General features: G+C 42.0%; 8 protein-coding genes and 2 long non-coding RNA genes across 24 annotated transcripts in view; 3 read left to right on the top strand and 7 right to left on the bottom strand.

Moving 5' to 3' along the window:
• tll1 (tolloid-like 1) overlaps positions 1 to 27,130 on the top strand; it is a 45,027-nt gene extending 17,897 nt beyond the window's left edge. The window contains exons 3-21 of one of the 2 annotated variants that reach the window (XM_056410040.1): positions 1 to 57; positions 1,168 to 1,368; positions 1,466 to 1,583; positions 3,299 to 3,477; positions 4,586 to 4,691; positions 5,814 to 5,938; positions 7,184 to 7,299; positions 7,498 to 7,600; positions 8,965 to 9,081; positions 9,273 to 9,418; positions 9,952 to 10,147; positions 10,273 to 10,398; positions 11,569 to 11,729; positions 11,823 to 12,003; positions 16,913 to 17,038; positions 19,823 to 19,950; positions 23,258 to 23,471; positions 24,186 to 24,436; positions 25,317 to 27,130. The exon at positions 1 to 57 is cut by the window's left edge and continues 24 nt beyond it. In XM_056410040.1, coding sequence (XP_056266015.1) covers positions 1 to 57; positions 1,168 to 1,368; positions 1,466 to 1,583; positions 3,299 to 3,477; positions 4,586 to 4,691; positions 5,814 to 5,938; positions 7,184 to 7,299; positions 7,498 to 7,600; positions 8,965 to 9,081; positions 9,273 to 9,418; positions 9,952 to 10,147; positions 10,273 to 10,398; positions 11,569 to 11,729; positions 11,823 to 12,003; positions 16,913 to 17,038; positions 19,823 to 19,950; positions 23,258 to 23,471; positions 24,186 to 24,436; positions 25,317 to 25,451 — 2,786 coding nt within the window. In that variant the 3' untranslated portion in view covers positions 25,452 to 27,130. The remainder of the gene's footprint in view (positions 58 to 1,167; positions 1,369 to 1,465; positions 1,584 to 3,298; positions 3,478 to 4,585; positions 4,692 to 5,813; positions 5,939 to 7,183; positions 7,300 to 7,497; positions 7,601 to 8,964; positions 9,082 to 9,272; positions 9,419 to 9,951; positions 10,148 to 10,272; positions 10,399 to 11,568; positions 11,730 to 11,822; positions 12,004 to 16,912; positions 17,039 to 19,822; positions 19,951 to 23,257; positions 23,472 to 24,185; positions 24,437 to 25,316) is intronic. The other variant, XM_056410041.1, reaches the window with a different exon arrangement.
• Positions 27,131 to 28,793: 1,663 nt separating this feature from the next.
• On the bottom strand, positions 28,794 to 47,541 carry stox2a (storkhead box 2a). 2 transcript variants are annotated; one of them, XM_056409754.1, is made up of 4 exons: positions 46,967 to 47,541; positions 37,912 to 38,064; positions 32,650 to 35,233; positions 28,794 to 30,492 (listed from the first exon to the last, which is right to left on the bottom strand). In XM_056409754.1, exons 1-4 carry the CDS (start codon positions 47,331 to 47,333, stop codon positions 30,291 to 30,293), a joined length of 3,306 nt encoding a protein of 1,101 aa, XP_056265729.1. In that variant the 5' UTR covers positions 47,334 to 47,541; the 3' UTR covers positions 28,794 to 30,290. The 2 variants fall into 2 exon arrangements, with proteins under 2 accessions (XP_056265729.1, XP_056265730.1); XM_056409755.1 differs by lacking the exon at positions 46,967 to 47,541 and adding an exon at positions 39,563 to 39,766 and having other exon boundaries at positions 28,795 to 30,492.
• Positions 39,878 to 46,734, top strand: LOC130190373 (uncharacterized). The gene is made up of 2 exons (XR_008830947.1): positions 39,878 to 42,011; positions 45,716 to 46,734. It is a non-coding gene; the product is annotated as an uncharacterized LOC130190373 (long non-coding RNA).
• A 3,523-nt stretch (positions 47,542 to 51,064) lies between the features above and the next one.
• On the bottom strand, positions 51,065 to 55,935 carry casp3a (caspase 3, apoptosis-related cysteine peptidase a). The gene is made up of 6 exons (XM_056410008.1): positions 55,732 to 55,935; positions 54,887 to 55,020; positions 53,086 to 53,214; positions 52,799 to 52,974; positions 52,601 to 52,712; positions 51,065 to 52,489 (listed from the first exon to the last, which is right to left on the bottom strand). The coding sequence occupies exons 1-6, from the start codon at positions 55,788 to 55,790 to the stop codon at positions 52,260 to 52,262; spliced, it is 840 nt and encodes a 279-aa protein (XP_056265983.1). The 5' UTR covers positions 55,791 to 55,935; the 3' UTR covers positions 51,065 to 52,259.
• Positions 55,936 to 57,582: 1,647 nt separating this feature from the next.
• LOC130190059 (oxysterol-binding protein 1-like) lies at positions 57,583 to 69,684 on the bottom strand. 13 transcript variants are annotated; one of them, XM_056409225.1, is made up of 21 exons: positions 69,578 to 69,684; positions 68,279 to 68,432; positions 67,941 to 68,149; positions 67,618 to 67,780; positions 67,377 to 67,488; positions 67,094 to 67,292; positions 66,896 to 67,001; positions 66,725 to 66,788; positions 66,455 to 66,622; positions 66,113 to 66,358; positions 65,879 to 65,999; positions 65,689 to 65,792; positions 65,457 to 65,552; positions 64,545 to 64,729; positions 64,231 to 64,460; positions 64,074 to 64,112; positions 62,282 to 62,329; positions 61,144 to 61,182; positions 60,992 to 61,024; positions 60,824 to 60,862; positions 57,583 to 60,412 (listed from the first exon to the last, which is right to left on the bottom strand). In XM_056409225.1, exons 2-21 carry the CDS (start codon positions 68,410 to 68,412, stop codon positions 60,270 to 60,272), a joined length of 2,478 nt encoding a protein of 825 aa, XP_056265200.1. In that variant the 5' UTR covers positions 68,413 to 68,432; positions 69,578 to 69,684; the 3' UTR covers positions 57,583 to 60,269. The 13 variants fall into 13 exon arrangements, with proteins under 13 accessions (XP_056265200.1, XP_056265201.1, XP_056265202.1 ...); XM_056409226.1 differs by having other exon boundaries at positions 66,725 to 66,785; XM_056409227.1 differs by lacking the exon at positions 60,824 to 60,862.
• A 1,129-nt stretch (positions 69,685 to 70,813) lies between these two features.
• sart1 (spliceosome associated factor 1, recruiter of U4/U6.U5 tri-snRNP) lies at positions 70,814 to 73,608 on the bottom strand. Its single transcript, XM_056409223.1, has 2 exons — positions 73,449 to 73,608; positions 70,814 to 73,317 (listed from the first exon to the last, which is right to left on the bottom strand). The coding sequence occupies exon 2, from the start codon at positions 73,289 to 73,291 to the stop codon at positions 70,964 to 70,966; it is 2,328 nt and encodes a 775-aa protein (XP_056265198.1). The 5' UTR covers positions 73,292 to 73,317; positions 73,449 to 73,608; the 3' UTR covers positions 70,814 to 70,963.
• Positions 73,609 to 73,732: 124 nt separating this feature from the next.
• pcm1 (pericentriolar material 1) lies at positions 73,733 to 95,836 on the top strand. Its single transcript, XM_056409149.1, is given in 41 exon segments — positions 73,733 to 73,880; positions 75,065 to 75,180; positions 75,445 to 75,693; positions 76,454 to 76,777; positions 77,908 to 78,043; positions 78,046 to 78,077; positions 78,648 to 78,767; positions 78,967 to 79,153; positions 79,437 to 79,546; positions 79,873 to 80,146; positions 80,238 to 80,388; positions 80,737 to 80,955; positions 81,148 to 81,314; positions 82,085 to 82,311; positions 83,322 to 83,464; positions 83,605 to 83,734; positions 84,083 to 84,253; positions 84,389 to 84,570; positions 85,108 to 85,314; positions 85,415 to 85,694; positions 86,179 to 86,324; positions 86,416 to 86,624; positions 87,098 to 87,278; positions 87,370 to 87,680; positions 87,777 to 87,935; positions 88,153 to 88,209; positions 88,369 to 88,541; positions 89,454 to 89,585; positions 90,717 to 90,846; positions 91,733 to 91,885; positions 92,019 to 92,116; positions 92,814 to 92,948; positions 93,042 to 93,245; positions 93,352 to 93,411; positions 93,504 to 93,648; positions 93,987 to 94,135; positions 94,213 to 94,279; positions 94,398 to 94,606; positions 94,719 to 94,811; positions 94,915 to 95,038; positions 95,176 to 95,836. Coding segments are annotated over 40 exon segments (6,366 nt in total). The 5' UTR covers positions 73,733 to 73,880; positions 75,065 to 75,084; the 3' UTR covers positions 95,202 to 95,836.
• Positions 95,837 to 96,488: 652 nt separating this feature from the next.
• Positions 96,489 to 101,820, bottom strand: asah1b (N-acylsphingosine amidohydrolase (acid ceramidase) 1b). The gene is made up of 14 exons (XM_056408999.1): positions 101,524 to 101,820; positions 101,369 to 101,415; positions 100,742 to 100,832; positions 100,579 to 100,665; positions 100,378 to 100,456; positions 100,220 to 100,294; positions 100,081 to 100,126; positions 99,829 to 99,973; positions 99,663 to 99,717; positions 99,498 to 99,579; positions 98,626 to 98,757; positions 97,905 to 98,028; positions 97,224 to 97,280; positions 96,489 to 97,132 (listed from the first exon to the last, which is right to left on the bottom strand). Exons 1-14 carry the CDS (start codon positions 101,590 to 101,592, stop codon positions 97,043 to 97,045), a joined length of 1,179 nt encoding a protein of 392 aa, XP_056264974.1. The 5' UTR covers positions 101,593 to 101,820; the 3' UTR covers positions 96,489 to 97,042.
• A 1,338-nt stretch (positions 101,821 to 103,158) lies between these two features.
• On the bottom strand, positions 103,159 to 114,015 carry frg1 (FSHD region gene 1). Its single transcript, XM_056409000.1, has 9 exons — positions 113,909 to 114,015; positions 112,629 to 112,696; positions 112,307 to 112,429; positions 109,576 to 109,633; positions 109,088 to 109,202; positions 108,105 to 108,209; positions 107,844 to 107,935; positions 103,739 to 103,849; positions 103,159 to 103,338 (listed from the first exon to the last, which is right to left on the bottom strand). Exons 1-9 carry the CDS (start codon positions 113,965 to 113,967, stop codon positions 103,302 to 103,304), a joined length of 768 nt encoding a protein of 255 aa, XP_056264975.1. The 5' UTR covers positions 113,968 to 114,015; the 3' UTR covers positions 103,159 to 103,301.
• Positions 114,016 to 132,237: 18,222 nt separating this feature from the next.
• LOC130189961 (uncharacterized) lies at positions 132,238 to 133,865 on the bottom strand. Its single transcript, XR_008830881.1, has 3 exons — positions 133,145 to 133,865; positions 132,855 to 132,992; positions 132,238 to 132,709 (listed from the first exon to the last, which is right to left on the bottom strand). It is a non-coding gene; the product is annotated as an uncharacterized LOC130189961 (long non-coding RNA).
• Positions 133,866 to 142,668: the final 8,803 nt, after the last annotated feature.

Below are 142,668 nucleotides of genomic sequence, written 5' to 3'. Positions count from 1 at the left end.
CTAAGAAGAGCGGCTCGTTATATCTACTGCTTGATAAAATACGCAGGTTCGGCTTCGGTAAGGACACTGCCTTTACTTCTCGCTCTAATGATGGAGGTTTTAACCAAGAAGGTACACATCCTATATCCTTTACCTTACTGCAGGAATTCCATAATGGCATCCTAGATCTGTAGATAAGCAACTGGTTTCCATTTATTTCTTATACAGTACGAAACAGTATGAAAGCAAACTTTTCTGCAAAGGCGTGGAGCTTTAATTAGAGCTCTAAAACCCAGCTGTCTGAGACACGTTGAATACACTGCAACTAAGATCCAAACTGAGATAAAGGGAACTGAATGAAGGTCTTTGCTTGGATCAGACCTGCAAAGAAAAGGGTTTTCTCAGCCGTCAGCTGCAATTAAAGATGGAGGACAGATTCATATTCAGACCAAAAGTTTGCTAGACAAAATAGCGGCCTTTAAATTCAGCTACCAATTGTTATTTATCTACAGTTATAATAACAATGTTCACATTGTAGCCAGCAGGTCCTTACAATAAGTACATTTGGCTTATTATAACAAGCGAGGAACACCCACAGAATATCGGCCTCGACTTTCCCCTTGAAGAATCCTACACAAAACGCCATTCTTTATAATGTGAATACAGTTTAAATCATGCCAACCGCTGGTCCTTTCAGGCTTCTTTCAATGAAAAATATCCTTTTCACTGTTTTGACTCAGATTTTTTTGTTGTGATGAGGAAGACACCGTGATGAAGTCTGCTGGACTTCAAGCAAGCATATTGAAAGCAGTTTTCAATATGTCAGACGGGTTTTCCCCTTTATGCTCTCTAGAAAGAGCAAATTGATGCACAATCAGATCCAGAAATACAGAATGTCTAATTTACTTTTTTTTTGCGCAACTCAACTCATCCAGTAAACATTTAAAACTTATTTTAATTAAATGTATAATAAAACAATATATCGCCCAGCCAGAGCTATCTGACTTTTATTACCCTCTGATCTGAGAACAAACTCTGAAAGGTCATGTATATACAGAAATAGTGTGATCTAATAATCTCACAGCACATTTATGAACTAATAATAGACGAGAAATTTATCCAATTTGAACACCCATGACATGGACTTGTGGTAAAGGTAGATTTAACTGTTGTTTCTTGCTCGGTTAGACTATCTCCCCAAGAACTCCAGCAAGGCAGCGGCCAATCCCAAGAGCCAAACTGGGAAAGGGGTGAAAGGTTGGAAAAGTGGAAAAGGTGGGAAGATTGGGAACGTTATGAAGAGCCGTATTCGCCGAGCGGCCACATCCCGAGCTGAGAGGATATGGCCCGGAGGAGTCATTCCCTACGTCATAGGAGGAAACTTTACTGGTAAGCGACTCTACTGGAGCGACGCCCGTTCGGTTCAACAGAAAATATCCCACCGACGTGCGATTGTGTAAAAGTAGGATGTGAAATGCGTTTTCAGGCAGTCAGAGGGCCATGTTCAAGCAGGCCATGCGTCACTGGGAGAAGCAGACGTGCGTAACGTTCATAGAGAAGACGGACGAGGAAAGCTACATCGTGTTCACCTACAGACCCTGCGGGTGAGTCGGGCGAACCTCTGCGTGTGGATGTGCACGAGTGTGTACCCGGACTTTAGCGGTGACCTCAGTGGTGTCACGGCGAGAGACGATACGGTCACTCAACAATGGCTCCACTTCCCTTCCTGTCCTGCTGCTGTTTCCCCATCCCACCAATCACGCCGCTCGCTCTACGTTTCTGTATGTTTGTGCAGTTTTTTGTGTGGTTCATACGCTGCAGAAGTGCATTGTTCTGTGGAGTGGCGGCCCGCTGGGGTCACAGCGTGTTTGTACAGGGTGGCGTGTAAGTTGTAAGGTTTTAGAAGGGCTGGAATCGGATTGTTTTGGTTTATCTCTCCAAGATGTTGTTGTGCAGAATGTTGAAGGAGTTTGGCATGTAGGATATTAACGTGATATACTCATAAATCGATTAGTTGACCAAAAGGGAATAAATAAAAAGCAATTAGAGGAATTTAATAATTAGTTATTATTATTTATTAAGCAAAAGGTTTTTCAGCGTATTAAATGTAGGGATTTCATGTTGTTGTGAATTAAATATTGTTTGTACAAAAGATCAAATTTGAAAACGTGTCAAGTTGTGTTTTTTATAAAATGTCTTTTTGCATTCAGAAAATTGTTTAAGATTTCGAAACCCTGATATTTTGACTTTAAGTTAACGAGGCTGGTATCAAAACTCAATATGGATATCGCTGGTATCGATATGGAAATTCCGTTATTGTATTGTATGCCTTTCGTATGATACTCAGAGCTACAATATTTTCCGGACTTCTATGGACCGATGAATAATTGTAAGTAAAGTAGACTCTGCATGCTGTTTCTTTGCTATCAACATAATATTTAATGCCCGCTGAAGATCTTGAACGAAGTGTTGCACTGTTACAACAAAGAGAGTGCATTATCTACTGTGTTAACTTTAATATTTCTTGTTAAACAAGAACTTCACTTTAAAAAAATCAGATTTTTAAATGCCATTTAGATGAGGCAAAGAGCTGCATGTTAACAGATGACGCCCGTTGTTTCCTGCTCCGTGATTGGCTGGCTGCATCAGAGATTAGACACTTTAATCTGATGTATAAATAACCTGCAGCTTGTATGTGTGACAAAAACAGACAAAGCAAGTGAATGCTTAAAAAAAGTTGTAATTTTTTTTTTTTACAGAACCACCGTAAATGTGGTGCACCTCTTTGAGGTGAAGTGCTGATACTAGAGCTGCAAATGTTGCAAGAAAAGACTATCTACTCCAGTGACTCCTGGTCCTTACCCTGCAATCAGCTCTTTGGATAACTTTAATAAGATTTGTTAGCCTGGCACGGATGTCTCGACTAACCAGAAAAAAAGATGTGTGTGTGTGTTCTGTGATCAGCGATCTGTGAACAGCTTATTCACATTTGGTTATGAAAGTGCAGCGTTATCGCAGCGCTTTATGTAAATAAATCACTTTCCCTCTGGTGGAAGTAGTATGGGGCAGGAAATCCTGAAGTGTGTGTGTGTGTGTGTGTGTGTGTGTGTGTGTGTGTGTGTGTGTGTGTGTGTGTGTGTGTGTGTGTGTGTGTGTGTGTGTGTGTGTGTGTGTGTGTGTGTGTGTGTGTGTGTGTGTGTGTGTGTGTGTGTGTGTGTGTGTGTGTGTGTATACAGCACTGCTGATGCTTTTTTCCACTGCCAAATGTGTAGTAAATATCATCTGCCGATCTCATCAACGTCTCACTGATCCTTATCAGGTGTTGTTCCTATGTGGGTCGTCGTGGCAACGGGCCCCAGGCTATCTCCATAGGCAAGAACTGTGACAAGTTCGGCATCGTTGTGCACGAACTGGGCCACGTCATCGGCTTCTGGCACGAGCACACGCGGCCCGACCGCGACGATCACGTGACCATCATCCGGGACAACATCCAACCAGGTGAGGCCAAGTACCCACGATGCACCTGGGCCTCTCGTTTCGAGTCATTCCGGGTTGTTTCTACCTGGAGACAAGCGAGGGACAACGCCGTCACTTTTAAATTCACACCAGTGTCCGACCCCGTGTCGGTGTGAATGAGGCTTTTAATGACTGAAGTCACCTCGACCCGCAGACAGCTTCTCCTCCCACACACTCCTCTGCACTACAACACAGGCTGACAGGTGTTAGATCAGATTATGCAGCGCTGGATCAGACCTGACACAAGTTTTTGTTCAACACACCAGAGCTCTGTTCTGCTCTATGGGACTATATGGCACTACAGTGTGCATCTCTACCTGTGAGGCTAGACTACTGACTACTTGGTTTCTTCTTTAAATAAGTTGTATCTGCTAAGGCACTATTTTATTTGTTGTATTGAAGCAGCTAGATTAGTTAGTCTGTACTGTCTTAGCAATCATATTCGGCAGAATGGAGCAGCTCGACTGGTCTTCAGCCTAAATTCACCTCCGCTCCTCCGCTCTCTTCACTGGGTACCGGTGGCTTGCCGCATCCGCTCGGCATCAGCTAATCGACTTGTGACTCCGTCACTTTGAGCTAATCACTCGACTACATCCAGACTGCTTGCTGTCCTGGCTCCTCAGTGGTGGAACGACCTGCCCACTGACATCAGGACAGCAGAAAGTCTCTACGTCTTCCGCCGGAAACTAAAAACACATGTTTTCCGACTATATCTGGAATAAAAACAGATTAGCACTTCAGTGGCACTTGAATGGCACTTACTTATGGTTTTACTTTTGGTTTGTCTTTCTTGAAGAAATGTTACTTTCTTGATTCTTGGTGTTCTGATTTTGTACTCATGGTTGATGCACTTATTATAAGTTGTTTTGGATAAAAGCATCTGTTAAATGACAAGTCATGTTATGTAATGACTATGAGAATTTTGATAAATGCCCTAATCTATGCAGACATAATCGTTTGCATTATGCTTTGTGTGTTCAGGGTTGTGTTATGTATATATTCGTGTATGCTTTTATTATACTAAAACCTTCTGCCGCTGCCGTCCCTGTGTGCGTGCACATGTGTGTGTCTTTGTGTGTGCGGTTCCCAGGCCAGGAGTATAACTTCCTCAAGATGGAGCCAGGGGAGGTCAACTCCCTCGGGGAGTCATATGATTTTGATAGCATCATGCACTACGCCAGGAACACCTTCTCACGGTAACCAGCGGCACAGCCTCGTCTCTTGAGCTGTGTTACATTTACAAAAGAGAGTCATTCTTTTTGTAAACTGAGGTTTTGAATGTTTCTATATGTTGATATTGTTTCGTGGTGTGTGGTGTAAGTGATGGCTCATGCAGTGCAACATGGAAAAATGAATATAAGAAGACCTTTTCCTGGTCACAAAGGGAATTAAAACCCACAAACAATGAGATATTACCTGTATTTCTCATCATCATTGCTGAGCTTGTGATCAACATGCGACAACGAGATAGTCGTGATGCGGACATAGTTTGCTATGTTTGTAGACTCCAGCCTTTTAAGACTTTGGGCTTGATAGAATACTTATTATTACGTATGAACCACATAATATATTAGTGTTTGTACTGTAACTGGAATGCAGGAAATGCTACAGACACTGAATTTATGTCAGAGTCAGGCTATTGTTAAAAAGTTATAGCAGTCTTTACCCACTCTTTTTGACTTGTAACTTGTTAAACAAACTAATATCATCTTGTGAGTCCATTGCATGAGTTGTCTTCTGCCTCCGACCAGTTTAAATAAAAAGCAGCGATAACCAATTTTCTTAGTATGACAATGTGAACGGCTTCACTGGTAGCGATGAACCGACAGAGTCTGAATCTGTCCTATCCGCTTTACGGAGCTCGATGTTACAAAATTAAGGTTTCTGCCACAAAAAGCCCCTGATTCACTGAATCTGAGCTCTGATCAGCTGGAAATAATCTCTTCCCAGCACAGTAAAACTAACAGAAACTTTTCAGCATTATGAAATCCTTTCCTATTTGATCCTCACTATCTGAAATCAGCCGACTATTTGGCACTGAGCATAGTCATGGGTTCACTCGCTACGCTTTCCGTGAGAGGATGCTTTTTAATCTCTGCAATACCTTCTCTCATGACCCCGCCTATTCCCCACTCAGCTCCACTCACACATTAAAAACATTAAACACAGCATTGGGGAGGGGTTTACGATTTGCTCTTTGTCATGCATCTTCAAAACTACAGAACTTATGTCCAGTGTGTTTACATCTTTCATTTGGTTTCCTTGAAATCAGAGCACGGCGTGTGCTAATGCTCTCTTCTCCTTCCTCCTTCCTGAAGAGGGATGTTCCTCGACACCATCCTTCCATCCAGAGATGAAAACGGGGTCCGGCCGGCTATTGGTCAGAGAACCAGGCTCAGTAAAGGAGACATAGGACAAGCAAGGAAGCTGTATAGATGTCCAGGTACTGATAGATTTAATACGAGAACACAGTGTGTGTGTGTGTGTGTGTGTGTGTGTGTGTATGACCTCTGTTTATCTGCGAGCATCTTTGGCATACAAACGTGCCCGCCCATCCAATCTCCAAGGCACCGAGTAATTTGTTTTTCCATGTTACGCTTCCCTCTCTGTTTTTGGGTCTCACACACTTCACACACACACACACACTCTTCCCTCAAGTTGTTGCGCACAACTGCGCAGTTTGCGACGTCCCTCGGGTCCCTGTTAGACGGATGTTACGTGACACACACACACACATGTCACACTGAGACACTGATGAAATTATATTTGTCGCCATTCTTATTATTTAATTTGACAAAGTATCTGTTTTTATAGTCTTTTTGTTTCTGTATTTACACATTTGGACAAATCCAATTTATCTGACAACGTGTAAGTGTGTCATTTATTGTATTCGTTAATGTTAATATCTCCACATATATCACAGGATAAACGTCGTTCTACTAAATTTATTTTGATACTGGGGCGAGAACAAGGCTGTGTTTGCGTGTCCCAGCTGAAAATAGATATAACTTCAACCGTATAAGGTCATAAGTGATACCATATTCACTGACAGATGAACAGAGCCCCAGGGCATTGTGGGGGAAAACAGCATGCATGATGAGATAGGAGGGGCACATTTGGCTAACCTCCTTTTGAGAGGAAGCGACGGCATTAAACTCAGAATGAAGGATGAAGAGAGCAATATTGTCTTGGTCAATCCCCCTGAATTCCCATCCAGCTGTAATATTTCTCTTTTGCTGTCTTCATGGAGACACATTTAAAGTCTGTCAGTCTTGTTCACTTCCAGTAAATGATTTTGTTAATTCTGCTAAATGGTGACCAGGCATGTACACAAATACAGACTGCATAAAACACGAGTGTGTTGAGGTGGGTCATTTTATTTCCTTTTCTGTTTTCCCATTTAGAAATACACATCTAACTGTTTCCATATGGAATCAGATCAGATATTAGGGAACGAGGCTCTTGTTTTGTCCCAAAAAGTCTGCAGTACGTTTATTTTGGTAATTGGTAGTAAAGGTTTGGGAATAATAGATATGAGAGCCATGTGTTCTTTAGTGATGTACCAACCATAAGTATTGGTGCACAGCTGAAAGGATTAAGCCTAACAGCAGGACTCATCACAAAAATGTAACTCCATCTGTGTGTGTGTGTGTGTGTGTGTGTGTGTGTGTGTGTGTGTGTGTTGCAGCATGCGGAGAGACGCTCCAGGAGTCAACGGGCAACTTTTCGTCTCCCGGTTACCCCAATGGATACCCTTCGTACACACACTGTGTCTGGAGAATATCAGTTACACCTGGAGAAAAGGTGCACACACACACACATACACACAACCAATAGTGCCCTGCAGTGCAGTGAATGTGCATGCACTAATGAGTGACTGTATCTTGTTGACATCCTCACAATAAAGGAACACTCTTCCCCTCCTCCGCCTAGTCATCAGGTCTCCGGGGTGCAAACATCTGTATCAAATCTTGCTCTGAATATTTACCTTTGTCCCTTCAGATTGTTCTTAACTTCACCACCATGGATCTGTATAAAAGCAGTCTGTGTTGGTACGACTACATCGAGGTTCGGGACGGATACTGGAGGAAAGCTTCACTGCTCGGTAAGATCAGGGGAGAGTCAACCTAAAGGAGCACCGGGTACCTTTTAATAAGCTTTTCTGGGGAAATCATAAACGGAAATCTCCTCACATGATTGATGCTGTGACTGTAAAGCCATGTTCAGACTGACAATAGCACCTTATCAAAATGTATGTATGTGTTGTCATTATGTTTTTCTTGAGAAAAGTTATTATTGAAGTGTAGAACAGCTTTTCCATATTTTGGCATAAACCCTCTTTTCCAGTTTTTTTATATACTATTATGTTTGCATATACACAGAAAAGGGTATTTAAAAGGATAGTTTCAGTCCTCAATCTTCTCTTCCAGGAGAATATATCCATTCCCTATATACAGGTTTACACTCATCTACACACACATACATATCTATATTTGCCTGCATATTCTCACATACATACCTTTGTGTACTTCTACTTTAATTTGTCAGCAATTCTTTGTGGTTAACGTTCAGACTTATGCCGATCCCACAGTCTACTAGTCCCATCAAGTAGAGGAAAGAAACAGGAATCGTTAGTAGAGTCACACAAAGTCTGCTTCACATTTTAACCCTCCTGTTACCTTAGGGTCAATTTGGACCCATTCAATGTTTAATGTCGGTGTTCTTTCAGGTCAATTTGACCCCAGGCTGTTTTTCGATGTGTCAAACATATAAGAAATATCAACTTTTTTATATAATTAAAGGGCTATTTAGGTAGTCAACAAACAAACATAAAGTACCTCACACTTAAACTTGGAAAACAATATTAATTCTAATAATTTTCTGGAGGTTTTAATTGCTGGGGTCAAATTGACCCCAAGGGTAAAATATGTCAGTAAATATAAAGGTAACAGGAGGGTTAAACATTGAATGGGGTCAAATTGACCCTAAGGCAACAGGAGGGTTAATGAATTTGTTCTGTTTGAGCCTCACAGAAAAAGCCAACTTTTCCGTCATAAATATTCCCCGAATTATTGCATCCTCCACTGTAGGCGGTAATGGATTTAGACACTTTCTAATGATTTATGATTTATGACCACTTTGAATCCCTTCTCTGTTTCAAAAACAAAACATGGCCCAGATAACAATCTCCAAGTTAAGTGGTCTTTGAGTTTCGAATACAGTGCTTAATGTTTTGTGAATGCCGTTCCAATATAAACTAATTTTGAGACTTTGATTTGCCTCCATTGATCCACATCCAGAGTTGTTGTGTTTTTACTGGTTCTCTTCAATTCATTGAGTTTTACGTCACATTTCAACGGCTATATTTCATCCACAATCATTGGCCAGCACAAGTTATCATACTTAGTTTGTTTTTGTGTGCGTGTGTGTTTGTCTGTCTGTTCGTGTGTGTGTGTGTGTGTTTAACAGGCAGGTTTTGTGGCGATAAAGTTCCCGAGGTCTTGATCTCCACTGACAGCAGGATGTGGATCGAGTTTCGCAGCAGCAGCAACTGGGTGGGAAAAGGTTTCGCCGCCATTTATGAAGGTAACTCTTCACATCAAAACAATTATGTGTAACGAAAAAAGATTGTAAACCCGCTGGACGCAATGACGTTTCAAACTCAAAACAGTACTTTGGTGAGAATGATTTTAGCCCTATTTGTACTTACACGTGTTCAGGTTCTGTACACGTAATGCTAGTCTCTCTCTCTCTCTCTCTCTCTCTCTCCTGTGCAGCGGTCTGTGGAGGGGAGATCACCAAAGACTCAGGACAGATTCAGTCCCCCAACTACCCCGATGACTACAGAGCATCCAAAGAGTGTGTGTGGAGGATCATTGTGTCTGAGGGGTATAACGTCGGGCTCAGCTTCCAGGCCTTCGAGGTGATTCACTCCGTGCGTGTGTGTGCATGCGTGTGTGTGTGTGTGTGTGTATGTTTCTCTCTCTCTCTTCCTCCCCCTCTGTGTGTGTGTGTGTGTTTGTACTCAGGAATGTCTGGGTCAGATTTCACGCTCGTATAGCTGCTAGGAAGTTAATAATGTTAGTGGTGCGTGTGTGTGTGTGTGTGTTGTGTGAGTGTACAGAGCCTCGGAGCAGTTGAGGATTAGTGAAGTGCTGTAAATGTCAGTGTGCTAAAAGACTCAGTGTCCCCGACCTCCGTTCACTCTTGTAAGGTCAAAGTTTACCGTTACACAGGAGCAAAGATCAACCTCCTTTAAAACCGCTCCAGACATTTCTCTTGAATGAAATTACACACATACAACCGAGCTCCTAAGAAGATCACATTTTCCTTCATAGGTTTTATGAGATATGTGATGGCCACAAGGTGGATGTTGATAAAACACAGCAATAATGCATCTCACTCTGTGTGTGTGTGTGTGTGTGTGTGTGTGGACATGCATGGATGTTTTTGTAGATTGAGAGGCACGACAGCTGTGCCTACGATTACCTGGAGATTCGAGACGGCCCCCTGGAGACGAGCCCTCTGATTGGTCGCTTCTGCGGCTACGACAAACCCGAGGACGTGCGTTCCACCTCACACACGCTGTGGATGAAGTTCGTCTCAGACGGGACGGTTAACAAGGCTGGCTTTGCTGCTAACTTCTTCAAAGGTGTGTGTGTATGTGTGTGTGTGTGTGTGCAAAGGATGATTGTGTTTCTCTCACGTGGCATTTCAGCCAAAACATTCCTGACGTGTGTGAGAATAATTGTGCGTTGACACACGTGTGTTTTTCAGAGGAGGATGAGTGTGCCAAGCCAGACAATGGAGGATGTGAACAGAGGTGTGTAAACACTCTCGGCAGTTTCAAGTGCGCCTGTGAGCCGGGCTACGAACTAGCTCCCGACAAGAAGAGCTGTGAAGGTAATTGTGTGTGTGTGATGCTAAATTCATGTTTGTATGTGCATTCCTTTGTGTACGGCTGCACGTTTCTGTAGGATATGAGTGTTGTCCATTACAAAAGAAAAACATCCGATATGCCTTCATCAACAGGAAAAAAACATCCTCCTGACACAAAGCAACATTCCTCGCTGCTAGAATGCAACAAATACTGTGGTCCTTTAATCCCACAAAAAAAATAGATTAAATACCCGTAGTGACCCACATACTGCAAGAACTGAACAAACCACAGAGAGACAAAGCTATGCCGGGGGAAATATCCAAATTGTGGTTTTGCTGTAATTCTCTAGAGAGCAGTCGTTACTTTGGAAGTGAATTAATGGGTGGAAAGAAAAATCACGTAGAAAGTGGATTTAATCCATAATATATAATAAACATTTGTCGTCTTTATTTATAATCACATGTTTAGGCTAATTTCTCAAGGTCCACTTCAAAATGTAAGAACAACAGCAATAAATATGGCCAGAAGAAATAACGGGCGAAGCAAGAATTGAGTGTGTGAGCGAAATGCTGTTATGAACCGTACAGGCATGACTGATAGTTTCTGGTGAGGGATTTGAAATGAGCAAACACCTGGAGTAATGACTTTCCCTCTTTCTTTGAGCTGAATCTAGTGACATCATCAGTTGAAGCAGAGTCCTTAACTGGATCATATCAGACAGGGATGTCGTATGTGTACAGATTGTAAAGCCCACTGAGGCAAATTTGGAATTTGTGATATTGGGCTATATAAAAGAAACTGAATTGAATTGAATATCAGAAATAAAAATACTTCTGGGATTAAAATAAATGCACCATACAAGTCTGCAAAGTCTCCTCATCGCACAAAACCGACCGCTCAAACTCAAAATGATGTCTCTGTTTCTCTACATGTCAGATTCCAGCTGTTTGCAGTCTGGAACGCAATAATTCACGACTTTTGAAAATCAGTGCATTTTCAATAAAAAATTGTCAGAAAAACCCCCACTGAAAACTAAAAGTTGTCAGAAAAAAACCCACACACTTGAAAATGATCACCACAGCTTGCTAATGTGCGTCACACTCAAAACTCCTTCTTTTTCTATGCGTTTCTGTCATTGAGAAACATGTGAACACGTATATAATGTCCTCGTCACGTGGGCTGTGTGTCCACAGCGGCGTGCGGCGGTCTCCTCTCGAAGTTGAACGGGACCATCAGCACGCCCGGCTGGCCGAAAGAGTACCCGCCCAACAAGAACTGCGTGTGGCAGGTGGTCGCCCCCACTCAGTACCGCATCTCCATGCAGTTTGAGGCCTTCCAGCTGGAGGGAAATGAGGTAAGTGTGTGTTGGTGGGTTGTCCGTTACTGATAACGAGATGCTCCGCATAGTGGCACGCCCGTGTTCAAGGAGCCTTGTTTGTGTGTTTAGGTGTGTAAATACGACTTTGTGGAGGTGCGCAGCGGCCTTTCATCCGACTCTAAGCTGCATGGTAAATACTGCGGCACGGAGGTCCCTGAGGTCATCACCTCTCAGTATAACAACATGAGGATTGAGTTTAAATCCGACAACACCGTCTCCAAGAAGGGCTTCAAGGCTCACTTCTTCTCAGGTAAGACACATGTGTTGCACCTTTGTGTGTGTGTTGGTCAGGAGTGGGCAGAGCAGTGTATTGTGTTTGGATCATACAGAGGAAGAAGTTGAATAAGGTGTAGGAGCCGGTTGAGAAGCTTTTCATGTCCCTTTGTATGACGCTTGAACAATTATCCACCAGCATGGTTTTTTGTGTGCATTTCCCCACTCATCTGATATCAGTGACTTAAGGGCAGACATTTATAGAAGGGGGTCAATATTCATTGATAAGTTAATCAGCTGCTGATGACACATCGAGTGGTGTCTCATTTCCTTGGTCAACCTCCTCCCCGTTCTGGAGGCCAAGAGAAGAGAATTGGGATTGGGCCAAACATTTTATTTTCACACTTAAATATAACAAAATATATATACATAATAAAATATATAAACAATGCAACCCCCCCCCCCCCCCCCCCTGCTACCCCCATACCTGTACCTTTCACTGTGCTTCATCAACGCCACACACATTGTCTCCATTTCTGATTCCTGATCCCCCTATTGCGTGTTCATTTGCGTGTGTGTGTCGTTATCCATAAGTGGTGTGCATGACCCCCGTCTGTTCCTCTGTCTGCCCACATGTGTCTGTCTGTCCCGCCGTGTCTCCCGAGCCTCTCGGGTCACCCTGCGCTCTGCCCTCTCTCCCTCAGACAGGCTGGCTCTGTGCCACGGTCGTATGATTGTGTTTGAGTCATGCCAGGACATTAAGCGCGGCCGCTCTCCCGCCCGCGGCCATTTCAACAACAAGCCGGCAACCGCATCAAAAGGTCAGAGGTAACATGACCTCACAATCGGAATCTCTGATTGGCTCCGGTCTCTCGCGTGGCGAGGGAATGGATGATCCTGCCTTAAATGGCGAGGATCGCCGTTCGATCCATTCTCCTCCAGAGGGAAACATGTGCTCTGTCCCAATTTAATATTAGTACGACACAATATTAACATCCAGATGCTTAAGCATTCCATTTAATTAAATGAAGGGTAAAAAGTAACTTAGAAATAACATGAAAACGTTAGTCTTATTTGATTTAACAAGTGTATTTATACGGGTTGGACACACATCGGATTTTGTCAATCTAACTGCAATTGCCAGTTTTAAATCCTTACATTGTTATTGTCTGCAGTCCAGACATGTCACAACTGCTCACTACTTATGCTACTTATAGTTATACTTTTATTTCAAATTCAATTTAGTTTTAATTTGTGAGAAGTTTCTTCTTTTCTGTTGTGCATTGCGTCATCGGACATTATCATTATCAGTAACACGCTTAAAAAATATACTTTTAAGTAGATATAACAAGTATGCATATTTTAATGTAGTTGCTTTCCAAGCATGAACAGCCTACATACTGTAAAGAGTTTGGATGTAGTATGGAATTGGGACACAGCTATGATTCCCCAGTAAAAAACACAACAAATATCCTCCAGTCAATGTTGATGGGATACTTTTGTTGTATTTTACAATTTTACAACAATTTTCCTGAAGAAAAATCTCTTTTCTTATCCTCACATTTCCGACAAATTAAAAGGGAAATGGCAAAACTCCAAAAGGCAACGTCAGTGTAACATTTCCACCTCCTCCTCCTCCTCCTCCTCCTCCTCCTCCTTCGGAGGAAGTAAAGCTATCAACTGGATGAGCTCATCAAATGGAACTACCTCCAGAACACCTGGCAGTGAAGGCGCCCAGTGGAGGGTTGCTTCACGGAGAAATTACTTACTCAGATATAGATAACGCATGTGTGTGTGTGTGTGTGTGTGTGTGTGTGTGAGAGAGTGTTCAAAGTTGCTGTGTGAGTGTCTTTGCTATTGTCAGAAGCTTTTGGTTGGCAAAGATCTAGTGGCTTTCGGGAGGTCCCATTGGCCTCCCACAAACTACAAACCCATGTGAGTGTGCATGTGTGGTGTGCATGCATGTGTGTGTATGTGTGTGTGTGTGCATCTGTGCATGTGGACATTGTGTGCTTAACCTGAAAAAAGCTACAATGCACGCTGTGTAACATCAACCGCAAAGCTTCTTAGCCTGCGTTAGGGTGAGACTGAGCCCACAATAGCACCGTAATACCACATCAGACACACACACACACACACACACACACACAGACAAACACACACACTGGTGGGAGAGGAGGATTTAGTGGTTTCATTAAAAGCAGATCTGCTTTGATTCACCATGTCTTGAGTTGAGGTGAGACTCGGCGTCTGTGTCTCATCTCACATCTCTTGAGAGGAATCTTTCTCTCACTCTGCTCCGTCTCCCACACTCGCATGCTCCGTCTTCCTCTGCGGTCATCTGAAGATCCCCACCTCTCTGTCTCCGTCTCTGACACCATCAGCGTTGTCAACACACACAGCGAGCTTTCTCTGGCCCTTCCGCCGCCACCCTGTGAGCCTCCAGTGTTCTGCCCCATAAAAAAAGGGCTTTTGTCATCACCCAGTCACACCGAGGAGAAGCCGCGTGTTAAGAAGAATCCACGAATCAGAGGACGGGGGAGAGAAAACACCTCACTTGTGTTCTGTGTTTTTGCCTTACACCTCCGAAGCAGCGGCAGTCCAGTCAGTAGAAACTCATGCTGGACAGCCAGACATTGTTCAAGTTTGCTGACAACTTTATTCCAAATACTAAATCTCCAGTGATGCCAAATATGAATTTTGGGGCAATGATGCAGCCAATTGAAAATTAAGTCTTTAGGTTTGAATATTTAATTCACTGTGACACATATCGCTTCAATGAAGATTATTTAAACAAGCTTAAGGCTACTGAAGGTGGAACAAAGGAGGGGAAACTGTTTGTTAAAGGATTAGTTTGACATTTTTGTGAATTACGCATGTTCACTAGCCAGGAATGAGATGAGAAGATCACCACCGTTAAGTGTGCAGCTCCAGTCAGCAGCTAGTTAGCTTAGCTTAGCACGACTGAAATGGGGAAAACCAACTCTGTCTCTGTCCAACAGGTAACAGCCATGAGAGAGAGCGCTTCTAAAGCTCACAAAATAAACCTTTGTCATGGCAGCACAAAGACCAAAGTGTAAACACATTTTTCTTCGCCACAGTTTGGAGGCTAAGCTAAGCTAAGCTAAGCAGCTGCTGGTTGTAACTTCATATTTAGCGAACAGACATTATATATATATATATATATATATATTTATTTATTCTCTTCTCATATAAATCTGCAAAAAGGAAATTAAGTGTCAAGTTATTCTTATACCGTCTCTTTAATGAATCTATTTTAACTATTTTAATTGTAATCCTAAAACAACTCCTTGCATCCCTGTATCGCCATTATAAGATCACCAGCCATGGCAATTAAGATATTAATTGGCACAAAGAAATAGTGCAAATAATGGTTATCGTTGATTTCACATCACACAATTATTTGATATAGGCCCTACAGAGGAATTTCAAGTCTCGCCCTACCATATACGGTGTTGGTGAACGTATGAATCACGGAGAGGCAGGTCTCCAGTAATTCTTCCAAATTTATGACGTGAGGCTCACGGCACCCCAACGTGACGACAGGAACTCTCGTCACATTTGTACAGCTCCTCCTCGAGTTGTCTGAGGGAACGCGTCAGACGGACTCGGCCGTGGTCGTCTGGCCCGAAGAGAGCACAGCTGATCTGGAACCAGCTGTCAGAGGCGTGTCAGCGTCAAGACCACGAAGCAGCCATAAACACGGAGCCCGAGAGCAGCACAGAGACAGTTTTACAGGCCAACAAAAACCGACTCGCACTAACCAACTGAACCGTTTGTAGTCGTCTGCTTTTGCTCTGACTTTAGCCTCCATTTAGGTTTTCTCCTCACCTTCCTTTTGAAAATCTTTAGGTGTCGTAATTATTTCAAAAATATTGTGTTCCAGACAATATTTAAACCTGTTGTGTACTTAATTCACGCATTGCGAAGCTCCTGTCCCTCTTAGTGTCTGCTGCTCGGCTGTTAACTTTCCATTCTAGCACGGCACATATACGCATACGCGTAAAATAATAACAGTATCACTCTTAACGCACAAACTTTAGCATCTTAACGAAAACTCTGGCTGATCTTTAAATAGTATTTGATGACGACACACGCTCGATGAGGCTCAGGCTCCATGTCCCTGACGAAGAGTCGGCATCCTCTCAAACTGCAGAAGATGGAGGTGCAGCATTGAAATGTATTATGCTTTATTGTTTCTTGTAAAACGTTTATTTCCACATTTACAAGAGGAAAGGCTTTGAGGATTTGGAATTAAGCCAAAGAGTTTGGCAAACGTGTCGCTATGAACAGTCGTAGTATCCGGCGCTCACACAACGTTCATTAAGCAGCGGTTGTGTCGGCCCTGAACACTATTTTTATTTTTTTAACATAAGCCCATAAAATGATGTAGAAAGCTAATAAAGTGCAAACAACGCTTGGTTACTACTGTGTGTAGTCAAGCGGCCATGCTAATGCTTCCAGCTTGTTTTAGAGATAGAGATGAACACAAAGTTTAACCCTTTCATTTCACTTTTTCTCCGGTGCGTTTGGTTCAAGTGAAGAAATGCAAAGCTTGAGAGTGGAGCTGTTTCTCTTGGCTTTAACTCTTTACAGGTGAATTATGAACTGCATCTCGCAGTCCTACAGTTCATTTGGGTGATCATGTTTGCCTATTGCAGGATATTAATGTTAACATTTCTCTTTATTTGTCCCTTTCTCTGACGAGTGCTGCACCTTTTCCGTCTCGTCTTCTCTCGACATCACTGTTCTCCACCTCTGCTGTCACACTCCTCCCCTTCTTTAAGCTCCCACCTTTTCACTCCTCTCCCCTGCTTGACCTCTCGCTTCCCTCCCTCCACCCCGTTTCTTGTTCTTGTTCTTCTTGTTCTTGTTCTTCTTCTTCTTGCTGTTCCCAAATGAATGATGTGTTGTATCTCTCGCAGACAAAGATGAATGCAGCAAGGACAACGGCGGCTGCCAGCACGAGTGCATCAACACAGTGGGCTCGTACGTTTGTCAGTGTCGCCACGGCTTTGTGCTGCATGAGAACAAACACGACTGTAAGGAAGGTGGGTCCCACGTTCATTCACATCCGCGCACACACCGGCACCGACGCGTCGGCGTGCGCGCGCTGCCGCGCGGACACGAGCATGCGCTCATTCACAAGAGCAGCCACCGTCCTTTGTTTACCCGCGTGACGACGGGCCGGTCCTTTCCCTTTGAGGATCGGGTTCTCGTGACGAACGCTCCCGAGCTGGAGACGTCGGCGTGTGTCGCATTCGGGCACTTTGAAAGGCTCGAGACTTGACTTGGACGTGGAAATGTTTGAAACACAAAGTATGTGGTTGCCAGACTGCAACATGACCCATAATTGCACATCATTGTTGTAAACAAAAAAAAACACACACAAGAGATTTGGACATTTGACGTCACAGGTTTCTGGGTAGTGTCAAGTGAAAGGATTGACCGGCTGGTTGCCAGTCAGTCCAGCTCTGTCCGCTGAGACACGAAAATACTTGGGACTGAACGACTTGTCTCAAATGACTTGAGAATGGACATGAACTTGTCTCAGAAGACCTAAAACCGCTCTGCTTGCAGGTCACTAAAGCAAACTCACCGAGAGAGAAGGGTTCAGTTTACACGCACACACACACCGGTTTTGAATGTCATAACATACTTGACTCTTTGAAGTTGAACTTTTGAACATGTGCACACACACACACCACATCAACACACACATACTCACCTCACTGAAGGCACCCTGCGCTGCTCATAAAAACACTCATGTTTCAAACATCTGGGAGCTTGAAAGCTTTGTGTGTAGCGCTGTCTTCCTGTGCGTAAATGTGTGTGTGTGTGTGTGTGTGTGTGTGTGTGTTTACTTGTGCATTAGACCAGCTTCACCCAGAGTCACGTAAATCCATATTCCCATCACAAAGCTTCTGTTCTTGTGTGTGTGGATACACGCAGACATACTGTATGTGCATGTGGAGGTGGACATTTGGATATCGTGACATGCGCTGTCAAATTTTGTATTCATACATCACCTTTTAGTTATAGTGGCCCCCTGTGGCTCTAGGAGACACCAGCAAAAGAAAAGAAAGTAAAAAAAAAAGAAAAGAAGGAAGACAGCTGTTGGGTTATTTACTTGAATACTGGTAATATTATGCCGCTGTGGCATTATAAACTATAATTATGAGAGTTTGCTATGTCGGACACAGTTATTACTGTCTGAGCTTTAAATCTGTATATTGTAGCTACATAGTTTAAAGGTGTGAGGGTCTCCTGTAACAATGCATGTGGAGTATGACGTATGTTTTGCCTGTAGAATACTCTCCTTTACGTTCATACATTGGCTTGGTGACATCCATCTGATTCTGTATATCTGGGTTCAGTTTGAACCGACTAAATAAAAACATGTCACTCTGGAACACATCCTGTCTTCTCGTGCATGCCTCCTGCCTTCCATCACCTTCATTAAAGCTGTTTAACGCTCTCTCACACTCACACACACACACACACACACACACACACACACACATCATTTCCATGTGGGACTGTGAGGGCTGCCTTCGTAGCTTTTTGTTGTTGTTTAACTGACACACACTTTCCAGGAGGAAAGCCGTCACAGTTGTTAGGTGGCTACAAAATTTGTCTGCAGCTGACGTGTTTCATGTTAAGTATTAACAGTTATAGTCGGTCAAAGTAATAACAGAGCCGGCGAATACAGAGGAGAAATAGACTTTGAGCAAACTGCAGCACATTTACAGCAATATTTATTCATGTGCACTTCACCCTTTTAAATAGACGAATACTCACGTGAATAAAATGGATTCCTGAGTAACAGATTCTGTCGCATTAAGGAGAAGCAGCGTGGGCAACGCTGCAGATCCCAGAGATACGTTTTCTTCCTCGACCTGGACTCCTTGCACACAACTTTGCACGCCATTTAAATTGCTGATAAATAATACAGTAGATCTGTTCACCGAGTCTCCGTAAAACTTGAGACACGCTCTGGAAGACTGGAAACTTGACTTGGACTTACTTTTGCGAAGGATGCTCCACAAACAGACCGCAGCACTGAGTCATATTATAGAGTAGTAATATAGAGTAACATTATAAAACAGTCTGGTGACTGTAAAGGCCAAATCGTTTGACACCTACACATCGATGAATGTATCGAAGCATCTCGATTCATCGTGTGTCTCCACGTCTTCCTGCTGGAAACCGCTGGCTGCATCAACACATCTCGTACACATGTTGTAAGAGTGAGGAAGAGAAAGTAAAGCTCAGTAATCAGATGTTGAGGATCCAATCGTTCTCATCCTGTGTTGTAAGGACACAGGATGAGAATGATTGGATCCTCAACAGACAAATCACCAAGGGCTTAGATCTTAGACAGCAGTGTTTGCAGTAAATACTGTATTTAAAAAAGTGTAACTTTCAGCTTTAAAAAAACCCTCTTCCTCGACATTGGATCTATAATATGGATTTTTGCTTCTAGCAATACAAATTCAAGGGTTTAAATGACGTCCAGAATATGTCCTTGATTTCACCTGTAAATAGGTAATGTGTGACTGTCCATCCAGAAGACGTGCGGAAGGCTGACGGTCGCAGTGTGTTTGTTCAAAGCGTGCGTGTGTGTGCGTCCATGTGAAATTCACACTGAACTTGTCATCAGAATGTGTTCCTTTGAAATCTTTCTCTTTTGGTTCTCTTGTTTCTCTCCTTCCTGTTCCCTTTCCATTTCCTCTGACCTTTTCCTGTGCAGCTATGATTTTAACTTCCTCTCTGTGTGTGTGCTTGTGTGTTTCTCTGTGTGTGTGTGTGTGTGTGTGGATATGTGTGTTCAGCTGAGTGTAAGCATAAGATCCACAGCCCCAGTGGGACCCTGAGCAGCCCTAACTGGCCGGACAAGTATCCCAGCCGTAAGGAGTGCACCTGGGACATCACAGCCACGCCAGGACACCGAGTCAAGATCGTAAGTGTGTTGAAAACGACGAGACTTTGAGGGCTTGAGAAGCCTCCTTAAACCCTTTACTTTAGCAGTAGTGGCCTTCTTCCCTCCCTCTGAACAATGCATTATTCTGTCTGTGGGGTCGTTTCTAATGGTAAACCCTCAGGCTGCCCCCCCCCCCTGTGTCTTTCTCTATGATCTCTCCTCCAATATTCAACTTATGAAACCCAAATGTGAACATTAGGAGAACGTGCACGTTTGTATATGCGGGCTAACTGCAAGCGTGTGCTCATGCGTTAGAAAGAGGCCTTGGGCAGTGGCCATCTGTGTCCTTGTGGCTTTCTGCGTGTGTGTTTGTCTCTGTGTGTGTGTGTGTGTGTGTGTGCATGCCTGCACACACACACACGCATGTATTTGTGCATGTAAGGGTCGATGTGTCACCACAAATAGTCATCTCCGCATTGCTCGCGGTACTGCAGCTACATATTTAGGAATAAACAGACGTTGTTATTTTGCTCCGCCGTGTTGCGTCCAGGATGGAAGAGAATGTGTGATGAGTGCGTGGTTATTAGTCCAGTAAGAGACTCCGAGAGAGGAGAGGAGGTGATGAGACGGAAGACGAATGGCGTTAACAGTGTTCGCTTTGATGCAAATGGAGTTTCTCCTGACTCAGCGGGATTCACAGAAAATGCTCAACGGCGTCCGCAAGAGGCGATTGAGTGGTCTGGACTCCCATTTAGACTCTAACACCATGAGGTAAACACATCGAAACACTGGGACTCTTGAGGTGGTTACATTGTTAGCATTTAGATGAGGACAGAAAAGGCCTCATTGCTAACCTTACTTTACATCCTGGTGTATATCGCTGCCACTGGGCTCTACAGGAAAACATGATATGTGTAGTTAAAAGTATTAACTATTTATCAAATAACCATTTGGTCTATAAAATATAAGAAAGTAGGAAATAATCAAACTCACAATCCACTTAAAACTGCGCGTTTTGTTGAAAACCTAAAGATATTCAGTTTATTGTCACATAACACAAAGCAGATGTGCAAATCCGCACATTGTATACGCTGGAAAAATCCCCACTTAATTCTTACATATTTTCGTACTTTCATTTTTCAATCAACTCATGAATTAATCAGCTAATCTAAAATGCATCATGACAACTAGATGCAAATTGGTCCTCACAAAGATACACGTACAGGAGCACACACACCCACATTCACACACACAATCCTTCCAGAATCGTGTTCCTCATGCAAATAAATCTCTACAATATGAACACACATTCCTGATCTAGACACGCAGTCAAATGTTTGGGATTTGGCTCCTCACCTCCTCCCTGCAGCCGCATCCTGAGCTCAACTGTCATTTAGTCTTGATAATCTGTTTTGGCCATTTACGTAACTGGAAACCACATTATTACATCATCTGCTGCGATAACACATTTACTCTCGTAGATTTTGCACCTATTTTTTATATGCGAATACATAGGAGTTTCACTCAAATATCCACGCCAATTTCCCAATTGGCGTGTATATTTGGGAAAGAAATATGCGCATAGACCTGAAGGTAAATCTGTTATTGACTCAGTCTCTTTCACTCACACACGCACACACACACAAAATACTTGTGGGAGTAGAGAACAGATCCACAAACCAGTGTCTCACTCGAGCTCCAGTGGGAAACATCTGGAGGCCATCACGACCCCGTAATCAAGCACTTCTCCTCTCTCGGTAACGACTTCCTCCCATCAGCCCACCTTCGCCCTTCTCTCTCTCCTCTCGCCTGGCTGGTTACAAACCGTCCGGTGTGGTGGCGTGATGGAGACAATCGGAGAAGTGTGTGTCCGTGTGGGAGAGAGGCCCGCAAGGTGTTATGGCTCAGCTCACGGTGGCTTGATTCGATTAGGAAACGTGACTCTGTGTACATGCATGCCAGTGTGTAAGTGTGGGCAAAGAGGCAAAGAGGCAAAGAGGCAAAGAAGAGAGGCCGTCTGTTCTGCAGATACGTCAAAGAATATGAAACGCAAATATATTCATATCGTCTTGAAAGAGTTGTAAAGGGGTGTAACACAGTCGGGAGAGCCTTAGAAATGCTCGCTCAGCATCTCGACCAGAGGTGTCTGATATTGTAGCAAACCACGCCTTATTTGGGACAGAAGTGTGGGTTATTTTGGTGGAAATAGGTTGTTTTATAGAATACCAATGGATGTGTTCCTTTATAGCAACTTTCAGCTCATTGTTTTGTTTTCTGACCCAAACTTTACTGTTCCAGGCCACTGTCCGTTGACATGTGGCCAAAACTGACCAATGTTTAAGAATATTTACTGGATGTGCAACAGGTTCACCGATCTACTTAACAGGCAATATATGTCGGCGTCGTGTTACGTTGTTTCCACTGCTTCCAAGATGCCAAAGAATCAGTTATTAGAGGTTTAATTAAAGACTCAGGAAAGCTTAGTCATGTTTTTTATAGCTTCTTTATCCAGCTGCATAAAATCACTTGTGCTTTTTACCTTCGCATTGAAAATGCGGAAGGTTATGTTTTGATCGCCGTGTATTTATTTATTTATTTATTTGTATGCGTGTTATTCGCATAACACAAAAAGTATTCAACCGAATCGCATGAAATTCGGTGGGATGATTGGTTATTATCCGGGGACCATTTGATTCGATTTTGGGATCAATTGGGTCAAAGGTCAAGGTCATGAAAAGGTCAACGTCTTCATTTTACCATAGCACGGTCAATTTTTATCCAATTGGCATGCAACTAATGCCAACATGTTCATAATTCAATGCCCAATCTTGTGATATGCGAAGGTATGCGCTCTACCGAGTGCCCATTCTAGTTTTTAATGAAATGATTGGATTCCAATTCAGCACGGTTTAATGACGGCTCCTCATCAATACACGTTTGTCATTAGTGTCTAACTCTCTAAAGTTCTGAAGTTATGCTTTCGTGTGTATACAGGAGGACAGGCGTTTGGGATTTTGTTATCATTCCTCTTCACAAATAAGAACATCACCAGTCAGTGGAACAAGAACAATATTATTTATATGGAAAAAAATCCCTTCGGCTGCTTACTATTGGCTTCCTTTATTCCTGCAGTTTTAAAAAGACATGTGAATGCTCCATGTGTGCACTTGAAACTTCAAAGACCCACATTTACAGAACAAACATGTAGACGTGCCATTAAATCGGAGGTGTCAAGACAATGGAAAACAAACAGTCTCTATAAAACTGTGAACAGGGAGGTCCGACGTACCTCTTTCCCCACATCGCACCCGGCTATCGCTCATCCTCTGTGCTTCCCCCCCTCCAGGCCTTCAATGAGTTTGAGATCGAGCAGCATCAGGAATGTGTGTATGACCATCTGGAGGCCTTCGACGGGGACAGTGACATGGCCACCATCTTGGGTCGATTGTGCGGCAGCAAGATCCCGGAGCAGCTGGTCTCCACCGGCAACAAGATGTACCTTCGCTTCATTTCCGACGCCTCAGTACAAAGAAAGGGCTTCCAAGCTACACACTCCACAGGTGTGTGTGTGTGTGTGTGTGTATGGAAGCATATTTAACCCTCCTATTACCTTTGGGGTCAATTTGACCCCATTCAATGTTTGACGTCTCTAACAAAATTATTAACATAGTTTTTTGGGCTAAATATTTTATGACTTTTTCTAATTTATTGGGGACAACTGTGAAGACATAAAATTCACATGATATGTTTTCAATGTCCTGTACACAACTCAATGTCCTGTACGTTCAATTTGACCCCAGGCTGTTTTTCTCTGTGTAAGAAATATTAACTTTTTTATTTATTTAAAGGGCTATTTAGGTAGTCAACAAACAAACAAAAAATACCTGACACTTAAACTTGGGAAACGATATTAATTCTAATAATTTTCTGGAGGTTTTAATTGCTGGGGTCAAAAAGGGTAAAAGATGTTAGTACATTTGAAGGTAACAGGAGGGTTAAGTGTTTACGTGTGTCTGTGATAATATCTCACTTCACGTGCACCACTGTGTGTGAGCTGTTGTGTCTGCAAAGAGCATCTCAGTCACCAGCATGGACTTCTCAACTTTTAAGAGCCTTTTAAAGTGATATCTCCCTCTAGTGGTTTACACACACACATGCCAGATGAATGAAATCCAACAGCAGTTTATCGACTATATCGGACAAAAAGAAAATCCAACACATGCCTAATTGACGAGCTGAATAGGTCACTCTCTCCTGACCCCGTGTCTCTGCAGAGTGTGGCGGTCGTCTGAAAGCCGAAGCTCGCCAGAAGAACCTTTACTCCCACTCCCAGTTTGGAGACAACAACTATCCCGGTCACACCGACTGCGAGTGGCTGCTGACGGCCGAGCAGGGCTACGGCATCGAGCTGAGCTTCATCACCTTCGAGGTGGAGGAGGAAGCCGACTGTGGCTACGACTACATCGAGCTGTACAACGGCTACGACGCCGACTCACATCGACTCGGACGCTTCTGCGGTTCAGGGGTAAGATTTCATCTTCTTGTTTTAAGGCTCATTTTTCCGTCTTCCATGTGAAAACTCCGCCAGGTTCAGGCGCCCGACGGCTAATTGATTTCACAAAGAGGTAATGCTCGTACAACCAAAGCCTGAATTATCTTAGTTCTCTTTCCTATAGAGCTTCTTTGTTGTCCTAAAAACACTCCATACTGGGTGACGTGTTCCTTCATTCACGGGCACTGTCCTTTACATGCACCATCCTGCTCCTGTAAATACTCAAAGTAAATATATATGAATATATATGAATTTAGTCCCCAACAAATGGTCCGTTTAGTGCAGTTTGACTAAGGTTTCCTAAAAACTACTGCATTCATATAAAAATAAACAATGCAACCAATGTTCTTGTGGCTGAGAGCCACAGACAGGGTTGTTTTAGTCAGAATTTATTAAGAGAATAACACATTGTTGATTTTGGTCTTTTCATACATAATCAGAGACGTATATATTAACATCAGCCTTGTCTTTAACTAGAAATAATTTATACTTTGTTTATTTTTATAAGCATGCTGCACTATTTGAGATGTTTTCTATCATTACGGGAAGCCATTAGTTTAGTTCACCACTTGAGTTGTGTGACCCACAACAAATCATCAATACGTTTTTTTTTTTAAACGGACGTGATCAGCAAAACATTCTTAAAGTATTACGAATAAAAGTACTCACTGTGGAAAAATTACCCTTGTAAGTATGTCAAATGTGGACTAATTGTAAGTACAGCAGCTCAAACAAGTTTCAAGCTTTTTCTAATTAATGTAAACTTGCCTTGAAAGTGGGAAACAACACACCTTAACTGTAATGTAAAGTATAATATTATTATTATTATTAATAATAATCCTTCCTTCCTCAGCCTAGGGAGGGGATCTACTCGCCCGGAGGTGCTATGCTGATCCGTTTCCATAGTGACGACACAATCAGCAAGAAGGGCTTCCACATCCGCTACACGAGCACCAAGTTCCAGGAGAACCTTCACACCAGGAAATGACCTCACACTCAGCCCGTGACCTCTGACCTTTGTGCAGCCCCACGCCACCCTGACCTTCACCATGGCAATGAGAAAAGCACAGCCTGTCCCCTCTTCTCGGACCCAACGGATAGAAGTGGACGTTTGTGGACGCTCGCCAGCCGCGGGAGGAAGACGACACTGTCGAGTGAACATTGGTGTCCCTCCGCGGCTCCACACAGGTCCGCGCGCTCTGATACGAGGCCGGGAAAAAACAACCAGACGTCAACAAAAGTGAGCCATTTCTGTGGAGGAGACGGGTTTTTTTCATTTCTGCACATCAACCTACACTCACGGTCGCCAAACGGAAGAGTGAAAACAAACGCATAAACACGCGAGATTCACTCTCAGAAGTATAAACTACGGCTGCGCGAGGAGCGTCGGCCGAAAAAACTAAATGCAGCCAACCGGCGGGTTCAGAGACTTTTCTGACTCGTCGAGCTGCGATCAGACGGCTTCTCAAACCCACAGCGACTGCGAGGAAACTCGAGACGTTTTTATTGCCTTTATGCCCGGGAACTGGTCTCCTCAGCCCAGCTCAGAACGGCTGCAGAAGATTTTATTTCATGTCTTATTGTAAAAGCCCTCGTGTTTACTTGTATGTGTGTACAGAGAACAAGAAACAAACAAAAGACTGGAATACGTCATTTGCCCTTTTTTGCTTAAAGCTTATGCAGACGACCATCGTGGAATGGGAAAAGATATTAAAGAAATGCAAATGGGGAATTTCCAAATAATCTGTGATGTTAATGTTAAGCCTTGCATTATGGTGTGTGTGTGTGTCTGTGTGTGTCTGTTTTTGAGTTTGCACCGTCTTGTAACGACTTTTCATGGATGTTTCTTGTTTCCACCTCACCCCAAAATAAAAAGTGGATATCGGAAAGGGAATATATTTTAATAGCCGTCACTCGGAGTGACGCGATTCTGATTGAAGGAGAGATTCCCATGGTGCTAACAAAAAATACAAAATCCCCTGAATGACAGACCGGTGCGGTTGGAGGATCCGCAGCCAGCGTGCAAACAGCACCCTGCATCAACAGCACGAGTCCTGTGGAACTACAATATTGCCTTAGAACCAACATGTATGCTCTAGATGTCGCTCCTGTGCTCTTGTGGCAGAGCATTTCATTTGTTTGGAACGCTTGAATGGTTTTATTGTCAAACAAACAACAACGAAAAAACATGGGAAATGTAGTCTGTGTGTGAGAGAGTGTCAATGGTGCATGTGTGTTTGTGTGTCATTTGTGTAGCTGCTCTCAGAGATGCATACACACGTGCTTATGCATTAAAACTCATTTGTGTGCGTTTTCCCCAAACATGTCGACACACACACACACGTCCCCCTCTGTATATTTTGGAGAGCAAAGCGATGTAAAGTTGAAGGAGGATCGAGGTGCACACGGGATGCGTCATCTGTTTTGTAAAATGAAAACGTGTGTGTGTTAGAGGTGATTATAGAGAAACAATGTGTGTGTGTGTGTGTGTGTGTAAACGGAATGTTTTTAAGTTGAATCATTCATCGCTGTACGTGCCAAGCTCCAGGTGACCCTGATCCACTGTCGTGTTTGTTTTATCATTCCATATCTGTGTCTGTAGTTCAGGGACACATGACACATGACGTCCTCTGCACCAGTCATTAAAATACACACAGGTAAAAACTACAGGCGGCTGTGTTTCGTGGATTATTGCTGTGTTTGGTGAATTAATTCATCTTCTTTTGGCCTGATGATTACATTATAGCCTACTTATGAAACACATTTAGGTATGTTGTAATATAAATTACTGTTTCCCACTCGTAGTCCATGGCAAAGGTTCAGTAAAAGAAGTCATCTGAGAATCTGCAAGACCATTTTGAGTGTTTTTTTGAGACTTTATTTCCTGATTTCAGCTATTTCTGTCACTTATATTCTACCTCAACAGCCATATAACGTGTTTACTACGGAGTCTGGAGTGCAGAACTAGAGTAAATGTAGTCAATGTTAGTATACGTTGAAACAATTTGGGTAATATGCTTGTTTGCTTTCTTCCTGGGAGTTAGATGAAACCATTAATACCATTATCCTGTGTGCTAAACATGAAGCTACAGCCAGCAGCTGGTTAGCTTAGCTTAGCATTGAGACTGCAACCAGTTAACATAACGAAGGTATTTTTTTATCAACCAGCATCTCTAAAGGTAGTAGATTATTTAGTGATTTGGTGTGTGTCGTTCTAGTAAAATGTAACACTAAACAGTTTATCATCACTGTGTTGGCGACATCACACTCTATATTAAATCCCAGTGTTTGAGCTGAAGCCCCACCTGCTGGCTGCACGGCAATGTGTTAATTAATATAATTCTTAATTGACTTAATGCATGACATAAAAATACTCAGTTGCTGGTGTTAGTGATCGTTGTTCCACAATGTAAGGCTGATATGTGTTGATCACACACGCAAATGTCATATGTGGCGAAATCAACAGTGCGCATGTTCAGCTTGTGAAATTGACCACGTGGGGGGGCAATAACCTGTTACCCCGCTGCCGTTTGATTGGCTGTTTGTTAAGTAATGTTGGTGTGGATCATCTTTTACAGCACATATCTTAATATACTGGTATGTTCTTTTAAAAAGGGACATTTGAGATGAAACATCTCGGTGCCCACCAGTGGTGGGATTTTGTATTAAAGCTAAACCGCTGTTAAAAATAGTGAAATTAAAAAATGGCTAATTGCTTTTTGGAGCTTATATCGACATTGAGAGGATTACCAAACATGGGGGCAGACTGAATAACAGCAAATTGAAAAGAACAGGGAACGTCTCTTCACACCTTTTTTTTAACTGGGAAATAGTGCATTGTGTCAAAAAGTGTTTCACCATTCATTATTCTCAAAAAAACACCAGGTGCTGCCGTCCTTTCATAATGGTGACTTCCACCCACTGAAGTACTAATGTGAGTTAATATGTATAATTATGTGTTGTGAGTATATAGTCATAAAAATGCGTCACAGCTTCAATCATTTTAGTCATGAAACATTAATATATATGTACGTTTGAAAAATTTAAAAAGATGTTTTTAAATAGATGGCGATATCTTGTGGAAAGCCACTTACCTTTTCAATAATCAGTTTGATTAACTTCAGGTGTGACATTTGGTGTGACATTTTGGTGCACCGCACACAGCTGTTTGGTGCCACTGCCTGTCATACAGCCAGTCAACCACTAGAGGGCGCTCGGTTTGAGCGTTTCAAATGTCAGTGATCCGAAATGGATCAGCTCGAGTAACTCAATGCATAGGAGCAGGATGTGGAATTTATAATTTATAATAATATAATCTTTATTGTGTCTCATGAAAGGTATTTCATTATAAATTCCACATTGGTTATTTCTGCTCCTGTAAAAGTGAGAAAAAAAACAGAATTATTTTCATTCGTGATAAACAGATTCATCTTTTTGTCCACAAATTATTTATGAATAGTCAAAATACCAATTGCAATTCCCTTCGGCCCCTGGATTCAGATTCTTTCTTTGTCTGTTAAAAGAGGGCAAGATGTTCATTTTACTCACATATAAGAAAAAGAAAAGCAGCAAATTATCACATTTCAGGAGCTGAAATTATACAATTTGTGTCATTTTTTGTTAACCTATTATCAAAAATAGTTGCTGATCAATCAACTAATCGTTTCAGATCTAAAATGATTACTTTCTAGAAACAACAGTCTGGTTATTAAAGATAATGCACAGATAGAACCGGTGCCAGTTCACAACCACAACGGCTGAGTCTACCGCAGTCGTGGCATCTGTATCATTCTGCCTGCAATTCTGAATAAATCTGATTATATTCTTAATTTTTCATATGGTCCATATCCTCATCAAGTTTACAAAGTGCATGGTTACGCGCAGTCTTGTTTTATCTTCGAAGTTTACTATCATAGACTAAGAAAAGAAGAACATGTTCACATTTGAGAAGCTGAAACGAGTCAGTTGATAATTTGTTTTTTACGCCAATTTTCAATCTCAACTATTATGCTTAAATATGGGCTACATAAGTCCCTAATGTGCTCGGGGAATAATAGATGTTAAAATTTCTATTTTTCTGACAACCTGGCAAACTCAATCTACTGAGGAAGATCATGTGATCTGGGATGTATACGTGTGAGTGTCGGGGTGCAGCTCATTTTGTCCAGACATGATTTTTGGTCACATAGCATCTTTAATACCACCATTATAATAATTAGGATATCAAAAGTATCGAGTATACATACATCATTTGCATTGCGGTACACAAATCTGAGCTGATTTATGTTTTTATATCTTTCATTCGTTGTTCTCAGAATCAACTTTTATTGTCTCGACATTGTGCTGACATTGAATTGTCCTGAAGAACTTGACGCTATTTCAGGAAGGAGAACATTTAATTGGACATGTATTGTTAAGTAATATAAAAAGTTTTTTTGATATTTCCAAATGTAACTTGAATCCTATAGTCTACTACTTTCCAATACCAATAGTCAATAATCTTGATATAAGCCAAACTAGAGTCCATGTCACCAAAAATCAAAGTACTTCAGGTAGGTTTCTTCCCCTACGTTGGTCTTGATATTCTGAAGTTTTTCTTCTCTTTTTTTTGCAGTAAAGTTCTTGAAGCTGTGGGAACAGTCTCTTGAAGCCATGCCTGTTTATGTAACAGTCCCAGTAAATGGATTCTCAGGAGTCTGAAGGTGTGTGTGTGTGTGTGTGTGTGTGTGTGAGGAAAGTGAGGGTAAAAATGGTGAAACACCTCACTTCCTCCTCCTCCTCCTCCTCCTCCTCCACCACCTTTCATGGTCTCAGTCTGTGCTGCCCGTCAGACGCTGGTGATGGAGGCCAGGCAGTTGGATGACTTCTGGAGCTTCTCAGGCTGTGTGGTGGGGGGTTCTGGGATGGCGCGAAAGCTGAAGGGCAGTCCGATACTACTCGTGCCGATGTGGCCGGGGCTCAGCGCTGGATTCTGCCGCCTATTGCTTTCCACGATGCTGGATGTGTTGGACGCAAGGCTTTCACGCGTTCTGCACAAGAGACGACAGAAAGTCAAGTGGTTGCTTTCAAAAAGGCACGGAAAACATCTCACAGTGTGTGTCTGCTCAATAAATAAATGCAGGACTATTTTGCAGGCTGAAAAAAACCCAGTTTCTGAGAATAAAGAAAAAAGGTTTCCTTCATTAAACAAAAGAAGAGTAATAATCCCACATTTTTCTTTGTCGTTCATCCAGAAAAAGATACAAAATCAAATGGATTAACTCCACTTTGAAACCATAACCATATGTGAAGTTGATAATTAATTAAATCATATTCATATAATGCATTATAAATATGTAGCACATGCTCCATGTCGTGTAAATTATTTATTCCTCATATTTAATACATTTATTCACCAATATTTATGTGTAAAGAGTCATCTTTCTGAGGAGCGTACCACATGTTGCATTTTGATTAACAAGCTTTCCAAAACCCAGATGATGTCATCGGGGTTATTTTCTCTTAACTAAGACCATAAAGAAATCTCCGGAGCTTTGATTTGACTTTTCTCTTTTCATTTATTCTGTCCCACTACTTTCTGCAAGTGCAGTATTCACTCGGTGGAGTTCTCTCTCTGGCAACTGTCTGGTTCGTCGTAAACTGATTCACCAATGTGAAACGAGTACCGATGTTAGTCTGATAAACAGATGTTTGCAGTTGTTTTGTAGAAAGTCGAAACGATTCATTTCATGTTGATGAATTTCATCCGTCATTTGCTTAAGCTCTTTTTTTCTGTACATAACGTACATTTATAAATGAGTTGCTGGTCTGTTCCATTAAGATGAAGGAAATAAAACAATAAGACACGACAGTGTCATCCAAGTTGCTTTAAATACCGGTCCAGTTATCCAATCACCGACCAGCAGAATTAATATAATTCATAAATGATTGGAATAGAACCATAGAGGTATTAACCAGGCACGTCTCTAGGATTTGGATACATCCGGGGCTTAGCCAGTGCGAGCGTTGTCGACGCGTTATGGGAGCGGCGGCGCTGGGCTTAGCCCAGAAGAGTGAAGCAGCGAAATTTGTAGACATAGAAACACTCTCAACAGCAGCTTGCTGTTACGTGCGCCTGCTGCCAGCCTGACTCCGCTGTTTTGGGTGAATGACGTCACGTGCGACCTGGAGGTGTTAACCACTTGTGTACCAAATTTTTTTTTTTTTTGGGTTGAAAACATTCGGGGCTAATGAAAAAACATCCGGGGCTTTAGCCCCGGGTTTTTTAGCCTAGGGACGCCACTGGTATTAACCCGTGTGTTGCCTTCGGGTCAATTTGACCCGATTCAATGTTTAACCCTCCTGTTACCTTTATATTTACTAACATATTTTACCCTTGAGGTCAATATGACCCCAGCTATTAAAATCTCCAGAAAATTATTAGAATTAATATTGTTTTCCAAGTTTAAGTGTGAGGTACTTTATGTTTGTTTGTTGACTCCCGAAAGAACACCGACATTAAACATTGAATCGGGTCAAATTGACCCGAAGGCAACACAAGGGTTAAGCATGAAACTGTCGGTTATTCTCCTTATTTAGCAGGCTTTGATGTTGTGTCATAAAATAATCTGTCAGAACGTGCTTTACACGACAACATTGAACACTTTGATTTGTTTAGCTAGATTCCACTTCAATGTTACCCGACTGCTGTTAAAGCAGGATAACTGGTCCGTCTCATTGTTTTATATTCAATATATACATTTAGAATACGGATATACACTCAGGATCTACTTTTTTAGGTCCGCCTGTATAATCTGAGGAAGCCCAACCTCAATAAATACACATCTTATTTATTCTTTCATCAAAAAACATGATGAACATTGGGAACTTTTGCAATGAATATATTGGATTGAATTATATTATATAAATGCATCAACCTCGATAGTTCAATCTAGAGGTGACAAGTCAGCAATGTTTTTGCTTAAAAGTGTTCGGAGTTACATCATCTTTGGGTTTAGCTTTTATATTTTCCTTCCCAATTTATTTACCTCCATATATCAACATCCAGTTTGACAGCAATCCCGATTTTGGGGGATATTTTAGATCCCACTGTGTTCTACTTGAGTTTACCCCCCCCGTCACAACGTAAGAGCGCACGAGTCGTGTCAGACGATGACGCCGCCGCTGCTGTTCGTGTCGGCACGTACCTGGGGGAGTTGAACCCGCTGTCCACCGTGACGCTGCTGCTGTCCATGCTGTCCAGGCGGGCGGAGTGGGCCGACTTCTGGCTGCTGCTGTTCTCCGTCTCCTTGGGGCTGAGTAACGTCAGGTTGGTCTCCAGTTTCCGCTGCAGATCGTGGTCCTTCTTCCGCTCCAGTAACCACTGCATGGTTCCCTCCCCACCAATACCGCCAACACCACCGCCGCCGCCGCCGCCGCCACCGCCGCCGCCGCCGCCGCCGCCGCCTCCACCACCACCGCCCACTTCCCCGTGGTCCTTGTTGTCCTCTGCTGTCGCCAACTCTTTGTGCTCGTCCTCCTCTGCCTCGTCCTCCTCCTCATCATCTGATACATTATAATAGTCGAAGGAGGCGGAGGGGACTGTCGGCTCGAGGCAGCCCTGTAGAGCCGCCGGTGACGCTGAGGAAGTGGCTGAATTGGAAGGCTGCTGGGGCTCAGGATTGTCTAGGGCCTCTGTTGATTTGGCATGTGAGGCTTTCCGCAATGTGCCGGACTTGGTGTAGCTGCTGTCCACGTGGCCTGCGGACAAGGCGTTGTGTGGAGGTTTGAACAAAGTGTCCTTGCTGAAGATCTCCTTCCTCTTGATCGCCACGCCGCCTCCTCCCCCTCCCGGGTCGACGTTGTGTTGGTGTGGCGTCAAACGGGCGTTTTGCGCCGGCTCCGGCGTCTGGCTCGGCGTCAGCCGCGCCGCGCCGCTCTGTCCCTTTGCGGCCGACGGGTCCTCTTTGTACTCCGGCGCGTGAGGAGAGGCGAGGCGAGGCGTTTGCCGGTCAGCCGGAGAGCCCTTTCGGAGTCCCCCTGATGAGGTTAATGTGTCATATTCTGATTTTGCCTGAGGCGAAGGGGCAGTTAGGATTGTTTCATTTGACGTATTGCACTGGAAGTACTCATCTGCTGAGGGCTTCGGAGAAAGTCCCATCAGCTCGTTGTACGATGGCAAGCTGTCTCTGCTTTTGTTCCTCTCCGTCGAACTCCGGACCCTCGACTCGTCCAAACTCCCTTTCCCCAAGTCAGGCACATTAAAATCAGAGTGGAACTTAGCAGCGGAGAGCATGATCCGTGAGAAGTGGGAGGACTTCTGCGTGGCGCGCAGGGTGCCGTCGTCCGTGTAGTAATGACTACGCTCCTCCAGGGCGGGTTCAAAGTCTTCCGGCACCCCCAGTGACGGGCCCTTGAGCGAGTTGTCCATGGACCGGGAGCGCTCCTTCGCTTGATCCGACCGGTCGTGGCGCGACTTCCTGTCCTGATTGTGACTGTGGCTCCTTTGCACTCGGGACTGGCACGTCCCGCGCGACGGCTCGGGGAAGGGCATCTCCGTGCGTCTCTTGGCGAGCTCCCCGGACACGTCCCACTCGGGAGTCACCGGGCAGTTGGAGTCGGTGACGTTGGGGTTGCTGTGGACCAGGTACGTGGCGCCTCCGCTCCGCCGGCGCTCCAAGGTGCACATGGCCTCCCGAGGCGAGCGCACTAACGAGTGGCTGAAGAAGCGGTAATCCCTTTCCATGAACAACAGGTCCCAGTTCGAACCCTCGGACGGCTCTCCCCTGGAAGTTCGGGGCTTGCTGTGCGAGCGGGACTTCCCGTGCAGGGCCCTCCGGTGGCCCCTCCCCCTCCGGCTCCGCGCACTGTGCTGGGCCGAGGACCCCGCCTTGTTCTTCTGCGTACGCTCCTCCTCCAGCCGCTTCATCACCGCCGTGTGCCTCGCCACGTTCTCCACCGTGAGGTCGGGGTTGATTCGGCGGATGATCTCCATCTCCACCTGGGCGGGGATGGGCGTGGCCGGCGCCTCCTCGTCGCGAAGGGGCCACTCCTCTGGGGGGAACTGGCCGGAGAAGGTGGCCAGCTGCCTCATCTTGTCCTTCTTGAAACTCAGCCTGAAGAGCCTGAGGCCGAACCTTTTGGATTGCTTCTCGCCGCTTTCGCCGCCGCCGCCACTCCCTTCTTTCTTTTTGGTCAGAGTGTCACTTTTATACGGGAACGACGTGATGCTTTTGCTCTTCTCGGCGGGCTCTTTAGGCGGCGGTTGCTTCGCAGGAGGGGACGTGGGAAGAGGGGAATACGGGTACGACGGAGGTTCTCCTCGGTGCTCCTTGGCTGACGTGCTGGGCGGAGGTTCCCCGCCATTGTGATCCTTGGCGGGCTTACTCTGATGAGAATCCCCCCTGTGCTCCTTTGGTGACTTACTGCTGTGAAGTCGGGCCGAGTCTTCGCGGTAGGAGTTGTACGAGTCATTGTGATTCTTGCGAGGAGGCCTCTCTTTCAGGCAGCCAGGTGCGGATGGGGTTACGTTGCCAGACTGAGGCGAAGTGCATTGCTGAGTTTGCTGTTGCTGCTGTTGTTGTTGTTGTTGTTGTGGCTGTGGCGTTTGGCGCTCTTGCAGCCGGTCATCCAGGTGATACCACTTGTTGTTGGTTCTGATGAGGGAAGGGGTGATAAAGTAGGTCTGTGGGGTGACGATGAAGTAGCCCTCTGGAGTTGGGTAGATCTTCCTCTCTCGCACCAGCATGTTCAGGGTGTGCCGCAGGACCTCGGAGCTGGGTGTGGGCACGCCTGCAGGAAACCGCACAAAGACATTTCAGATCAAATCTTGTGGTTACATTGAAATTGTTCAAACGCAGGACATTTCTATTATTTAGTTTGAGCACTGAGACAATTTGGAGACCGTTAAATAATCACGATTACAGATTTTAAATGATTTTAGTTTGAATATAACGTTGAGCTCCCATGATGTTTTAGTCACCCAATGCATGTGTTAAGATCGATTTAAAATCTAAAATAAACATATATAATCTCACTAGAGACATATTAAAAGTAAGAACAATTGGGAGTGAAAGATTAAAAATTATTTTAAATGATTTTAGTTTGAATATAACGTTGAGCTCCTATGATGTTTAAGGCACCCAATGCATGTGTTAAGATCGATTTAAAATCTAAAATAAACATATATAATCTCACTAGAGACATTTTAAATGTAAGAACAATTAGGAGTGAAAGATGGGACTGATCGGATGATATTTCTTTCTAATTATTACGATTCTTTTAAATAAAAAAATGGTATGTAATAAAAAGAAAGCATATTCTGCATCTTATTCGGCAAAAATGTTGTATCATGTTTATTTTACGTGACATTTTCAAACCAAAGTTGCCACATTTTTCATGGGTGCACCATTTCTTCAGAGATCTTGTCGATGCATTGTGCCTGGTTGTAATCATGTTTGGAAACATTATGATTACTCTAGAATTTAAGATAAACTTGCTATTGGTTAGAATTTTGCTTGACAGCACATGGATACATAAATGAATGTAATAACATTTGTACAGACCGACCCATCGGGGTTTTCACAGCTATTTATTGTTTTAAACATCGAATGTTTCCTTAAAATTTACAAGAACATTAATAATCTCTTTAAAAACCTGTTGAAAAGTTTTACATATTAGACTAATCTAAAACAGACAATTACCACAGCGCACACAAATACTTATATAAATATATATTACCGATACCTTGATCTAAGATTTAATATGTAAAAACAAATTCATAAATTAAACACTCATTTCCAGATGGCTCATGTGTATATTTATTCAGTCCCCTCAAGAGCTTAGCTTGTATAAATTACCACATCCACATTAAAAGTATTCCATTTGAAACATCCTTCATTACGCTGGTCTAGCATGGTCTTGTGTTGCCTGACATTACATCACCTCTGTGTGTTGTTACACAGCAGTGATGCAACCGATAAGATCAACTGCTTTTCATTGAGGCACCGTATCAAAATAAAGATACATTTGAGGGGCATGCTTCACATTCCCAAACTTGACTGACAACTAGTTTACACAGCGGTAAAACCTGTGCTTTTAATATCAGTTTTTGGATACATTTTAGGATTTAATTGCTTTGCATATTCTAGTAAATAAGAATATAACTATAATGTTAAAACATTACGTATATTTAACCCATTAAAAAAACATTGTGAACAAGGCAACAATTTGGAGTCGGGAAAAAAACAGATTCGTAGTCATTTTAAAAACCTGGGAAACATTTGCTTTCAGAATTTGCCAAAAGATAGTTTGGGTATTTTTTTGTAGTGGGGTTGATTGAGGTACTCATCCATCAGTCTACTACCTCCAGTAGATGGTGGGCAGAATGGGAGCAGAGCAATGTACTGCTAAAACATATTTTAGCTTCTTAAAAGAAAGTCTTGCCTAAAATAAACAATATCAGTTTAAGTGTATTATATATTTAGAATATTTTCAGGCAGGGAACTAAACTGAAATAAATCAATACTGGTTTCGTTTGTGGCTTTAAAGTTCAGCTCCCCATCATAAAGCTGAGATAATGTTCTAAATATAGCCTATACCTAAATGGATATTGATTATATTACATTTTTTAGTGGGCCATTCTTTTAGATTGTTAAATTTGTTTTGCTGCTGATGTCCAAGACGTCACTGAATTAATATAAAAACATTAATACTGGTCTGGTTGAGGTTCTTCAAATCAATTGAACGACATGTGTTCATAGACAATGTTTTATAGATTAATTTGTACATCTCACTTGTGAATAAAACTGAACACAGTACATGAGTAGAGGAAAAGGAGGAGAGGAGAATTAAGTGTTTTTCTACATTTTATTATTTAAGTTTCGGGCTGCATGTCTTTTTTTTCTATACCATGTAAGAAAAGTCTAAAATGTTGTTTCTTTAAATTTCTAATTTCGAAGGCACAGCAGTCCAAATTCCTACCGTCTTCTGCTTACTATCATATATGATGGAGAAAAGCAGAAAACCCTCTCATGACTTAATCGATGATGAAAAATATGGGCCGATATACTGATCGCTTAATTGACTAATTGTTTCATATTTATCCCGCTTGAAACATTATGACGTCTGCAAGATTTTACAGGATGAAATATCTCTCTCACTGAAATGTGTCGGAGCCCTGAGGTGAGATCAATAGATGTTTGAAGCCTCCATATATCATTACTTTGCTCTTTGAACCTGGCGAGTGTCAAATTAAACTGAGGTTGATAAATAACAAATCAAGAGATAATAAACCAGTGATGACGCATGGCGTAACTACATAATCAAATTTTTACTGTTTCCAGTAACTGCTAATTTTCTCACAAGACAAGCCACAGAATGTATTTTAAAAAAAATCAGTTTCTGCATGCTTTGTTCAGTCCTGTGTTTTGTGTAATTTTTTTTTTTTTAAGGAGGTCAGAGGGGCGTACCTGGGAAGCTGGCAGAGAGGTGCTCCACCAGAGCCTCCTGGTTGACCGGCTTGTGGGCAGAGTTCATCGCAGAGATGGCCAGGCACAAGATCTCCCCCAGCGGGATGAACTGCGACTGGCTGATCGGTGACATGCTGATCGGAGACACGTCACCTGCAGGATGGGAGAGGGAGGAGGAGGAGGAGGAGGCACAACTGTTGGATCATGAATGAACAGCAGGCGCAGCGTGTGAAGCTATGATGTAATGGTCAAACAGCAGCAGTTTGCATGCTGCCTGGAACAGCTCCACCCCTCCTCTCTGTGCTTCCTCTCGCCTCTCGTTCCTCCCGTCTTCTCGTAGGTTAGCATAACGAGGCAGCAGCTGCTGCAGCAGCAGCCGTCGTGCGAGAGCACCTGAGTCTTTGCGTACGGCGTTATTCATTTCACGCGACCGCGCAAACGTTAAAAAAAATTTTTTTTAAAAGGAAAGCTTACACAGCCGAACGCAACACGACAAAACACAGCTGACTTTAGAGCCACGTCGGCAGCTCACGCGCAGACAATCTCTGTAGCCTTTGTTGAATTAAGCCAGCTTTGCTGTCGGCGAGTAGCGAGTAGTGAGATCATCCTCCAACCAGACGGCCCCGGCTTCCAGCCCGTGAGAGCAAACATCTGGGCCGGCCGCTGCAGCATCTTTGCTGGAGCTGACCCCGTCCTCTGACCTAAATCTGGTAATCGATGGAGAGTCATGCGATAAAAAAGGGAGAGAAAATACACCAGCGATGCCTCCATCTTTGATTTGTAAGCTTACATTACGTCTTCTGACGTGACGGGCGAGTTGATGTCGCCCCATCGATCGCCGTTTGAAGTCGCGTGATCCTTTTACGACATACGCTTCTTTTGCCTGGGCTGAAATACGTGCGGGGCCCTGCCTCCTCGCCACACTCAACCGACCGGTCAGCGAAGCAACACGATGACGTTATCTCTGCTTGGTATCTCGGCCCCTTCAGCTTTCTGTGGCTTTACGAGGCTTTACTCATTTCTCTCTTTTTTTTTTGTAAACATGAGAAAAGCTGGATTCCGCAGCCTTTAGTTGTGTCGTATATTACGGGAATGAGTTGTCGTACTTATGTTTCCCATCTCGCAATGAAGCAACAAAGACACCAGAAAGGGTCTATGCAATATCTACAACAAAAAGGGGGGACAGTAAGGATGATATTTTCTTGGTAAAGACATTAGTTTATGAGGAGAGATGTCCCAGAAGCCCTTTTGTAACTATCAACTAACACAAAATATGAACCGGACATGGAACTGATGTCGTACAACGTTTTTTTGAAGGCACGTAAAAAAATATGAGGGAGAGGGACATTTTTTATATAAAGGTCAGTAAATATGAAGGAGATGGGAATACTGTAAGGAAGTCAAATGACATGTTTGTGTCCAATAATGCTGATAATAAAGAGCTTCAGATGAAATAAGACACATGTCTTCTCTCTTCCTATTTGACCTCACTTCGACATAGTGATACGAAAAGGGGAAGTTGCCATCATTTCCTTCTTCATAGTACAAACATGTTGTCCATTTTGAACTCTGCCTTTTGCCCCCCACATCAAACCGCCGTTGCTCTGCGTAGCGAGAGAGGGTGGAGCCTCCGAGAGTGTCAAAGACTCACCTGGTGCACGATAACTTGGCGGGGACGGAGAGAAATGAGGAGCTGGAGGGGGAGGAAGATGCTGCTTCTGCACACGGATGTCTTTCTCGCCGCGGGAGGGATTGTGCTCGGGCGGCCGCTCGCTGTGCTCCGAGCTGGGCCAGGCCCGCCGCACATTGCCGCTGCGGTTCTTCTTCATCGCGACCCCCTTTTTTACCAGGTGGCCGTCACCTCCCGGAGGGGCTGGGACGGGGTTGGAGGGGCTGGTGGAATGGGGAGAAGGGGGAAGGAGGGAGGAGGGAAGGAGGGAAGGGAAGGGGGGAGGGGGTGTGTGCAGGGGGAGGTCGACCAACCTCGGGCTCAGTGCCTCCCCCGCATCAGTAAGAACGTCCCGCTAGAGCGATCACACACCAGACATGGCAGGAACCAGTGTGCGCCTTCACACGCATACACACGTCTCATTTACATCCACGGGCAAGCTCCGAGCGGCGGCGTTGGCACTGTGGGCGGTTGTCACGGGCTGCTGGGCTCTCCCCGGCTGATCTGGAGCGACGGCGGCGGCGGAGGTGGTGCAGGTGATTGCGCGAGGCATCACCCGTTCATCGGCATCAGTCCCGGCCACCATTTGTAGCATCCCCATTTGCATGCGTAGGGAGGCACATTACGTCGCCGCTCTGATGTGGGAGGAGGGAGCAGGAGAGAGGTGGGGGGGGGCAGGGGTAGAGATGAGGGAAATGGGGCATTGGAAGTGAGGAGGACGGCGGGGGGAGAGATTTCAGTGGAGCTTTCGGGATCCGCTTGTTCCTTTTTGAGCTGAAGGTAACTGGGGGAGAAAGGAGGGGATAGATGGATGGTCAAAGATTCAAAGCTGAAGAGGCCCGGTCTTCGACAACAGCTCAATTCACCACAGGAGTGCTCGGCCGATCCCCGGAAAACAAAAGAGCCCACTTAAAAAAAAAATAATACAATCTCCATTCATCCTAATGGGCTGTGAAACCTCAACAGTACGCAAAGCACCGGAGACGCCGCGTTCACCTCCATCTTTATCCGATCGAGCACAAGACCCCATCGTCCTTTCGACAACAGCACACCCGGAGAGGGTGGGGAGAAAAAAATGGAGAGCATAGAAATAAATAAATAAATTCTCAAGAATAGAAATCCACCGTTTCCCGCAATCCGACGGAAGAAGCTCCCGATTCTATCGCCGTAGCATCCATTCATTAACAGGGGGGGGAGGGGGGGGGATGCAAACTCCAGTCAACGGCAAATCTCTTTCAACGCTAATGCTGCAGCTGCTCCCAGCACCTCCAGGAAGGGTGTGTGTGTGTGTGTGTGTGTGTGTGTGAGAGAACGTGTGTATGCGCGCAACCGCCTGCTGCGCGCGATTCTGCGTGAGCATGCATGCGTCTGTGTCTGGGTGATTGAGGCTGAGGGGAGGGGAGGAGTGGATGAGAGAGAGAGAGAGAGAGAGAGAATATCAACAGCTCCAAACACACACAATAATATATATATATATATATATATATTTTGACCGGGGAACAGCTCAGGTTCCAAATCTTTGGCTGAATTTCCCCCCTTCCTCTGGTGTTCCCTCACCCTCTGCTCTTGAAGGATGAGGGGTCCCTTAAGCCACCATCCGTTCTCTCTTTTGGTGTCCCACCTGAAGCTAAAGACTTGACAGGGCCACAACCAAAGTGGAAAGTGGAAGTGTTTCCCAACGTCCCGACTTTTGTCTGATTAGTGCTTTCCCACCGGTTGATTCCCAATAATAATGCTGTGTGTGGCGCCGTCGGTGGGAAGAAGAAAAAAAAACCCCAAAGCATCACCTTAATCACATCCGGAGTGGCAGCTCCTGCTAGCTGCACACTCCTGCTGACTCACATGTGTGGAGTGTGAATGGACGGTTGGAGGGACAGAATAAGGAGCAATGTGAGAGGGCAGGACGGGTGGAGGAGGAGGAGGAGGGGGGGGATGCGGTGTCACAACCAATCTGCTCCCGTTCACTGATACCAAAGAGAACGAGGAGAGGAGGGGTGAGGAGGAGGAGGAGGAGGAGGAGGAGGAGGAGGAGGGAGAGCGACACCACGCCAGCCATTTTATTTCTCAGTAGTGCTGCAACAGCCTTTGTTGCCATGACGACGCAAGCCGATGATCTCATAGCTGTTACCTTTGAGCGCTGATCCCTTAAAGAGACAGTCACTCAAGACAGGAGCGGGCAGACACCACGGAGACGGGGACGGAGCGCTCCGTCGGACGGACGGAAAGTACTCCGACATCGCCGCTGAAACATGGAGATCCCTCAACACTCGTCTCACAACCAGGATTACTGTGATTCTCTCACCGGGAGAAACGAATAGCAAGATGTCCTGATAACAGAAAGGCCTTTTCTGAAGGAAAAAAAAAGACATGTATCCACAGTGACGACATCGATTTGCATGACATCCGACGGAAAATCCTACTCACTCCAAATGTGAGGCAATTAGATTCGACACAATGAATTGATCATTATATTAGTCGGTCGACTAATAATTCACTTTCATTAATTGTTTTGTCATTATTCAAGCAAGAGTGCTTCACATACACTGGCCATGTATGGGATAATCTAATACTCTTTTCGGGGGTGTGTGTATGACAGTAAACTTTATATATTCTGATTTGTAACTATTGGTCAGATAACACATTTAAAGAGATCCCCGTTGACCTATAGGAATCTATCATGGACCTTTTTCATTACGGGTTAAAACAATGTAATTGAGAAAATGTCAAAAAGATGCATTAATAATGGACTTAATGCGTGTGAGCACGTTAACATGTTCCCAATGACGATGCTGGCGTTTTGATGTTTAACGGGTGTAATGTTCGTCTTCGCACGTTAACATTCGCCAATAAGTACTTTGCACAAAGTGCAGCTGAGTTTTGCAGATATGTGGTGAAAAGTATTCGACAAATTAAAATTCTGACCTGGTCGTGGTGTTAAATGAAGTCAGCGACCGGCCGGCAACAATGGAGCCGTCGCTAAAAATATTAAATTGTATTGGAATGTCACTAAAGGTTGTTATAGCTGTGTGTGAAATATCTTTTAAGTGAAGTGCATAAACTCATAGAAAGGCTTCCGTTCCCCAAAAAAATGTAAACTGAAACTCTGCATGCAGGATCGATCCTACAGGGATGTTTCATCGTGTTATGAACATGTCGGTCGTGGGATAGGACACCAGCTCTGAGCTTTAAACAGGGTTCTTACACATGTTGACCAATGCATTTCCATGACTTTTCCATGACTTTAAACCAAATTTCCATGACCAAACTGAAATCTCGGTATACACATGAACAAATTTAGAACATTTTGCGTTTTGAGAGCGTACGCCGACTTATATTTTGAGCGTCTTTCTTTAAAAAACATATTAGTTATTTTAAAATCTGCGTAAATGTACATGTGATTATAACACATTTCCATGACTTTTCCAAAACTTTTATGATGTACGTTTTTTCCATGACTTTTCCAGGCCTGGAAATGACCATTTTAAAATTCCATGACTTTTCCAGGTTTTCCATGACCGTACAAACCCTGTTTAAAGGATTTGTGGGCCTCCTGCAAATTCATCCGGCTTCCTTGCAAACGGGACCATTTATGCCGGTGGTTTGCCCTCCAGTGGAACATTCAGGACAACACGTCTCTTTCCCCACGAAGCTCTGAAAGCCAGACGCCGAATAAAGAGACAACAGACGTTTTACCACAGCCCACATAACACGTCTGACATTAAGATATACGGCAACAAATCGCTCTGCTGCGTTAAACATCCCCCCCCCCCCGGATTCTCCACTGGGACCCTCCCTTTCCTTCCAGTGGAGACCTCTGCTAGAGCAGGGAATGCAGTGGCAGTGTTTTCCTGAACAAACGCACCACTTCTCCTTCCTCAGGAGCGCACAGGCCTCCCAGTCCATTGTTTGTATCCTGCCAACGGATACAAAGTCCCTCGGTTAATCAGAGCGAATTGTCAGTGTTTAAAACACTTTGTTTCCACCCAGCTGAAGATCCACAATTTTAGTTTACATTTTGTAATCCAGCTCGTGTTTTGATCTCGTCCTAAATCAAACACTAACCAGGGAGTTTGGTGGGTAATCTGCATGATATAAACTTGTGGCACTCGTACGTGAGTAATGCAAACATGCATTTCACAACAGCAATATGACTTCAGCCATCTAAAAATACCAGAAAATTGGAATAATCTAGATCAGAGGTGTCAAACTCATTTTCACCGTGGGCCACATCAGCATCATGGCTGCCCTCAAAAGGTTGTCACTGAAACATATAAAGGTATAAACTACTACCCAACATATTGTTAAATAACTCTATATTTGTTCATTTGAGTGTAGAAATATTGTACGTAAGAAATGTTCTCTAATATTATTTATAACATAAATCCATTTAATTTGCAACCTTCAAAATAAAAGCACGGGATATTGTTCTTATATTTCTTTAAAAAAAAGGTGATTATAAGTCTTTCAAGTTGTCATGAAATGGTGTGGCGGGATTTTTTTGGCATGGGCCTTGTGTTTGACGCCTGTGATCTAGATTATTGGTTTTTTAAATAATGGTTGAATCCATTTATATTAGTCTGTTCGTCTTTTGTACGAGACATGTTTATAAAAAACACTTTTCAGATACATTTAATTGTCCAAAATCTTGTTAATACAAGAAAACATCGTTGCATAATTTTTGAATGCATGCATTATTCCAAATGCTGACCGTCTACACTCGCAGTTATTGAACAAAGTCCCGTGTCTAAACGTTGTTTCAATTTATCTCGCAAAGTCAAATATTGAGTAGAATAAATGAGTCACACAGCCACTTGCACTCCATACTAGAAAAACAACACTGGAAAAATGTCTTTTTTTAAAATGATCTGTATACTATTATCATTACTCGCGGAAGTAAACGGAATAAACAACATCCCCAAACATATTTTCCATGCTAGAGCTGTTTCAGGTGATCTCAACGAGGCCAAATGGCTCAAATTTAACTCTTGGCTGAATTAATCTTACTATTACACTACAGATTGATGATGCTGCCCAGTAGTGTGGCACATGCATGCACTGCAACGTCACGTCTGAATTACTTTCCCCCTGTTGGTCCCATTCCAACATAATTTCTCCCGTAGATTCTGGGTTTAGTGGTGAAACATATATCAGAACCTCATCTGCATGTGGACCAACGGCATATAAGCTCTGTTGGTTTTGGCATTATAGAGTCTGGTGAGTTATTAGCCATAAGACAAACATTCCACAGCTTATCTTTGTTTGCTCCAGCAGTGTCAGCGAAGCTACGTCACAGACAAGTGAGCGGCGGCACAAAATCACAATCGTCTTAATATTTACCGTCGGACTATAACGTACCTTTTTTAAGTCAATTCTACCAATGTCTGGAAGTTTAACGTAGATATCTGAGAAAGTGAACGTTTAAATATCTGTACAATTACAGACCGAGAGTGTCGCACACAAGGTTTCCCCAGGGAAACCACCAACCAGCTACGTATCTACACAGAGCTGCTGGAAACGATGCTAATGAGAATGGTTAGTGTGGGAAAGAAAGAAAAAAAAGGTCAAAGTTGCAGTCCGTCACACCCAAACAATGAGCAGAGTGGTGAGGGGCGCTGCATAGTCTGGCAATAAGTGACTACACGTGATACCTTTCACATTTAACTAATTAAACCCATTGTTTTTATAAAAAATATTAATGACAGCAGCTGTTTCAGCAATATACAGATCCAGATGTTTCTCCTTATCAAGATTGAATTTATTCGCATCCATGTTCATAGTTGCTTACAAATATAAGCGGGATTCACATTAATGATAAATAGAATCTACACATCATAAGAAATAAGAAAAAACTAAATTTGGTCATTAAATTACGACTTTAACAAAAGCTAGAATTTTTCAATATTAGGAATTTGATGTTTAATATAACACCTCTGCTCATTGTCATTGCGAATTGTCATGACAAGCAACAACTTCCAGAGAACACAAACTAATTTGACCCATTGTTAAAATACAAATACTGAAGAGTGCAGCTTCAAATCTGCTGTATTTGCCGTGTGAGACAGCGACACGATGATCATTATACCGAACAAACGAGTATTTATTTAAACGTTTTCTTTTCTGTCATCTCTGCTGCAGGTTGTTCACTGATGGAACTGACGATCTCAACTGAGGCTCTACTGGCACAAAACAGCTGATATGTGACATCGCTCTCATCTGCGGACACACTCGGTCGGATAAAGAAGCTTGCGAGGGTGTGATGGATGCAGCGGTTAGACTCGCTGACAATAAAGTCATCCAAACCTGTCCCAGCACACACACACACACACACCGTTATAGCCTTGCCAGGAAAAGATGAGTGTGAGTGTGGGAATGTTGAACTGGAGGAGAACTGGGCCCAGAGTCCCTTCTCCTCTCCCTGAAGGAGTAAACTACCTGTTGGGAGGCGAGGTCTTGAGTCAGAGGGAGTAAAAGATATCATATAAAAACCTCAGGGAAAAGTATTTCACTCGCATTCATAAGTAAGGAGAGTAATTTGCGGTTTCTTCCAGTAGCAAGGGGCACAACACCTGAAACCAGTCTTCCCCAGTTCGATATTATTCAAGGTGCGCAGCTATTTCTTTCATTGTTCTGGGATTTTACGGTGTGAAAACCTGAACCCTGAATTTAGTCCGAGTCTTTAGGGTGTTACGTCTCAACAGTCAAGTCCATGTCCTCATTTGTGTGACTTAAATCTCACGTCTCCAGCTCTGAACTGACGTATTTAGTCTAAACGAAAAGTACTACTAAATGGTGACGCAAGTTAATATGACCGGTTGAAATCACTTTATGTGCGTCATGTAGCTAGTCGTCTTCTGACAGTCATGTTATTGCCACTGAACACTTATTCATACCCTCTGTCATATTCATTGAATGTGTTGTTACATTGTAATGATGCCTTCTGTACACATCCGGGGAGAGAGATCCTCCTCTGTTGCTCTCCTGAATGTTTCTTCCCTGTGAAAGATTTTTTGGGAGTTTTCCCTGATCCGATGTGAGGTTCTGGGACAGGAATGTCTATGTGTACAGATTGTAAAGCCCTCTGAGGCAAATTTTTAATTTGTGAAAATGGGCTACACAAAATAAACTGAATTTAATAAACTTATTGTTGACAGACACTTTAAACGTTCGCTTTTATTGCCAATTGGTGCAACTTATTATAAATATTGATCTTGTTTTACTTGCGGATGCGCCTGCAGCGTGGCTTTGTGTGCACGCTGCAGGCAAAGAGAGGAGACAAACCTCGCGTCCAAATCACACATAACGTGGGAAACAACGACTCTCGCGACAGGACATGTTGTGCAACTTGAACGTCAGTGGAGTGCACATAGCATCTTAACTTTAACGCACCTATGCACTGGATGTCAAAGCCCCGTGGGGGTATGAGGGTCCGCCGTGTCCACCCGTTCCTGAGGACCTGGAGATGGACCTCCTCGCCCTGAATCAGCAGCACGCGCTCATCGATCCAGCCGAGGAAGAAGATCTCAGAGAGCGCACGCGTCAGCGCCTTGTTCCAGAAGAGCTGCATGTTCACGGACTTGAAGTTCGCGAATACCTCGTAGCCGGAGTGATGCTGAGCCTTCACCGGGAGCACGGCCGCTGCTGGTGCTGGTGGTGATGGTGATGATACTAGTGGGGAGTCTCCTTCATCTTCTCCGCGAACCTGCGACAGCACCAGAGCCAGAGAGTGCGGAGCTACAGGACGAGACTTCTCCATTACCGCTTCAGGAAAAGTTACCGGTGGCCCGCATGGAAATCAAAGAAAACGAGTGTTTCCTCCGCCGACCAGAAAAAACAACAACAACTTTCTAATGATATTAAAGAAATGTACTAATGAGTCAAATAACAACACGTTGTGCGGGTCCAGAGTTAGCAGCACGTTAGAAAAGTTAAACGCAGGTGCTGCATGTAAAACCAGGGAAGTCAGCAACCTGACCAGCCGTCCGCGGCAGCCCACTAACCCAATGTCAAAGAGTCGTAGGGCCTATTTGCAGCGACAAAAAAAGAGGCGAGGACATGTGCTGCGTTCAAGGGCCACACGTAAACTCCCATTTCACACGTTGCAAGACTATCAATGTGATCCTTTTTTTTGTTCGACATTGTTTACTAATCTTGTGTTGATCTAATCGCGAGCAAACAATAACGATGAATTTGATATGTGACTTAAAACACCAAAAAGAAGTTCAGCAAAGATTTGGCTCAGCAACGCACTAAAGTGACACAGAGAAGTGGAGGAACACCTGCAGATTCAGTGTGAAGTCTACTTCAACTTGTTCTAATGCAAGCTCACACAGATAGATTTACATATAAAGCATAAGTTTAAAAAAAAATACATATGTGAAACATATTTGATTCAGCACCATTAAAATAACATTATCTAAGGTATATTATTAAATATTAGTATTTGTTACATTAAATCAACCCCACATTAATTAATGCATGATTGTAGAGCTGCAAGAATGCATGGCTTAAATCTTCAATCAACAGAAAACTAACGGTTTGAATTATCAATTAATCGTTTGTTAAATCATCGAACACGAGCCCACTTGCTGTGAGTGCCACTACACTACCGTGCAGCCCAAAAGTTTTTATTTTTATAAATGTGGTAATTAGGGCTGGGCAACGATTACAATTTTTAATCGCGATTAATCGCATGATTTCCCTGATTAATCACGATTAATCGCATTTGTATACGCAAAATCCAATAATTAATTCAAAAGTAGTGTATAGCGCACTTCTATTTTAAATGTTCTGCCATATGAATGAAAGTGCCATAACATGTGTTGTCCCTGTTAGAGTGAGACACCAGAAAACACTTTCAGTGCAGTTTGTCAATTCCTAGAACTTATTTTAAATGTACTGCCATATGAACTAAAGTGCCATAACATCTGTCAGGACATTGTCCAACGCAGTTATGCAGAGACACTGTGACAGAGCGCTGGAGACTGTGAAGCAGGGACATGATCAAAAGGCAGTTGTCTCGCAGCAGCGATCATATTTGGTGCTCTATCTGTGCTCAGTGTGGTGACTTTATTTGACACATTCCACAGCTGTGCAACTTCAGTAAAGTGTCCCGCGCACGTTTCAGCATCATGTCTCTCCTCTGTTTTCATCACAGTCAGGACATGTGAATGCAGCGCCCACTTCTCATCAATATAATCAGGCACGTGCACAGATAGAGCCCTAGTGGTGCTCAAGCACCAGCCCCTTTGCCCTGGATGAGAAAAGTGCCCTTTTTGCTGGAGCCCACTTTTTTCATTCATCAGTATTTAAGAATAAAAGTTACTCTCTCTGTCATAAACTCACCCCAAATGTGTTTTAATATCCGACAGGGCATTTATTTGAGTTCTTGTGAGAATTTCGCCCCGACATGCTCCGCGACGCTCACTAATCTAGGATTTGCGTGGTCAGACTGAAAAAAAAATCATATGGCCTCTCTTGTTCAGAGGGCCAGGCCAAATGTGGAGGCGGGCCATATCCGGCCTTAGTTTGAGGACCACTGCTCTTGGCTGTTGATATCTATCAATATCTCTCATTTTGAAAATGACATAAGAGGGCAATACGGATCCGTATCAGACCAGCGAGGAGGGCAATACGTGGCTGGCATGAAGACCCATTAGCCAATCAGAACGCTTGTACTGTTGTTGCTCTATAATAATTCATCTTTATTCATAAAGAAAATGTAAGCTAGCGGTCTGAGGAAATGCATCATCAGTGTATTGTTGCTTATGCTTCAACTCTGTCAGAATTTTTTTTTTTGGCATTGGGTGCCCTTTTTTTTGGGTTTGAGCACCTGCCCCTCAAAATGTCTGTGCACATGCCTGAATATAATGCACAGTAACTCCGAGGTCATTGTGGTTACCGAGTGATGTCCGGTAGGGTGACCAGATTTGAGTTTGTGAAAAAGAGGATACTTCGTCTCGGGGGCGGGGGGGAGGAGATTAAACATCTCTCTTGTTCTGCCTGTTTTGTGATATACATGCCTAAAAGGTGCCTAATATTAATAGACCGAAATAATATCGGCATTATAATTATTATAACTATGAGGATTTTTTTGTTGCCTATTTTGTGGAGCCCCCTCAGGACTTGGTGCCCTACGCACAGCGCGTAGTGCGCTATGGGAGCGGCGGCGCTGGTTGGAGTTTATAGCACAAACAACAATGAACTAGTGGAGGCAGGCAGGCAGCAAGGTGCTCCGTGTTGCCAGATTGGAGATGGTGAAGTATCGTACCAAAGGCTCAAAATGGTTGTATTTGGGGGATAATTATCGTGTATCTGGCAACCCTGAGATCGGTCAACCAATGACTGTTCTCTATTCTGGGAGATACCATTTCCGAAACTTGTAAGGGGTAAATACTAGTTTATGAAAACCCAGAGAAACACAAATATCCGACGAAGCAAAATCCCGGACGTTTTTGGAATCCCTGCCGGACGCATTTTTTAGGTCTCAAAAGCAGGACATGTCCGGGGAAAACTGGACGTCTGGTCACCCGATGTCCAGTCGTCCCCAGTGAGAGCAACAGCACGTTGTGAAGCTGTCGCGTTTGCAGTCCTCTCCTTTTCATACAACTCGTGTATTCTCCGTGTGATGTGTGTCTTGAGGGCGTCTCATACCTGCCGTCATTTGTTGAGATTCTCCATGTTTGTTAAACCGCGAATGACTTTCTTTTCCGGCTCCGCAGCAATCAGTAGCAGACTTGTACAAAATAAAAGCCTGTGAGCAACACACTTTTACAATAATAAAATAAATAATAAAACCTGCGTTAACGCGCGATAAAATAATTGTCGGCGTTAATTAATTGATGCGTTAACGCAAGATTAACGCGTTAACGTGCCCAGCCTAGTGGTAATACATATACATATTAACAATAGTCTTGAGTTTTATCGCGTCATATTATATTTTATGACTTAGAGAACATTAAGTGTGCAGTTACTTATTAAATTTGAGATTGTATGGCCTAGTCAATGCAAACACCAACCATACCATAAAGCTAATGATAGCCATTAGAATGACTTAACATTAACAAATGGACAAACTGCAATTTGTTCAAATCTACTTATTAGTTCTTGGCATGTGCATTCAAGTGTCGACCTGTTTGCAGTATATCCAACAGGTGTGTTGTGTGAGTGTAAGAGAAGTGCGTCTCTGCTGGCAGTGAAAAAATCTGCGGCCCAGTTTTATTTGGCCCAGGGCCTCAGGATCTGGTGGCCCAGTTCTCCCCACCTTGCAGCAGTCGAATCTGGAGTAATCCTGGTTGTTTACACTCAGCAGTGTAGACTATTTACTGTGTCTCTAGAGGTTAACTATCTTTGGGCTAAATGAACGACGCTGGATGGACTTGATGAGAACTGAAGCACTTTAACTCCAGTCATAAATCTGGATGTTAATGATTGTCTCACTGCAAGCGCCAATAACAACAAAATCAGTAGCACTGCTGTACAACAGAACAATGAAAAGTGGCTTTTAATCTTTTCCAGAAAACATTACACCAAACTCAAAGTATCACGGCATACAAAACAGTGATATAAAAAAGCCAAAAGTGATGCCCATGCAAAGTTCTGTGGATACGACATAAAACCTGGTTTCAAACAGTGAAATATTTTAACAGCAAAAATCGATTTGAGCTGGTTTGCTGTAAATATTGAAATATGTGCTGGTCATTTGAGTAAATATTGAAATATTTACTCACAAATGACCAGCACCTGGATCAGTACACAATCAAAATTGTGCTGTGTAATTATAGTTTTGTAAGTGGAAAAGCATCTGGTTTTAACTTTTTTTAAAACCACAAGAAAATCAACAGCTATTGCCTTTGATGAAATGTAAACATGTGTTCAAGTATGGCGATAAGCAAACAAAAGTATCATGCAAGTGGGCTGGCTCTTCTCATGCAAGCTTTAAAAGTCTGACGTTTAGAAAATGAAAAACATTCACAAAATGAATTCTGAGCTTTAAGACCAACATGACAGCTACATGGATGTTCCTAAATTTGCTACACAGCATCCTTTAATTTACCTACCGAGTGAATGATTATAGTTTGAGAACCTTAAATGTTACTACACTGACTCCGTGAAAGAAGATGGGGAAAAACGGCACAGAAATGACACATTATCCCACAAAATAGACCGAAGTCTTATTTAGAAAATAGTTAAAAACTGCTGATGGAGGAAGGCAGGAAGCTCATTTATGTTTTCATGATCAAACAAATATAAAAAGGTCCCATCAAACTGGCTCTGAAAACAATTCCCTGAAATGTGTTTAGTATAAAACAGAAAAGAGGCATTCGCTGGTGGAAAACTGAGATTGGATTAACATTTCATCTTTTAGATGATTTGTTACGTTGTGCAACCCTTTTGTTTAACATCGTTTTCAACAAAGATTTTTGATTAAAGGTTTAAAACGAGGATTCAAAATTATCGTCCTGCACAATAAATAAAACCCGCGATACCTCATCTCAGATATGTACTCCACACAGAAAGAAGCTCATAATGCAAGCTCACATCTTCTCCCAGATAATATGTGAGCTGAACTTTCACAAGATATTCAGCCACAGTGTCAACTAGAAATGACTCACCACCTCATATATACTCAAGCCTTCCTTCTGCAAACAAAGGGCTGGAGTCTTCCAATGGAAAGACGACATCAATGGAAGAAATACATCTCTTTGGTCAGCATCGACACAATGCATGGGATTTGTTTCCTGGCATTAAAGCCTGGCGAGTTGGAGGCGGACTCGAACTCTAGCGCCACCTTGTGGTTCACTCGAACCATGATGTGCTGGAGCTCCAATTCTTTGCCATATCTGCCAATCATGTCACAGAGCGACTGCATGAACCAGGACCCAGTCATAGTGTTCCTCCAGGAGTAGTAGCCTGCAGGCACATGAGTGACAGATTGAAGGGTCCATCGATATATAACAGAAAGTACAAAAAGGTGACAATTAGTCTGCAAAAAGAGCTCAGATTGTGTGTATGAGTATTAACCTGGGGCTGTGGAGTAGGCATAGAGGAAGTCTGCTTCCACAGGGATCCTGGTACTGTCATCATCTACACTGTCTGTTTCAATGCCTGGGTCCAGATCGGTGCCTCTGCAGGCCTACACGAACAAAACAAGATCAGGTTGGACGTTTTTAGCAAAGCCCAAGTGCAGAAAAAGTAAATAAAGACAAACTCTTACAATACCTGGATGAAGAAGAGTTTGGGCTTTCCCGCCAAGGATTTGCAGCAATCACCGCGAAAAAGTGACGTCAGATACTTGAGCTCTACCGAGCCATCGGTACCAAAGAACACGCCGTCGTCGCCGTGACTCAACAGAACACAGACAAACGAGGCGTAGCAGGTGTGATCGGCCTGTGAAACTAAATACAAAATAAACAGGATTTAATACGCGATAGTATGAAAGCCAGCAGCTATAGTATTAATATCTGTGTGTGTGTACATTTGTTGTTGTCGCATTGCAACAAACGTACCAGAAACTAAAACCCGTTTCATCTCCTCCACTGACTGGTCGTTGTAAACCTTCACCTTATAACCCAACTTTCCAAATACTTTCACGGCATTGGCTGCATCCACATCTGTACCGTTTCGCTGATTCATGCCTTTAAAAAACAAAGAGAATCTGGTTACTTAAACAATACAAAATGACAATTATTGTAATATATACAAGATGTAAAAAGGGAAGCAGCATCTTTCTTCCTCTTAGATGGAACCGTTAGGTCAGACTGTTAACTAATGCAAAACACATAATTGAGTTCCTAATATAATAATATAAAAGGGCCCAGCACTGCCACACATAGGTGATCATTTTTAGACCTCATTTCAGAATAATGTTGGCACTCGAGGGATTTCGTACTCGTGCTGTCGAACCACTGAGTCAGGCCATTTTGTGAACAGACTTTTTGTGTTGGGTTCACGCTCAACCTGCACAAACCCGTACTGTGACCCTGGGATTCTGGAGCGCACCCTCTCTCATTGACGTGTGGTTCCCTCACATGAGCGCCACATGTCTTCAAACTAATCGGCCAGAAAGAAATGTGAACACCTGCACAGGTGTAAATAATTAAATGATTGCTGGCTGAATAGCATTCGCTGTCAGTCATGGACGACTGGGACACTTTAATGAGGAACAGAGACCTCGTCAACATCATTAGTTACACCTGTGTTCTCCCAATATGAAAAGTCAAACTGTCTGTGGTGTAAAAAGGCAGTTTTATAAGAAATATATCCAAAATCTTAATTATTGTTTCCATGAGTGGGGCTGTGGAACACACCTGCTCGCTCTTGCATAAGATGCTGCAATATTCTTGGAAACGTGCGTGGGGAATCACAGAAAGCACATATTTACCACAACTGTAAATCTTTTCGTGGTCGAGCAGGCTTAACCACTGCCGATTCTTGTAGATGTACTTGCTCTCGGAACATTGTTGACCAAGCAGTCATGTATACTCAGTTAGTCCCGCTTAACGAGTTTGTCACATGCAAGTTTGACTGCAAAAATCTGACAATTGTACAGTAACTGTGACGCGCAGCAGACTCACTGAGAGCCACGGTCTTCTCAGACAGATATTAGACACCCTTTCAATAATGGCAGTTATGTTCTTCAACTTTTGATGCTTAATGTGCACAATAAAAATCGTAGGCAAAGACTACAGTCACCTCAGGTTCTTCACACAGTATCTCCAACTATTGTAGACACAAGGCCTTCATATCCAAAAAGTATTAACATTCCCCTGTAGGTTCTAAAGGAGACACTTGTGTAGACCTAAGCTCAACTGGACAGGGACACCATAGACACATCTACCGCCGGCTTATCCATCACTCGTCATGAACTATTTAACAGTGAACATTTGAGGCATCTGACTCATTAGCCTTGGATCTCACCTGTTGCTGTAGTCTAGATTAACACAGCACATGCAAAATGGTAACATCCTAAAATTCCAGTATGCCTTTTTCAGGAAAAAAGCCTTCAGCCCAACAAGGGAGAATGAACATGTCACAAAAGGAAACATGAGAAAATAACTTATTTTCTCTGTCTTGCGTAAAAAACCCTACGAGTATTTACCATTTAAAATATGAAAAGACGCAGGTAAATATTTACCAATGAGTAGATTTTACCACCAAATGCTTCTGTTAAACTTATTAACTAATAATTTCATGTTCAAGAGTTTCAGCACCGAGTAAAAACAGATTACATTTAAACCTGGTTTCATGTCAAGTGTAATCTTTTACAGTGGCGATTTGATTCACAGCGGCTTCATCATATACACACACCTGTGTTGCTGTCAAAGTTCTTGTTGTTGATGATGATGCACTGGCCGATGACGGGGAAATTCAGGCTGTATCTGAAGCTGTGGGCATTGGGCTTTGCATCCACGTCCATGGAAGCAGATAAAGAGGACTCTGACCTGCGGGACAACAAGACCACAACACCAGTGTATGTATGCAAGTAATATATATATATATATATAATGTTACTACATTACAGCATTATTATAAAACAAAGTATATATTTAGTGAAAAGACATATATTTCTTTCTTTGAAATATATATATGTTACTACAGTACAGCATTATTATAAAACAAAGTATATATTTAGTTAAAAGACATATTTCTTTGAAGTACACATATATATAATATATAGTATACACACACATACTGTAAGTGTAACTGTAAGAACCACACCTTTACGTAATACTCGCCAAACAGGCGTTTAATAAGGGTCAAGGACCCGCTTTAGTGCTCCATATCACGAGTGTCTCAAAGCTCAAACACAGGGCTCTCAAGTTTTGAAGACAGGCAAGAGTGACATTTCCATCAGCAGCAGCCAGCTCATGTTCTGCGGCACATTAAAACATTAAATAGCCGAGAGTTTTTTTCAGCGTGAGAAATACGATGTGTGGCGGGAGTGCGTGACTTAAGACCGAAATGCGTGAGTCTCACGCTCAATGCGTGACACTTGAGAGCCCTGCAAACATTAACGTGGAATAATAATAAAAAGATGGATTAATACGGTACAGACGGTCGTCTAGAATGCTAACGAAAATCAGCGTGCACGACCACAATGGGCTGCCGTAAACATCGCTAACTAGCCATTACATAAATAAACCGTGACTCACTGTTTTCCATAGTTACTCTTTGCGTCTGTGGAGTCTCCTCCGGGTCCGTTTACAGACATATTATTAACGACTTGTTAATTATCCTCACGGTGAAGTTACACACCCTGTGTGACGAACAGCGAACCCGACAGCCGACCAGTGCTAGTTGCTAACGGAGAGGTTGGCTAGCTGCACCCGGCTGGTAAACAAAGATGCTGATGTCATGCGCAGCTCCTCCTTCCTCCTTCTTCTTTTTTAACGGCGGTTGGCATCCATATAATTGGTGCATTACCGCCACCCTCTGGAGTACTATTCCGTCAGTTGACGCCTTACCCCCAAAACCAACAAACCCCCCCAAAATAAATATAATAAATAAAATATATAACAAACCAAAATGTAACCCTCATCCCTATATTTCAATTATACCCTATAATAAACCCCTGTGTTCTTTAAGAACGTGAACAGTACTCTAATCTGTGCTCTCCCCCCCATGCTCAGTATTCCCAATTCCCCCAGTTTCGTCATGCGCAGCTGCAGAGATGCGCTCGATTTAAACCCCAACGCCGGCCTTTGTGAAGGGGCGGGTCCTCCACGTGACGAGGGGGCGGAGCCAGGTTCTTTAGATTAATGTGGTCAGAGTAAAGTAAACTGAACACTTGGTTTTTATTGATTTATATATGGTGTATTTGCGTATTGTGGACAGTTTGGGTCCTGACGTTTTGCTTTTATTGGCCTAATAAAAGATAGTCAAATGCCAAAATACTGGAATGAACCTGTAAAATACCCACCGTTTTAAAGTTTAAATGTCACACTGTAATTCCATCTTTCTGAAGCTGATAGTTTTTTGTGTGTATTTCAAACTTAATAGATATTTCCTCTCCTAGAATATTTTATTCTGGAGTCACATAATATAAACACAAACCTCGAGCTGACAGTCACACAAAGTATAGATGCAATAATAAGACTATTTTTAAGAATTAAGAATTTGGCAATATTTCATAGTTTTCCTCCCTCACAAAATCCCCCAGGAATTGGACGTTTTCAATATTTTTTAAATAAAGTATTCACAGTATATTAATCCTAAACTTAATATTAACTATAATTAAAAAAACAAGAACATATTTCTTACATTATAGGACCTTTAACTTTCTCCAATTCATTCTAATTTATGATTAGTTTATAAACCATAATACGTTACCAAGCCATTAATTAGAATAAAATGTTAAAAACTATCTTTGTCAACAAGCTAAAGTATCGGCGATGACACATAAATACAGTATAATACTCTAAAAGTGGCCATTTTCCATGTATAATTTTACTTTTGATTCTTAAGTTCACAAAACAAATCCAAAACACTTCCCAACTAGAATGGGCACTCGGTAGAGCGCATACCTTCGCATATCACAAGATTGGGCATTGAATTCTGAACATTTTGGCATTAGTTGCATGCCAATTGGACAAAAATGTATCGTGCTATGGTAAAATAAAGATGTTGACCTTTCCATGACCTTGACCTTTGACCCGATTGATCCCAAAATCTAATCAAATGGTCCCCGGATAATACCCAATCATCCCACCAAATTTCATGCGATTCAAGAAGATTTTGACCTGTTCATGACCTTTGACCTTGACCTTTGACCCGATCGATCCCAAAATCTAATCAACTGGTCCCCGGATAATAACCAATCATCCCACCAAATTTCATGCGATTCGGTTCAATACTTTTTGAGTTCTGCGAATAACACGCATACAAATAAATAAATTAATAAATAAATACACGACGATCAAAACATTACCTTCCGCATTTTCAATGCGAAGGTAACGAGTTCAAGACTTTGTGGTGCATTGGTTTGGAAAATCAAAAACACCAAATATTTTCTTTCAGACTTTAATATTGCCAGTCCCTAAAGACAATTCTGCTAAAAAAAATGCATTAAAGGACACAAAAGGTTAAAAGTACTCTCAGTAGAACAGTGAGTCAATGTGTACATTATAACTAATGTATGTCTATTTGCAATTATTTAACATGGCTCAGGAAAAGTTTCCAGAACAAACTCATCACTTTAGTAGCCAACATCAAAAGTTGACCAATTGTCAAATCAAGTAGGGCAAGATTTTGGGGAATTGTGGGAAGTTGTGCCATTGTGACCATCCTCCTACCTTGCAGGGTAAAACAAACCTAGCTGGAAAAGGGTCGACACTTAAAATCAAGATTATCTTAATGTTGAAAGAGCCATAAAAGATGGAAACCTGTAAAATCTTAAACTTAAGAGACAGTGTAGCATCAAGCTGTACATTCCTCACACTCTTCATGTACTTACATGTTTGCCGAAACGGTCAATCAAATGAAGGGATGGTTCAGACCCAAACAAATTAATATAATTTAAATAAAGCTATCCTAGCTGCTAGACAGTTTACATCCAGCAGTGCGCAAACTACAATGAACAAAGCAACAAAAATAAAGCAAAAGTGCATCACCGCCATTTGATTCTCTATCAATATAACGAGTTAATATCACAATTACTTTACTATTTACAGAAATATAACATGTTTTATGATCTTCATTTTTAGTGTTTAAAGTACACTTAAATATATATTGAAATTTCGATTTTCCATCAACCATACAGTCCTTTCATTCATATGACAAACGACAACGTGGAAAAATACGACAGATTTCTATTTTAGCAATCTCGTTTCACACATTTCATTTTTTTGCCATACGCACACACCGAGGCACTCTTATTGCTGTGTTAAAAAAACTACACTCCAATAATAACACGACTAAAATATTCTAGATCGAGATTAAAGCTATTATCGATACTTTGAGGGAAACCAAAAATACATTTTCCTTGAATTCACTGAGCATCAAGCCCGTAGAGATCAGCACATGGCTCAGCTTGACCCTCAATAGCAGAATTTAAATGATGGATCGAAGTATTAGTGAGGGCACAAACATTGGGTGTGAAAATACAAGTCTGAAAATAGTGTGCTTGAGTGGAGAATCAAAACAGAATTTTATTTTTAAACACCGATTAGTTAATCTCACGAGAATCTTACTCTATAATCTGTGATTTAATGTCCCGTTTTAGCTTGAGCCCCATTCACAAATTAAAAAGATTGCAGCCGGCTATCCAATAGATCAGGGGGACCGCGACCTCGCTCGTACTGGCTCGCTAGTACTGGTGTACCATAAAAAAAGGGATGATATTTACTGGCTCTTGAAGGACAGAAATAAGGGTTTTTTGACCGTTAAAAAAATAAATATACTTTTTTTTTTGCAATGAAGAATTTAGAATGTCATTTAGTGACTATACATGTGATTTACTTACTCAAAAAGTGGATTTAGTATTAATAAAGTTAATTCTTGAAGGACAAAATACAAGGAAAAAAAAATGGTGCCATTGGTAATTTCTTTACTTCATATTTTCATTGGTACACGTCTTTTTACCACTATTTTTATTCATATAGTATTCAAAATGGGATCATATAAAGAACATATTGTATTCAACTTAATGTGCTAAATTGAACATTTTTAAATCATTCAATAAAAAAAAAAAAATACATGTGGCAATTTACTCTTTTAGCGTGAAAAGAACTGCTTATATATATGTAATGACTTTGTAGACCCACAAATACTTTTGCAAACAGCCAAACCAAACTTGACCGGGGACATATATGGAGTGGTATATTCATAAGGAACTACTTTCACATCTCTTTACAGCTACTATGTATATTTTACAGGGGAATTGGGAGGAAGTTCCAAAAACAATACTACAAACAAATTGTTGAATGTTCACTAGTTAATTACAAAAATTAAAAAAGGCTAACATGTAGATTTAGTACACCTCCGGAGTCGTTTCACTTCAGGTAAGTAAGTAGCGCCGCAATTTACCATAAATTCAAAAAGGCAAACATATCACGTCTTTGCGTTTGTGACACTTAGCATTGTAAACCAGTCCAGAGATAATTGTTTAAATACACCATTAATTACTTCTTAAAGAAACAGTATTCATCCGTCTTTTGTCAGAAGCACTGAAACGCACGCACCAATGCATTTGATGCGATCTGAAACTGGTATAGTGAATTTCTTTTATGTTAAACTGACTCACTGCAGTGCAAGAGGAGTCATAATCGGGAGTGCCCAACAAAAAACAAACTCATAAATTACATGTTCTGGAGCCGCTCACTCTCCAAGCAAACCTTGTATACTGCAAGACGTCATCTGGATGAATTACGCTTTTGTTATTAGTGCTTTTGAAGAAAATGCATGAGGACATTATTAGAATAACCTTCTGCCGGCTGCGACTCAACAGAGAACAAGCAGAGGACAAAGATAAACATCTGTGTGAGAGGCAGTGAGAGGGAATTCTGAACACTAATCGGCTGCAATGTTACAACAATGCTACCATGTGCATCGTGCCTGCGTTGAGGGTGAAGTCCAGATGCCCTTAACCCTGAGCAAATCACTGGGGAACAGAGTGGGGTGATCAGTTGAAGCTGCAGACATTGAAGACCAGCTGATGTCAGGTTTGCACACCAACTGAGGACGAGAGGCCGACTCAGAAGATTTTAGGGCACACGTCCCAGCCGCCTTGTTCCTTCGCCTCCCAGTAACCGCCCTTGTAGACGTGCAAGGTCTCTCCGGACACGGGGTCGTCCAACTTCTCAAACCACATCGCTTGGTAGTTGTCTGGATGGGTGCCTACAAAAGAGAGGAAAAGAGAGACAATCTTTCACAACGAAGAAGCTTCTGCTGGACCCGGGGGGGGGGGGGGGGGGGGGGGGTTGAGAAGCCACTGAGCCATGACGACACGCCATGCTTAAAAATTCAGCCGATATGCCCACAGATGGTTGACCCAAACCAAAAGATGACAAATTATAGGAGAGTCCTCGATGATGGCACTAATTTGCACCTGTGCTACATATGGAGAGAATTGTGCTCACGAGGACCCGGACCACAGAAAACTGAGCAATGACGAGACAAACTGCTACTCTAATATATTAAAGTACTAGGTGTGTGTGCCAATTCTAGTGAGCTACAAGGTTCCCTCCAGACTACCAACACAAATCTAATTTAAACGGGATATTTGAGACTAACGCCGATGTTACTTGCTTTTTATTTGAGCTCCATAAGGACCTTCATTGCCTTCCACTAAGATAGACCAAGTTGGATATAAAAGGGGAAATGGTTAACAGAAGGCTTGCTAATCTCGATCAAATTAAATTGCTAGGAGACGTGAGATAATGGCACAGTATGCGTTATGTTAGTCAGAATACTTGCTTAGATATGGGGAGAGTGATGGTCCATAAGGGGCTGAAAATAGAAGAATTCAGCATGAATCTTTGAGAGTTCGGACATATAAAGGTTGGGTATCATCGGAAGATGACCGACACAAAGAAAGACAGCGAATCAAGTGAAAAGAGGCTACTTGCATGCAACAGGTGTATGGGGATGAGAGTCCTCTGTGTCAGCTTAACAACAGCACACAAAAAAAGGATGTGAATCTACAACTCAATCTGCATCCAAAATCCACACAAAACAGTGTTTGTTCATTTTAGAGGTGCCGTGTGTAGCATTGTAAGCAAAATGCCATGAGAGCGAAAAATACGTATCGTCAAAGAAACAAAACATAGTTCAGACAATTTTTGAACCATTAACTCACTTTTTATGATAATAAAACACTTGATTTCCAATTGAGTGTAAAGGCTGATACAAGCTACACATCTTCTCAGACTGGTTTTAGTTGTTTAAGTGACTTTTACAGAACGAATGATAAAAAATAAAAAAAAGGAGTGAAGTCAAATTGGTATCGAGTGTGTCGAGTTCTCACATGGCGGCTCTGTCCGCCGTGAACAAGACGAGGGAACCCAGAGCGTCTTTTTTCCGAACGGAATGTGACAGGAAGTTATTTCTCCACAAATATGAGCAGTGGGTTGAGTAACTGGAAAGTCATCAGTATTTAGAAACAAGCCAATCAACCACCCAAGGTTATTTACATGTGGTCCTTTCTTACTCACTGCTCTCTTAAAGGGAGAGCAGAGTGTTCTGCAGTGGGGTTGAATGAGGTTATCCATAGTCAGTGATGTAGATGGCGGTCAGCATGCTATGGAGCACCAGCACGGGAGCAAAGTAATGTACGGCTTTCAGCAAACTAAAAGAAAGCCCACCAAAAAAATGTTTCACTGTACAGTATATTTAGAATATGTTATGAAGAGGAACTGAGACGTATTCACTGGTATACTGCTTATGTTTGTCTGGTCAAGATCTTTGAAGAGAGCATCAATAGGTTTTACTTTACTGTATTGAAGCAAGATAAAGCAGTGAGCATGTGCCAAATATAGTCTAAACTTCCACTGATATTGTGGCCCTTTCTTTAAGGTGGCTATATACACGTGTTCAGCTGGCCCCGCCCTCAGCAGTACATCACCGTGCCCCCGGGCTGGTACTCCCATCCGCCTCGACTGAGTACCTCATGCGACCCCGCTTCATGAACACCCGAACCATCCCTCAAGATGCTACACAAAGCACCTTAAAAGTACATATTATGTCGAGCTATGAAGTGATACTTGCTTTCATCCAAAGCCTCATTTGCTTCTGTGCCAGTCTCCACTGCATCAGCTAAATGGAACAGAAATGGATGAAGGGATGATAAAAGTCTTTGAAAGACGATGTAGCAGAGATTAAGCACCTTCCCGTTACACAGGCAAACATCTCGTACATGTGTTGCTTTGCTAATATATATATATATTAGGGCTGTGAAACGATTAAAATTTTTAATCGGGTTAATCACAGGTTTTTGTGGATTAATCATGATTAATCACATATTACCGATATTCTCGGTATATTTTGTGAGAACATAGAGATTTATGACAAAAGACGGATATATACATTTATACATTCTTCTATACAATGGTACTGCAACTCAGCAGTTATTTAGCAGTTTTCTTCCATATGGACCATGAATACATCTTCATCCTAAACAGAATGTTTAACCCTCCTGTTACCTTTCGGGTCAATTTGACCCCATTCAATGTTTAATGTCGGTGTTCTTTGGGGTCAATTTGACCCCAGGCTGTTTTTCACTGTCAAACATATAAGAAATATAAACTTTTTTATTTATTTAAAGGGCTATTTAGGTAGTCAACAAACATAAAGTACCTCACACTTAAACTTGGGAAGCAATATTAATTCTAATAATTTTCTGGAGGTTTTAATTGCTGGGGTCAAATTGACCCCGAGGGTAAAATATGTTAGTAAATGTAAAGGTAACAGGAGGGTTAAACAGAACATTTTTCTCTTGTTTGTCAACCATTAACTCCACCATGATACAATCTAAAGGCCTCTAGTCTTCCTCTAGCAGCTGCTGAGGCAAACTGACTGTGTGGGTTTTCTTCATGAACTGGGCCGTGATGAAAGGGACGGCGGGGACACCGCTGCAAAGCTGAAACCTCACCGGCCCGGACAGGTGGACAGATTGACAAGTGACTTTTTTTTGCTCGGTCCCGATGCGCACGCACAGAGCTCTGTGGCATGCGAGACGGAGATCGATAAGTGTTAACGCAACGCGAAGAGACAGAAATGACATGCTGCTGTGGAGATACGATCAACAACAGACGTTTAGTTTAATAAAAGAACAAAGACGTGCTATAGAGAACATGTCAGGGGGCGGGCCAATCTTTTAATGTCATGCGATCTACCAACACTACGCCGCGATCGACTGGCAGGTCGCGATCGACGTGTTGAGACCCTGATCTACAGGAAGTAAAAGTCGTAACAAGGTTTCCGGAGGTGAACCTGCGGAAGGATCATTACCGATGAACAGACCATCTGCATGAGAGCGGACATAGTTCAGATTGAAGTGGTGTATTGGAAGCTCATTTTGCAAGTGACTTTTTTTTCGTCCCGACGACCAACAACAGACGGATTGGAAGCTCATTCTGCGCATGCGTTAAATGTGTTAAAAAAAAAAAAACTAGTTAAACCTGTAATTGAATTAACGCGTTATTTTTCACAGCACTTATATATATAGTTGCTTAACTCTCCTGTTGCCTTTACATTTACGAACATATTTTACTCTCGGGGTCAATTTGACCCCAGCAATTAAAACCTCCAGAAAATTATTAGAATTAATATTGTTTCCCAAGTTTAAGTGTGAGGTACTTTATGTTTGTTTGTTGACTACCTAAATAGCCCTTTAAATATATAAAAAAGTTGATATTTCTTATATGTTTGACAGTGAAAAACAGCCTGGGGTCAAATTGACCCCAAGGAACACCGACATTAAACATTGAATGGGGTCAAATTGACCCTAAAGGTAACAGGAGGGTTAATCGTGGGAAAAGACTAAGAGAAGAGTACTTGCTTTTCGAGGGTGAATCATTGACTGAATCCTCAGTGACAGCTTAGGGTTGAGACAAAGACAAGGTATTCCAGGACAGACAGAGTGGACAAAAGATGAATGGACAGAACAAACATTGGAAAGTAACGCAAGACGAATAGAAATACTTGTTTTTGTTTACCTTCCTCCGGCGTGCTGGCTGCTTTGAAAGCCTCCCTCTCCCTTTCTCGGCGGACGATGCGCTGTTTCTCTTCGAGCCGCTGTTTCGCTGCGTTCGCCTCGTCCCAACGGCCGTCCTCCATCAACCTCTGGTCAGGGCGCCGTCGGCAGTCCGTCGGCGCCACCCCCTCTTCAGCCTCATTGAGCGTCAAGGCCAGCGAGGAGAAGAAGTACATGTTCTCCGCTCCCTCGCTGTCAAGTCGTCAACATGAAGGGTGAGAGGCACAGCAACGTATACGCTCCGTCGGTTCACACGCGCTGCAGCTCGATACTCACGGTAAGGGGTTCTTTCTCCAGATTTCTTTGGCTTTGAGGGTCTGATAGACGGTCCTCTGTTTGCCTTCGGTGCCGTTCTCGCCTTTACTGCTCTGCATTATCCTGGAAAACTCCATCTTCTCATCCCAGGTTCCTGAAAGCACGTAATGGGCCTTCCCATCCTTATCGGTTACGACTCCCGTTACCTGAGACACAAACACGGATTAGGTTTAAGAACGGGATCAGAGCCAACGACAGGCCGTACAGGGATTCACATGCAACACAATTAAATTGCCATTAATTCTACTTTCAAAGTTTACAATGTTCGGTTTTTGTTGAAATGATCAGAAATACGTTAATTAGATCAAATATATATATCAATTCTAAAGCTAAAGGAAGTCTAGTGTGCTAGACAAAATTATATTGAGAGCTTTTCAAACAGTTTCCTCCCCCTTTTCATACAAGAGGGGGCAGGAGGATATTAGAAACACCTCTCAATATAATGCAGTCCAATGCTAATATTAATTAAAAGTATAGGCTTTATGGCAGAACATTAGTGTTTGGTTGCATTACACCTCATAAGGTGAACAGTGAGTGTATTTACCCAAACAAACAAATCGTATTACTATAAACTATATTACTTTAAAAAAAAGGGATTGCAACGTATTTTAGACCATTGCAAATCCCAGATCACTGCTCAAAATCAGCTGTTACTTATTAATTTCCCAGAGAAACATCAGCTTTTTAAAATTAAATATCTGGCTCATTGAAAGACAATTCAACTTATAAAATCAACATTTCTGGAAAGAAAGGTCAATTTAAATTATACTTTAAACTATTTTTTTCGTTTTCTCTTTTTTTTTTTTATTGACAGCATTGTGTGATTGTGTATTAGACAATTTCCTGTGAAAAATAATGTACAGAAGAGCTCACCTTTCTTGGTACATCTCTGGAGAAGTAACTATAGGGAGCAAACTTAAGGTGGCAGCGATCTCCTGTCTTGTGGTTCACCACATCGATCTCCCCTGACTAGAGGGGGAGAGAGGAAAGAGACATGTTTTGCTTTTGGGGAATTAAAAAGGAAACAGCCAGTAGAATTGTATGCAAAACATTCACAGAAGACATAACGTAGTTATTAGTCAGTTGTATTACGGTTTAAACTTACCTGGTCAATCCATAACTTTCCAACAATGATGTTGTGTACAGTTGTCGTCACTTTCTTCCAAGAGTAGTGATTGTTGCTCTTTTCAAATAAACACTGGATAGAACCTGAGACCAGAGAGGGAATAATTAACCCCGCTCACCCAAAATATGAATGTCATATTTGTTCTTGACACACACACACACACACACACCCAAAGGCATGATGGAGAGATATTTTCCTCTAAACTTGCTGGCCAGGGTAATCTCTTGTCTGAGGGTCCAGCCCTTTTCAGAGCTGGCATGGTGAGCAGCAGCAGGTGGGTGGTGACTCACCTGCGAGGAGGGGAGTGAAAAGAGGAGGGATCGCAAAGTCATGTTTGGACCATAACAATTATTAGATGTTTTAGGACTATGAAACATGCTTGCATGAACATCCTTCGACGTACCTGTTCACAGAGGGAGCGGTAGCCACATTCTTTTAGCCTATCGAGCTCAAACGTTTCTCCCAGCAGAGGATTGAAGGGTTTCCCCGTGCGGTGGACAGTGGTGGAGTAGGAGGAGACGGTGAAAGCAGCTACATAACACATCTGCTCCAGAGAGCTCTGACTTTTAGAAGCCTTATCCAGCAGCTCGTAGTACTCCAGGTCTTCAGAAAGACGTTGCAGCATTGAGAGGGGCTCATTGAAATTCACCTAGTGGGCACATCGTCACAGAGAGAAGATGTCTGATTACTTCTGAGTGCTCTCACGAGCAAAGGCCACTTACTGACATGGGAACATGCTTCTTACAGGCATTGGTATCTTTGAGAGCTCCTTTCCAATACAATTCTTCATGATGCTCCACAGATTGAGGTAATAGTTGGGCTTGTCGGGGATACGAGTCCGCCTCTGTCGAACGGGCTCTAGCTCAAGGGGCTGCGGCGACTCTGGGTTGGATGCCAAAGACAGTTCATCAAACTGGAAGACGAGAAGGCAAATAGCTTTCAGCGTGAAGTGACTGTGGTGCATTGACAAGCAGAGGAGAAAAATAAGTCAATATGAAAACAAAACTCAACACACATTTACGGACTGATCTTCCATGCCAATCTCACTGCTGAACCCACTGGCGTTGCTGCCAGATCTCCTGGTGGACAGAGAAGCAAAATAACAACAAGGACGACGACCACAAAAACAAGGTTGATGTGCCGAAACGAAATCCGGCGCATTTGAAAAAGACAAACTGTTAATAACCTGTGATACTTGGGGTCGGCAGGGACGGTGATAAACTCTGCTGGCTCTTCCATCGCATCGAAGAACTCATTGTCATCTTCCTCGTCACTGGCATCGCCTTTTTTGTCTGTTGGAGACAGACGACGGAGGAATAAACGAGCGAACGGCGCAGCGAGTACACTTTGAGTGCCATTCAGAAGACGGGGATGAGAACCGTACCTTTGTGAGCTAAGGCGGGATTGCTGAATGAGGGGGGGAGAACTGTGGCTCCTCTGAACGCTCTTTCCAAGTGATTGTGCTGTTTGGCCAGCTGCTCCAGAGTCTCCTCCAGCCGGATCCTTTGGTCTCGCTCAACCTGTAGGGCCTTCTGCCAGCGCTTACTGTGGTTCTGGGCCAGGGAGAGGAAGTCTCTACATGCCTTGGGGAACAAGTCAAAACAAATCACTCGACAAAAGAGTCAAAAACAATGTTTGTCAGGAAATTGTCCTTGTGGTTGACTTACATTAATCATGGCATTGGAGGTGATTCTGAACAGTGTGGCTCTCTCTGTAACTTGTCTCATCTTTTCCCCCATGTCTCCTGCGACACGAATCCCCTCCAGTTCCGACAAAGACCTGCGTGTGGAATCAAGGAATGAAGACAAGAATGAAGGGAAAAAAAGAATTAGGAAAAACAAATAAACAAAAAGATAATATAGTTTTTTTCTCTAAAGTAATCAAACCGCCCAGTCTGATGATCAATACCTTTGGAGTGCAGACCCATGCTTGACAATGAGATCATTGCAGGTGTTGAGGTCCTCCACCTTGCTGCCGAGTGTGCGAAGTGTGGACTGGATTTCTAAGTTGCGGCAGCCTCCCCCCTGTCCTGAGGTGGCGGGCACTGCAGGACAGTCATCACCCGAGTCATCTGAGGGAGAGAATTGGTAAGAGAATATGACCAAAGCCGAACAAATACAAGGAGAAAATGTTCCATACACACAATACTGCCTGACATAGGTGCTATCAGACTTTTCTCAGGCTGTTTTTCTGGCACTTTCATTCTCCAACATATTTGTTTTCCCTCTCACCAGATTGAGCCTGCATGTGGACGGCCTTTGCCTTGGCGAGCTCCAGAGCGGTGATCCATCGCTGCCGCTCTACTTCTGAGCTGGCCTTCAAGTGGTAGGTCTGCGCACCTCCGTTGGAAATAACAAAATTGCACGAGTCCTCCACAGCAATATTGGCCGTGGCCAAGTTGATGGTGCCTCGGCATGTGTGACCCATCTCTGCCTGGGTCCTGCAGACAACACAATCAAGGACAGTCAAATATGGATGATTTTCGAAGTCATTTTTTATTGGCTACTGTTGAGCCATGGCAGGCCCTTATCAATTTCATTACAACGTCAGTCATATAAATGGAACGTACCTGTAGTAAGACAAAAGTCCATTGCTCAGAACAAACCAGCGTCTCTGGTAGCCTTTAATGTAGTTAGTCCATTTGAAAAGCCAACCCTTGTACGTGTCTCCAGGGGATGGAGTAGGAGACTTCGGCTCTGACATCACGACTGACTGTAGGTTCACTGGGTGAAGTCATGGCATGTTGAGGAAGAAATAATCAAGATTTACATTGCTATTAATTGTCGGACATTGCTACTATTCAGCCTGCTTAATGCACACCTGTAACATGAAAACAGGGCTATATGGAGACCACAATATTTATGTTTTCATATTTATTGATATCAATATTGCATTCTTCAATATTGATGATTTCACAATATAGGTGGTTGCACAATGAGATGTTATACTCGTGTATATTTACTAACAGAGTAAAGACAAATATTGTCTGGTTAAATCACTTTGTACGCAGCATTTGAAACCAAGAAGAGTCAACATATGCCATATTGTGAGGGTTACACAAAAAGGCAAAAGCAAGTCTCATATTGCTAATCGACATATCAATGTTGCCCAGCTCATGTGGTTGTGCATACATACTAGGCACAAACTAGTCTTGCAAGTTCTAAAGACAACATCGCCATAGTGTAATTTGGCTGGTTAATGTCAACAACTTAAATTAGGTAATTATGTCATGCATTGACTTATCATAAGCCATATATGGAATAACGACGTGTTGATTTTACTTGTGAGAAATTAACAAACAGGCCACTCATCTCCACTTAGCTAACCAGAGTAAATGCCAGCCAACGTGTCTGTATATGCAAAGTTACAAGAGCTACAGGGTTAAAACCATCGAATCCCTCCGAAATATGACGGTTTCCACCATTACGGTTGGCTTCAACGTAAGACGTGGAATCTGAAAATAACCGTTACGCCATGACCACAAAACGGTTTAATGCCGACAAGACTTCTGAATCGTTTGTTGAGCAAACGTCACTGCATCGTAAACGGCTGAGAAGACATTAAAACGGCTTCGCACCGATAACAGTCACGTAAAACAAACTGGTTCCGAGCCCAGATGACGTGGGAGAGTCACGTTAACACCACCGGGACACGGTGAGGTTCTTCGAGGAGCAAAAAGCCACTTCCAAACATCGAAGCTACTTAAAAACAGTGTCCGTCACTAAGCTCGCTGCTAGCTGCCCAACAGGAAGCTGTCAAAGCAGCAGGACACGTCCCACATTCACGGTGCTAACACTCGTTTTAACTGTCGTGCATTTCCCTTTTTTTTCGCGACAGTAAAACGCGATTAAATCCTCAAGGCCCTTACCGTGCGAGACTTCAGCTGTTAACGTCGCGCATGTCGTGTCGGGTGAAGCAATGTCGGCTCAGCAGTGCTAGCTTTGCTCACTACTTTCCTGGATGTATTAGTAAGGGCATAGGACAACAGCTACAGGTTCTTCTTCTTCTTCTTCTTTTTCTATTTACGGCAGTTGGCAACCATAACTTTGCATTACTGCCTCCCTCTGGTCATAGCCTTTATTGATGGCCATATATATTTTCAATAAATGGCTACGTTCTTCAGTTAATTAACACAAACATGTGCATATATATACGTACATACATGTATCCTTTACTTATATCCGTAATTTCTACTTTATTTTGTATTATTGTTGCATTATCCCAGTACTATTGCTTTATTTTTCTCCTCTGCATTCTAAATGATAGTCTTTTTATAATGTTTCTTTTCCATCACCTGAATGGGTGGGACCCACATTAATATGTGTTCATGCTTTCTAACCTGGTAACTGGGAATCACACATGTAGACCTCGTCACATACATTTGTAGATCCTTTGATTCATATGTAAAAATCTGTTATGGTTCATTTAACTTGCATTCCCTAGTATTGTCAAATCAAATATGTGGTTTACTATGCTTTAGCTTCAGCAGGTCCAGCAATACAAATCTGTTGGAATACCCAGTCACGTCCAATAGGTCAGTTAAATAATTTTGAAGGAACTGAATCTGACACCCTGCAAGATATGCAACTGTCATGACTCATGTGTCTTAACAAAGAGCTGCAAGGCCGTCATCTTATAAAGTGACAATCAACCCGAGTATTTAAGTCTAATAATAAATATTTGTGGAATACATATTTATTTGTGGAGTTATATTCTCTCCAATTTGATGCTCAGTAGCAAAATTCCATGATTGAATGTCAGCCCACTTCCCATAAAAAGTTATTACACGTTGTGCAATTCCACAAAGCATTTTCAGTGTGTGATTTTTTTCATCATGATATAATGTAATATAAGAAAGCTGAATTACATTGGCTATACTTTTAGTATTTACAACCATTAGCATTATTATAAAATAAAAAAAGGCCCTACTTGTTCAATACTAATGGACCGGTTCCTAACCTCATGCAATCACTGTAAAAACTAACCAAAGGACATTAAAATATTGACATTAACACATTTAATTTCTTATATATATATTTTTTAAAGGTACATTCTGAGTTACTCTTCACCTTGCACATTAGCAACACAGAAAACAACAAATGGATTAATGAGTGAATTTTATTGGACAATTCTTTACTACAACAACAAAGCTTGTATGAAGTAGGCATTTACTTTAAAACATCCTGTGTGTGTGTGTGTATCAATGAATGTGTCAGTGTATTTTTGTGTTAAAGATAATTCACTCCTCCCCCACTTATTTGGTGATGGTATTTGCATTCATACTTTTCCCACCCCCACTCAGCACAATATATGGAGTCTTCTGAGATTTCTGCTTCTCCTGGAGCAAAGCCACCGTCCCGAGAGGAGTGTCACTGCTGCTCATCTTCTTCAGCAGCGCCTCTTCCTCCAGCTTTTTCATCCTCCTCTCGGTCTTCATTTTCCCAGACCCTTTCCCGTGGAATCGATGTGAAAGCTGCCGGAACGCTTCTTTCGGAGTGAGCCGTCGGCCGGATTCATCCACGTACTCGATCTTGACCTCGGGCTTGTAGCTATCCTTGTCCTTGAAATCTTGAGCGAAGCCCCTGTATTCTTCTCTGCGACTGTACTTGTCGTCGAAGCCCATCTTGTCCTCGATGCAGTAGTTATCGTTGGGCAAGGCGCCTTTTGTTGCTCTGACACGGGAGATCTTCTGCATTTCAGTGTCCAACAAGCCTTTGTTTTTGCACAACAGCAAAGCAGCAGCGAGACCAGACTTGACAATGGGCTCTTCGTCCAAAATGGTGGCAGAGGCCGTCGCAAAATCGGGCTGCTTCAGCTCTTCGTCCAGGTTCACGGTGCTCCAGCCAACATTGTCATCCAATTCGGATTCCGAATCTCCGGCGTCATCCTTCTCTTCCTTCTCCTCAAAGTCCATAATGTCTTCTTGGTCCTCTCTGTTGCCAGACAGCCCGTACGTCGGGATATCACCCAGGGTTCTGCAGAACTCTGAGGTGGCGTTGAAGACGATGTTCAACCCATTCCTATGCTCGGGATCATTTTCAAGGCCGCCTTCGTCGAGCTCTTTGATCTTCTCCGCCACCTTCTCCCCAGAGTCTTTGAGGAGCTGCCTTTGCTTCAGCTTCCTCTGCTTCTCCAGCTGTTTCTGCAGCTCCTGCTCCGCCTCATCCTCCTCAAACACCGTCGACTCTGGAACAGTGAAGTCTTCCTCGTCGCTCATCTCCATTTCTGCCATCCGAACATCATCTGACATTTGGGGGACATTGGAGGCCACGGCGGTCTCCTCCTCGACTTTCTCGACGACGTCCTCCAACTGTTTGCGACCCCGGCCACGCGTCCTCGAGCCAAAATCGGTGCTGCGAGTGTCATCGATGCGAAGCTCGTCTGCAGCCGTCTGCTTCTCCTTCTTCCGGATTTTCCTCACGCGGGGTTTGGTCTTTTTAAAGCCCACCATTTCCGTAGATGTGTAATACTCAGAGGCGATAGCAAGAGCAGGCATTTCCAAGGACTGGGCCTGATTTCGTAGAGCCTCTCTCATGGCTTGAATCTCTCGTTCTCGCTCGCCGTCGGCAAAGCCTCCCGTGCTCAACCGGAAACTCTTTTTCTTTTCACCCTCAATTTCCTCGTCGTACTTTGACAGGACAGTGTGGGGCTTCGCTGTAATCATGTCATCCACACTCTCGTCTTCTTCATAGGGCTTGTATTCAGGCCTTTTCTTTAACAACTCCACGTTCTTTTCGGTATGTTCCTTGTCCACCATTCCCACGTTCACAAGCACATCTTCCTCCTCCTCCAGTACACCCTTGTCTTGTAGGGTCAGGATGACAGTCTGGCCCTCATTGAAGGAATCTACCTTGTGCTGCACTTTGAGTCCCTTTAGATCACGAGCGGTGTACAAATGCTTTTTGCTTTGTGCAAACTCCTCGTCCACCAGACTGCTGACGCCGAATTCCTCGTCCATCTCCTGCAGAACTTTGGCTCTTTTCTCGGCCAGCTCCTTTTCTTTTGCCATATTTCTGCTCTTCTCAACCCAGGCAGAGGCATCATCCAACCAGTCTTCCTCCGCTATGGCCTTGATTTTTCCCAGTTTCAGGTTCTGGATGCGTTTTTCTTTCATAGCTGCAAGCTTCTCCCTCATATCTTTCTGCTTTTTAATGAGAACAGGGTTGATCGTCTCTGCCACCAACGGATCCTCTTTGGTGCCGAGCTCCTTCTTGTTCTCATTTAATTCCAGAGGCTTCAGACCCAGCTTGGCTCTGAGCTTGTTCGTCTCCTCGATGCTGAGAGATGCGTCTCCACTTGCTGACTGGGGCCCCACTTCTGCACTGCTCGCTTCATAGGCAAGATCGACTTTCTCCTTCTTCACGCGTGGCTCGGCGGTGCTCCTTTCACCTTTGCTGCGGTCCCGTCCGGTTCTTTCCCGGGACCTGGAGCGTTTTCGTTTGTCTTTGTCTTTATCCCGAGTAGCGTCCCGGTCCGAAGCATCTCGTTCTCGTTCCTTGTGGCGATGTTTCTTATGTTCGCGACGGCGGTCTTCCGCTTCCTTGTCGCGACTCTTTTCCTTGTGTTTCTTGGATGACCCCATTATTTAGCCGTTTACGACAGTTGTGACTGAAAAAAGAAAAACAACTGCTATCAAAATGTTGTTGTTAGCACGTGTTGGATGACGGGGAAGAGAAAGCTCTGCGGACTAGCTTACATTAGCTTTGAAAGCTAAGTGGCTAACCGATGACACAACTCACGTAGATTGAAAACAAAATGGTTCCTCGCGTTCACAGTCCGATGCAAACCAACGGCGAGTGAGGATGTGGAAAAAATACTGCCCACAAATAATCCCACAGGTTTAACCACCTATCTCCACGGTGAGGTACACAACTTTCGACGTCGTCAGACAGACGAACGCCGAACGAGAATATTATGGTTTCCGGCCGTGACGCGTGCTCCGGTCGATTCGTAGCCAGCATGAACAGCTCGTGGATACTGCCCCCTGCTGCATGGGATGGTTTATGACAGGCCAGGATCACATCCATGAGGAGCTGCGTTTTGGGACCTACGAGACGTTATTATTGATCAAATGGCTTTTACCAGAATCAGAGAGATTTTGTAAACAATCTCACCAGCAGTATATGAAGTATACAAAGGGGACGTCATCTCCTTCACTTCCCCTCTGCATGGTAATGCCAACGTTCCCTGTCTTAAATTGTAAGCTAGGTTAATTTAGCAAGTGCAGTTTTAAATGACATGGAAGCCAGCATTTAAACCTGCAGCGTTCGTCGTCAGCTAACGTCAATGTGGGTTAGTCACGACAGTTTTCAAACCCCAGCACGGGGAATTTACCGACGTCATTTTGAGCTTGGAGCTCAGATTTAATGCCGAGACGCTTGTTTGCTTCAACTTCCATGGTGACATTCAAAGTTAGCAGCTGTTCGCGAGCTAGGTATTATTAGCATTAGCGAGATATCGTTAACCTCAGCTTTGTGTGTGTAACTTTCTCCGCTCGTTAGCATATCGTCTTGTTGGTGGACACAAACCAACGCTAGTCGTGGTGTTTCTATCGATAGAGAATTGAAGCAACGTCCACCAGCGGGTTAGCTAGCTGGTGCAGATTTGAGGGGGGGGGGGGTATTGCGTGTTGCCATGGCGATTATAGTTCCGAATTAGGTCAGAAATGTTAAACTAGTAAAGTTTTTGCGCAACTTTAACACTCATGTGCTCAGCGTTTTGCTTCCTCTGCCCGCTAAACTAACCTAAGCTCGTGTCACTTCGGCGAGCAGGAACGGAAAGCTCGCGCTAACTTGCGCATTGTGTTTTTTCCCGGGAATCCGAGCGGGCCACGCGCATAAATCGCAACACTCGAAACCCACCAACGGCCGCTAACGGCAACGGAAGAGGTCACAAAACAGCCAGTAGCCACATCGTCGATTTACTGGTGTGTTTACAAGAGGGTCGCGATCGGAGAGTGCACGGTTAGTTAAAGTGAACGAAAAACAATGACGCATGTTGACGCTATAATGTAATTGTCAGTCATAATAGTTCATACAAACCTTTCTGCGATATTAACATTAGCATTACTAGTCGTATCAGTATCTATCTAATGAACGTCAACCGTACGTTATTATTATCGTCCCTTTTTTTCTTCTGAAATGACCTTTTCTTTCTTGTTGTTTTACTTTGTCAACATTGGGGAAGGTGATTGTTGTTCTGCGGTCCTGTTTGGTGATCAGTCTCTCTCCTTTGTTGTGAATTCCAGCAAGCTGTTTCCTTGACTGCCACATGTCCTTTTCGTCTCGTGTTTTTATTGCTTGTATAACCGTTTGTTCTTTTTTATGATCAGTATGCATGTTTTTCTTTTCGTGAGTTAAGCTGTAAGTGGGCGACATGGCAACCGGAGGCACTCCTTTTGATGAAAGTGCAGAAGAGCTGCACAACTGGACTGTAACCAATGGCAGTCTGGAGGATAGACTTAACAATCTGGTGAGGGCTCATCACAACCTTTGTAGAAGATGATTGACTGTCTCTCTTATTTCACGTTACACTAAAGTAGTTTTCTCAAAACTGTCTGTTTGTTATCCAGCCAACTACCAACTGTAATTTCGGAAATCAAACTCTAAAATTCAATTTTCTCTTTTGTTTTTCGTTCTGTCTTATTAATACCACGGCGTGTTTTTAATATGCATCAGTCCCGATTTAAAATAAACATGTATAATCATTATTTTATATGTATTTGCGGTTGATCAGGACTGGGGTGTTCAGCAGAAGAAAGCCAACCGAGCTTCAGAGAAGAACAAGAAGAAGCTGTCGGCTTCATTGGTGGAGAGCCGCCTGACTAATGATATTTCGCCAGAGTCCACCCCTGGGGCCTGTCGCAGGAGAGCACGCACCCCTCATTCCTTTCCCCACTTCAAATACACCACCCAGATGTCTGTCCCGGACCAGACCGAGCTGGACAAGCTGCGTCAGAGAATCAATTTCACAGACTTGGATGAGGTAAGAAGCTGCTGTACCATCATGAATTGTTTATGTTGAGTGGGGTCAATATGTTGTTGTTACTTCACATCCCAGGCACACAAGGGTGTGTTTTTATTTTTTACACAAGGTGGCATGTATGTCATAGTGGTAGATAAATACATATGTGGCCTGTAGCTTAGTCTGTGGACATGGATATCACAATGAGCTGATGGTTTGACAAACTCATAACAGCATCAGTTATGTCAGCATTGACAATAACTGACCGCTGTTGGATCTACACGTCAAGTTGCATTTGTTGTGGCCATTTTAAGAGGACTGTCCAGCTGTTGGTTAGATGGGGAGCAACACAAAACACAGTTTAACATTTTAAAATGTTGTGTTGTTGTTATTCTTTAGTATTGCAAGTATGATATTCCTTGGATCACATTGTATGCAATATTTGACTTTAAAGATACAATGCATATTTTGTGTCCCACTACTTGGGCTGTCGAACAACATCTTTATGGACAGGTCACTGCTCTGATTTATGTTTTGGGCCAGCATGGCACAAGCACATGTGTGTTTAATGCTCATTTCTGCTGATTGTATATTGCTTTTCGCGGCTGGTCTCATGTTTAACTCGTGCCTTTTGTGCAATCTCAAGAACATGGAGTAGAAATCCTGCAGTTTATCCCACAGTCAAACAAACCAAATTCCTACAGTATATGAGATATTAAAAGTCAATACCCAGAGACTTGGCTGGTGAGTTGTCTGACTCGTATCTGCTTTTCTTACTCAGAGGAGCATCGGCAGTGACTCCCAGGGGCGTGCCACGGCTGCCAACAACCAGCGGCAGTTAGCTGGAGAGAACAAGAAACCCTACAATGTCCTACCTCTGCATGTCAACACTAACAAAAGCAAGCAGCTGCTCCCTCCCTCCTCATCTGCCCCAGCCACACCAGCTATCGCCAAGGAAACTAAGAAGCAAAGCCCCGGATTCAGGGATATGTTAACCCCTGCGGTTCCTACCAAGGATACGCCGAGGCCCAGCCGTGGTGGCACTGAGAGAGGACCCCTAGCGCACAGAGAATACAGCAGAGAGCCGAGAATAGACAGCAGCCAGGTAACATTTTGTTTTATTGTTGCCATGTTTTTGGTCGGCTCTGACTCCTGTCTAACTGCCACTTGATACCTTGTAGTCTGGGGAGCGAGGCGTTGGTTTCATAAGCGCACTTATACAATTTGACGTCAATCCATCAAGTAAATGCTGAGATATTTTACTGAATGTGTGAACACTTTAACTTGCTGGTGGTGCTCGAGGAAAAGTCAAATGACCACCAACGTTCATATAATTCATCCTCTGGGGACCATGACTGTCCACGCTCTCATCGCCTTTCAGTGCCATACCAATGTTAACTTCAGTTTCTGAGAAACTCAACCAAATAAATGCATGGTCAAATTATGTTTATCTTTTGATAAGAGGCCTGGAGATGTGCAGCATTTAAGTTAAAGTGACTATACTTTATGTTTTTGTTGTAACCGTGTATCAAATGACACTTAAACACAGTGAGAATGAGAACGCGGTTGCTAGTAGTGATGGACCTACAAAGACTTATCACCTGGTTCTGCTGCTCTCCCTTGGCTACATGGAGCTCTATAGTGAGTTTCAGCTCATGGGTTTGTTGTCTTGTCCATAACTTTCAAGTTTTGGTTCAATCTTCAGTGAAAAAAGCTCTTAAAAACCTTTACACGGCCTACTTGGCACCAAACAGCAGACATACACAGTTAGTGAGTAGCTGGTGAATTATATGTGGTTATGTAGACAACCTCCGCTGCCCCCAATAATCCACAAAGATCAGATATTGAAGGTTTAAGTGTACACATTCTGGTTAGAAAGACATTATTTCACATTTAATTATATAATGAGTCCCTTTTCACGTGTGCACATGGCAGTGTCTTTGTATCGCTGCACTCCTCCAGGCTACTCTGTGAAACCAGAACTAGGATGAAAGTGAGGGAGAGCTAGTGCAGCTGAAACTAGGCTGTATTTAGGGCAATTTATAAATAAGCCACCCGTGGTGCCCAGTGAGTTTTGTGCCCAACCTCCTCCTGCCTTCATTTAGCCCAATCTGAGGCGTAGCTGCAAATGCTCGCTTACCGTACGTTTACGTCTTTCTCCTGACTTCTTTTATTTTACTCTCCTGAAACCCACGCCCATACACCACCCTCCTCTCTCTCTCTGCACGGTGTCAGGTGGTGAGCAAACTGGTACAGATCCGGGAGTACATCAGTAAGGCCAGCTCCATGCGGGACGACCTGGTGGAGAAGAACGATGTGCCGGCCAACGTGGAGCGTCTCTCCCATCTCATTGACCACCTCAAGGAGCAGGAGAGTCTTATTTACGGTTCCTGCAGAACATGCTGGTTAGTTTGTTCGCTTGTTCTCTTCTTCTAAATTGATCTTGTTCTCGTGGTGTCAGACGAGGGTGGATATTTTCAGTCCAAAAAACAAGTTGTCTTTTGTGGGAAAGCTTGTTTGTTAACTGGTTGAAATGTAACCAGCGTGTGTCATTATCGCGGCAGCTTGTTTCTTATATATTTTTAATGGCCGTCTCTCTCTGTGGCCAACGGTCAAGTCATGTCTCGTTCAGTAACATGCTTCTTTCTATTGCAGGTTGGCTTTGTTTTGGGTTTGATATTACTTTAAATTGACTCTAGAATTTCTTTGAACTATATTGTAGTATGTTCTAGAAACAATATTTTGTTGTTGTGCAGACTTAAATTCCCTGCAGGTGTTTTTACTACCCGTATTCCCACACACTTAATAAGCTTGAGCATGCAGGCATTCTCATCTACGGAGCATTTTGGGAAACATATGGCATGTTGAATTGTTATCAATTACAAAGTAGCTTACTACCTGCTTTAAAATCAATTATTTTACTTTTCAGTGATTTTGAAAATGAACCGTCTCTTGCTCTTTCTCCCACTATATAGACGCGCAAGGATGACAAGGATGATGCAGGGACCCTGGACTCTGCAGTGGGCTCGGGTTCACTAGCTGAGAGCACTTCTCTTAACATTGAAGTCCGTTCCTCGGATGCCTCAAATGCAACGGTGTGTACATTTGTTGACCGTTTCCCCAAAATGAAGAGTAGGTCTCTCTTGCATTACACATAGCCATTATAATTAGTTAATAGTATTTTTCGTTTAAAATTCAGACATGAAAACAAGAAATGCAACACTGTTATTGTTGTTGTGTGTCATTTTGTTCAAGTGAGTGTTTGTAAAGCTTTTGTCGATGTGAATTTTACAGGGCGGTAGGCAAGAAACGGTGCGAGCTGACCAGAAGGAAGAGCTCGAGAATCTGCGTAAGCAGCACGAGTTGCTGAAGAAGATGCTGGAACAGCAGGAGCAGCTCCGGGCCCTGCAGGGCAGACAGGAAGCAATAATGGCCATGCAGGACAGTGCGGAGCAAGCACTTGCTGTGATTGAAGACACTGGTAAGTTGCACACTAACACACTCACAATCAAGTGCAGACCAATATTTTTTAGAATGAAAAAGTAGTGTATGTATTAATTTTATTCCAGACCGAGAGGCATTAATGTCACCTCAGTTGGAAACATTTTAAGCAAAATATAATTGCAGGAACTAAATTATGTGAAAAATATGAGAACAGTATATGTCACTTGAAATCAAATGTGGTGATTCAAAGAAATAAACAAACGACACAAAAAAATAATATTGCTGTATGTTGAATTAATTTGACATGTTGTTGTCATTAGTTGTCACAGAAACCACGGGCAGCGTTTCAGGCCTGAGCATCACATCAGAGCTGAATGATGAGTTGAACGATTTGATCCAGCGGTTCCACAACCAGCTACATGATTCTCGGGTACAGTAGACTGCATTTGGGCTGCTATAGCCTACTTAAATAATGGCATTATGTCATCTAAAAATGTTTTCTATATTTAACTGTTTTCTGACTTCTGATCTGCATTTAAAAAAAAAAAAAATATTATGACAAATGTTGGCAACATTCTATTAATGTATGCGGAGATAATTATTTTCGTAAATGTGTTGGACATAATCTGTAATGTTGCCATGTCCACCCCTAGTCTACATCTCGTTTGACAAGCCATGTCAACTTTGTGATGTTAGTTTTAAAACAGTTTGATAACACGTTCATTGTTCAAATGTTCCGCTGTTTATGCCTCGTAGACTAAAGCAGTGCCAGACAACCGTCGCCAGGCTGAGAGCCTTTCCCTCTCCAGAGAAGTGGGCTGGTCGAGGTCTCCCCATGCCGTCGGGCCACCTCAACACAGGCCTCTCCTGCACTCTGCATCTGGTCCCCACACTGGACTAGACACGGGGGAAACAGCTGCCAGTGCCAAACTCTCTAAGCTCCAAGAGCTCCAAGACAAAAAGCAAACCATGGACAAGATCCTGCGGGAGCTGCATTCTCTTCGAGACCAGACACTTAACAACAACTCATGTAAGAGTATTTCTGAATTCTTTTTATTGCAGACATTCTGTGGTTTTCCCCTCCGCTAAAGTGTAGGTGGACTGTATGTGGTTCCCCTCAGGTCGTGGCTTGTCAACACGGTGCAGTCTGAGTATGGGAGGTCCTTCACAATGTCCATCTGCTCTCTGCTCTAATGGGGCCTCAGCTCCCACTCCTTTACATCCTCCACGCACACAACACCAGGACGGCTCCAATTCCACAGACAAGCTCAGGTACGCACAAAAACCCACGCCGCTGTATCGGCAGATCAGATATCAGTACCAGGATCTTGTATAGAGTGGAGATGGTGTATCGTAACCGTGCAGCAGCCACAAAACCTCCTGCCGGTCCTGTGCTCACAAGTTTCAGTCTTTGCTAAAGTGGTATTAAACAATAACCTCAGCCCCCACCCTTTTTATATGGGTGCTTTTCTGGAGGTGTCTCTGTATTTGGAAATCGAGTCGAGGGAGGAGTTGTAAAGACATTGTTTTTTGCCGTCTCACATAACCGTTTAAATTATTTAGCCTAGTATACATTTACATTTACTTCACACATTGGTTGTTGTTTTCTACTCTCCACAGGAAGCTAAAGGAGGTCCACAAGCGTTTGAATGAGCTGCGGGAGTTGGTTCAGTACTACGAGCAGACCTCCGATATGATGGTGGATGCGGTCAATGAGAATGTGAAAGAGGAGGATGACGAGGAGGAGGAAGAGGAAGAAGATGAGACCGAGGACGGTTCTATGTTTGAGGTCGTGTTTGACTCTGAGATGGAGAACCGCCAGCCCATAACAAACATCAGGTGTGTTTGTATAAATAGCCACCATCCTGTGTATGTTCATTGTGTTGAAATGGTTACGTTCTAATTTAAACAGAGCCAATGTGAGCATTGGTGGTTGTTGGGCTCAAGTTGAAGTGGGATGAGCAGGAGGTCACAGCGTGTGCAATTCTATGTGAATTATCTATAACAGCCGCTGCACTTTGTGTCTTTCAGAAACCCGCAGCACAGCGGGAACTGGACCGACCTGAACAGCCTGACCAATAGGCGCAGTGTCAGGATCAGCGTCACCAACAACCGCGAAGGAAGACTCAACACTTCGTGTGAGATCAACAACCGGTCTGCAGCCAACCTCCGCAGCCTCAACATCCCCTCAGCCATCGGTACACTCATGCACATGTGTACAGGGATCCATGTTACACCTCATGGGAATCTTTCTGTTGGTAATGTGGCTTCAGGAGCTTGTTATTACCTTCGCATTGAAAATGCGGAAGGTTATGTTTTGATCGCCATTTATTTATTTGTATGCGTGTTCCTCGCATAACTAAAAAAGTATTAAACCGAATCGCATGAAATTTTGTGGGATGATCGGTTATTATCCGGGGACCATTTGATTAGATTTTGGGATCGATCGGGTCAAAGGTCAAGGTCATGAAAAGGTCAAAATCTTCTTTTTACCATAGCGCGGTCAATTGTTATCCAATTGGCATGCAACTAATGCCAAAATGTTCATAATTCAATGCCCAATCTTGTGATATGCGAAGGTATGCGCTCTACCGAGTGCCCATTCTGGTTTGTATGTGTTTATGTGTTATTCGCATAACTCTAAAAAGTATTAAACTGAATCGCATGATATGTGGTGGAATGATTGGTTATTATCCGGGGACCATTTGATTAGATTTTGGGATCGATCGGGTCAAAGGTCAAGGTCATGAAAAGGTTAACGACTTCTTTTTACCATAGCGCGGTCAATTTTTATCCAATTGGCAAGCAACTAATGCCAAAATGTGGCTGCGGCGAAGGTATGCGCTCTACCGAGTGCCCGTTCTAGTTGAAGTTCTGTTTTAATGCAAAGCTTAAGGAGGGTAAGACACACTTTTCAATGACATCGTTTTTCCCAAACTAATTAGATTTCATCTTTGCTCTCATTTAGTGTGCCAGTACAATAGGGACACCCCCTATAATCAGGTGAAGGATGAGGATGAGGATGAAGACCTAGATAATGATGAAGGGCCACAGGCTGTGGCGGCCGACAGCGAGGCATCGGGATCCAGTCGAAGGAGCAGTCTGGGGAACAATGGCGGTTTTTCCCAGAAGGTTCATCGGCACACAGCGAAGCAGAAACTCCGGCAGCTTCAGGAGCTGGTGGCCATGGTTCAGGTGAGGCATACCAGAGAACCATATTCAAGATTACAAAGCAAGAATAGAGGTATCGCTTTTTTATTGCCAGAAGGAAAGGAGAAGTAATGAACAGCACTCTGCTTTGATGGCTGGCAAAACGGTATTATTTACCTCTGTCACACTGCTATGGGATTTGTCAGTGACCATTTTGTCGGCGTATCGAGGTCCCGCTTTTCTATTTTTCTCGAGCCTTCCTCATTTGTGTCCGTAACGGTAGCGTTAAGCCCTGACTTCTACTCATTTACAATGTGATCTGAAACATGAACACAAATCCTCTCAAGAATAAAGGCCGTGTGTCCATGGGAGAAATACCCTAAAAATCTGACTCGTTCACGCACTGGTCTCAGTTTTGCATTCGGGCAGCCAAATAATGCTTTTGCATTTGATATGATTAATACATTTATTTACATCATACTTGTAATAGGACCATAAATAGTAGACCTGTTCACTCTTAAACTACTGCCACAAAGTATGTTGTTATGGCAACGCATCACCTGTCGATTTAAAACTATGTTGGATCCAGGCGGCTATGTTGGTCTCTCGTGATTAATCAGAAAAAATGAAATCTCCAACCCCCCCATGGAAATAGATTACAGTCAAGGCAATGTCAGACTCAAGATAGTAACGCAGTGACACAAGTTGATGATTCTGTCTGATATTTCAGGCAAAGGATTTAAAGTAATGCCTCACTGTGTCAACTTCTATTGGTAGTTACAGATGCTGAAATATTTTGTCATTAAACACGACATTTTGGATCTTGTTTCTTTGTCATGTGAATAGAAAACAAATAATGCGCCGTTAACTTCAAGGAAAATATAGGAAAATATACAACCGTTGTTCTGAAACAGCTGTGAGGGGTTTTAGGTTTGATGTGTCTTATTAAATACTGAGGTGGCGTCTATCACTCTATTTTTATACTTTCATAACGTGACGTCTCATTCATCTGAAGCTAGACGATGTGCAAATTGTGTGTTTCTGTCTGGATTCAGAGTGACGACACTGATGGCACAACAGCCAATGAGGATGAAGCTTTACACCAACAACAAAATAATACCAGAGCTACTGTTGTTGGGGCGTCTGGGAACAGATCGAAACCGAATCCCAGAGAACTCACACTCTCCAGCAAAGCCAGGTACAGTTCAATGTCTGAACTCACTCTTGATGTGTACAGTTGTTTTGACTCGATTTTGAATCGTTACTATATTTAATATCATTATTATTGATTTAATAATTATATTAACTTCCATTGCATCCAAACTCTTCTGGACACAGGGAGAAGCTGTATGAGGAGAAGCTGCGTCAGCAGAGGCTGGAGCTTAAGCAGCTCCATGAAGAGCGCCAGAGGCTCGTTGAAATCCAAGGCAAGATTCAGGATCTGCAGTGGGCCTGCCCTGACCTCCAGGTATTACACACACACAGATACACACACACACACACACACACACACACAGTAGGTGGATTTAAGATCAGATTTGGTAAAAAGTGTTGAAAAATATTTGTTCAATATTTTGTCCACCCTATTTAGATCAAATATGGAGGGATTAAATAATATTTAAAGTTTAATAAACACAATATCAACAACAGAACCTTCATGAATGTTGGGTTTGTTATAAAGCTGTTGTATGAGACTGCTTACCATTTAGCTCGGTATACCTTATAATTTGGCACCTTTTTAAAGGGTTGCAATTATTCACTTTTTTTAAATTATATAGATATATACAGTTTTAACTTTTTGCTGTCTCTTTCCTAGTCATCTGTGTCCAGCACGGTGAGTCAGCAGGGCTTGCTGCGGACGGTTCCTGTTGCAGTTTCCACTCCGGCCACTGTCCTGGCTTCCTCCTCCTCTGGACCCCAAATGAACTCGGCCGCGTTAAATCCCACTGCTGCAGAAGCAGCTTCTGCTTCAGTCACTGACAATGAGGTAACACACTCCCCCTCGCACACACTGCGAAGACCCGTGGCTACAACTCGTCAAACGTCTCAATGAGATCGGTACATTCCGAACCATACAGATTACAGTTAACCGTCCCCCCCCCCTCTGTTCTTGTGTCGTCAGCAGCTGTGGTCTGAGATGCGTCGGCACCAGATCTTGCGGGAGGAACTGCGACAGCGCAGAAAGCACCTCGAGTCCCTGATGGCTGAACACCAGAGGCGTAGAGGTCTCGGTGAATCTCCTCGGCGGATGGATGACTCGGAGGTCCTTGCTACTCCCTCACAGTCCGTCAGTCGGGATGAAAGGTAGGAGACATGCTGCTCTCTGGGCCTGTCTCACCAAGTCCATGATAGAAGTCAGCTAACTTGGTTATCTTCAGATGTGTCATGAAACTCTGCAATTTTTTTATTTTACTTTTGATTGTCTGGTCACGATTTGATTCTAAGCACTGACGGCTGTGTTATTTGCAAAGAAACAAACGGATCATTAGTTTTATGCCACTGCCATTTTCTAGGCAGGGGAAAGAGAAACGAAGCACGGGGAGAATCACAGATCCTGCTTTTGACTTGAAACGTTGAACTTGAAAGCTTACTTTGATAAATCTTTTAATGTAGAATAGAAATTGTGACACCTAGGAACATATTCAGTGAAATAAGAGATCTTTGCAGTCGAACATCCGCCACATTGTACAACCTGAGCTCTCAGCGGAGCTAAAACATCCGAAGAGCTGCTGTGATTACTCTCTGTGTTTATACTTCTTTATTGTTGCTGGAGTTGAGATTAAAACCGCTAACTATTTCATAGACGACAACATTTGTACCATTTTGCCAATGTGTGTTTAGGACAATGGCTACTTGGGGTTCCACTTCCTGTCACCTTGATGATGAGGATGAAGAAGGTAACGATGATGATGAATATCACTCTGAGATGGGTGCAGAGGACGAAGAGGAGCAGGATGAAGGTGTAGAAAGCAGCTCTGATGACGACATCCACATCTACTCATCCAGCAGGAACCAGTGCGCCTACAGTGACCGGAAGAATCAAGGAAGGTCAGACGGAGCGAAGGCAGAAAGAAGTCCACTGCACAATAACAATATATAAATATAATAAATCCACAATCTCTTCGCACTGAATTTGTTGTGTTTCTAGCAACCTGAAGCCTCCACCAGCCTTCTCGGGTGAAGGTAGTGGGAGTCCGTCTCTTCACGACAAGACTAAGGTCAAGCAGAAACGGCAACCGCCGTCCAGAAGTCTGAACCAGTCTGCAACGAGCCAGCACGGAGCTGCCCGGCGACAGGAGAACCTCCGCTGGGCCTCTGAGCTCTCCGTCGCAGAGGGATCGGGTCAGTGGCAGGAACAGGTCAGCCAGCTGCAGAGGCAGCTGGACTTCAGCACCAGCATGTGTCAGACACTCATGCAGGACCAGCAGGTTTGTGGACCGAACGAATCCGTACACATGAACGGCCACTGACCTCAATAATTGACACACGTTTGCGCTGCATTTCGTTTTAGTGGAATTGTCAATTATGTCGTTCTCTTACAAAATATCAACAAAGACTCATAGCTTTCTATCCAGTCTTTGTTTAGGTGTTTTTGTTTTGTTTTACTCTGTCTAAAAATAATGAAAGTTATTTAACCCTCCTGTCGCCTTCGGGTCAATTTGACCCGATTCAATATTTAATGTCGGTGTTCTTTCGGGAGTCAACAAACAAACATAAAGTATCTCACACTTAAACTTGGAAAACAATATTAATTCTAATAATTTTCTGGAGATTTTAATAGCTGGGGTCATATTGACCTCAAGGGTAAAATATGTTAGTAAATATAAAGGTAACAGGAGGGTTAAACATTGAATCGGGTCATATTGACCCGAAGGCGACAGGAGGGTTAAAACAAAAAATTCTCTTCCACAGACACTCTCTTATATGTTGCAAACCCTGCTGACGGGTCAGTACAGTGCGTTACCCAACAACCTGTCATCGCCACAGGTCCACCTGGTCATGCACCAGCTCAACCAGTGTTACACCCAGCTGGCCTGGCAGCAGACCAACGTACAAAGGTGCAAAAACACTATACAGCGGTACACTTCTTGATTTCTATCAAATAGTTCATTTTTATATTTTCTATATTCTGTCCTACTTTTCCTTCAGACTGAAGCAGGTCCTCAATGACCTCCTCCAGCAGCAGCAGCAGCAGGCTTCCTCTTCAACAGCAGGATGGCAGAAAAAGAAGCATGGCTCATCCCAGGAATCCAACTCGGGCATCCCGGCCTCCCCCGGTGTCTTCCTCCCCTTCTCCTCTACCCTGCATCCTTCAGCCAACAGCATGTCAGCTGCTGCCTTATCCCCTTTCCCTCCGAGTATGTATACGCTTCACATTCTCAACATGTCTCGAACGGTTTGCATGAGAAGCAACAGAAAGCGAAATAATCTACACAAGGCTCAAAAGATAGAGTTTACAGTGATTATTTTTGGATCAACTCAAGATTGCTTGTGATTATGTGCTAAAAAAAGCAGCTTCACGGTTTTAAAATGAATTAAAGTTTGACCTTCAACCGGTCATTGTGTTTATGAACATCTTAGCAATGCCTCTTTGCAATACAAGAAAAAGCAATATTCAAGAGATTAAATCTAGAAGTGTATTATTGTTGTTGTACACTGTCTATGTTCTCGTTACTGGAAGGAGTAATATTTTTCAGTTAGTACTTTTGAATTAGTTGGTTATATATTTGAGAAATGAAAATCCCAAAGTCCCGCTGTCATGATTTATTTGATTCTCTGGATCAGTCATGAGCACATTTAAGTATTTGTTTTCCTTTCTTTCCCTCTGCAGGCTTTAATTTATATCCACTCTTCCCTGCTACTATGGGCGAGTTCCCTCAGGGTGCCGCAAGTCAGGCAATCCCTGACCCCCCAAAGCAGCAGCTAGACCCCAACACCTCAAATAAAACAGAGTACATGAGTTTCCCTCCTCCACTGCAACGCTCTCCTCTTAACAGCACCACAGATAGAGAGTACGTCCATCACTTTTGTCTGAAAAGACGTTTCTATTTATTCGTGTAGACATTATTGTTCATATATTCCTTTTCCATGTGAACCCTTCAGACCGTCTAGCTGGCTTAAAACCGCCAACGCGAACAACAGCGTCCAGCATCATCGATCCAAAGCGGAGCCCCAGGAGTCTCCCTCCTCCTCCCCCGCTTATGCCAACCGCCACACCAGACCGCAAGAATTTGACCGGGCATCACAGGAGAGCTTCAGCAGCATGCCTGATCCCGTTGATCCCACCACCATCACGAAGACTTTTAAGGCCGGGCGCAAGGCCTCTGCACAAGCCAACCTGGCCTCACGAAGCAAGACGCCCAATCCCAAGAGTCGCCGCAAGAGGAGCAAAGGGCACAACAAGAACAGCGAAGGTATCAAAATGGAGCAGATTCCTCTGTTCATTAATTGCTGTACCCAAAGTCTTAATGAGGAACATCTCATCAGTGTTCTTCTTGTCTATTTTACAGGCCACAAGAGTGACAGTGTTAGCAGCACTGCAGACTTTGTCCAGAAGAGGGCAGCCCTGTCTCACCAGAAGGATCAGAACAAGAGTCTGTTGGACAAGCTGACTCGAGAGAAACTTGAGAGCAAAACGAAGCTCGGGAACAAAAACGACATCTCATCCGGTGCGGATTTAAGCTGCTTGTCGTGAAAGATGTGCACCCACTTCACCCCTCCCTTTGTTTGTGTTTTTTCTTTGTGTACATTCATTATCCACATCACTGTTTGTTTTCCTGTCCTTTTTAACTATTAATTTTTTTCCACATTTGTCATGACCTCCTTTTTTTCATTTTCATTTTGGGTTAATTTACTTTGTGTCACTTTAATTTATCTTACTCACAGCCTATGCTTGGAGAACACCCTTCCTCTCTAACAGAATTGCATGCACAGAAGCACCAGGTAAACTCACAGCGCCACCCATAGCATCATGTGGTTATGACATCTTATGGCTTAACGTAAAGCAAAGCTTCCACGTTCAAAGACGGACTATTGTTTTTATTTTACTCATACGTGAGGTTATGCAAGTATTCACTCAAATCTCACGCTTGAACCCCGTAGATGCAAGCAGCGACTTCTCCCTGTTCGAGGCACTGAGGGAGACCATCTATTCTGAGGTGGCGACTTTGATATCCCAGAATGAGTCCCGTCCCCACTTTCTCATCGAGCTCTTCCACGAGCTGCAGTTGCTCAACACGGACTACTTGCGGCAAAGGGCGCTGTATTCCCTCCAGGTACGTATGGACACGTGGAGCTGCTTTACGAAGCACGTCTGGAGATATTCAGGCTGAGGGAATATGGGGCGAGCTCTTGTCTGGGCTGTAGACCAGAATAGTTGTCTGGCAGATTATCTGATCATGCGAGTCGTTATTTCTAAGATTTATCTCTCAAACTATTTTCAGACATAATTAGGGCTGTCGCGAACATTTTAAAGACGATGGGAGGCGGAGGAAAAGGGAAGCGTTTAACATTCCAGTCATGAGGCTGGTGTAGACTCTGGGCCCAATCTTAAATCCAGTCATTTGCACAGTTGGCAGCCGCATTGTGTCTGTAGCATCGTTGTGCCCACGGGCTTAAAAGGAGGTGCAGTCAGGTCCATTGCTAATTTGAGGAAGCAGGAAGCGATTGAGCCATTGACCAACGGAAACAACAATGGACCAGTATTTTCGTTGCACTTAAAGCACCCTTGGACAGGCATTGCCCCCCAATGCAGTAAATAGATGATCAGTGCATGTTCTCATGTAAAGCCCAATGGAGTTGTTGATGGGACAGAGGGTGGGGATACGGCGGAGGCAGAGGGCCCAACGGCACGGCGAGCCTCAATGTTGCCTTGTGCGTCTGAGGGGAATATGTCTTCAACCATAAAGATAAAGAAGAGATCAGAAGAGTTGGAGAAATCATGAAGACGAGAGGGAAATACACAAGTCTCCGCCTTTGTTCTAGTATTCATTTTGTGTTGGTGTATGGAGTGTGTTTGTGAGGTAATTTAAAATGTGTCTTTATTAATTTAATCAGGTTTTTAAATAAACCTGAATCCCAAATTCTTATATGAGCCGTATATATATATATATATATATATGTGTGTGTGTGTGTGTATATATATAATCTATATACCTTACACTGGTATCTCCCTGTGTTTCTTCCAGGACATAGTGACCAGGCACCTGGCAGAGAAGAGTGCAGCTGAGGACCAGTTGCCCCCTCTTGGTTCTGTGGTGTGGCCTGCAGGCTCCCAGTCTGAGCTCACGCCCAGTGAGAGTTTGGGAACCAGCGACGCAGTAAGAGTCCCATTATTGCTTCTCAGTGTGGCATTCTTACACTTCTCTAATGCGTGTTCTCTTATATCTTCAATGTGTGTGTCACTCCGTATTAAGGTATCTACCAGTACTGGAGTATTTCTCTCTATCATTATTTCCAAACCTCCCCCTACTCTTTTAAATAAAATCCCTTTTTACTTGCTTCATCTACAACATTTCAATACATCTTTCATTAGTTCCTCTCTCCGCCTCGTCTCCTTTCATCCTCCCCCCACCTTGTCTCTTTTCATCCTTCCATGTCTCTTTTCATTCTCTGATTTTTAATTTGCCCTCCCAGCATCTTCATTGTCTTTGCATTCAACTTGACATCAAGACTTCAGAAACCAGTAAGTAAAAGAAATGACCATCATCTCCCCTCGCCTGTTTTTGCCAGTTCAGACATGTGTTCTTTGTTCTGAGCCGACGTCCCCGGAGTTACACAAATTGGATGCCAGGCCCTTTTTCTGTCTAAATCATGCCTTTGTTCAAGAATGATGGATGGAATTTATAATTCTATATATATATATATATAATCTGAATCTGACATCCGGCAAAAAAGGTTTTTACGCCCAATTGTTTGAATTATAGAACAATCGATAATTCCTCATAGATCCACTTTAGAATCAGCCTAACATCCCCCTTAAATTCCCAGCATATAGCATTAACAGCAATGGTGGCTTCTCTTTCCATTCTCGTAGCTTGGGGAATTATAAATTCCATCCATCATTCTTGAACAAAGGCATGTTTTAGACAGAAAAAGGGCCTGGCATCCAATTTGTGTAACTCTGGGGACGTCGGCTCAGAACAAAGAACACATGTCTGAACTGGCAAAAAAACAGGCGAGGGGAGATGTTGGTCATTATTTTCTTTACAGACCTGGTTTCTGAAGTCTTGATGTCAAGTTGAATTCAAAGACAATGAAGATGCTGGGAGGGCAAATTAAAAATCAGAGAATGAAGAGAGACATAGGAGGATGAAAAGAGACGAGGCTGAGAGAGGACCAACTTCTCCACATTAAGATTAACATCTGTATCGATTTTATTTAGATTATTCTATGTATAAAATGTATTCAGATGGTGCCTCCATAACAGGAACTTTTTTTCTTTCTTTCAGGAAGTCGTGGAGAAGAACTTGAGGCTCACACAGGCCACGATGAAGAAGAGGGAGGATGCAGAATCTGTGGGCAATGCCAGCACCATGTCAACCTCCTCCAACCTGGAACCGTTTGCTAACGACAACCTGGGTAGAGTTTCTGTGTGCACGCTGAAACTATCTGTAAAGCTTGTAGAAGTGTATCTCTGAAACTGTTTTCACATCCTGGTGTTCAGCTGAAGTGCTTTTGCTTTTTGCCTTTAAATGAAATGGAGCAAGACAGGTGTGGGCTGGTCTCATGGGGAAGACTATTTCCTTTTTAGAAGAGGACCTTTTGGCAGCTAAAAAGGGTTTCAGATGTTGGGACATGAACTACCGTTCAAAAGTTTGGGGTCATCCAGACAATTTCGTGTCTTCCATGAAAACTCACTTTTATTTATCAAATGAATTGAAAATTGAATAGAAAATATAGTCAAGACATTGACAAGGTTAGAAATAATGATTAATATTTGAAGTATTAATTTTGTTCTTCAAACTTCAAGCTCAAAGGAAGGCCAGTTGTATAGCTTATATCACCAGCATAACAGTTTTCAGCTGTGCTAACATAATTGCACAAGGGTTTTCGAATCAGATATTAGTCTTCTAAGGCGATTAGCAAACACAATGTACCATTAGAACACTGGAGTGATCGTTGATGGAAATGGGCCTCTATACACCTATGGAGATATTTCATTAGAAACAAGACGTTTCCACTTAGAATAGTCATTTACCACATTAACAATGTATAGTGTGTATTTTTGATTAATGTTATCTTTATTGAAAAAACAGTGCTTTTCTTTGAAAAATAAAGACATTTCTAAGTGACCCCAAACTTTTGAACGGTAGTGTAGATTAGGAGTGACTGTGATGAAGAGCTGGCATGGTTCTTGGTTCTGTACGCATTAATATCCATTACACTCCTCACTTTTCATTGAGTTTGAACTTTTTGTATCCCTCTTCTGTCTCCTTTTTCACTCCTTTCTTTGCTGCTCTGATAGGCAACACAGTGATTCATTTAGACAAAGCTCTGGCCAGGATTAGGGAGTATGAGCGCATGAAGCTTAAAGCTGAGTTTAACCCCTGCAACGCCAGCTCTGCTGAAGTTTCTTGTGCTGAGCAGCCTTCTGCTAACCCCGCTGAGCCAGTGGAAGGTACACATTCACCTGAGCCTGCCCGAGTACACCACGCGCCGACACCCGCGACACAATCATTGTCTTCCACGTTGCTCGTCAAGTCTGCAGGATTCTGTAATACCATTATTTCCGTCTGTCCGTCCGTGTGCAGGAGGTGCAGCTAGTGATGTGCACTGTCCTCAGATTGACACCCAGCAGTTGGACCGTCAGATCAAAGCCATCATGACAGAAGTCATTCCCTTCCTGAAGGTAGGACAACACGGGGAGCTGCAGAAAAATGAAGTGGAAATGAACATTTATGGATATTGTCTCCTAGGCCTGCAACTAGCGATTATTTTCATAGTCGACTAATCTATCGACTATTTTTTTTATTTTTTAGATTAGTCGACTAATCTAATGACTATTTCCCATAGCAAATAAAAATATTTTTTTTAAAGCCCGAAGACGGTCGGCACTTGACGCCACTCGCTGTGCGAGAGCGCTGCCTGTTGAGTGCTTGGTAGCCCCGCCCCCTTGCAGTCAATGCGTGTAGGCGCGGAACAGTGCGCGCTATTTTAATGAAGTATCGATCCTCAAAGGTTATCCGTACGTTAAAAACGATACGGATACACCGTGCAACATGACAGCAGTAGATGTAGCGGGCTGACATTCAATCTGACACTAAAACCCCAATGAAGACTTAATCTGATTGGCCAAGACTCGACACAAAGATGTTTTATTGCGAAGGTCACCACATCACATTTTTTTCCACGTCGGCCGGCCATCGATTATGCCGACTAATCGTTGCAGCCCTATTGTCTACGTGTGCCGAACTCCTGCTTGTTAATCAGTCGTCACTAAAGGCGTCCCGGCTCACGTTGAACGTCATCAGCACGGGGTGCACCGCTGTGAGTATAAACGGTTGTTCAAGAGTCAAATCACTAATGTTCATGTTTTCTTTTATCAGGAGAACCTGGACGAGGTGTGCTCCCTCCAGCTGTTAACATCTGTGCGCAGCATGGTCCTGACGCTCACCCAGCAGAACGACGAAAGCAAGGAGTTCGTACGCTTTTTCCACGGACAGCTGGAAGGCATCCTGCAGGTGTGACACGAGCAGTGTGTTCCGGCGCAGGTGACACAAGTCTGAGCGTATGAAAGTATTCCTAATATTGCCCCCGTCTCCTCTTTGCTCCAGGACTCTCTCAGTAAGTTTGCGGGCCGAACCCTGAAGGACTGCGGGGAGGATCTCCTGGTGGAGATCTCAGAGATCCTCTTCAATGAACTCGCCTTCTTCAGGCTCATGCAGGATCTGGACAACAGCAGCAGCATCGCCTTGGCAGCTAAACACAAACACAAGAAGAGGACTGAGCCAACCAGTCGGGCAAAGCACGGCCTCAAGGTAAGCTGTTTTTAAATTGTTGGTCATCTGAACGAACACTGTAGCACAGAAGTGTGTTTGAGTGAGACTAATTCAATCCTTTGTGTTACTGAATTCCCCCAATTAGGAAAATACAGTAGCTGGTGACGATAAATCAACTTCTCCAGGCTACACGGATGAAGACAAGGTCAGTCGCTTTAACACCGATAATGAAATGGTCAATAGCACTTGGATCCCCGGTAGTCCGTAACGATAATGTCCCTCCTCTCGCTCCTCCAGGACCAAGATGAGGCCGAGCAGGAAGTCACCCTGCAGGAGCTCTACCTGCAAACGGAGAGGAAGAACAGCAGGAGCAGTGCAGCTTCAGAGGAGGAGGAGAAAGAGGAGGATGAAGAGGATGGACAGGGAATCCCTCTCTCGATCAGTGAGTGAACGGATTTAAAAGGACCCCCAAAAGAAAGTCACAATCTCTCTCTCTCACATTCAAAATGTCATTTGTAATGTGTATAATAATATAAAATACCGGAGGCTAATTTACTCCGACTGAATTCTGATGATTTTTGGTGATGTGGTAATCCATCAGTGTCAATGACGTTTGACAATTTCTTTTTTCAAAGATGCATCAGGATGTAATATGTGTAGTATTCTGCAGAATATTAGCAAACATTAATGCTAAACGCTTCAATGTTTTTCTGCCTGAATGCAGTTTCCTGTGTATATTCCATGCATGCAGTGATGCAACGCGTGTCCTGTGACTCTCAGGTCTGTCCAAAGCAGAAACTCAGGCCCTGACCAACTACGGCAGCGGAGAGGACGAGAACGAGGAGGAGGAAATGGAGGAGTTTGAAGTCGGACCCGTCGACGTGCAAACGTCCCTGCAGGCTTCAGCCGACGGACAGGTGGAGCAGGAGGTCAGCGTCGCTATCCACTCAAACTTCGTAACCACGCTGTGATTTAGTCTGACCTGTGGAATTGTTTCGAGCTTCAGGGAACGACACTCGGCGAAACCCAGGAGGCCAAAGCTGAACAGAGGACTTCCGATTATTATGACGGCGGTGAGTCCCTCCTCGGCGGAACAGTCAAACATATTAAAATGGCTTTTGTCTGATTTTTTTTTTCTTATCAAATTTCTCATTTATTATATATATTCTTCTTCTTCTTTTATTTTTAAAGAAATGAACAAGTCAGTTGGGACTGTGGCCGCCGCAGTAGAGGACCCTGACATGGCAGAGTGCCAGCATCCTGAAGAGGAGAGTGGCCTCGGGGCAGCCGCGGCCTCAGAAGGAAGCGGCCACGAGGTCACCGCTGACCAGGACGTCGTCAAGGAGTCCAACGCCACGAGCAGCCCCGACACGGACTCCCCCGTCATGGTCAACGTAGACGTGAGTCCGCTCTCCTGAATGAAAGCAGCATCGCCCGGTCGAGCCGCGGGAGATACTCTGCCCCTTTTATTGTGGCGGGGGTGTTTTGATTCCATCGATGCTCTTGATGTAGGAGATGGGCTCGGGTAACACCAGTCAGAAATCTGACGAGGACGACTTTGTGAAGGTGGAGGATTTACCATTACAGCTCCGAGTCATGTGCGAGGTGCGTAGCGCCTCACCAATCCCACTTCGGATCAACTGTTAATGAAGAAGTCGCGTCGTAAAGACATTTGTGTCTCATGATATCTTCCGTGCTGTAACTTCAGGAGGAGCTCCAGATGAGAATAGTGGAGGAGCAGCAGAACAACAACCTGTCGGTGGAGATCCTCAATGGGAACGCCGAATCGCTGACTGGGCTGGTGGGAAGTGCTCAAGCACTGAAGGAACCAGGTGTGGATCACACTTTAGTTTGTGTAGTTGCCAAATACACAAACTGTCTCTATACAGGAGCGATCCGCTACATCCACCAACAGTCCGTCCCTTTGAGAGTAATTCGTTTTTTCTTTCCTTTTTTGTGTCCGTTTCAGGCACTGCTGGAGACCAGAGTGTGTAAAGATTAATGCCGATGTCTCAAGATCTCCCGCCGTTAGCGACACGATGCTTGCACCCTCAATCGGCTCTGGCTGCGCGGTTGTTGATTCTTTATCTGCTAGTTTAAAGGAGCAAAGGCTCATGTTATTGGTCACGAGTTAGCTGTGGCTCGAAAACATCGACGTGCATAATCAACATTCATTTTATTCCTGAACGGTTCATGGGTAATCTGGGGGGGGGGGGGGGGCTCATCTTTATGCTGCTGATAACGACAGTTGAACCTGTCCGAGTCATTATAGTCCGGAAACTCTGGGTCAGATTCGCCTTAGTCTCCTTGGTTCTGGGATCAGTTAAACATGAGTCGTGATTTTATTTTATTTTTGTCCCGGCCTTATCGTCACACAGCTCGTTTATTCTGCGCTCGGTTCCGAATGATAAGGAGACGAGTGTAGACGGGCCGACTTTAGCTAACGGTTACTCGAGCTTGAACACCGTTTTCCATTACATCAGAGCTCAAAGCTCAGATTGAACTTTTATCCCTTCAGATGCATCTTTATATACGGTTCTGTTCGTATTTAGTTGCCATTGATTTCCATGTAATTAAAATGTTGACTACAGTAATAAGTTTTAAATAATAAAATGCTTGAAAGTTTCAAATGTTGGCACGTTTTGTACTTGTTAGTCATGTTCATCACGGGTTTACACACTGCACAATACTTGAAGACAAACTTCAGCAGTGTGGATTTGCAGCTTTTTTGTCCTATAATTGTGTAAGACATTCAACTTTTGGAAAGATGACTTGTGGGTAATTGCAGTGGGCTTTTCAAATTGCCAAAACAAGAAAAATAATGTACATGCATGATAACGTCAGTATGATCATCATAAAACATGAATTTCTGACCACGCCCTAGTATGTCTAAGTAGCCAAAAAATACAAAAATATGTAATGTAACAAGCAGTGTATGTTGAATGTCACAAGATAATGCCATGAAATAGTACATACAAAGTTTTGATTTGACAGTTTACAACTCGATGGCAGTCAAATCGGACAGTGGTATATTGAAAGTAATATTTAGATGAAATGTCAAGTTAAAGTCTTCCATGTTCATAAGAAATTCTAACAGCCAAAGAAGTTTTAAAAACCCACCGCAGCAGTTTGTCAAAAGCCGTAACGAGCATCAAAAGCTCCAAGTCTAGAATGTGGAAGGTCAGTGGGAAGTAAAATAAAGTAACTTATATTCATGGTACCTTCATATTGCGTCATTAAACTATCAAGAGGAAAGACGTCAAAATCAGAAAATACTAGTAGAACCGTTTCATGTGAAATATTTTATTAGACATCTTGATCAAGAGTGGTCCGCCACAGGGCAGATTTATCAATACCAGTGCATTAAGTGGTCAGCAGACAATTCCTGCAAGTTATTCAACCGTTCTCGTCATGCAACCCGGATAAAACAAACAAAATTAAAGCAGAAGGCACAACATGGTGAGTGAAGATTTCAGAACTGTGCCGTACATGGAACAATATTTAGCAGTAATTTCATCAATTACACACGCAAGCATTCATAGCTCCCTTCGCCCACGCAGAGATCCACTGCTGGACACAAGTGCAATATAAATAACAAGGGATTTACAAGTTTGTCACTTTTGTGCCGTTTCCCTCATGACAAACAAGTGTGATTTATTCTCAAAGTACTTTTGATTCATCTGAAAAACTAAATGTCAGGATAAACTTTTGGTTCAGGCGATTTGGTGGCTGTGGAAACGGTGAACAACAACCTCACATCCGTTTCCCGATCAGCGTCAGTAGTCTCAGTCGCGGGTAGGCCTCTACAAACTGATCTGGGATCAGAGGCTGGGCGGTTACCAGGGCATGCAGGGGCTTGGGCAGTTGCGGATATACGACTCCAGTTTCCCCTCCGACACCTGCATCAGCGTGGTGTACGTCGTCAACTGTGGAGAACACGGCGAGAAGTCAGTTACACTGAACAACTCTTGCACATCTTTTGATTCATAAACACACGCAGATATTTCCAAGGCTCACCTTGTTGAGAACGGGTTTGGTCGACAGCACATCGTACATCGTCTCCAGTGAGATGTTCTAAAAGGAAAAGATCAGAAGGTGTGTCGTCACTTTGAAACGAGGTCCCAAGTCCAAATTGTGACAAGTTACATTCCCGTTCAGCACATGACTGACGAGGATGTGAGTGTCTTCAGATGTACTTTAAAAAGGTCAGACAGAAATGTGTCCAGTTAGTGAGTCAGCAGTCAATTGCGGAATGAACCGGAGCTAATGTACTTCACATTTGTAGGTACTCTAGTACGTTATGCCACTTTGTAGCTCTACTCTAATACACAGAGGCAAATATCAAACTTTACTACATTTATTAGCCAATAGTTAATTTTTACATATTCAGATCAATAAACTAACTATCAAATGACATCGGCTGATTATAGTTTCACGGTGGCCGGCAGTAAAGGAGATCAAATTAGCGACTATTCAGCTACAAAATTAGTGGTGCTTACATAGTAATGTGCCAATAATCATAATCCAAAAACATATTTATTGTTTTGGAATGGCCGTTCTGCATAATAAGTAAATTACTTTCGGTTCTTGAAGTATGAGTTGATGTTTTTGTAATTTTTATTTTAGTGAGTAAAATTGTGACTTTCTACATTGTGGCATTGTGAGAACACTTCCTCCACATGCGTCCTCGGTACTCACCGCCTGCGTGGTCCGGTTCATGCACATCATGGCAGGAGTTCTGCGATCGTCCAGGAACAACGGCTCCTTCCAGTGGTCGTAGTTCGTCTCCAGGACGTACCACCGGCCCATCTTCAGGTCAATCCTGAAATACAGGAATCACTTTTATCTATTTATTGTAAACACGTGACATGCTGCAACACCAAGCAAACAGTTTAATCAGGGGACCTGAAACCAAAGCCGTCACCACTTCCTCATTCAGCAAGTGATGTTGCACAAGAAAATGCAGAGTCATGTGATGCAAGCACAAAACACACAAAGAAGGCCAGTCGGGTAGAACAAAACAAAAAAATCAATGAAATGTAAGTTAAAGTGTTTTGGATTAGCTCAGGACTGATAAACACGTTATTTTCAATCCAAACATTCATGATGATGAGAAAGCATTTTTAAAAACTAAACCACGGACAATTAAATCATCCAGGAATGCAAACACTGTATTGTTTAATTCAATTATTTAATGTTTCGGCTTCTATTGGCATTATGTGCAATATCTTAATTTAGGGCATCTGTGAAATACTTTTGGGTGCATGTTCTGGGTATATATGGATGTGTGAGCGTTATAATTGTATATAGATCGTGTGCATGTGGAGAACTGTGTGCTGGTGCTGCTCCGAGAAGGAGACAATGAAGCCTAATCTCATCTAAAAGGCTATAGAAGGGCAGATTAAGCGCCGCTACTCACTCCAAGATGTCGATACTGAGCACTCGGGACCTGGTGACGATGCAGCCCTGGCCGGTCTGGTTTCCTCCGAGGATGAAGTAAGCTGGAGCCAGCAGCTTGGTCTGAGCCAGGAGAGCTTTGGCGTCCTCGTAGCTGGGGAGAGCGAGATGAGAGATGACTCATCGGTGCTGCCGAGACGAGGTCGCTTTATGAACCATGAATGTGAATCCATGAAAACGTCAAGTCTGGTTTCTTTGAAAATCAGCGTTTTTAAAACTTCTGTTTCCCCACTAAATTGTGGACAATGCTTTCATATATATTTAAATGTAGTTTTTAATTCACCCGATTAATCAGTTTCTTTGAAATATAGCTTCTTTTATTTGTAATCTTCCATTTTATTTTAGTCTTAAAACAGTTTTCAGAAATACAGCCCATCCTTTATTTTGTCTTGCATTTATTGTCCCCATTTTTTATTACGTTATGCATATAAATGGCCTTGCCGTTAAACTGTACAACACAAATAAACGTGCCTTGAAACCGATTACTGCATTATATATTTTTTTATGATAAAAATAAAAAAAGGTACCCTGTGGAGCTCGGATTATTTGCCCTTCACATATGTCTGCAAATTTCATCGTCTAAATCCTGACATGTTGAATGCATTTCCTAGCCAGTCAAAATAAAAATTGGCTTGTGAAAGCGGCTTAAGGACTTTTTTCCTTCCCTTGTACTGGTGCAACGCGACATATTAACATCACATTACTGGCATCACGTCAACCCTCTGCACGCGTTGACCTCGACCACAAGGTACAGACTAAACGGAGGACCTGCTCTTAGACTCGTGACACCGACTCCGAGATGTCCCTCTCGATATCAAAAAGAGGAATCGATACCTTTCTGCATTTTCTAGAACGGAGCGAGTGAGGAAGCTCATCCACATCCCATCTCTCTTCCCCAGGATCCACTCCAGGATTCCTGCATGTGAACACATGTAAACGGCGAGTCGTCACAAAACGAGACCTCGTGTCCAACGGCAGCACGAACACGTATTTACTCACCGATGTATCCGCCGTCGAGGCTGAAGCGCTCGTTCATGGTCAGAGAGAACATGTGCTGCAGAGAAAGGAGGGGGAAGACGTTTACATCCAGAACCGTGCAAGAAGCGTAAAACAACTCAACAGCTGGGATGGATTGGCAACGATGTTTAATGCAGAGTCGACTTACAGGCTTGATGCCAGTCAGCATGCCGACATATCCAGCAAAGTTCGTGGACTTAAAGACGGTCTGGTTATTTCTCTTGAAGTCAAGGTTCACCACCAGAGGCTTCAGCTTCTCACTCATGATCCAAGACTTGTTTTTTATATCCCAGCTGTGAAGAAGGACATAAGTAGGATTCATGAGGTTTTATTTAGCCACATCTAAATCTTAGATATTGTGATTTATTTTTTGGGATGGGCGGAGGAGGGGATTTCTTACCCCATAAATAGTCCAAAATCCAGATTTCTACCATGGAGTAGGTTACCTGTAAGAGTGCGAAGCCCAAAATCCTGTCAGTATTGCTGTAGCATTGTTTTGAAGTCAGTAAATCAATGAGATTCCGGACAATGACCCCCACCCTTATCGTCTTCTGCAACAACCGACGTGCACACGGTGAACACCTCGTAGAAGATGTTGAACAGGACGACTTCACCTAGATTACAACAATGAAGAAAGACAGTTTAAATGAATATAGGACAAGAGGTCAACAGAAACTTTTTTTTTTTTTTTTCTTACCAAGAGGAATCCCTGAAACGTCCGAAATTCCTCTGATTTCTTCGCCAAAAGGGTGTGGGAGTGAATTCACCATAAACGGCTGCAGGATTTAAACACACTACAATCAAGAAGCCTTCAGTGACAATAAAATGTGTTATGCTAAAGAGAAACAGAGAGAGAGAGAGAGAGAGATAGACAGAGAGACAGAGAGCAATAACTCACCAGTGTAATGTCAACGAGCTCAATCAGCTTTCCACTGGGAACAAAAGCGTTGGCCAAGTCTCTGATGGCCTGCATCATGTCGACCAGCTTCAAAGAAAAAGGATAATCAGCAACACATGTAATTGTCTGCGAGACTAGTTTAAAAGTACTTCTTCATTCTTACAGCAGTTTTCTTGTCCGTAATGAGAGCTGTCCATCTCTTGCTGGGCGGCGAGTCCAGGTCCACCGTGTACCAACTGACATCTCCTCTGAACCTGATTAGGAGGGACATTATTTAAAAGCCACTGAAGCGCAACATGTGAAAATGATTACATGCCCCAACGGCATTTTTAATTAACTTCAGATTTAATGCCACTGAAGTTGCACAATAATGCGCCCGCTGAGGGCTAATTCTCTCTCATGTAAATCCCAGTTTAATCCAATTACTCCAGTGATTTAGTCGTGCACTTTCATCAATTTGGGGGACTTTGAAGAGACATAGAGTAGTCGTAAAACTCAGGTGTAGCAGAGGCCAAGATATTCTGTCTTTATTCCCCGTTAGGGATCAAACTCCATAAACACCAGGTCCTATACTTCCCCATATAGCTTTTGCACTCACTCACTCATTTAAATGTCCAAACAGACGCAGGATTTACTAACGGCAATTTTATTTGGAAGTACAGATTTACGAGGAGCAAGTGAAGGCAGCAGAGTTCAGTTCTGAGGTGTTACAAAACACGTCCATGACTTTATATCCAACTAACAAGCTAAACGGGGATCCAATTAACTTGTACAGAGTAATGTCACTTACGTGGGGCCCGATGGTGGATACATGTCCGCCCGACAGTCTTCTGTAAACTGCAAATAAATATGAAATGTGTCTGTGACTTCAGAGTAAACAATACGAAGACAGCTCAACGTGGTGAGGTCTTTTTCATGTTACAACAGCAAAACAGAGTCTCTTACCGGTGGGATAAACTGTGTCGACGTAATAGAAAATAAAGCCACTGCAATGATAACATAAGAGAGACCCATTTTGGGAGGATTTCAGTCAAACTGTTGCTCGTCCGAGATGCTGCTGCTGTTTACCGCGTGACAGTGACCTGTCTGATATAAGAAGGGGAAAACCGGAAGAAAAACCGGAAGTCGTTTAGCGACATATAATTATTTTTGTACGAATAAAAAGAGAAAAATAAGTGATTTTGAACACGCGTTTTCAAAGAAATACAAAACAAAAAAATTCCGTTTCCTTATTTTGTCATAAAAGCAAGAACCTCCGACAAAATAATAAGGAAGTGATTAAAAACCCCTCTAAAGAGATCACTAATGGTTGTTCCCATGCGGAAGTGAAAATAAATAACATGACCAACAGCTCAAAAAGTGTGATACATTTGTGTAATTACAAAATCAGATTTGTGCCTTAGTGTCCCCTTTTTATTTTTATTTCATGATTTTTTTCAGTCTGCTATTTACTCTCTGCAGTTGCCCCCTGGTATGTTAGTTGAGATGTATTTAAATGTATTTGGACGTTTCTTATTTAAAAAAATAATCATTAGAAAATAGACCAATTGCAATGGTATGAGGGAAACATAATAATATAATCTAGAAAGAAAGAAAGGAGATGAGAAATTGAACTAATAGATAATTGTGTGGTTATATAAAGAAGCAGACATGGAAATAAGTAAAGTCCCACAACACTGTACTTCAGACAGCTCTATAATAAATGTACTTAGTTACTTTCCAACACTGGTTTGTACGTTGTTCATCGGAGTATATATAGTTTTTATTGTCTAAGTCGATGGGAGTAATGGACACAATATGCTTTATTTCCGCAAATGGTTCCCGTCTGGAAGTAAGTTTGCACTTTTTAATGCCTACTCATTAGTCATAATGTATGTCATATTCATTGAAAGCCCTCTGAGGCTAATTTGTAATGCTGGACTATACAAAATAAAATGAATTAAATGATACAGCACAATTCTAGGATTCATAGCTAATTATTTCTGCGAACCCCCTGACCGAGTGCCTCAGAAACTACTTTGAGAATTACTGGTTTAGATCCTTTAATAATATCCCCATTAAGCGTCTCAGATGGTTTGATTAACAAATATTGAAACCTAAAAAAAATGAACGGTTTCATGTCTAGATAACACCATATTCTGCAAAGTCTGAGAAAGAATAAAGCATTTTACAATCCCCCCCCCCCCTCCCATCTTTCATACACAATTAATCATCCCTCAACCCCTTTGGAGGGAGCGTGACCACCAGGTCAGACAAACCCAGCAAAGAGTATATTAAGTATACGCCGTTAACTATCTAATAAAGTAATATGTGATGAATCAATCACAGGAGCATCCGTCTACAGACCGAGTACTTTAACTTAGGATGATAATAATTATGTCCGTTTACTTTTTATATGTATATTTGATCATATATCAATGCTTTTACTCAGATAAGCTTAGTGTAACTCTTGCATAAGACACAGCAAAGTAAATGTATGGTTCATTATTTACACAACATAGGACAATGTGTCAGTTAACTTCTATAAATGTCACCATTTAGATCCATTCAGCTGCCTAAAAATACATAGAGACCAAAACACTGATTTGACCGTGTCATTTTATTCAAAGATATTAAAAACAAAACAACAAAAAAGCAGGGTACATTAAATGTCCGATCAAATGGCCAAATCTTGATCAAAGATATTTACAAAAGACATCGCAGTGACCGACAAAGTTGAGTCTTCACTTGCAGTACCGGTCTGCTTTCATTTTGCTTCTCCTGCAATGAAAAAAACAACAATATTTCACTCAGTGCAAAATCATGTCAGCGGAATCAATCTATATTATGTAATTAATAACATAATATAGATTGATTCTTTATTTTTATTTTTAGAGAAATACATTTTATTGTTCAAATAACAATTTGTTTTTAAAGATACTTGCCTGCAGGCTGGTCCTATTGTTACACTTTTATGCAACATTTGTCTGGGTCTACACAAACCCACTGCGTGTGTACTTTGATTACAATTTTTAACAAATTTAATGCAGCGAGTACAATTTTACAAGAATACAACATTTATAAACGAAGTAACAATTAAGGAAGAGTGATGAGATAAAAGAAGTAAATTAGGTGTTTGAGAATAAATATGGAGCGAGCTCATTTTGCGCTGTTATATTACCTGTCAAGCAAAGTTTCATGAAACTTCCCGTCTGTTCTGGCCCTCTTCAGCGTGGAGGAGTCTCCCTCATTAACAAGAAGCCGCCGATCTTGAAAACTCTGAAACTTCTTCCTGTAATTCACGGAGCAAACATCATCAGACGATATTACAAAAAAGATGTGCGGAGGCGAATGCCACAGCACCCTGACGCACACGTAAAGAACAACTTTCATCCATTTCACATTTCATCCTGTGAGGAGAACTGGCACCGAGGATCCAAGAAGCCAACTCTCTGAGAAGAATTCTAAACAATGAGACCAAGAACTAAAGCAGAATATCTCGTAGCATCTAAAGAGCAACAAGCTGAATGTCTGCGCTAACAAGCTGCCACAGACCAACAATGTGCTATTATTTAAATATGCAGCTGAGGCAGTGACAGTGAAACAACCTTCTGATCATCAAACCTGTGGCTTGAATCTTTAGAGCTCTACGTGAATGAGACGGAAAACATGAAACGCTTTTTGCAAATTATTATTTTTTCCCCCCGAATTTTTTCTTTTGGTGAGATGCCTCTAATAAAATATCCCACTCGTTACATTTTAAGCATTTAGTTCTCGAGTGGTTGCTAACGTGGCTAAATGAGCCGACTAAGTGGCAAATAGTAGTGGTAAACATAAGTCTGCCTTTTGAAGCGGCCAACTTTAGCTTTTCACTTCGGATATCGCATTCACGCTTCAAAAAAATGCATTTATTTAGATTATTTTCGCTGAACAAACATGCAGGTATCATGAACTAAATTGGCCAAGGGCACCAGTGGGATGCCAACTTAAAATACGGTCTCCCTGCAGAACTCTGCGCATCTAAATACGCTCCGCCAGCAATGAGGCAAGGTGCATTGTGGGTTTTTTATCCAAATGTGCATGGCATCTTAAAATAATGAAATATAAAATAAATAGCTATTCTAAAGTAGGCAATCTTAACAATATGCGCAATCAGCTACCAAACAACTGCGATAAACAGCCCGGCATCCAGTCAGAAGCGTGTTTGATATTTAGTCTCTCTGCTCGGCGTGTGTTTTATGATTCCCCAGCTGCACTCCATCCTGAAAGGCGTTTTAGACGCTCAACACTACATCAAGACACAGACTCAAGGGCAGCCATTATCAACATGTCAACATGATGATTCCATTTCCCCGGCATTCATCTTAAAACAAATAATAGAGCTGGAACAGCAGCCAATGCATGGCAAGCAACAAAAAAGAAAAGAAGCGGTTTCAGACATATTGCCTTGAACTTAATAAGCTGCCGACGGGCCCCGTGTATCAAACACTTGCAGCGGCGGAAGCTGATACGCGGTGTCGCTCGCTTTCTCTTCCCACTCTCGCCGCAGACCATCAATTGCATCTTTAAAAAGGCGGCGGCGGCCTGATGAGGCAGTAGGTCAAAGGCCACGCCGCACATCCAAGAGATTTAGTCGTCAAACTCTTGTCGGCGCCGACCGACACACTGTGGAGATAATGGGAAGGAAATCACCCGAAATTCCCCTCCATCAAAACATCGTGCTTGAGCACTCGTTTCGAGGGGAGGCTGAGAGGTAAACTACTTAAACGACGTGACAACAGTTTAAAGACAAAATACCACTTAAAAACCCCCCAAAAAAAGTCACTTTCTGGGGCCACTTCCAAGAAGAGCGAGAGATACGGTTCAAACTGAAGATACATTCGCTCTTTATCTTTTTCAAGCTATTAATTAAAAGTAATGTTGCATATGCACCGACAGCATTCCAAACGAACATGGAAATGGCGGGTAGGATTTTTGAAAAGCATTTTAATCAACCAATTATTAGCAACAGACCAAAACTAGTCATTTATAACTTTATTTAATTCTTTGTATTGTGTGTGATTGTTAGGGATGGGCATCGAGAACCGGTTCTGTTTTAGAACCGGTTCCCAGTGAACCGATTGTTTGGGATCGTTAGCCAAATTCTTTAACGGTTCTGCTAACGGTCCTCTGTGGCGTATGCGCCGAACTTTTTAGTTTCTTCAGACTGCAGCAAACATGGCAACGAGGCAGAAGCGCTCTAAAGTTTGGCTCTATTTCACACGACAAAATGACAACTACGCCACTTGTAACGTGTGTCAAAATCTATTTCGTCGAAGGAGGAACTACAACTAATATGAATAAGCATTTGAACACAGCGTGGAATTAAATGACAGGAATGTCATGTGTTCGATGCAGCAGCTCAGCTAACGCCGGCGCTTCATCTCTTTCTGTCCAAGGTAAACTCCTCCAAAGTGATCACAACCACTCACTGTGTGAAGCCATTTGCCTTTATTGTGTGGATCAAGTTATCTTCTGTCCCTTCGTTTGAAGCACACATTTGAGCTCCGCATTGGTCCCATGATCACTTCACGCTTGGATTGAAAGTTTTGAGAAATGTTTGATCGTAACGGTATTAATTATTGAGGGCGTGTGTTATCAGACAACGTTCGCGTTATCGTGTGAACCCATTATTAAACTGAGCATATTGATTTTTAATCCATTATTAAATTCAGCATATAGCTACTCTAGCTTAGCTACAGAATCTTCCATCGTCACCCTACATTGAGGCAGAGGTCGTGTTCGCCTCCCCTCTTAATGTGGCTTTATGTCAGCTCAGCATATTCAGCGATTTTGTTAGTGCCATTTGTTTCATTGTGTAAACCAGCTTTCACTCTATAAATAATCTCCATTGCCATCCAATTTAGCTGATGACGTTCAGAGTCAGACCGGTTCAGAGGCTGGTCGTCTGTCTGGGTCACAGGCTACAGCACGTCTTGTACACCTCCTCATATCTTTGTGTTCAGGCATCCTCCACCCCATCTGAGAGAGTGTTCTCCACGGCTGGAGACACAATAAGTCCTGAGAGATCGCGGATCCTCCCGGAGAAAGCAGACATGCTTATTTTTCTGCACAAGAATTGTTGATGATCCATACAATTGATGGTGCACACTTGGTATTTGCCACTGCTAGTTTCATTTTTGGCAGCTCAGTTCATATACCCTTTAAAAAAAAGGAAGGAGCACTGTAATTTCTAGGAACATGTTTAAATTAAACAGAATACATTTTATTTAAGTTATGTAAGTTTTATTTTAAGTTCAAGAGTAATATCGTATAAATGTTTTTGCTTATTTAAAAAAAGTAAATGTGTATGTATACATACTGTGTGTGCAGCATTATATAAAAGAAAATTAATGTGAATAAACCCGTTTGTGCTCTTTTTTTCACCCCTTGCCCAAAAGAATCGATAAGAGAATCGATAAGGAATCGAATCGATAAGCAGGAATCGATAAGGTATCGGAATCGTTAAAATCTTATCAATTCTCATCTCTAGTGATTGTTAATATTGTTTTGTTTATCTGTATTTATTCAACACTGTCCGTGATAGCACGACTCTATGCGGTGTAGTTTCTCATTGTAGGAAAATGCTCTGGTGGCGTTTTAATGCAGATGACAATAAAACTGGTGTTGGCACTCTGCCAGAGAGGTTATTACACTCGGGTCATGTGTGAGGCCGGATGGTCATATTTTCGAGCCGTTATTTTGCTTGTGACCACCGTAAAAATTCAGCCACAACAGACTGCATCGATTCTTTTTCAGAGGTTTTTTTTAGAGGTCTAAAAGCAAAAGTTGAGAGAAAAGTTTGAGGAAATAAACGCATTTGTGAAGCAGAAATAAGTAAAAAATAAACCATGTTTATGGTGCCATCCAGTTAATCAATCCACAACCCCCAGATCTGTCTTTTCCCCAGCTCGATGTGTTGTGTTCATAGAATTTTTTTAAATAAATATAGTATTTATTGTAGGTTTGTGAAGAGGGCTTTCTATCTTTCTGGCCTCTCTGTGTTTAACCTGCATGTAAACAAATGTAAAACGGCAGCCGCCTCCTTCCACGCTGCCCTAATTTGAAAGCAAATGGGTGAAGGAACTTCTGACTGGCTCGTAAATTTCACTTTAAATGCAGCACGAAAGGCGCAACTGAGCCGGGCAGAGAACGGTCGACAGTAAATGAGAACGTTATATGCAGAGAGACGCTCGTTTGTTATTGATCGGGACGCTTGTGGACACACACAAGTGGAAGTTACGTACACATAGTTGACCTCGCAAGACTTCACGTTGCCCCTGTCTTCTTCTACGATGTCATCTTTACGCTTGACCTCTTGTTCCGCACTCGATCTGATCTGCGGAAATAAAAATGAAAATATCAATACCGTGCCCCCCCCCCTCGAAGTGAGGTCACAAACATTTCCCCCTTCCATCTCAACAGTCAGGACCCCACAGAGATGGCATGCTGAAAGCGAAAGGATTAGCGAAAGGACCTTGTGGGAGAGCCACAGTCATACACCTCACCTTCAGCATCTCGTCATCCCCTGCCGTCTTGCTCTTGGCCACGATGTCCCCGTTGTCACTGTAGCAGATGAAACAACTATTTGCCGCCATGAGAGCCATTTTGCCCTGAGGCAGAACAGGGAGAAAACAGAGAGGAGGAGGAGGAGGCCGTTGATTAGACCGATTTGCAGCAGGATTGGTTTGTGGAGACCGACATGAAAGGTTGCCTGATATTCGCCGTGAAAGAGTCTCAAGGTCGTGCCGGGCGGGTTTGTTTATCGGTTTAACAAAGCATCGAGGCGAGCAGTGCGCTGCAGTGATAAGGTAGGTGCATTGTGCATAACGAATGACTTGTTTTTACAGCTACGACAGCTAAGTGCTCTCTCTCTCATGGAGCTTCACTCTAATCAGCCAGGCGGAGAGACATGAAAGACAGAGGACAGCACATTGCCACGACTGCCAAGAATGGGTGTTTATTTTAAATACTAATTGGTGTTCATATGGGCATCATATATAAAAAATATAATAAAAACACTTGCAATATTTATTCGAGGATAACATTTATTTCTTGCACAATTCGTGCCTACAGGTGAAACCAACTCATATTTTCATCATCGATCAATTTGCAAGTTATTTTCTCAATGCTCGTCTGTAATTTTAAAAACCAAAGTTAACATCATAAAATGTATTTTTGTTTTATTCGACCAAGAGTCCAAACCCCCAATTATCTAGTTTATTATCGTATATTACCGACAAATACATTAAGTAATCACAATAGAAGCTGGACCCAGTGAAATGTTGACATTTGTTTGAAAAAATGTCATTACTTTTCTGTTAATCAACTCATCTCATGATAAATTCATCGTTTCAGCCCGACTTGTATTGAAGACAAGGCGGCCACACACTGTGCCCCAATGACTCTTTCCAAGTTGAGAGAATACATCAACGTCTCTATCGATGTACTTTTGGACCCCTAGAGACATGCCATAGAACCAAAGACTCACGTTCTCGAAGACCGTTTCCCATTGTTCTCTGGCGCCGATGGCATCAGAGCGGCCGACTACCAGGCCATCGGAGTTGATACCCAGGTACTTGCCGTATCCAGACTTCAAGGCTATCCTGAAACGGCAAAAATTACCACATTTCATTCTACGGCGACAGACTGATTTGGGCCTTTTTGATCCCCCTAAAAGACCGAACAGGCGAATCTGATGTTTATTTAGGAAAACAATTATTATTTTCCCCACCGCGCGGCAAAGTATTTTGTCTTCATGACAGGCACGGCTTAATGATATTAGTTAAGAATTAATCTCAGAGGAACTAAAGAAATGGCTCCATAAAAGAGGCCCCACCTCCACACGGACAGGATGAATTACTCTTTTACATTTAGCCACCATAAAAACAGCATCTCTGCAGAAGCCGGGTACTAAATCTGTCGGCGAAGGATTATCTGTGGATTCAAATTCCATCAGCAGTTTGTCTGTTTAATCACCTCGTGTCTGAGAGCTTGACGGCAATAAACTGCTCCGGGGGGTCGGGTCCTTCGTCATCTGAAAGAAATAAAAAATACATTGACCCTTTAAAGATTTTACGGTTCTTAATATTGCTAATTAAATGTCCCAAAAGTTTGATTTTTTTGATTTCTTAATCATGGGGCTTCTTTCGACCTGTAGAAAAACAGCAGGTCGCCACCCGAGGTCACGAATTCTGATGTCTGACCTGTAACTACATTTCGGGCACCGATCTTTAGATTAGATAGACAAAGCAATAATTTAGTGTTCAATGAATCACTGCGTCACAATTATGTTCCATTATTAAAATGTGCATAATTATTTTTTCATGGCAGGTAAACTTGAGACCTGCGTCATGTTTAAGTAATGCGTTCCTGGTAATTATTAATGCAAACCCTCTGGCTACACAGCGCTGTGTTCATCTGGATCCATTTCAACAGCACCGAGACGTTGGCAATAAAACACGAAAGGGAACTGTTGTGTTGCATTTAAACTCTTTATTCTACACTGAGGTGTTTAAGGTTCCCCGTGATTCAATTAAGAGACCTGCTTGTGATTAGGTCACTTCCTGACCGTTGCAATAAAGCAAAGTTACGCACAGTCTCTAGTGCTTCATATACGAGGGAGAGCAGAGGCCTGCGAGACAATACCGAGGAACACATTTATAAAGTAGAGGTTAGATGTGACACAAGCTGCTTCTTCAAAAGGCTTATTACCTTCGCATTGAAAATGCGGAAGGTTATGTTTTGATCGCAGTGTATTTATTTATTTGTATGCGTGTTCCTCGCATAACAAACAGTTTTAAACCGAATCGCATGAAATTTGGTGGGATGATTGGTTATTATCCGGGGACCATTTGATTAGATTTTGGGATCGATCGGGTCAAAGGTCAAGGTCATGAAAAGGGTCAACCTCTTCTTGAATCGCATGCAATTTGGTGGGATGATTGGTTATTATCCGGGGACCGTTTGATTAGATTTTGGGATCAATGGGGTCAAAGTCATAGAAAGGTCAAAATCTTCTTTTTACCATAGCACGGTCAATTTTTATCCAATTGGCATGCAACTAATGCCAACATGTTCATAATTCAATGCCCAATCTTGTGATATGCGAAGGTATGCGCTCTACCGAGTGCCCGTTCTAGTTATCTTTGGAATATGTCAGACGGTGACCCTCAGAGTTGGCTTAGGGAACATCAGTATGTTTCCTCTGGCCCCCGAGGGTGAACGTGAACACTTTTTCGTCAGTCTTCTAAAACGCTGCATCATCCAGACACTCTGCAGAGAATCCAGGAGAGGCGGGAAATCTCTGATGTCTAGTTCTATACCGCAAGCTCACATCCACTTTCATCTCCTAGAAATGAGCTTATGTGCATGCAGAGGATGAGGAACCACTCAGGGATTTGGGATGTTTCAATCTACCAGCCATCTTCACTGGTTCTCACAAAACGTGGGCTGACTTCATCGTGAGTCGTGTCTCTCTTTCTGAGCAGACTGTTTGGATGAGCTAAGCTCCCTCGGAAGAGCGAACACTGTCCTTACCCTTAACTCAACCCGGTTCAGCCTTATTGAGTCAGGTGTGTGGATTTACTACTTAAATACTTAGGCTACAACGCCTGGAGCCGACAGTAAATGTAACCTCCGCATTGAGTTTTATCTGAGCAAGCAGATGTAGAATTTGCATCTTCATCTCAATTGCAGACAAAATTAAATGCATCCCAGCTTACAATCCACATGAGCTTACATTCCACATGGTGCTATTTTTACATTGTAATCCTGCTTTGCCATACCTCCCAGGTAAAGTCCCACTGCTTTCCTCTACATAGAAAGATGTATCATCCTGGGTAAGGCTGGGAGATGCTGATCTAGTGTAAATGTGTACGTTCTTTGACAGAGCTAATAGCTAACACTTAATGGTGGTTGCAATGGGTTTGATTATTATAAGTATCATGCATTCAAGCTCTATTCTATAAAAATGAGTATTGGGCAAAGGTAAATTATAATGTGATCATTAAATGATCAAAACTATTAATGGATTATCAAAATAGTTGCCGTTAAATTTGATCTTGATCGACAAGTTGAATTGTATGATCAAAACTTGATCATACAATTCAACTTGAAACACAGAAATATTGAATTATTGAGCAACCATAAACTTGAGCAGTTTAGAGCATTATTCCACGTTCCACATTATAATGTTATTAAAAAAAGCATTTAACACGTGTCCTACTCAGGCTCTGAAAATCATCTGTGTTAAGACCAAAAATGCACATTAATATTCAAGAAAGGTTCATGGAATTAAATATATATATATATATATGTATAAAAAATCTTTGGAAAATCTGAATGGGGCAGTGGGACAATTGTTCCCTGTGGACCGCTGTTCAATGAGTCTCTCTTTTGCTTGACTTTTATAAATTGTTGCCATCTAACAGCCAGCAACAGCGGAAAATAACACCCAAACATACCTCAACTAAATGTTTTATCTTGTATAGAAATATTAATACAAAGTCTTCTTTCATGCACATAAATACATGTTTTATAGTTTAAAATAAATTCTAGAGTACGGGTATCTCAAGTATCCCCCATCAATATGTAAATATTCAACTGTGGTTCGAAAAGTGATCAAATTGAGTAAAATCCCTAAGAGCCGTGCAAATGGCCCGACTCTTGAAATGATAACCTCTGAAGTCTTTCCACTGGGTCTTCTTACCTTTGTGCGGCGCACCGAGTGTGAATAGGCCATTATCCACGGCATGGATGTAAGCGTTGTTCTGCATCTCTATGGCAACACTTCCGGAGATGTCCCCAAAGTTGTTGACAGACCACCAACCACCTGGAGAGCAGAAACACCCAGGTAAGTGATGTCACAAGGTGTAACAATCAGTTGCACTGCTGTGTGCTTGTAAGATTGAGCAACCTTAAGGTTGCAGTATCCAATCAGAGTACACTTTGAGTACTTACTTGAGTAAAAACAAGATATCAAAGGTCTTTGCATTGTTTCTACACCTCAAAAATATAGTACATAAACATACCAATAACATCAGCTTTTTCTTCATCCTCTCCTGCCTTTTTCTTCTTATCTTTATGCTTCCTCTTTTTCCTGCGAACAAATATAATAAAATATGTCTCAATTAGTATAGAATGTGTAATTACACAGATAGGCCTGGCAAGCCTACCATAATATTAAACTTGTCGGGCGGGCATATCAATATGTCAAAAGTGAATACATTTTGAAAATGCACAAAGACTCTTAAAAGTCGATAACAAATCTCTGAATCACCGTTACTTTAAAAAAATAATGACGGTTCTAGGACATAAGCTGCAGGACCTTCACAGTGTTCACCCTGGCTGAATTTCGAGAGTAACTTAACACCAGACAGAAGAGCAGTTTTCCACTCTGACCACAGCTTACGGTGATGTCACAGGGTCACAGAGTATACCTGTACATCACCTGGCAAGGTGAGAGGTTCGACCACTGGAGGCCAGCTAAGAGATGTTCAAAGGGAGTGACGTAACTCTTTAAATGCATTGGTGGTTGTATTCTCTCACCCTGACTATGTGTGCTTAAGAAATGGTCAAAGTACTCCCTTATTATCATTTATTTTTTGTGTAATCTAGAGACTGTTTTCTTTCTTTTACTCTCAACAGTTTGTCGGATTTATGCTCCAATACGTCTGCCACGGTCTACTTAAAATCAAAAGTTTGCATGAGCTGAAGTCCAACAGTTAACTAGCTAGTGATACCATATTGATTAGATTTGCAGGACATCTTCTTCGTGTTGATGGTCATTGAAGGTTTAGATTGATACAACGCGAGATCATTTATTTGCCAAGTTTATGTTTGTTTTCTCCAGTCACCGTGATTACAAACTGACTAGTTTGTAGGATGTTGTTTCTGTTGCTCGGGCATTTGTATCCTTTCAGACAGATGATAGGAAGTATGCAAGTATGTTCACCTCAGTTAACGTCACTTAACATGAGGATACCTCACGATTCAGCTGACGCTTAAACTACTTTCGGACAAATGTTTTAACTTAGTGATGTTTGGCGAACCGGAACGTTAACTAGTTAAAGAAAGTGGTAACGTGTTTGCTAACAACAGCCGTTGTCAATACGCTGATAGTTAAACGTGCAAGAACGTCTTATATAAAAAATAACCGGTTTAACTGAAGTTGCACGAAGCTAACACCAACGTTGTGGTTTTAGCTAGCTTTAGCATCGACTACAAAACACCGTAAGCTAGTCGAAAATAACACTAAAGATGATCACCTTAGAAACAAGTGGAACCAGCGTTAAGTGGAATAAACACTTACCCTTTGTTAAGACCTTTCAAAACCAGTTTGGTTGATTTCACGTGGGAATACTCAGCCATTGTTTGACCGAGCTAAGCTAGTGGTTAGCACTGCTACTGTACGTTCAGTACGGCAGCCGTAGAGGGACATTCACAGTCTGAGCCAAGTATCACTCAAAGTCTATGCAACCAAACAATGTTTCCAACACTATATGTGTTATGGATATAAATATTTATATATATATATATATATATGAGATCATTTTTATATGTGTGTATATTTATGAATGTAACGTTATGTGTGTATGTACAGTATATATATAATACATATATATATACACATATGCATACAACCAAACATACATAAACACACACACATATATATATATGAGATCATTTATATATGTGTGTATATTTATGAATGTAACGTTATGTGTGTATGTATATATATAATACATACATATATATACACACATATATGCATACAACCAAACATACATATAAACACATATATATATACATATACATATGTAATACACATGTGTATATGTATATATATATATATGTATATATATATATATATATATATATGTGTGTGTGTGTGTGAGATCAGGATTGAGGATCTGAAGAAGAACCTCTGACCACAAATTCAAAAATAGTCCCAACATTAAACCGGTCAGGAGGGGCTGACTCTATATACTCCCCCATTTAACAGGAACAGCCCAATCAGAAGCCTGTGACAAGAGGTATTAGCCCTTGTGTTGCCTTTGGGTCAATTTGACCCAATTCAATGTTTCACCCTCCTGTCGCCTTCTGGTCAATATGACCCGATTCAATGTTTAACCCTCCTGTTACCTTTATATTTACTAACATATTTTACCCTTGAGGTCAATATGACTCCAGCTATTAAAATCTCCAGAAAATTATTAGAATTAATATTGTTTTCCAAGTTTAAGTGTGAGGTACTTTATGTTTGTTTGTTGACTCCCGAAAGAACACCGACATTAAACATTGAATCGGGTCAAATTGACCCGAAGGCGACAGGAGGGTTAAATATTGAATCGGGTCAAAATGACCCGAAGGCAACACAAGGGTTAAATCATCTGTGGACCCTGTCATGAAGTAAAATAAATTAGACAGTAGCTTGTGATATAAGTTCAGTGAGTGGATTAAACCTCAAGTGGTTAGAACTTAATCAGCCAACAGATAAAAAGTGGCCAGACTGGGGGAAAAAACAGATGACAGCAGCCCAAAACTCAGCCAGACTACCTATAATAACTCCAGCACTAAACACATCTCAACTGATACAGGGGATAAACTGTAATGCCTCAGTGAGTCTCCTGGTGTTGCTGTGCCTGAAGAAAAGTTGGTTCAGAGTACGGACAATTAATCTGGGCAGAAAAGTCTTGTAAGCTTTGAGAAATTTAGCCGGTGGGGTTTTCAGAAGTCATGAATCAACATTTTACCCGGCCCAACTGAATCCCATTTGTGCTCCCTCTGACATTTGTCAAATTCAATGATACTTTGACAGCAACCCCTGTTGTTGATGGGATTAAACAGTCATAACTTGTACTGAGAGAGCCGAGTGGTTAAACCCATAAGTACTTAAAAAGGGCTGACAGAAGACAGTGTCAAGCAAAACGTTAACACAAACGCTATATCACCTAATTCTGCAGGCTGGTATAAAGGTTCACTCTCTAGTACACCACTCCAGTGCCGTTTTAATGAACACTTCACCAATGATCAGCTAGCTCTTAGTACGGGAAACATATCAGTTGTTAGGTTGTGAAAAGTTCATTTTGATGATGTTTATCATTTCTATTTGGTACAGCAGTCATACATGTTTATACTTTACTCTCCAATAAGCTGTGAAGTCTGTAGTTCTACAATATAAAGTTCTAATCCTTAAAATTCCAATGAAATCAAACCCTATTGTTAAATCTATTTAGCAATAGTCATTATGTATTTATAATCTGTAATTACCTCTCCATATTGTACCAGTTTTCATTGTTAATGACTGGGTTAATTTGCCAGTCGCCACAGGAAACTATTCATGCATGTAATCCAGAACTCCTATTTTTAGAATATCAGCCTCACTGTTTGCTGTTCACTCTCCTCATGCCTAACTTCTAATGTCGTATCTGACTTTTGGTTAATCACATTAGAGAATTTAACTTTCAAAACAAAACGGTTGTTCTGAAACGCTCACAGGAAACCTATTTGTTACCGTGTAGCAACTCAAGGACTGTATGCTGTATGAAAACTAAACTTTCCTGTCACCAAAACAAAAGGTCTGAAATCATAATGTTCTCTCTATGGCATTCAGAGCATTGATATTGTAGCAAACATCTATTTACTATTTAATGATACATAGTGGAGTGATGGCTTCCTGAGCGGAGAAATAAGCCATTCTCCCTCTGTGTGCGTTGCAATCCAAGCGTCTCTGTGCTTTGTTTACATTGCGGCACATATGTGATGTCACGGAGCCCCAAAATATTTCTTCCTATTGACTTACATTCTAAATGAGATTTCTGCAATGAAGCAGATGTTCCTATAGACACTTGAATATCCCTTGTTTCAATCATTAGGTCCTAAAAGATAAAAAATGCAATAATAATAGCCACATCCAGAGTATTAAACTTCCTTCCATCATGTGAATGACCTTGAGAAGGAGGCGGGGCTTGGAGGTGGGTTATACCTGCATGTATCGAGCGCTATATTTACACATGTCGCCATGTTGAGAGCTGTTTGGAGACACGAGTCTATAGGCTCTGAATTTAGAATGTAGACTTTTAACTTTGTAATGAAACTTGGCTTACAATTAACAAAAAAAGTGAAGTGTGGTTTACATTTAATGTAATGCATTTTTGGTGCAGACACTGCAGCTATTCTCCAGGCAGTAATGGACCATGTGGCCCAATTTAGGGGTCTAAATGATAAATTATTGATGTCGCCAAAAAGACAATGCACGTGAGAAGCATTAACACCACTTAAATATAACAAATTAGGCCCTTAATATTTCGCTATTCAACATTAAAACACCAACAACTCTGAAACCCGATAAACTAAATTTAACACAAATTGCAAGCAAGAAAGCAGAAATATTCCCCAGCTGTTACCTAAACCTCCTGTCATCTGTATATTCATTGCTTCACTGTCACATCACAATATCAGTGATCATACTGTGCCATGACAAAGAAAGACGAGCTGTAGTGTGACAGAACATCCTCCTCACAACATGTAGGACGATACAATTTATGCAAATAATGCATCAGTGCCACACCTCTCACAGTTTGAACTGTCATTTTGTGAAGGATGAATTAATTCAAGATCACTCCCATGTCCTTTGTGTCTTTCATGTCCCTTTTAAAAGGGCCTTTTGTCTAACAAGTCTGCCCGCTCCATTAGCCGCCTTCCAACTGTGAAAATGCAACATTTTTCATCCTGTATATATAACAGCGCTGACACGGAATGAACTCCTTAACGCTCGGGTGAAATATTCTTCCTGTTTGTCCTCGACTCTGCACCACAGATGATAATTAAATGCAGTTTTATTTTCGGTTTGAGCCAAAGGGTTTGATGTGAGTCGACCATCTGCACCACTTTGATCCAGACTGAAAGATCTTCACAATAAAGGACGGATTGACATGAAAAATATGTCCAGACATTCATGTTCTCCAGACGATAAATGAAAATTAATTTGGTTATCCACTTCTATATGTGTAGTTTTGAGAGATATATCTCCAACACTGTTGCATGGATTTCGATATCATTTATTCAATAATATTCATGTTATTTATTTAAATACAAATATTAAAAGGTCTCCTGAGAATGAATCACAATTAATTTCCAACGGATATCTTCGGGGCCAATACCCATACATGAGAAACAATACTATTTCTGTTTTTTGTTTGCATGAACTTAAACCATAAACAAGTATTTTTGTGAAACATCCTTTGCATTTGTTTCTGAATTGCCATAAAAAGATGTTATCTTTCACCCTCTAATTCAAATGATTTGGTGATTCTTTGACTTATTATTAATCGTGTACATTCGTAATGATCAACATCTGCCTGAAAAGATTTTCTCAGAATGTACTATAGACATTCATGTATAGCAACAGCAACAACTTAGCTGGTCCCCATAGAAACATTTGGAAAAGGTTGCTGTGGAAAGGGACGTCTGGCTTCAGAAAATGAATGGATGACAAATAAATGGACAATATTGCACAACAAGGTCACTTATTTCAACACCCTCCTCACAGCTTCTCTAATGACTTCTCCCTTGTACTTGATTGTTGTGCCTCTCACTTTCTTCCTTCTGTGCCACGTTCAGCTGTTTTTTTCATCCCTCAAAAAAACTTTTACTTCTGTCAACCCTCCACCTCACCCTGCCACCCCCACCCCCTCCTGTCCTACATCTGTCACATATAATCCTCCGGTGGGGATTTAGGTGAAGGAAGGTTAAGTTGCTGACAGTGTGGAGCAGGTGTTTTCATAAGTGGCAGCGTGCTGTTACATTGCACTTTGGCCACACTCTCACTTTGTCAATGTCACCGCTCTTCTTCACGATGCGTTTCCTCGGCTTTCACGGTGTGTGTTTGTACAGACTGACAAGGTGTATGATGTGGAAGACGTCTGAGTGAGAGAGAGAGGAGACAGATGAAGATGGATCATGTGACTCAGTGCCTGGGGTGGGGGGGGGGCGGCTTCGTTAAAAAATGGTGTAATAATGTCATTTCCTGAGAGTGACACCAGGTACAGGTGGAGGATTTAAATCGATGGCTTATTTAGGCCGTTCTTCATTGGTCACATGCTTATTTTAACTAAAATTGATCACAATATTGAGATAACATGTGGAATAAATCACAGCACAAAAAAAATCCATGTAAAAGCTTGATTAATGACGGTTATTACATCTTGTTTATCATATCTTAATGAGTTAAAAAATAGTAATAATACCATTACGTTATCTGCAATGCATGTATTCAAGCTTCACTTTTTCTTTGAAATGACCTGTCACATGGTAATCATGAAACAGAATATTGCATCTCAGGTTGTGATTGAACGCAGTGGAAGGGAAGGCTCTTTGGAGAAGAGAGTGCCTCACATGCATTTATATTCTTGTATTATTAAAGGGATGGCACCAAAAACATTTATCAACAAAAGACACAAGAGTAAGAAGATTAACTCGAGAAGTGCAAGGAGACCTATTTATCCTCGGATGAATAGAGTGCCCGCCTTAACACCTTTCATGATGGACTGGGCTGCGGTATTACTTAACTTCATGGATTTCTGAGTCTGGAAATTGACTAGAGTCTACAATCATTTAGAGGTCTTATGGCAATTTCGCTGCAGGTTATGGAAGAGAGGAGTTTAGTGAAGGGATAAACACCTGTGACATTTCCTTTTAGGACTGTGTTCAAGGTAACAATTCACACACCACCTTTATTATTTTCTCTCTTGCTAGATATTGAATGCCTCCTCGCAGGGAAAATCTCTCCACACTGGATTCTATTTAGTTATTTTAATCCAGAAATACGGCATTTTGGCTTTATTTAAATTGTATACTTCCCGATGTAATTCCTACACACATGGGGTGTACAAACATGCACTGCAGTAGTGTGCTCTCTGTGGGTGAAGCTGTATTTTAAATAGTTTGACTGTAATTCCATCGATGACCTCAAATAAACACATGTTACTCATCAAGGTTGCAGAGGAAATACGAGTTGATGTAGATGGTAGATGGTGAGCAAGAGAGAGAGAGAGAGAGAGAATGTGTAAGTGTGACAGTATTGTCACTTTAAATAACCCTTAAAAGGTGTATTGTTTCGTGTTGATTGCCTTCTTTTGTATCTGCTTCATTGGTTTTGATGTATGCCTTTTTATATTGTATTGTTTTAATGATTTTGTATATGTTTTAATCTACTTCCTCTTTGATCTAAATCGGACCTCTATTTTCAAATGTTAAAAGGAAGCGCACCTTTATTTTATGTTAAAATACAAACTTGACGGTACGGCTAAATGTTATGGACGGATGCGCATTTCATATAAAGTTTTAATAGTTTGAATGGTCCCGTATGAGGCTAATGCTCTTACGGTGGTGACAAGGAGGTATTTAAGAAAGATTTTTGGTTCAATTGTATTCGCCGAAAGAAAGAAAATAAAGAAGTTCACCAGCAGTAAGTCTCACGCTGATTCAAATACGGGGATCCGTACAGTCACTATGGAAACATTGTCACATGACATGAGTGCACTCTCGTTCTGTGCTGTGACGTCGCTCGTGAGTAGTGACGTCACGGAGCAGCGAACCAGAGTCTGTAACTAAGTGACTTCCAGCAGAAGTTACGTCTGTGAATCTCACAGAAACCCCCCTCCACCCAGGGAAGTGGCTGAATTGGAGAAGGGGGTGGGTGGGCTCTGCTGCGAGATCACAAAACGGGTGGGTGGGAAGGTGATTCTCAGAAATGAGAATTGCCAAGGACTATATATAAAAGAGGAACAAAAAGGGAATTCATTTCTTACAAAAAGAAATTTAAAAAGTGTTCAAGTGCGTTATGCATAACGCACTTGAACACTTTTTAAATTTCTTTAAAGAAATTAAAAGAAATTAAAGAAATTAAAAAGATGTTCAAGTGTCTTTCAAAAAGACAGAAGGAGCATTACATCACGTTTAGCTGAAGATTTGATCCAAAGCGACTTTCAATCATACACCGTAGACAGCTGCCTTGCTCAGGGACACATGGACTCGGGCGGGGATCGAGCCAAAGAAAGACCGTCCTGAATAGTTGGTAGTAGGCATGGACCACGATCCAGACCTCCACAATCCATCAGGCAGATGGAGGTAGAGAGGAGGAGTGGGCGGGGCACATCAGCAGGGCCATGGCATCAGACCCAGCCAGGTCCAATGAACCCTATGACATTGTTTGCAATTACATGTATGTGTAATATAACCATATATACATACAAATATATATATATATGTATATATACACACATATATATACACAAATATATATGTATCCATATAACATACATATATATATATATATCTAATCTAAATAATTATAAACTAGGGGTGCTCACACTTTTTCAGCATGCAAGCTACTTATTATGCATGCAGACACGCCGGCATCGGAGCTCTGCGACACGCGAGACGGCGAGCTGAGAAGTGTAAACGCGACACGTAGAGACAGAAATGACATGCTGTTGTTTGGATACGATCAATAACAGACGGCTGTTTAATAAATGAACAAAGACGTGCTCTTTAAGAAAAGGGACATTACATTACTTCTGCTGTAATCTGGCGCGATAGAGAAAATTACAGGGTGGCGGGCGGAGATTTCAGGGGGGGCGGGCCAATTTTTTTTAATGTCATGCGATCAACCAATACTACGCCGCGATCGACTGGTAGATCGCGATCGACGTATTAAGCACCCCTGATGTAGATGGTAGATGGTGAGCAAGAGAGAGAGAGAGAGAGAGAGAGAGTCATTCTTGCAGGCCGACTTGCCTTCCTCGGTCCTGCTGCAGAGGGAACAGGGTTGGTTAATAAATTAGTCTCTTTTAGCATTCACAGCTGATGGAAGGCAATCTCAAGGTCTGTTAAAATGGGGTTGAAAGGACTATGTAGATCAGGGGTGCTCACACTTTTTCAGCATGCGAGCTACTTATAATATGTTATTTATATATATATTTATATATATTTATATACACACAAACCCTGAAAAGCAGGGTTGTCATATTTTGTTTGACTGTAAAAAATAATTTACAGTGAAAAATTGGAGTCTGTACTCAGTGTACTTTGAATTGAGAAACGGCTATTGTCACTTTAAATAACCCTTAAAAGGTGTATTGTTTCGTGTTGATTGCCTTCTTTTGTATCTGCTTTATTGGTTTTGATGTATGTCTTTTTATATTGTATTGTTTTAATGATTTTGTATATGTTTTAATCTACTTCCTCTTTGATCTAAATCGGACCTCTATTTTCAAATGTTAAAAGGAAGCGCACCTTTATTTTATGTTAAAATACAAACTTGACGGTACGGCTAAATGTTATGGACGGATGCGCATTTCATATGTTGTAATAGTTTGAATGGTCCCGTATGAGGCTAATGCTCTTACGGTGGTGACAATGAGGTATTTAAGAAAGATTTTTGTTTCAATTGTATTCGCCGAAAGAAAGAAAATAAAGAAGTTCACCAGCAGTAAGTCTCACACTGATTCAAATACGGGGATCCGTACAGTCACCATGGAAACATTGTCACATGACATGAATGCACTCTCGTTCTGTGCTGTGACGTCGCTCGTGAGTAGTGACGTCACGGAGCAGCGAACCAGAGTCTGTAACTAGAAGTGACTTCCAGCAGAAGTTACGTCTGTGAATCTCACAGAAACCCCCCTCCACCCAGGGAAGTGGCTGAATTGGAGAAGGGGGTGGGCGGGCTCTGCTGCGAGATCACAAAACGGGTGGGTGGGAAGGTGATTCTCAGAAATGAGAATTGCCAAGGACTATATATAAAAGAGGAACAAAAAGGGAATTCATTTCTTACATAAAGAAATTTAAAAAGTGTTCAAGTGCGTTATGCGTAACGCACTAAGATATAAATATATATGTATGTTATATAGATACATATATATTTGTGTATATATATACATATATATTTATATGTATATATATTTGTATGTATATATGGTTATATTACACATAAATGTAATTGCAAACAATCTCATAGGGTTCATTGGACCTGGCTGGGTCTGATGCCATGGCCCTGCTGATGTGCCCCGCCCACTCCTCCTCTCTACCGCCATCTGCCTGATGGATTGTGGAGGTCTGGATCGTGGTCCATGCCGACTACCAACTATTCAGGACGGTCTTTCTTTGGCTCGATCCCCACCCGAGTCCATGTGTCCCTGAGCAAGGCAGCTGTCTACGGTGTATGATTGAAAGTCGTTTTGGATCAAAGCTTCAGCTAAACGTGATGTAATGTTCCTTCTGTCTTTTTGAAAGACAATGCACTTGAACATCTTTTTAATTTCTTAAAATTTCTTTAAAGAAATTTTTTAAAAAGTGTTCAAGTGCGTTACGCATAACGCACTTGAACACTTTTTAAATTTCTTTATGTAAGAAATGAATTCCCTTTTTGTTCCTCTTTTATATATTGTCCTTGGCAATTCTCATTTCTGAGAATCACCTTCTCACCCACCCGTTTTGTGATCTCACAGCAGAGCCCGCCCACCCCCTTCTCCAATTCAGCCACTTCCCTGGGTGGAGGGGGGTTTCTGTGAGATTCACAGACGTAACTTCTGCTGGAAGTCACTTCTAGTTACAGACTCTAGTTCGCTGCTCCGTGACGTCACTACTCACTAGCGACGTCACAGCACAGAACGAGAGTGCACTCATGTCACGTGACAATGTTTCCATGGTGACTGTGCGGATCCCCGTATTTGAATCAGCGTGAGACTTACTGCTGGTGAACTTCTTTATTTTCTTTCTTTCGGCGAATACAATTGAACCAACAATCTTTCTTAAATACCTCCTTGTCACCACCGTAAGAGCATTAGCCTCATACGGGACCATTCAAACTATTACAACTTTATATGAAATGCGCATCCGTCCATAACATTTAGCCGTACCGTCAAGTTTGAATTTTAACATAAAATAAAGGTGCGCTTCCTTTTAACATTTCAAAATAGCAGTCCGATTTAGCTCTAAGAGGAAGTAGATTAAAACATATACAAAATCATTAAAACAATACAATATAAAAAGGCATACATCAAAACCAATAAAGCAGATACAAAAGAAGGCAATCAACGCGAAACAATACACCTTTTAAGGGTTATTTAAAGTGACAATAGCCGTTTCTCAATTCAAAGTACATTGAGTACAGACTCCAATTTTTCACTGTAAATAATTTTTTACAGTCAAACAAAATATGACAACCCTGCTTTTTCAGGGTCTGTTTGTATATAAATAAATAAATAAATATATATATATATAAAACATATTATAAGTAGCTCGCATGCTGAAAAAGTGCGAGCACCCCTGATCTACATAGTCCTTTCAACCCCATCTTAACAGACCTTGAGATTGCCTTCCATCAGCTGTGAATGCTAAAAGAGACTAATTTATTAACCAACCCTGTTCCCTCTGCAGCAGGACCGAGGAAGGCAAGTCGGCCTGCAAGAATGACTCATCCAGGCTCCTAGTTCTGTCCAGTTCCTCTAGGGGGCAGTATACACGCACGGCTCTGCGTCCCGCACAGGCCACAGCAAGCTCAGCATGGCGTGCTCCCTTCCCACTGATCACACCTTTGCCCATGTGAATTTTAGACAGCATTCTATAATGAATCAAGATTAGATATTTTTGAGTCATGCATAAATGTATGATTCAGATGAACAGAGAAGTATCTTGTGGGTCTTGGTGAAGAAGTGCATCTAATCCCCAAAAAGATGACTATATACAATGGTAATGAGTCCTTTCTAGATATAGTGTACAGGAGATTTGTCTTTATTAAAATATTCCAAGAGTCACCATTTTAAAAAAGTGATTTGAGGAAATAACACACATGGCGGGTTTAACTGCATGAAGACAAATGAATTGGCTTATTTACACACTCCATGGGTGGTGTATTTTCTCCTCCATAATTATGCCTCTACTCTTAATAAATGAATGGCAACCTTTTCTTTTTTTCCCTCTGCTGGTTTTGTATTTTTTGAACATGAATGCAGTTTGACATCAAACATTGCACCTTCAATATCTATCGTCACTGATGGTCTCCTTGGCACAAGCCACATTACTCACTGTGGCAGTGCATCAAGTCAAAAAGCCTCTCGGAGTGTGAGGGGAGTGGCTGAATAATTCACCGTCATGTGTATTTTTAAACTCATCCTTATATTTATAATGCAGAGAAATTGAATCATACGACACTGACATACCACGCCGTTAATCCTTTTGTGACGGCACATTTCTATCTGCGAAATCACTGGCAGTTAGCGAATACATGACACACACACACACACACACACAGTTAGATGTGGAAGCTTTACACACACAGATGGCCTAAAGTTTTCCTCTTGACTTTAGGTGTGACTTCATCTGACATCACCTGCTGCAAACTGGCAAGAGTCAATCTGAATCTGGCCTGACCAGCGTGGACAAAAAAAAAAGAACATTTCTCGTCATCATTTATCGAGAGGCTTGAGAGACACATCTGATTAATAGGCAGTGTACTGTACACAGCACATGGCGGAGTGGAAATAGAATGAGATGGGACATGAATCACCAGCTGGATCTGAACCAGGTTTGAACCCACAGTCTCACAAGCATATGGTAATCATGCAATAATGAACCGTTGTCTGCTACGCTCTGTTCACACCGCTGTGGCATTGGCACACACACACACACACACACACACACACACACACACACACACACACACACACACACACACACACACACACACACACACACACACACACACACACACACACACACACACACAGAAAAAGGGCGGGGCGTTTTCATGTCCTACATCTCTCTTTAAAAATGCCAGTGTTATTAAAAACGTTTGTCTTATTATTATTATTATTATTATTATAAAATACAAAGCAATGCATGGAAAATACATTTATGAACGTGCACACACACACACACACACACACACACTACAACGCTCACCGAAAAAAAGGCAGGGCATTTGTTGTCCTACATCTTTCTTTAAAAATGCCAGTGTTATTAAAGACATTTGTCAATGACAGAGAAGAATATGGAATATGGAAAACAGGTGAAGTCTTTTCTTCCCTTAACATATTGACAAAGCAATAATCCCAACATGGATCAAACACTTTTGCCGATACATTCATACTGAGCGTATTTTTTCCTCACCTCGTAGTCTGCTTATGGCAACTAAAGCTTGAGGTATCAACAAAGTATGATTTCTTTCGCATCATTTTTACAAGATTGCCTTCCCAGGTGCTGAGGAGAACTGGACTCCTGATCCAAATCAAAAGTAAATCGCGCTGCCTGCCAGTGGATGAACACCTGGTTTCACCATACAGGCGACACCTATGGAGGCCAGTGAAACCATGTGGTTGGGGTCTTGTGGTTACGGTTGAATATTTAAACTGACTTGAGGTAAACTCTTGCCTTCCGTGTGGAAGCACTCTGTACAGCCGTCCGTCACTCCACTCACCAGCTGCATATTAATAACATTCCTAAAAGAACAAGTTCAGGAGCATGTGGTGTTACTTGTGTTTGGTGGTGTTGTGTGGGGCTCTCACACAAGGATACATCAAAACAGGTAAATTGGGTCTTTTAAATGCATTATGTGTATCACTTGAACTGCTTTCAGGTGTGAAATGGGCTATATAATTAAACCCCCCAGCCTTGCCTTCCTTTACAGACCCTCACTTGAACCTGTTGAACTCTGTGGTCAAATCAAGGCACGCTTGTTCAACCGGACTGACGTTTTGATGAGAGCAATCCCACGTGGTTCCCATGTGGTTCCCTGCAATCAGATGCAGTGCTGTTCGAACATATCAGTGGAAAATCAATGCAAAACTCCTTGCAGAATTCTTGAACTTATTAACCATCAATTTCTTTGCCCGCAGCAGACGAGGGACTTCCTACTAGCTAACGGCGCAAATCATTGAAAATAAAATTTGTACAGTTTGCTCCGAGTGTTTTGCATTCATTTGGCACGCTTGAATAGTTCAATAATGTAAAGAAGAGCATGTGGTGTGTCATATTTTGTTTTTTTTAATACCAACATCACACCCTTAAAAAGATAAATTATAATCTGTTCCAGTGTGTTTCGCTATGTGCGACAGTTTTCTACTGGTAGTGTATTGACAACCGGTCCTTTTCCTCTAGCCCCTGTTCTAATCCCTTAGAAATTGTGTTAGGATTATGCAAAAAGGACACTTTTTTTACACGGATTTGCATGTTTGCATTAGTAAAGCCCTGTGATGGAGGCTTGAAGAAAGCCGCCATCTTGTTCCGACACACATTGAGCAAACGCGTATAGTTTCCTTCCCCTTTTAACTCACCTATCTGCATTTGAGGCGTCCGAAAAATTGAGCGAGTGAAGCATTCGCTACGCCAGCACCGCTTTTGTCTCATACACAGTTTACATAAATATATAAGCAAATACTGATTATAATGATCATTTGAACTTTCCTCCTTGAGATTGTAAACGGGAAATTTGTAGTAGTTGTGATTTTAATTCGCCACCGCAGACACGTGGGACTCTGGAGTTGAGTTTCTTTTCCAGTCCACAAATTTAGTCCAACACACACTCCATTTTCACTCCTCACTCCTCTATTCCACCAGCTGGAACACTAACGGTGCTGCTGGACAGGTAATGTACAGCAACAGTGGGGGTTTCAACAAATATTTTCGAGATGAAAACAGCTGCCCGCGGTGTCTGGAAACAAGGTTGATGAGAGTGATTAGCGAACCCAAAGGGTGCCGCTACGCGCCGTAGAACCGACGCGATTTGATCAGCGCTGCTTTAAAGACTTGTGTGACATGCATTGTGTGGTTATTATTGTCACACTAATCAACACAGAACTGGTGGCTCGCTTCGGGAGTGAGAAAGCTGCAGGCGAGTAAAGGACTATAAGAATAGCACATTCTGAGCTTGGGTAGATTATTACGCTTTCAAAGTGTAAAGTTGCAGCAAAAGATGATGAAACTCAAAATGTGACGGTACAATGTGAACGAATAAACTTTTTTTAGGGGGGGGACTCTCAGTTTACAATGTGGACAGACTCACACAGCGCTTTATGATCACACCTTTCTGGTTTTTGAAGCATCTACATTCAGCAGAAAGGACAAAGAGACACGTCTAATCGTGAATAACGACTTTGATGCCAGATAGCGTGGAGCTGAATTAATACCATAGTCCTCGTTTTAGTTCATCTTTGCATTTCGGAGATGTATTTTTAATCTACCTCAGCATAACAAACTCACTTTTTTGCGAAACCATTCACAAATTCACTCTTTCAATGGCTTTGTTTGCATCTTGGTGAGATGTTTATAGCATCTCCACGATTTCACAACAGGGGTGCTGCGTTGTGTGAATATTGTGCCTCAGTATTAACTTTACTAGAAGGGGGAAACATAACCACTATCTTTAAAATATGACCATGACCCATATTCAACATGAAATATAAAGGAGTATTAATAAATATTCTTAATAGGCTACAAAGCGATGCATTGAAACACATTTATGCACACACACACACACACATACACACATTTCGTTAAAATGACCTTCCATGAGTGCATTTAAATGGCACGATTACACTCGAATCCACCACATAACACAGAGCAAAAAAAGTGAATGAAATGAGCCCTGAGTGTTTTCCTTGCAACGATTAACCTTTCCAACACACAGGTGGTGTGGTATAACCATACCAACGTGTCATCTTGCGGATTCATGCGGGCGTTGACTAACTGTCAGAAAGGGAGGGTGTGCAGAACCATATGGCTCCGTTTACACGGATCGCTTCTGCGGCGCGGCCTCGTCATATTACCAGAGTCATGATGCTCTGAAGGTTATCGTGGGTTCAAATAGCTTCCGCCGAGACTAAACAAATGTCAAGTCGAGTTTGTTTATCGAGGCTGAAAAACACACATACGCACAGAGCAGTTGCACCCCCACCCGGCATCCCGGCTTCCACACCTGGCAGCGGCATCCTGGGTTATTTGAGGATAAATCAATGTAAGCCCTCCTGGCATTCAAACATACGGACGGGGTCATGAATATTCTCATCGGGTGCGGACCAGAGGCCGGTCAGGACCTTGCTCAGAGGACGCCCATGGGGCCGGAGAGGAGCCAATCACGTCTCTGCATGAGGGTCACCGGTGATTACGATGCAGGGAATATTTTTTTATTACTATCCGCTGAGGCGAGGCGGCGTGACACGGGCCAACAGGATGGTTACTCATTCCTTACAGTTTCTGGCTCTTTTCAACTTCGACTCTGCTGCTGCACTTTATTAAAAAGAGAAGATGTCACCACGTGGAGGAGTGGAGCAAAGCTTACATTAAAATGGAACAGGTCATGCTGGAAAGCCGAGAGGTTTTTACAGCTTTTGAACCGCATCTTAGAGTCAAAAGACGCTGATAAAAGATGCTCTGATAGAGATATCGGTGCAGTGAGGGGTCACAACGAAAAATCCTGTGAACACAGTTCTGTTTCCTTTACAACAGATTCATTGAACAGGAATTTATTGAGGAATAATTCAACATTTAACAAATAAGCTTTTTGATTAGATCCACTCTGTTGTCTTGGGAGTGCAAGAAACACTGCGGTCAAGCCAGCCGCCACTTCGGAAAACACAGTCAAGCCAGCCCGCACGATTTTTGTCAGTACACGTATATACCAGGCATTACGGTGTGAGTGTGTGAAAACTGTTTTCAAAATAAGAGCGAACTTCCGGTGAACGTGATATGACGAAACACGCCTTTAAATACAGATATAGTGATAGATTAAACTAAATGAAGAGATGAAAAATCATGAATGGTATTAATGATGAACACATTAAATGAAAGAAAGTAATTATTCCAATATTGGGATATTCTGATTTAGAATTTCAAAATAAAAGCTAAAGAAAATCACATTCATGCGCAAATGGGTGTCTAATTTCAGAATAGATTTAGAACACAATGGTGCGTAGTTACAAAATACTTTCACTTCTGATTCATGGTAGAGTACCTCAAGGTGTCATCCAGAGATAATCAAGACATTCTGACTTTTGATTTCTAAATGAAAGCACTTCATAAAGAAAATAATAGTAATATATTTCCAATATTTGATATTTCTTTGAAGCAAATCTGTAAGTTTCTTGAAAAAATCACACTGCAGTCTTGTTATTGGTGACCTCAGCTAGGTCCATGATTATTTTCATGAGATATTACTGTGGAGATTTTGAATAAATTCACTTTAAAGTTAGCGAGAAACAAATATTATTAATATTATGGCAATATTTGGATTTTATTTAAAGCAAATCTGAAACTTTCTTCAAAAGAGGTACACTGCAGTCTTGTTATTGGTGACCTCTGCTAGGTCCATGATTATTCTCATGAGATATTACTGTGGAGATTTTGAATAAATTCACTTTAAAGTTAGCGAGAAATCAATATTATCAATATTATGACAATATTTGGATTTTATTTAAAGCAAATCTGAAACTTTCTTCAAAAGAGGTACACTGCAGTCTTGTTAAGGGTGACCTCTGCTAGGTCCATTATTATTCTCATGAGATATTACTGTGGAGATTTTGAATAAATTCACTTTAAAGTTAGCGAGAAATCAATATTATCAATATTATGGCAATATTTGGATTTTATTTAAAGCAAATCTGAAACTTTTTTCAAAAGAGGTACACTGCAGTCTTGTTAAGGGTGACCTCTGCTAGGTTCATGATTATTCTCATGAGATATTACTGTGGAGACTTTGAATAAATTCACTTTAAAGTTAGCGAGAAATCAATATGATTAATATTATTGCAATATTTGGATTTTATTTAAAGCAAATCTGAAACTTTCTTCAAAAGAGGTACACTGCAGTCTTGTTAAGGGTGACCTCTGCTAGGTCCATGATTATTCTCATGAGATATTACTGTGGAGATTTTGAATAAATTCACTTTAAAGTTAGCGAGAAATCAATATGATTAATATTATTGCAATATTTGGATTTTATTTAAAGCAAATCTGAAACTTTCTTCAAAAGAGGTACACTGCAGTCTTGTTAAGGGTGACCTCTGCTAGGTCCATGATTATTCTCATGAGATATTACTGTGGAGATTTTGAATAAATTCACTTTAAAGTTAGCGAGAAATCAATATGATTAATATTATTGCAATATTTGGATTTTATTTAAAGCAAATCTGAAACTTTCTTCAAGAAAGGTACACTGCAGTCTTGTTAAGGGTGACCTCTGCTAGGTCCATGATTATTCTCATGAGATATTACTGTGTAGACTTTGAATAAATTCACTTTAAAGTTAGCGAGAAATAAATATTATCAATATTATGACAATATTTGGATTTTATTTAAAGCAAATCTGAAACTTTCTTCAAAAGAGGTACACTGCAGCCTTGTTAATAGTGACCTCTGCTAGACCCATGAATATTTTCATGAGATATTACTGTGGAGATTTTGAATAAATTCACTTTAAAGTTAGCGAGAAATCAATATGATTAATATTATGGCAATATTTGGATTTTATTTAAAGCAAATCTGAAACTTTCTTCAAAAGAGGTACACTGCAGTCTTGTTATTGGTGACCTCAGCTAGGTCCATGATTATTCTCATGAGATATTACTGTGGAGATTTTGAATAAATTCACTTTAAAGTTAGCGAGAAATAAATATTATCAATATTATGACAATATTTGGATTTTATTTAAAGCAAATCTGAAACTTTCTTCAAAAGAGGTACACTGAAGTCTTGTTATTGGTGACCTCAGCTAGACCCATGAATATTTTCATGAGATATTACTGTGGAGATTTTGAATAAATTCACTTTAAAGTTAGCGAGAAATAAATATGATTAATATTATTGCAAAATTTGGATTTTATTTAAAGCAAATCTGAAACTTTCTTCAAAAGAGGTACACTGCAGTCTTGTTATTGGTGACCTCAGCTAGGTCCATGAATATCTTCATGAGATATTACTGTGTAGATTTTGAATAAATTCACTTTAAAGTTAGCGAGAAATAAATATTATTAATATTATTGCAATATTTGGATTTTATTTAAAGCAAATCTGAAACTTTCTTCAAAAGAGGTACACTGCAGTCTTGTTATTGGTGACCTCAGCTAGACCCATGAATATTTTCATGAGATATTACTGTGGAGATTACGTTTGGCCGAAATGTATTTCTTTCCAGATCACGTTTTTATTTGACGTTACAAATACGTCTCTAATCAACGTATCTTTGCCGTTTGTTGTCTCGCTTTTCTGCAATGTTGTTATGAATTGGGGAAAGTTTACCAGCAAAATCAGCAGAGCCAAATTAACACTCTCAGATTTGATTTTAACACTTTTGAAGACTGTATCAGGACAAAGTGTTAATTTCACTCTTTTTGGAGAGTTAGTACTTTAACACCAATTTAGTGTTATTATTGACTCTTTTGGGAGTTTAAATTTAACTCTTCGTAACACTCAGTAGTGTTAGTTTTTTTTAACACTTGTATGTAGTGTTAATAATTAACTCTCTCAAGGGATGGTTTGTGAACTCCACAAGTGTCACTCCCATTTTCACTCTATAAGGTGTCAATGTGTTTTTTTACTAGAAATACTTGAAAATTAATGTTTGTTAAAGGGAAAGGGACATGATAGTTTTAAAACATATTTATTTTAAAACCAGTGCATCACATACACATTTTACAATGCTTTTCAAAACATACAATAATATGGAACAATGTATGCTCTGTCACTCTCATTAGAGTAGTTTATCAAAAGGTCTAACATATGGCAGTTTGTCAAGACCAATCAGAACACGTTCACTGCTTTGCTCCTCTATACAATATGCATGGAAATGGTCATCAAAGTACATCGACGTTGTACACCGTGGTTTGAATGAGGGTGTAGAAACTGAAAAGAGCTTCGTCGTAGGAGATGCTGAAGACATAGTGAGCTTTGAATAACACACCATCAGCAGCCACCGATGTCCGAGCGTTAAGGGGACAGCTTTTTGGTCCACAATGATGAAGAATCTTTCGATGTTCTTCCTTTGCTCACAGATGCAGAGGAGGAAGGGCTGTCTAGCATCATCTTTCTCCAGGAATGTAGTCATGCTGGCTCCTTCCTGTTGTTTGAATGAAATAGATTCATATATTTAGCATAATAAGCAGTTAGATATATTATATCAACCTGCAACTCACACTTCTTATAAATAACTGCAGCACTCAAAAAGTAAAATGTTGCTCATACAAAAGGCTGATGGTACATACCTTAATAAACCTTACAAGATGGTTGGCTGCCTGGGCTGAGCTTCCTTTGGCTGTTTTTTGTGGCCTCTTGATGTAGGAGGCAGGAGATGCAACAGCAACAGAAGAGCTGACATATCACTATCCCAGCCTTGAAGACATCTAAGATATTTTATAAAGAAGAAAATAAAGCAATGGAAAAGAAAACATTATTTTAGCCTTCAACAGCTACTTAATAACTCTTTATATCAATTTAGTTTTACTGGACTTGGCAATTTGGGTATTTTTTACACTGAAAAACTGTCCATATTTACCAAAGTCATTCTCAGCCTCAGTGTCAAAAGCCAGCAACTCCTTGACATGGAGACTTTGGGGAAGACTCTGGCATTCTGCGATGACTTTGTCCTTGAAGTATGAAGGCCACTTTTTCCTAAGTGTATGCAGTGTATTTAAGTGAATAATTAGGTGCGCGGAAGGAAATTGTCCTGGGGACGTAAGTCAGTGGGGGACCCGGGTGAGAGGAGTCAGCTACAATCTTCCTTGCTCGCTTCAGGGTCCTGGAAGCAGACAAGTCCTGGAGGGATGGCAGATTGCAGCCAATCACTCTCTCAGCGGAGCAGATAGATAGATAGATGATAGATCGATAGATATATACTTTATTAATCCCCAAGGGGAAATTTGTCGTCACAGTAGCAGCACCAATAAACTAAACACACAAGAATAAAAAATAAAATATAAAAAACAGGGATGAAAGATATAGGAGTATACAAAGTAAAATATAAAATAAAATATATATGTATATATATAACATATATGCATACACAATACACAATACTAATGACAAATAAAATAAAATATAGATGATCCGCTGCAGTCTGGCTCTGTCCTTAGCAGTGGCTGCAGCGTACCAGACGGTGATGGAGGAGCAGAGGATGGAAGTGCACCATCATGGTCTTTGGCAGGTTGAATTCAGCTACGTCAGGAAGAACGTCCCCTGCCATGCCTTTTTAGTGATGGAGCTGATGTTCAGCTCCCACTTGAGGTCCTGTTATTTAGCTGACTTGAACTTGAATTTCCTGAAAGTTTGTAGAGTAATATCTCATGAGAATAATCATGGGTCTAGCAATAATATTAATCATATTGATTTCTCGCTAACTTTAAAGTGAATTTATTCAATATCTACACAGTAATATCTCATGAGAATAATCATGGACCTAGCAGAGGTCACCCTTAACAAGACTGCAGTGTACCTTTTTTGAAGAAAGTTTCAGATTTGCTTTAAATAAAATCCAAATATTGCCATAATATTAATCATATTGATTTCTCGCTAACTTTAAAGTGAATTTATTCAAAGTCTCCACAGTAATATCTCATGAGAATAATCATGGGTCTAGCAGAGGTCACCATTAACAAGACTGCAGTGTACCTCTTTTGAAGAAAGTTTCAGATTTGCTTTAAATAAAATCCAAATATTGCCATAATATTAATAATATTTGTTTCTCGCTAACTTTAAAGTGAATTTATTCAAATTCTCCACAGTAATATCTCATGAAAATAATCATGGACCTAGCTGAGGTCACCAATAACAAGACTGCAGTGTACCTCATTTGAAGAAAGTTTCAGATTTGCTTTAAATAAAATCCAAATATTGCCATAATATTAATCATATTTATTTCTCGCTAACTTTAAAGTGAATTTATTCAAAATCTCCACAGTAATATCTCATGAGAATAATCATGGACCTAGCAGAGGTCACCCTTAACAAGACTGCAGTGTACCTCTTTTGAAGAAAGTTTCAGATTTGCTTTAAATAAAATCCAAATATTGCCATAATATTGATAATATTTATTTCTCGCTAACTTTAAAGTGAATTCATTCAAAATCTCCAGAGTAATATCTCATGAAAATAATCATGGACCTAGCTGAGGTCACCAATAACAAGACTGCAGTGTGATTTTTTCAAGAAACTTACAGATTTGCTTCAAAGAAATATCAAATATTGGAAATATATTACTATTATTTTCTTTATGAAGTGCTTTCATTTAGAAATCAAACGTCAGAATGTCTTGATTATCTCTGGATGACACCTTGAGGTACTCTACCATGAATCAGAAGTGAAAGTATTTTGTAACTACGCACCATTGTGTTCTAAATCTATTCTGAAATTAGACACCCATTTGCGCATGAATGTGATTTTCTTTAGCTTTTATTTTGAAATTCTAAATCAGAATATCCCAATATTGGAATACTTACTTTCTTTCATTTAATGTGTTCATCATTAATACCATTCATGATTTTTCATCTCTTCATTTAGTTTAATCTATCACTATATCTGTATTTAAAGGCGTGTTTCGTCATATCACGTTCACCGGAAGTTCGCTCTTATTTTGAAAACAGTTTTCACACACTCACACCGTAATGCCTGGTATATACGTGTACTGACAAAAATCGTGCGGGCTGGCTTGACTGTGTTTTCCGAAGTGGCGGCTGGCTTGACCGCAGTCAAGAAACTGAATCCCACATTTATCCCGATGGTTCGCAAACATGTAATTGCTCTTGATAAAAACACTATGCCAATGCAATTTCCCAAAGTGTTGCACTTTTTGCCTCATAACTCACAACTTCAGTCCGATTCACCTCAATCACATCCCGATCTTGGATACGGTTTCGGCTCAAATGTCTCCAGTGGCGGAGAAATGTATTTCACTAAATCCATTTATTGTTTGTCTTCCCCTTCCATTAGCAGCCCCAAAATGGTTCATTCATCATCTGTGAATGAATTAGCAAAGGCTCCAGATGTCCTCTGCCTTCTCGCGTCTTCGTCTTCTTCTCCGTGGATCCGTCTCGTCTCCCTCCTGTCTCTCTCTCTCAGAAACACTCTCAGTCTCCTGATGGCGATGGCGCCGCTCTGATTGGAAACACATGAGACAGACACAGACGAGAGACGAGAGAGGGGAGAAGGAGAAACGGTGACAGTGAGGGTAAGTAGAGAGGACAGATATAAAGTATAAATGTGTTTGTGGTAAAGCACCAGAGAGACGATAGAGGACAGGGAGGGCTGAGAGGCGTAAAAAAGAGGACGAGAAGAAGAGACATTTCTACATAAGTAAGTGAAGGAGTGATTGCATGGGCACTCATGTGTGTATGAAATATCTCCCCTGCCCTCCCCTTCACTTGGTATTATCCCTCAAAGAGCCAGTTCGACTCGAGCGAGGCGGCGCTGCACCTTTTGAAGACGTGATGAAGGCGCAGGTGCAAAGCCAAACAGCTCCATGCTGGGTCAAAGATAACGCTTCATAAGTCCACTCTCTTGGCCAACAGGGAGCTCTGAATTCAAACCACTTATTTCGTGAATTGCGTTACTGATCTACTGGAGTCCTATGTCCTTTAAAATAATCCTTACAAATGGCATCATTGTTTTACTGGCATTTCTTCATCATTACTTCAAACTTAAAGTGATGAAACAAGGATATCATGTCTGCTTCAGAGACTATTATTTTTTGGTGGGATTTTAAGCAGCATTTATCAAATTTGGACAGAAACAAGCTTGACAGACATACACTTGTGAGTGCTTATCCAGATCTGTGTTGCGTAGGCAGCAGGCGAAGAAAAGAAACCCAAACCTTCTTCTCCCGAGCCAAATCCTCCGGCTCCTCCGGGGGGATCCTGAGGTGTTTACAGGCCAGATGGGACATGAAATCCCTCCAGCATGTTCTGTGTCTGCCCTGAGGTCTCCTCCCAAATGTATGCTCCTGGAAAACCTCTAAATGGGAGTTGTCTAGGACACATACTCATCAGACACAGGAATAACCTTAAAAAGGCAACACAAAGAGGTCAGTGGCAACTTGTGGTTCATGGACCAGTTCGGGCTGACATGAGAACAAATAATTGTCCTCTGAAACATGACAGCAGCCACAGAGTAACACGGTCCTTCATGTAGAATTGTGTTTTTTGGTTGCATGATGGGTATGTATTTACTCTTCTTTTAGCTGCGGTGTGAAGAATATCTGTTTGACTTTTTCTAAAGAGCAAGTTGCTAAAATGGTCCGTCTTCCTTTCGGTGCTGGGTCGAGCAGCAATCACAAAGTCGGGTTTGTAACTCTTCTTTTGTTGTGGCTGAAGGCAGATAAATAAGAGGTTTGGCTTTTCGTCTGTTGAGGGTTAAAAATACCAACAAAAGAAACAGCATCCGATAGAAATGCTCCCGACTCTGACTTTTGGAATTGATGAATGCCGAACAACGATCTGTGTTTGTTGGAAAATGTTTTATTCGTGTGCCATGGTTCTTTTATACTTCACAGCGGCCATTTTGACACCAAAAAAGTATAAATAAATAATAATAATAATATTAATTATATTTATAAATTATACAAATTGTCAAAAGCGTCCTAAAGTAGGTTCAGCTCTGGGCCAGAGTCATCTGGCCCAAAGCTGGGCGTTCTCGTCAGGCGCTTTTTTAAACGTCATGACAACGGCGAGCGGGAGCGGGAGCACTTGTCTTTCAAGATGACCCGACCCGTAAAATCAACGGGGACAGATTCAGCATGGACAGTTACGGGAGTAAGAGACATGAAGCACACAAAAAAACATGAGAACACCAGGACACACATGGATAACTCCTCAAGCAGCCATATTGGGCAAAGTGAACGTCTCTACCAGCTGGACGACGGACACAGAAAGACAATAAGGAGGAGGATAAAAACGGGCTCACTTTAACCCAAACAAGATTCATCTTAATATATAAACATCCATCCATTATCCAAACCGCGTATCCTTCTTTGGGGTCGCGGGGCGCTGGAGCCGATCCCAGCTGACATTGGGCGAAGGCAGGGTGCACCCTGGACAGGTCGCCAGTCCATCTCAGGGCACACTAAATATATTTATAAAAAATATTATTATTATATGTATTAAATTGTAATAAACGGGATACTTTTAACTCAATAAGTTTGGCACTGTTTGCTCCGTTAGTTCTGTTTGTTTTGAGCCGACAACATGTTGAGATATTTTTATGAAGTGACACTTTCAACACTTTCATTGTGGATGCACTCTTTGCCCCTCTCTCTCTCTCTCTTTTACATCTAAAACCATTTGTTGTTTGTTGTATGACACATTTAGACCCAAGAAAGGGTTAACACACCATGAAATAAAATCTGCGAGAGCCTTCCTGTGCTCTGCATCTGAACCTCAGAGAAGGGACAGCAGTGCAGTGCTGTCACAAGTTTTGACCGAATAGCAGTCCTCCTGAGAGCGGCTGCATCCGTATCTGTACATGATAAAGAGTAAGGGTGAAAGAACACACCCTCGAGGCCAGCCTGTGGACGTAGATACACAGTCTGAGAAACATCCATATACAAAAACCTTCTGCTCTCTTGTCAGTCAAAAGTCCACGATCAAAAATACAAGCTGTCGAGTCGAATTAAAGTCGCATCGCAACCTTTTAATCAAAAGATCCGTCTGCATCGCGTTGGATGCCAAGAAAAGTCTGCAGACAAAAGTTGTAAAAGCTTTGCATCCTTCACACATGCCTGACGAATGAGGGCCAAATTCAGAAGGTGAACCACTAAATTACACATTTCAAAAAAATATTTGGACAACATTTAAATTGAACTTAACTCTTCCCACGCACATATCCACAGACACACACTGTGACACACTCCACAGTCAAAGAGAGAAAACTATGTGTTCCAGGTAAAGCTATTAGGGAACAGCACCAACTGAACAAGCACTTCATTTTGAGTGTTCCCAGGAGAGTGAATACGCCTCTGGTGTTGTTGAGAGATGCCACATAATTGATGATTGCTCACAGTTCTCGGTGGCGCCCTGTAATGAGACTCCACCTGTATCAAAATTCTGTGACAGTCGACTCCCTGCTGAGAAAGGCCAGTCACTATTCCTGTCAACAAAACAAAAACAAAAACCCTCTTATTTATTTTTCCTCTCTGCTGACTGAAAATAACAAGGGGAATATTCCCGCACTCGTTTTGTTTTTCTCCCACTACGGATCCGGAGAGAAAAGAAAAATGTCAAGAGGTGGATTATCGACTTGGCTAACGGATAACGACAGTGTTGCTCTTGTGAGGTGTGCGTGACACTAGAGAGGAGGCAAGGGTGCAGGTGGAGAATTCAATCAGGTTGTGAATCTGGTATGCAGAACAGTGCTCCAGACGCAGAGTGAATAAATGTAAGTCTTTGATGGAGCCGAAGCCTCGGAGGACTTTTGCTCTGCTGGGTGTGAGGATGCTCAATCGGGTCGGACCTAAATGGAGAAAAACTCCCTGTGTGGGTAATATGTGTAGGAAAGTGCAAATGTCTAATTTGTATTTTTTCCAGAGCTTGGTATGTTGATACAGACTAACCGGCTTAGTGCACTCAGGGAATCAGACAGACTGTCACAGCCGTACATAAATAGAGAAAAAAGTCAAGTGATGGAGGACTATGAGATACAGATACATACTGAAACATTAGATAATTAAGTACATTTCAAGAGTCCTCAGTGTTCATTTGCACACAGAGTGGATCAGTGCTCATTTAAATGTCATGTGCTGGTCCAATAATTTATCTGAGAGCTTCAAAATGAAATAAAAAAATCAAACCTTCTTCCTTACTTGTTATATTCAGGCAACATAACTACTCGGTAAAGTATAGTTAAATGTTATGATTTGGCTTAACATGTATTTGTGACCATATTTAACTTGTGCAACTCAACCTTCTCCAATGCAGAATCCTGTGGACTTTGATTAAACAATATATTTGCGCAAAAGAAATAGTAAAAATATGTTTTTGTAAATTTTGTGTTTTTTGAAAACTCCAATCCAGGTACATGCTACCCTGATAATCAGATGGAAATGTATAACATTCTCGAGTGTTTTGTTTATTGAAAGTTTAATAGAATAGAAAAAAGTTAATACATCACATTGTATTATTTCAGTTCTTGAGATGGTTTGGTTTTATTGAATATCAAAACAGTGCAATATCAGCTTTGGCTGTTAGCCAGTTCATAATTATAAAATAATAATAATTAGCAACCAAAACATGCATCTCTATCAGGCATATGACAAAGTTGGACACAAGTAAGTGTCGAGACATGAAGGCATTAATATGATAGAACAAATGGACCGCAACACTGCGTATTGACCCCCAATATAAAGAGTGAGATTGATGGAAGAGATTAGAGACGTGAAGTAACTAATCTCCACAGCCGTATTTCTCTTATTCAAAATAGGTGTTCACCGAAAAAAGCGAAAGATCATTGGTGTGATGTAACGCAAAAGAGTGTTAATTAATGGCAAACTGGGCGTGTGGAGCCGGGATCACTTGCCATCTTGATTTATCACCAGCATCGGTTTCCCCTCTTGACAATTGACATATCACAGATTTAAACAGAATAGCTTTCTGTACCGATGCAAAGTGATTAACTAGAAATCATATACTATTTAGTTATATGAGTACTTTGATGGCTTTTCTGTTTGATTAAACATTGCTCTCTTGAGAGATTCACATAGTTGTAATGTATCCATTGTTAACTTTATACATAAACTTCCCGCTGATTTCCTGAAAGACGACAGAGGACCAGTGATAACCGCGGCCCTGGCTGGATTTGAGCCACATGCATCTCAGTTACATTATGTCTCAGCCACCTGTGCCACCAGCAAATAACTCAATTTATACCAAAGCCCTCCGGCTTTTATGGCAAACATATTTTGCATGATGTTTACTTGTGAGTTTTATTGCTCTATAATTCTACTTCATTAGCATCGACATCTATAAAACACCTCCTCCATGTATCTGTGTATCTGCATCGTATATTCCCATCGCTCCCCCTACACACACGCAGCGGGTGTCCCGGTTGTGAAATCTGATGGATCACAAGATTCGCTCATAGCTCCTCATCTCGTTTGAGTCTGTACGTTGCGAGCCACGACCCCCGATGGTTTCTAAAGATGACAAGTTCAGGTGTCGCTTCACATACTCGCCTCATCTCCTATAGCACTTCGCTATCTCACACGGCTTCAGTGAGACATGTCACCTCGGATTTCTAAAAGGATGCTGCTAATTTCCACAGTCGTTGATTTTGTAAATGAAAGCACTGGAATATATCTAAGAGACAGACTCAAATAGAGTTAAAAGCAAATGCAGAGCATCTAGCAAAGGACAGCAGGTGACAGTGTGACAGGAACATATTTACATTTTGGTTGTATTATTTTAGAGAACTACTACGCCTTTAAATAAAGGCTTTTGTGTACGCAGCTACATATTCAAATAACAAAAGCATAAATAAAGCTTGACTGTAATGGGCCGCCAAACTAATATGGCTGCCATCACAGATGTGCATCCAAGTGGTTTTACTTATCCATTTTCTCATTCACACCTTATTTGCCATCCCACCGATCTCATTTGCATTGTAATGATTAGACTGTATGCATGCAAAATAGCTTTTTAAGAAACGGTTTAATAGTCCCAAATATATTCATGAGATTCCCGGGAGAGTCGTGCGGGCCTGTCAGAGTGGGAACCCACTGCCGCCACAATAAATAAATAGAACTGCGAAAATCCTCTGTTCTACTTTCAGTGTGTGAAACTCGAAGACACAATGATCAGCGAAGTGGATAAGCTATGGTATACGTGGAGTAAAGATGTATACATTTTTAATAGAGATATTATATAAAGACGAGACACGGCATCGATGCTGTGTGTCTGTCAGGCTCAGCAAAACAAAACTATAACAGGAATCTTCAAGTCTTGTCTTCAAGTAAATACGGAAGTCTTCAAGTCGATGTGGAGGTATTTTGAGAGTGAAGACAGTATTTTAGAATAATAAAAAAAAATACATTCCCACATTTACTTTCAATGAAATGGTAAAAAAACTGTCGTCAACAAAACACTTCCAAGACTTCTAAGACAATAACCTACAGTGGTGTTAACACACCTGCGTGACCAGTTGTTGTCTGAAAATGTAGAAAATAGTTTTTTTCCTGAATATCCTTCAGTGGTTAGACACCGCTGAACAGCTGTTCAGCCTTTTTTAATCCCATCTTCATAAACCTGTCTCTTCTGTACCGTTAACCAGGGAGAGACGAGCTGGCGGAATAAAGCTTTGATAGTGTCAGTGTCTCCCATTATGAAGGCTGTAAAGCTTTCAGAGCAGAGTAACTGGGTACCAACTAGATGCCAAGGTCAGACAATAGGGAACAAAACAATGAGGTGTGTGCATCACGCCTTCATGATACCTTAAATATAATTTTCAATGCAATTCAGTTCATTTTATATAGCCCAATATCACAAATTATGAATTTGCCTCAGAGGGCTTACATCGGATCAGGAAAAACTCCCCCAAAAATCACCAGGGCCATGGCAGGAGGCCGGCCCACCAGGCAAGAGGCATCATTCCCTTCACCTGCCGTCAGCCACTCCTCTGTCTCCTTGATTGGATAATTCCCTTCACCTGCCGTCAGCCACTCCTCTGTCTCCCTGATTGGATAATTCCCTTCACCTGCCGTCAGCCACTCCTCCGTCTCTTTCATTGTTTCATTACCTTCACCTGCCCTCAGCCACTCCTCTGTCTCCCTGATTGGATAATTCCCTTCACCTGCCATCAGCCACTCCTCTGTCTCCCTGATTGTCTAATGCCGTACACCTGTGGTTTTCCCCTATAGATTGTGCCAGTCTTTCACTTGTCTCCTGTTGGTTTGTTGTCTGTAGTTACTAATGTCTCTAGTAGTGTCTTTATGGGTGTACCTTATTCCTGTCTTGGTTGATTCCTGTCGGTTTTCCCAGTGTTCCTTTGTTCAATCTTTTTCCTTGAGTACAGAGAGTTTTTGTTTCTATTTAAACCTGGAGT

Source organism: Pseudoliparis swirei, chromosome 24 (genome assembly GCF_029220125.1).
Source record: "Pseudoliparis swirei isolate HS2019 ecotype Mariana Trench chromosome 24, NWPU_hadal_v1, whole genome shotgun sequence".
Taxonomy (NCBI): Eukaryota; Metazoa; Chordata; class Actinopteri; order Perciformes; family Liparidae; genus Pseudoliparis; species Pseudoliparis swirei.
The sequence above is the reverse complement of the archived record's forward strand: the minus strand, read 5'-3'. Positions and strand labels throughout refer to the sequence as shown.

Excerpts from the sequence above, each read along its gene's own strand:
- stox2a (XM_056409754.1), bottom strand. The coding sequence starts at position 47,333 with ATGGAGAAGTCTCGTCCTGTAGCTCCGCACTCTCTGGCTCTGGTGCTG. Across the intron at positions 35,234-37,911 it reads CCTCTCTGCCAGCTTCCCAG|GCGTGCCCACACCCAGCTCC; the intron begins GTACGCCCCTCT and ends GGTTTCCTGCAG. Across the intron at positions 30,493-32,649 it reads AGCGGGTTCAACTCCCCCAG|AACGCGTGAAAGCCTTGCGT; the intron begins GTACGTGCCGAC and ends TCTCTTGTGCAG.
- casp3a (XM_056410008.1), bottom strand. The coding sequence starts at position 55,790 with ATGTCTGTAAACGGACCCGGAGGAGACTCCACAGACGCAAAGAGTAAC. Across the intron at positions 53,215-54,886 it reads GAACTTTGACAGCAACACAG|GCATGAATCAGCGAAACGGT; the intron begins GTGTGTGTATAT and ends TGTTTTTTAAAG. Across the intron at positions 52,713-52,798 it reads CCAAACTCTTCTTCATCCAG|GCCTGCAGAGGCACCGATCT; the intron begins GTATTGTAAGAG and ends TTGTTCGTGTAG.
- LOC130190059 (XM_056409225.1), bottom strand. The coding sequence starts at position 68,412 with ATGTCAGAGCCGAAGTCTCCTACTCCATCCCCTGGAGACACGTACAAG. Across the intron at positions 67,489-67,617 it reads CATGGGTCTGCACTCCAAAG|GTCTTTGTCGGAACTGGAGG; the intron begins GTATTGATCATC and ends TTCCACACGCAG. Across the intron at positions 67,293-67,376 it reads CCTCCAATGCCATGATTAAT|GCATGTAGAGACTTCCTCTC; the intron begins GTAAGTCAACCA and ends TTGTTCCCCAAG.
- sart1 (XM_056409223.1), bottom strand. The coding sequence starts at position 73,291 with ATGGGGTCATCCAAGAAACACAAGGAAAAGAGTCGCGACAAGGAAGCG.
- asah1b (XM_056408999.1), bottom strand. The coding sequence starts at position 101,592 with ATGGGTCTCTCTTATGTTATCATTGCAGTGGCTTTATTTTCTATTACG. Across the intron at positions 100,833-101,368 it reads TATCCACCATCGGGCCCCAC|GTTCAGAGGAGATGTCAGTT; the intron begins GTAAGTGACATT and ends CCTCCTAATCAG. Across the intron at positions 99,974-100,080 it reads GATTTTGGACTATTTATGGG|CTGGGATATAAAAAACAAGT; the intron begins GTAAGAAATCCC and ends CCTTCTTCACAG.
- frg1 (XM_056409000.1), bottom strand. The coding sequence starts at position 113,967 with ATGGCTGAGTATTCCCACGTGAAATCAACCAAACTGGTTTTGAAAGGT. Across the intron at positions 112,697-113,908 it reads TTGAAAGGTCTTAACAAAGG|GAAAAAGAGGAAGCATAAAG; the intron begins GTAAGTGTTTAT and ends ATTTGTTCGCAG. Across the intron at positions 107,936-108,104 it reads GGGATGACGAGATGCTGAAG|ATCAGATCGAGTGCGGAACA; the intron begins GTGAGGTGTATG and ends TTATTTCCGCAG.